General features: G+C 40.9%; 18 protein-coding genes across 18 annotated transcripts; all 18 read right to left on the bottom strand.

Annotated features, from left to right (window-relative positions):
• Positions 1 to 38: 38 nt before the first annotated feature.
• On the bottom strand, positions 39 to 4,092 carry LOC113589738 (extracellular calcium-sensing receptor-like). The gene is made up of 6 exons (XM_027029527.2): positions 3,902 to 4,092; positions 3,394 to 3,694; positions 2,407 to 3,180; positions 1,976 to 2,200; positions 1,752 to 1,875; positions 39 to 952 (listed from the first exon to the last, which is right to left on the bottom strand). The coding sequence occupies exons 1-6, from the start codon at positions 4,090 to 4,092 to the stop codon at positions 39 to 41; spliced, it is 2,529 nt and encodes an 842-aa protein (XP_026885328.2).
• Positions 4,093 to 8,236: 4,144 nt separating this feature from the next.
• Positions 8,237 to 12,388, bottom strand: LOC118241213 (extracellular calcium-sensing receptor-like). The gene is made up of 6 exons (XM_035525418.1): positions 12,198 to 12,388; positions 11,691 to 11,991; positions 10,699 to 11,472; positions 10,230 to 10,454; positions 9,968 to 10,091; positions 8,237 to 9,197 (listed from the first exon to the last, which is right to left on the bottom strand). Exons 1-6 carry the CDS (start codon positions 12,386 to 12,388, stop codon positions 8,284 to 8,286), a joined length of 2,529 nt encoding a protein of 842 aa, XP_035381311.1. The 3' UTR covers positions 8,237 to 8,283.
• Positions 12,389 to 16,532: 4,144 nt separating this feature from the next.
• LOC118241212 (extracellular calcium-sensing receptor-like) lies at positions 16,533 to 20,685 on the bottom strand. The gene is made up of 6 exons (XM_035525416.1): positions 20,495 to 20,685; positions 19,988 to 20,288; positions 18,996 to 19,769; positions 18,527 to 18,751; positions 18,265 to 18,388; positions 16,533 to 17,493 (listed from the first exon to the last, which is right to left on the bottom strand). Exons 1-6 carry the CDS (start codon positions 20,683 to 20,685, stop codon positions 16,580 to 16,582), a joined length of 2,529 nt encoding a protein of 842 aa, XP_035381309.1. The 3' UTR covers positions 16,533 to 16,579.
• Positions 20,686 to 24,814: 4,129 nt separating this feature from the next.
• LOC113589736 (extracellular calcium-sensing receptor-like) lies at positions 24,815 to 28,982 on the bottom strand. The gene is made up of 6 exons (XM_035525415.1): positions 28,792 to 28,982; positions 28,282 to 28,582; positions 27,293 to 28,066; positions 26,824 to 27,048; positions 26,562 to 26,685; positions 24,815 to 25,790 (listed from the first exon to the last, which is right to left on the bottom strand). The coding sequence occupies exons 1-6, from the start codon at positions 28,980 to 28,982 to the stop codon at positions 24,877 to 24,879; spliced, it is 2,529 nt and encodes an 842-aa protein (XP_035381308.1). The 3' UTR covers positions 24,815 to 24,876.
• Positions 28,983 to 34,835: 5,853 nt separating this feature from the next.
• LOC113589740 (extracellular calcium-sensing receptor-like) lies at positions 34,836 to 44,214 on the bottom strand. Its single transcript, XM_027029529.2, has 6 exons — positions 44,090 to 44,214; positions 43,587 to 43,887; positions 42,588 to 43,370; positions 42,154 to 42,378; positions 36,408 to 36,531; positions 34,836 to 35,828 (listed from the first exon to the last, which is right to left on the bottom strand). The coding sequence occupies exons 1-6, from the start codon at positions 44,209 to 44,211 to the stop codon at positions 34,915 to 34,917; spliced, it is 2,469 nt and encodes an 822-aa protein (XP_026885330.2). The 5' UTR covers positions 44,212 to 44,214; the 3' UTR covers positions 34,836 to 34,914.
• A 3,866-nt stretch (positions 44,215 to 48,080) lies between these two features.
• Positions 48,081 to 52,256, bottom strand: LOC118241236 (extracellular calcium-sensing receptor-like). Its single transcript, XM_035525505.1, has 6 exons — positions 52,138 to 52,256; positions 51,641 to 51,941; positions 50,557 to 51,342; positions 50,150 to 50,374; positions 49,629 to 49,752; positions 48,081 to 49,054 (listed from the first exon to the last, which is right to left on the bottom strand). Exons 1-6 carry the CDS (start codon positions 52,242 to 52,244, stop codon positions 48,141 to 48,143), a joined length of 2,457 nt encoding a protein of 818 aa, XP_035381398.1. The 5' UTR covers positions 52,245 to 52,256; the 3' UTR covers positions 48,081 to 48,140.
• Positions 52,257 to 55,021: 2,765 nt separating this feature from the next.
• On the bottom strand, positions 55,022 to 59,828 carry LOC113589735 (extracellular calcium-sensing receptor-like). Its single transcript, XM_035525414.1, has 6 exons — positions 59,461 to 59,828; positions 58,945 to 59,245; positions 57,653 to 58,438; positions 57,024 to 57,248; positions 56,757 to 56,880; positions 55,022 to 55,935 (listed from the first exon to the last, which is right to left on the bottom strand). Exons 1-6 carry the CDS (start codon positions 59,826 to 59,828, stop codon positions 55,022 to 55,024), a joined length of 2,718 nt encoding a protein of 905 aa, XP_035381307.1.
• Positions 59,829 to 61,640: 1,812 nt separating this feature from the next.
• Positions 61,641 to 65,884, bottom strand: LOC113589741 (extracellular calcium-sensing receptor-like). Its single transcript, XM_027029531.2, has 6 exons — positions 65,841 to 65,884; positions 65,383 to 65,683; positions 64,161 to 64,946; positions 63,702 to 63,926; positions 63,342 to 63,465; positions 61,641 to 62,554 (listed from the first exon to the last, which is right to left on the bottom strand). Exons 1-6 carry the CDS (start codon positions 65,867 to 65,869, stop codon positions 61,641 to 61,643), a joined length of 2,379 nt encoding a protein of 792 aa, XP_026885332.2. The 5' UTR covers positions 65,870 to 65,884.
• A 3,800-nt stretch (positions 65,885 to 69,684) lies between these two features.
• Positions 69,685 to 78,225, bottom strand: LOC113589734 (extracellular calcium-sensing receptor-like). The gene is made up of 7 exons (XM_027029524.2): positions 77,997 to 78,225; positions 74,477 to 74,579; positions 73,972 to 74,266; positions 72,984 to 73,769; positions 72,534 to 72,758; positions 72,174 to 72,297; positions 69,685 to 70,598 (listed from the first exon to the last, which is right to left on the bottom strand). The coding sequence occupies exons 1-7, from the start codon at positions 78,223 to 78,225 to the stop codon at positions 69,685 to 69,687; spliced, it is 2,676 nt and encodes an 891-aa protein (XP_026885325.2).
• A 3,302-nt stretch (positions 78,226 to 81,527) lies between these two features.
• Positions 81,528 to 85,506, bottom strand: LOC113589733 (extracellular calcium-sensing receptor-like). The gene is made up of 6 exons (XM_027029523.2): positions 85,271 to 85,506; positions 84,795 to 85,089; positions 83,864 to 84,649; positions 83,406 to 83,630; positions 83,036 to 83,159; positions 81,528 to 82,441 (listed from the first exon to the last, which is right to left on the bottom strand). The coding sequence occupies exons 1-6, from the start codon at positions 85,504 to 85,506 to the stop codon at positions 81,528 to 81,530; spliced, it is 2,580 nt and encodes an 859-aa protein (XP_026885324.2).
• A 3,059-nt stretch (positions 85,507 to 88,565) lies between these two features.
• Positions 88,566 to 93,003, bottom strand: LOC113589742 (extracellular calcium-sensing receptor-like). Its single transcript, XM_027029532.2, has 7 exons — positions 92,983 to 93,003; positions 92,768 to 92,889; positions 92,290 to 92,590; positions 91,356 to 92,141; positions 90,763 to 90,987; positions 90,347 to 90,470; positions 88,566 to 89,720 (listed from the first exon to the last, which is right to left on the bottom strand). Exons 1-7 carry the CDS (start codon positions 93,001 to 93,003, stop codon positions 88,807 to 88,809), a joined length of 2,493 nt encoding a protein of 830 aa, XP_026885333.2. The 3' UTR covers positions 88,566 to 88,806.
• Positions 93,004 to 95,932: 2,929 nt separating this feature from the next.
• Positions 95,933 to 99,886, bottom strand: LOC113589732 (extracellular calcium-sensing receptor-like). The gene is made up of 6 exons (XM_027029522.2): positions 99,696 to 99,886; positions 99,193 to 99,487; positions 98,222 to 98,998; positions 97,794 to 98,018; positions 97,502 to 97,625; positions 95,933 to 96,846 (listed from the first exon to the last, which is right to left on the bottom strand). Exons 1-6 carry the CDS (start codon positions 99,884 to 99,886, stop codon positions 95,933 to 95,935), a joined length of 2,526 nt encoding a protein of 841 aa, XP_026885323.2.
• A 1,670-nt stretch (positions 99,887 to 101,556) lies between these two features.
• LOC118241211 (extracellular calcium-sensing receptor-like) lies at positions 101,557 to 105,510 on the bottom strand. The gene is made up of 6 exons (XM_035525412.1): positions 105,320 to 105,510; positions 104,817 to 105,111; positions 103,846 to 104,622; positions 103,418 to 103,642; positions 103,126 to 103,249; positions 101,557 to 102,470 (listed from the first exon to the last, which is right to left on the bottom strand). Exons 1-6 carry the CDS (start codon positions 105,508 to 105,510, stop codon positions 101,557 to 101,559), a joined length of 2,526 nt encoding a protein of 841 aa, XP_035381305.1.
• A 1,670-nt stretch (positions 105,511 to 107,180) lies between these two features.
• LOC118241210 (extracellular calcium-sensing receptor-like) lies at positions 107,181 to 111,134 on the bottom strand. The gene is made up of 6 exons (XM_035525411.1): positions 110,944 to 111,134; positions 110,441 to 110,735; positions 109,470 to 110,246; positions 109,042 to 109,266; positions 108,750 to 108,873; positions 107,181 to 108,094 (listed from the first exon to the last, which is right to left on the bottom strand). The coding sequence occupies exons 1-6, from the start codon at positions 111,132 to 111,134 to the stop codon at positions 107,181 to 107,183; spliced, it is 2,526 nt and encodes an 841-aa protein (XP_035381304.1).
• Positions 111,135 to 112,804: 1,670 nt separating this feature from the next.
• On the bottom strand, positions 112,805 to 116,758 carry LOC118241209 (extracellular calcium-sensing receptor-like). The gene is made up of 6 exons (XM_035525410.1): positions 116,568 to 116,758; positions 116,065 to 116,359; positions 115,094 to 115,870; positions 114,666 to 114,890; positions 114,374 to 114,497; positions 112,805 to 113,718 (listed from the first exon to the last, which is right to left on the bottom strand). The coding sequence occupies exons 1-6, from the start codon at positions 116,756 to 116,758 to the stop codon at positions 112,805 to 112,807; spliced, it is 2,526 nt and encodes an 841-aa protein (XP_035381303.1).
• A 1,670-nt stretch (positions 116,759 to 118,428) lies between these two features.
• LOC113589731 (extracellular calcium-sensing receptor-like) lies at positions 118,429 to 122,011 on the bottom strand. The gene is made up of 6 exons (XM_035525409.1): positions 121,821 to 122,011; positions 121,296 to 121,596; positions 120,292 to 121,077; positions 119,854 to 120,078; positions 119,598 to 119,721; positions 118,429 to 119,342 (listed from the first exon to the last, which is right to left on the bottom strand). The coding sequence occupies exons 1-6, from the start codon at positions 122,009 to 122,011 to the stop codon at positions 118,429 to 118,431; spliced, it is 2,541 nt and encodes an 846-aa protein (XP_035381302.1).
• Positions 122,012 to 124,091: 2,080 nt separating this feature from the next.
• LOC113589730 (extracellular calcium-sensing receptor-like) lies at positions 124,092 to 128,373 on the bottom strand. Its single transcript, XM_035525408.1, has 6 exons — positions 128,138 to 128,373; positions 127,548 to 127,848; positions 126,560 to 127,333; positions 126,135 to 126,359; positions 125,879 to 126,002; positions 124,092 to 125,005 (listed from the first exon to the last, which is right to left on the bottom strand). Exons 1-6 carry the CDS (start codon positions 128,371 to 128,373, stop codon positions 124,092 to 124,094), a joined length of 2,574 nt encoding a protein of 857 aa, XP_035381301.1.
• Positions 128,374 to 129,296: 923 nt separating this feature from the next.
• LOC113589729 (extracellular calcium-sensing receptor-like) lies at positions 129,297 to 136,235 on the bottom strand. Its single transcript, XM_035525407.1, has 8 exons — positions 136,063 to 136,235; positions 134,615 to 134,772; positions 133,063 to 133,372; positions 132,568 to 132,868; positions 131,578 to 132,363; positions 131,137 to 131,361; positions 130,736 to 130,859; positions 129,297 to 130,210 (listed from the first exon to the last, which is right to left on the bottom strand). The coding sequence occupies exons 1-8, from the start codon at positions 136,233 to 136,235 to the stop codon at positions 129,297 to 129,299; spliced, it is 2,991 nt and encodes a 996-aa protein (XP_035381300.1).
• Between the last annotated feature and the right edge of the window lie 2,507 nt (positions 136,236 to 138,742).

The following is a 138,742-nucleotide window of genomic DNA, read 5'->3' as shown; positions in this document are numbered from 1 at the left end:
GTAAAGATCTTATAAGGTGAAGAACCGTTTGTTACATCTCAAAAAGCTTTAGAGGGAATTTTACACATAAGGTGTTTCTTGGTATTTTGCTTTGGTCTAAACACAATTATAAAACACTTGGGAGCAAAAATGCAAATAATCAAACCAAAGCTTGAGGTCAGAATAGCAAATATCTCCACAGCTACAGTGAATTTTCCAGGAGAGCTGACATAAGCTGGAATAAAGGTGATCCAAACTGCACAGAATATAAGCATGCTGAATGTGATGAATTTCGCTTCATTAAAGTTATCAGGCAACTTCCGTGCTAGAAAAGCCAAAACAAAACACAAGAAGGCCTCAAATCCTATATAACCCAGCACAGCCCAGAAACCTATGGAAGAACCTAAGTCACATTCAAGAATTATCTTTTGCTTGTAGAGTTTTAGGTTTTTGAAAGGAAAAGGAGGGGACATTTTTAACCAAAGCACACAAATAATGACCTGTATGAGAGTGAAAACAAGAACACTCAGTCTCTGCTGTGGAGGCCCAAACCATTTCATGACATTATTGCCTGGAAGTGTAGCGCTGAAGGCCATTAACACCACTACTGTTTTCCCCAGAACACAGGAGATGCAGAGGACGAAGATGATCCCAAATGCTGTGTGACGCAGTATACAGGACCACTCAGAGGGCTGACCAATGAAAGTAAGTGAACAGAGAAAACACAGAGTCAGAGAGAAAAGAAGCAGGAAACTCAGCTCTGAATTGTTGGCTCTAACAATGGGAGATGCCCTGTGTTTGTAGAAGACAGCAATCACACAAATGGTCATGAAGACCCCAGTGAGGGCGAACACTGTCAGAATGATGGCTAGAGTGTCATCCCAGGAGAGGAACTCAACAGGCTTGAGGAGGCAGCTATCTTGTTTGGTATTGGGCCAGAACTCAGGGGGGCAATGCAAACAATCCAAAGAGTCTAAAAGATCAGAAATACAAAGTCAGAATGCGTTCAAAGAGGGAAGTCTAAAACAAAGTATCTTGTTATTTCATATATAGAGCACATTACAGAATGAAAAAAAATTAGTATTGACAATTCTGTGCTTGCCTTATTCATGAGGGGACCAGAATTAGATTTCTGATGTCTGTGTCAAATACTAAATTGAATTAAAAAACATTTTTGAAACCAAAAAGCCATATCAGAACTCAATAACTCTAAAAAAATCTATTAATGCCTTACATTAAAGAGCACATTAGTAGCACAGTGGAATCCTGAAACCAGACTATGAGTGGCTCTAGTAAAAGCACTGTATCTCTGACTGTAAATTCACCTAGACTTGGATGGGTTTCTCATATAAGTCTTGGTTTCTTCATTGTACAAGTACAGAAGGTTTTTCTTTGCTACTGTAACCTATGTTTTTCTAGGTCTCTAGTTAGATTTTTTTTTTATTAGATTCAGATTTGTGCAATATTACTTTTTGACAGACTATTATATGGAAAAACTATACAGCTACAAAAAAAATTAAAAGAAATGAAAGTTTTCATGTATCATGATTTTTTTTAATTTACAATTTGTCTAAGTAACTTAGGTGGATGCTATACTATGCTGGGATGGTCTGCTGCATTACAGGATATACTGAAAATCTTTACTAGCATTAAATAAAAGTAGAATGGAGTTCTAGGATGTTTTCTGTCATGTAAAGAGTGCAAACAAATATCTAGTAAAAGTAATAAAGGTGGAAAAGCTTAATGCTGCATTATGCTCTATGATACACAACCTGTCTTGTTACTGATCTCTCCCTCTGCACATGGTATACAATCATAGCAGCAGACAGGCTTTCCCTTCTGCACAGCCTTCCTGGTGCCTGGAGGACAGCTCTCACTGCACACAGACACTGGCACCTGGGAAAGATATTTGAAAACAACACAAATAATGACCATGTACTGCAGTTTAGTGTATTCCCTATTATAACATTTGAGTACGGGGTGTGTTATACTGTACCTCTGTCTGTCCTCCCACCCAGCTGATAGCACTGCTCATGTTGAACTCCTCTCCTCTTGGTTTGGATGAGTCATAGTAGCCCACTGAAACGAAATCTAAAGCACCATCTTCCTTAAACTGCCAGTTTATGAGCTCATAGAGAGCTGCAGGATCCCCTTTAGAATCAAAGTTGACTTGATAACCATTCTTTGTGGTGAAGTTCACTCTCTTAAGTTGTTCATATATCTGCGGAGGCAAATACAAATTCATAGATTATTGAATACCTCTCTACAGACTCAGATTCATAAGCAAACATTTTTCAGTGCCTTTCAAGTATTTCAAGAATATTTATAATAATATTGGTTCTGTACTATTTGTAACAAATACTGTTGGTCATTTCAATAATTACTCAAGCTAGAGACTTTAATTTATAAACTAAGATGTTTTTATACCTGCCATGGTGTGAATCGAATGGTCTTGTTACATTGCATGTTATTACAAATAACAGCGTGGATAGCATGCGCTATGGCATATGTTGCTTCGTAGACCAAATTAGTGACGCGCAACTGAGACGTGTCTGTGTATGGGTTCTGTAGCGTACGGATGTCCTCACTGCCGTCACATTCTCGCACATCTGTCCTCCCTTTTAGACTACAGCTGAACGCGCTCTCCCAAAATTCCGTTAATAGGGGCGATTTCAAGGCTTGTTCTGGAGAGAGATCTAGAAGAAATTCATGAAGACCCGGAATAACTGATCTGGGGATTCCAAAGCCTATTGCACCAGCACACATGTTAAATCGCAGAAAATCTGGATGTGTGATCCACGCCTCGCTGCCTATCCACTGAAGTGGAGGTAATGGTTGTCGTGCCAGTTCCTCTAAGAGAATCTTCATGTCGCCATATGCAAGAAACGCTACTATTAATCGGGCTGTTGATCTGCGGATGACATTTGCCACTCTCTCCAGTTTACTACGCGATTGTGTCCTGGAGTAGGCCTCGGAGTACTCCACACAGATCCCCTCCTCCTGCGCAGCCTTTAAGAACGCTGCCATTCCGTAGTTTCCGTAGTCCGTGTCGCTGCGCACTGCCCCAATCCATGTCCAGCCGAAATACTTCACCATTCTCGCCAGCGCGGCCGCTTGGTGTTGGTCACTAGGTATAGTTCTATAGAAGGCAGGAAACTGACGTTTATCGCTCAAACAAGCGCAGGTTGCAGAATGACTCACCTGTAATTCAGTGAGTGTTGGAAAAGAACAAAAAACGTTAGCTGCGTATCCTGATTTAGTTGCTGCTCATGTAAAAACATTTCTCTACAGGTCTTAAATTAAATTATTGGTCTCTGGCATAATTTCTAAATAATTGTTAAGCAACTATTTATTTCTTTAAAAACAGCAATATTTTTTTGAAACGATGTGATGTAGCCTACTAATTATGATTACCTCTGGAATTCCAAAAAGACCGAGTGTGCTGGCCATTGCAATTGACGGGGTGGAAGAAGATTCTCCTACGAAAGCAGATACAGCGGCAGCTGCAGGTTTTAAACAGGCTTCGGTGTTGTCGAAAACGGGGTTCAATCCATTTGCAAACTGAAACGCAACTTTGACTGACATCGATACTGCAGAGCACGAGTCGTATATATTGTAGCCTAACGTGATGCCCGGCAGGAGATCTGTGCTGTTGTTGATCTCGTGGATGATGAATTCCAAGGCCCGGGCGAAGCGCAGCTGCCTGAATTCTATGCTGTTTGGAAAGAGTAAAACAGACAAAATCCTGAAAGGGTCAGGCAAAATAACATTTTATTTTGAGTTTATAATAAATAGTACATGGCTTGAAAAACTGGTAGCCTAACAATTTCATTTCTTATTTCTCTTTGTGATTGTAAATAAATGATATGCTCTCTGTGCTGTCTCATGCTGTCTATGATCCACTCCACCCTCACAGACAGACCTCCCAGCGCACGATGGCTGTGGTGGCATCGTGGTGTAGGTGTTCTGCTCTGATGTCATGTATGGGTGAATAGAGAAAATCCCTCCAATTACAAAATCTCCATTCATTGACAAAATAGGCATCTGTGGCTCAGTGCACAGCCTGCAGCCGACTGTGCTTGCTTTACATCCTGCAGGGCTGAACACAGTCATCCACAGCACTGATATTAATGGTACCATATTTAAATTATTCTGCATAGTGTTCTTGGTGCCTCCCAGCACTCTAAAGGTCAGGGTGACTGCTTTACACTCATTTAAATAACCACCTTGCATTCATAAGCTGCCAGTAAATGTGGGTGTGAACTGAAGAGAGAAGGTGTGGTTATGCATTCAGTGTTATTTATAATGATACCCATACATTTTTAATTTACTTAAAAAGTGTAATTTTTTTTATTGAAAACACAGTAAGGCAAACAATCAAGATAAACCTGCAACATGTTTACATTTGTTTGTTTGTTTGTTTTTAATTTACCTTCCCTTTTGAAGCTCTCAGATTCTTCAAGTTAGTTTCACAAGGCAAGGCCACCCTCTTCACCCTCTCCATTTTCTTTATATACCAGCAACATCCATATGGCATGAGGAACAATAGATGATGTAATCAATCAACCAGTCAATCAGTTAATAAAACAGTCAACCAATCAATCAATAATTCAATCAATCAATAGAGAAAGACAGGGGTTTAAGACCATGTTAAAATTATAGAGACTTAAACGCTTTGATGGTAAATATTCACGTCCCTCTTCCACTTGTTCCTTCACCTTTGGAACAGCTAAACCAGGATACTGTTTTTTCTAAATTGGACATGCAGGGTGCTTACTGCAAATGGCCCTACAAATACTTGGTTATACCTTACTGATTGGGACAAGTCCCTTCAGTATTCCAGTTCTTTCTTAATGACATATTGAGAAATATGTGGAATATATGAAATGGGTAGCGATCTGTATTGATGACATTTTAGTCTATTCTCCTGGCTTAGAGGAACACATCAAGCATGTCTGGGCTGTCCAGCTCCGGCTGAGGCAACAAAAGCTATTTGCAAAATTGGAGAAGCACAATTTCCAGAAGGCAAAGGTACAATTTTTGGTTTATGTCATTGGCCCACAAGGGGTCACCACTGATAACCTCGAAACACTGAAATATACTCTGTTCTGCACTACAGAAGCACAAATAGCCTTTAAGGAATTAAAGCAAAAGTTCACCACCACACCCATTTTGAAACATACTGACTGCTCCCCAGAGATTGATGCATCCAAGACAGGAATTGCTGCCATTCTCTCCCAGGACCATGGAACACCTGCCAGGCTTTACCCCTGTGCCTTTTATTTCTGCATTCCCCTGCTGAACAAAAATGATGAAGCCTATAATTCCTCCATGTGTTGTTGTGACCCCTGTACAACTGGACATAGCTATCCAAATCATCCAAGCCCAAGTTTCTGATCTGCCTCCCAATGACTGCCTTGAGGATAAGTTATATGAGACACTATCACTAAGGCCTGCTCTTCTCCTATAGATACACACCTCACTTAGTTCTGGACACCCTGGCATCAAATGTACACTAGCCCAGGTAAGGAACATGTACTGTTGGCCTAGTTTATCCCAAGAAGTAGCAGAATTCCTCAACAACTGTGATGTTTGTGCCAAAAGTTAAAACTCTGTGCCAGTTATCAGCTGGATTGCTTTAGCTGCTCCTCATTCACAAGTTCCCATGGTCTCATCTAGCTATGGATTTGATGGATATATCCCTCTCCCAAGGTAATACATGCATATTAGTGGTTATTGACCACTTCTCAAAAGGTTGCAGCCTAGTACCACTCCACTTGCAACCCACTGCCATGGAAACTGCTGAGACAATGTATTTTTCATGATGTATTATAATTTTATGGCATTTCAGAGGTCATTCACAGAGGCACTCAGTTCAACTAAAGAAACTGGCATTCCTTCTGCACATGCTTAATATTTCTGTTAGTCTGATCTCAGGTTATCACCCCCAAGCCAATGGACAGATGGAACATCTGAACCAGGAGTTAGGCTGATTTCTTTGGGCATACTGCATCCATTTCAAACATGACTGCAGCCATTTCCTACACTAGGCAGAAGATGCACAAAATGTGTTGACAAACTCTTCTACTGGTTTGACTCCCATTCAGTGCATTCTCGGTTACCAGACTCACCTTATCCCATGGCTGGGAGAAACCTCCGAAGTCCGCACTGGGGACAAAACGCAGTGCAGATGCAGTGAGCAGACCTGGGAAGAAGCACAAGTGCATCTCCCAAAAGCCATCCAGAGACAGAAGATTCAGGTAAATTGCCATTGTGGAGTCTGCCTCAGTTTGTGTGGTTGTATAGTACAGACCTCCATTTGAAAACTTCATGCCAAAAGCTGTACCCCAGATACAAAGGACCATTAAAGATCCTTGATAGAATCAGTTTGGTTTTGTACCATTTGCAACTCGTTACCCTATATCACCCACCTTCCATGTGTCCTTACTAAAACCTGTATTCTCTTCCAGTCTGTCTACTTGCTCTCAGGTGAGTAGCTGCCTTTGGACATGAAGGGGGTCACCGGCCTACCTGGATAACACCCTAATAGAGGTTAACACCCTACTGGACATTAACACCCTACTGGACTCCCAGTGATAAGGTTGCACGATGCAGTTCCTGGTAGATTGGATGGGTTATGGTCCCAAGGAGAGGAGTTTGGTCAACACTGGGGACGTGTTGTACCCCTTGCTCACCTGGGATTTCTACAATGCCCACCCTGACAATCCCACTCCTTCCACGATTGTTGACGTTCCTCTGCCCATTCTGGGGGGAGGGGGTTGTACTGTGATCAATCCCCCCTCCGACCACCGTAGGTCCTCCTTGCCGGAGTATTAACACAGTAAACATTGTTACTGAAATTGCCTTTATCACTAATTTCACTTGGTCTCCCTATTGAAACCCTCCAGTCCCTACATTCAGTGTGAAGTATTGCCAACTACTATAGTCAGTACCTGCACATGGACTGTCTCATCTTCCTTAGCCTCATGTGTTAGACATGACTCGCAGCAGTTACCTAATACCTGCACTATTTAAGGACTGAGTCTATGCTGTCTGAATGTAAAATTCCTCATCCGTGACTTGAATTCTGCACTAATATTAGTGTTGACCTGTTATTCTGTTTCAGGGCTTTTGCATATTCTTTTGATTTTAGATTTTTGGACTGCCTCTGACATACCTGGCTATCATGTATTATTATTCTGTGACTTATATTCCTGCCTCTGACCTTAGACTGTCACCCTTTGTGACTTCTGCTTTTGTGTTCTCATAAAATCTGTCTGCAGAAGCAGCAGTCTCTCTTCCCTTCCTGTTAAATATGTGGCACTGGTATCTCTCCATCAAAGAGCACTATAAGCTTGGCACATCTACAGGAAGAAACTGTTTTTGTGGAGGACAATGGCACACACTGAAAAACCCATTGTTTACTCATGTTACTCATTTAATAAACAATAAAATAATCATAAATGATCAGATAAAATCAGATCCGGGAATGTTACATAAAACAACTCATTAAATTAGAATGTACGCATGCACTTTACACATTCAAATATCAAATAATAGGTATCAACAAAAAACACATTTTATTTTCAGAAAGAGAGAGAGATGCAAATCATGTTAATTGAGATAGGAATGTATAATATAAAGAGAGAAACTATTTTCAGTTTTGCAAAGATGTAAAAATACTTAAGGACAAGATATTGTCACTAATGTGCTTTGTGTGAAAGTTGATTATGTTGCCAAGAATTTATTTTCTGATATATAAACATAAAAGGCAGTACAGTCTAAAGATTTATTTACAGGTAGAAAATGTAATTTCAGGTTGTTGTGGACAACAGCAGAAACTGACAAACCCAGTGCTTACTCCTATGTGCTACTCATTTAATAAACAATACAAGAATAAAAAATGATCAGATAATCATAACATCAGGTCCAGGATTTTTACTGAAAACATCTAATTAAATTATACAAATTCTAATATTGCACACTAAGTACCAACAAAAAACACACACTTTTAATTTTCTTAAAAAGAGAGATGCACATCATAATCTGAATAGACATAGAAATGTAAAATAATATAACAAGAGCAAATATTATAAGTTTTAGAAAGTAAAATACTTAAATACAACATATTGATACTAACTTCTTGTGAAAGCTCAATATGTTGCCAAGAATTTACTTGACAACATATAAACATAAATATGTTTATGTTTAAAGGGTTATTGTTGAGTCTAATAAATAAACCTAAATATAACCTGTAAAGTTTATATAAGGTGATGAACCTTTTTATGCTGTTTCTTTTACATCTCAAAGAGCTTTAGTTGGAATTTTACACATAAGATATTTCTTGGTATTCTGCTCTGGTCTAAACACAATTATAAAACACTTGGGAGCAAAAATGCAAATAATCAAACCAAAGCTTGAGGCCAGAATAGCAAATATCTCCACAGCTACAGTGAATTTTCCAGGAGAGCTGACATAAGCTGGAATAAAGGTGATCCAAACTGCACAGAATATGAGCATGCTGAATGTGATGAATTTTGCTTCATTAAAGTTATCAGGCAACTTCCGAGCTAGAAAAGCCAAAACAAAACACAAGATGGCCTCAAATCCTATATAACCCAGCACAGCCCAGAAACCTATGGAAGAACCTAAGTCACATTCAAGAATTATCTTTTGCTTGTAGAGCTTTAGATTTTTGAAAGGAAAAGGAGGGGACATTTTTAACCAAAGCACACAAATAATGACCTGTATGAGAGTGAAAACAAGAACACTCAGTCTCTGCTGTGGAGGCCCAAACCATTTCATGACATTATTGCCTGGAAGTGTAGCCCTGAAGGCCATTAACACCACTACTGTTTTCCCCAGAACACAGGAGATGCAGAGGACAAAGGTGATTCCGAACGCTGTGTGACGCAGCATACAGGACCACTCAGAGGGCCGACCAACAAAAGTAAGTGAACAGAGAAAACACAGAGTCAGAGAGAAGAGAAGCAGAAAACTCAGCTCTGAATTGTTGGCTCTAACGATGGGAGATGCCCTGTGTTTGAAGAAGACTGCAATCACACAAATGGTCATGAAGACCCCAATGATGGAGAACACTGTCAGAATAATGGCTAGAGTGTCATCCCAGGACAGGAACTCAACAGGCTTGGGGAGGCAGCTGTCTTGTTTGGTACTGGGCCAGAACTCAGGGGGACAATGCAGACAATCCAAAGAGTCTAAAAGACCAGAAATGCAAATTCAGAATGCATTCAAAGAGAAAAGTCTAAAACAAGGTCGCTTGTTATTTCATATATAGAGCACATTACAGAAGGAAACAATGTCTACCACAAGTTTTGTAGTCACGCTCTGATTTCACTATGCAGTGCTGACTACAGAAAATTTTTCAATTTTTTGTGTCTTGCCTTCTCTTAATGTTTGCTGTTCATACAATCCCCTTGACAATTGTCCTTGACAATTCTGTGCTTGCCTTATTCATGAGGGGACCAGAATTAGTTTTCTGATGTCTGTGCCAAATACTAAATTGAATTAAAACCATTTTGAGACCAAAAAAAGCCATATCAGATCCCAATAACCAGAAAAATCTATTAATGTCTTACATTAAAGAGAACATTAGTACCTCATGGGAATCATGAAACCATGATCATGATTTAGATTTGTGCAATATTACTTATTGACACAGACTATTATATGAAAAAAAAAAAATACAGCTAAAACAAAATTTACCTCAAATGAAATGAAAGTTTTCATGTAGCATGATTTTTTTTTAATTTACAATTTTTCTAGGTAACTTAGGTGGATGCTCTACTGTGCTGGGAAGGTCTGCTGCATTACAGGAGACACTGAAATTCTTTAGTTACTAGCATTAAATAAAAGCAGAATGGAGTCCAAGGATGTGTTCAGCCATGTAAAGAGTGCAAAGAAATATCTAGTACAAGTAATAAAGGTGGAAAAGCTTAATGCTGCATTATGCTCTATGATACACAACCTGTCTTGTTACTGATCTCTCCCTCTGCACATGGTACACAGTCATAGCAGCAGACAGGCCTTCCCTTCTGCACAGCCTTCCTGGTGCCTGGAGGACAGCTCTCACTGCACACAGACACTGGCACCTGGGAAAGGCATTAGAGAACATCACAAATACAGACATTAGAGAACAACACAAATACAAATATTTTAGTATGCAAGAACCTTTATTCTTTAATGACCATGTACTATAACATTTCAGTACAGGGTGTGTTATACTGTACCTCTGTCTGTCCTCCCAACCAACTGATAGCACTGCTCATTCTGAACTCCTGTCCTCTTGGCTTCGATGAGTCATAGTAGCCCACTGGCACAAAATCTAAAGCACCATTTTCCTTAAACTGCCAGTTTATGAGCTCATAAACAGCCACCGGATCTCCATTTGAATCAAAGGTGAGCTGATAACCATTTTTTGTGGTGAAGTTCACTCTCTTGAGCTGGTCATATATCTGCAGAGGTAAATAGAACTTCATAAATAATTAAATTCCTCTTTACAGGCTCACATACACCTAGAGCCCATTTTGGAATACACAATCAAACATATTTCAGTACATTTGAAGAATTTCAAGAATATTTATAATAATATTAGTTCCATACAATTGGTAACAAATATTGTTGGTGATTTCGATAATTAGTGAAGCTAGAAACTTTAACTTCTAAAGTAATATGTTTTTAAATGAAATAATTTTATACCTGCCATGGTGTGAATTTAATGGTCTTGTCACATAGCACGTTATTACAAATTGCAGCGTGGATAGCATGAGCTATTGCATATGTAGCTTTGTAGACCAAATTAGTGATGCGCAACTGAGACGTGTCTGTGTATGGGTTCTGTAGCGTACGGATGTCCTCACTGCCGTCACAATTCTGTACGCCCATCCGCCCTTTTAGAGTACAACTGAAGGCGCTCTCCCAAAATTCCGTTAATAGGGGCGATTTCAAGGCTCGTTCTGGAGAGAGATCTAGAAGAAACTCACGTAGACCCGGAATAACTGATCTGGGGTTCCCAAAACCTATTGCGCCAGCACACATGTTAAACCGCAGAAATTCTGGATGTGTGATCCACGCCTCGCTGCCTATCCACTGAAGCGGAGGTAATGGTTGTCGTGCCAATTCCTCCAAAAGAAACCTCATGTCGCTTGATGCAAGAAACGCTACTATTACTCGGGCCGTTGATCTGCGGATGACATTTGCCACTCTCTCCAGTTTTCTGCGTGGTTGTGTCCTGTAATAGGCCTCGGAGTATTCCACACAGATCCCCTCCTCCTGCGCAGCCTTTAAGAACGCTGCCATTCCGTAGTTTCCGTAGTCCGTGTCGCTGCGCACTGCCCCAATCCATGTCCAGCCGAAATACTTCACCATTCTCGCCAGCGCGGCCGCTTGGTGTTGGTCACTAGGTATAGTTCTATAGAAGGCAGGAAACTGACGTTTATCGCTCAAACAAGCGCAGGTTGCAGAATGACTCACCTGTAATTCAGAAAGTGTTGGAAAACAGCAAGAAACAATACTTGAGTATCCTGATTTTGTTATAACGCTGCACATATAAAACATTTCTCTACAGGATAAATTAGATGATTGGTCCGTGGCATAATTTCTAAACCAATATTACGCAACTATTTATTTATTTTAAAATTGCAAGATTTTTTTTTTAAAACGATGTGATGTAGCCTACTAATTATGTTTACCTCTGGAATTCCAAAAAGCCCGAGTGTGCTGGCCATGGCAATTGACGGGGTGGAAGAAGATTCTCCTACAAAAGCAGATACAGCGGCAGCTGCAGGTTTTAAACAGGCTTCGGTGTTGTTGAAAACGGGGTCCAATCCATTTGCAAACTGAAACGCAACTTTGACTGACATCGGTACTGCAGAGCACGAGTCGTATATGTGGTAACCCAACGTGATGCCCGGCAGGAGATCTGTGCTGTTGTTGATCTCGTGGATGATGAATTCCAAAGCCCGGGCGAAGCGCAGCTGCCTGAATTCCATGCTGTTTGGAAACACAGTAAAACAGACAAAACCCTAAAAGGGTCAGGCAAAATAACATCTTATTTTGTGTTTACAATAAATAGTACATGACTTTAAAAACTGGTAGCCTAACAATTTCATTTCTTTCTCTTTGTGATTGTAAATAAATGATATGCTCTCTGTGCTGTCTCATGCTGTCTATGATCCACTCCACCCTCACAGACAGACCTCCCAGCGCAGTGTGGCTGTGGTGGCATCGTGGTGTAGGTGTTCTGCTCTGATGTCATGTAGGAATGAATTGAGAAAATCCCTCCAATTACAAAATCTCCATTCATTGACAAAATAGGCATCTGTGGCTCAGTCCACAGCCTGCAGCCGACTGTGCTTGCTTGACATCCTGCTGGGCTGAACACAGTCATCCACAGCACTGATATTAATGGCACCATATTTAAATTGTTCTGCATAGTGTTCTTGGTGCCTCCCAGCACTCTGAAGGTCAGGATGGCTGCTTTACACTCATTTCAATAACCACCTTGCATTCATAAGCTGCCAGTAAATGTGGGTGTGAACTGAAGAGAGAAGGTGTGGTTATGCATTTAGTGTTATTTATAATGATACCCATACATTTTTAATTTACTTAAAAAGTGGTTTGTTTTTTTTTGAAAACACAGTAAGGCAAACAATCAAGATAAACCTGCATCATGTTTACATTTGTTTGTTTGTTTGTTTTTAATTTACCTTCCCTTTTGAAGCTCTCAGATTCTTCAAGTTAGTTTCACAAGGCAAGGCCACCCTCTTCACCCTCTCCATTTTCTTTATATACCAGCAACATCCATATGGCATGAGGAACAATAGATGATGTAATCAATCAACCAGTCAATCAGTTAATAAAACAGTCAACCAATCAATCAATAATTCAATCAATCAATAGAGAAAGACAGGGGTTTAAGACCATGTTTAGATTATAGAGACTTAAACGCTTTGACGGTAAATATTCACGTCCCTCTTCCACTTGTTCCTTCACCTTTGGAACAGGTACACCAGGATACTGTTTTTTCTAAATTGGACATGCAGGGTGCTTACTGCAAATGGCCCTACAAATACTTGGTTATACCTTACTGATTGGGACAAGTCCCTTCAGTATTCCAGTTCTTTCTTAATGACATATTGAGAAATATGTGGAATATATGAAATGGGTAGCGATCTGTATTGATGACATTTTAGTCTATTCTCCTGGCTTAGAGGAACACATCAAGCATGTCTGGGCTGTCCAGCTCCGGCTGAGGCAACAAAAGCTATTTGCAAAATTGGAGAAGCACAATTTCCAGAAGGCAAAGGTACAATTTTTGGTTTATGTCATTGGCCCACAAGGGGTCACCACTGATAACCTCGAAACACTGAAATATACTCTGTTCTGCACTACAGAAGCACAAATAGCCTTTAAGGAATTAAAGCAAAAGTTCACCACCACACCCATTTTGAAACATACTGACTGCTCCCCAGAGATTGATGCATCCAAGACAGGAATTGCTGCCATTCTCTCCCAGGACCATGGAACACCTGCCAGGCTTTACCCCTGTGCCTTTTATTTCTGCATTCCCCTGCTGAACAAAAATGATGAAGCCTATAATTCCTCCATGTGTTGTTGTGACCCCTGTACAACTGGACATAGCTATCCAAATCATCCAAGCCCAAGTTTCTGATCTGCCTCCCAATGACTGCCTTGAGGATAAGTTATATGAGACACTATCACTAAGGCCTGCTCTTCTCCTATAGATACACACCTCACTTAGTTCTGGACACCCTGGCATCAAATGTACACTAGCCCAGGTAAGGAACATGTACTGTTGGCCTAGTTTATCCCAAGAAGTAGCAGAATTCCTCAACAACTGTGATGTTTGTGCCAAAAGTTAAAACTCTGTGCCAGTTATCAGCTGGATTGCTTTAGCTGCTCCTCATTCACAAGTTCCCATGGTCTCATCTAGCTATGGATTTGATGGATATATCCCTCTCCCAAGGTAATACATGCATATTAGTGGTTATTGACCACTTCCCAAAAGGTTGCAGCCTAGTACCACTCCACTTGCAACCCACTGCCATGGAAACTGCTGAGACAATGTATTTTTCATGATGTATTATAATTTTATGGCATTTCAGAGGTCATTCACAGAGGCACTCAGTTCAACTAAAGAAACTGGCATTCCTTCTGCACATGCTTAATATTTCTGTTAGTCTGATCTCAGGTTATCACCCCCAAGCCAATGGACAGATGGAACATCTGAACCAGGAGTTAGGCTGATTTCTTTGGGCATACTGCATCCATTTCAAACATGACTGCAGCCATTTCCTACACTAGGCAGAAGATTCACAAAATGTGTTGACAAACTCTTCTACTGGTTTGACTCCCATTCAGTGCATTCTCGGTTACCAGACTCACCTTATCCCATGGCTGGGAGAAACCTCCGAAGTCCGCACTGGGGACAAAACGCAGTGCAGATGCAGTGAGCAGACCTGGGAAGAAGCACAAGTGCATCTCCCAAAAGCCATCCAGAGACAGAAGATTCAGGTAAATTGCCATTGTGGAGTCTGCCTCAGTTTGTGTGGTTGTATAGTACAGACCTCCATTTGAAAACTTCATGCCAAAAGCTGTACCCCAGATACAAAGGACCATTAAAGATCCTTGATAGAATCAGTTTGGTTTTGTACCATTTGCAACTCGTTAACCTATATCACCCACCTTCCATGTGTCCTTACTAAAACCTGTATTCTCTTCCAGTCTGTCTACTTGCTCTCAGGTGAGTAGCTGCCTTTGGACATGAAGGGGGTCACCGGCCTACCTGGATAACACCCTAATAGAGGTTAACACCCTACTGGACATTAACACCCTACTGGACTCCCAGTAATAAGGTTGCACGATGCAGTTCCTGGTAGATTGGATGGGTTATGGTCCCAAGGAGAGGAGTTTGGTCAACACTGGGGACGTGTTGTACCCCTTGCTCACCTGGGATTTCTACAATGCCCACCCTGACAATCCCACTCCTTCCACGATTGTTGACGTTCCTCTGCCCATTCTGGGGGGAGGGGGTTGTACTGTGATCAATCCCCCCTCCGACCACCGTAGGTCCTCCTTGCCGGAGTATTAACACAGTAAACATTGTTACTGAAATTGCCTTTATCACTAATTTCACTTGGTCTCCCTATTGAAACCCTCCAGTCCCTACATTCAGTGTGAAGTATTGCCAACTACTATAGTCAGTACCTGCACATGGACTGTCTCATCTTCCTTAGCCTCATGTGTTAGACATGACTCGCAGCAGTTACCTAATACCTGCACTATTTAAGGACTGAGTCTATGCTGTCTGAATGTAAAATTCCTCATCCGTGACTTGAATTCTGCACTAATATTAGTGTTGACCTGTTATTCTGTTTCAGGGCTTTTGCATATTCTTTTGATTTTAGATTTTTGGACTGCCTCTGACATACCTGGCTATCATGTATTATTATTCTGTGACTTATATTCCTGCCTCTGACCTTAGACTGTCACCCTTTGTGACTTCTGCTTTTGTGTTCTCATAAAATCTGTCTGCAGAAGCAGCAGTCTCTCTTCCCTTCCTGTTAAATATGTGGCACTGGTATCTCTCCATCAAAGAGCACTATAAGCTTGGCACATCTACAGGAAGAAACTGTTTTTGTGGAGGACAATGGCACACACTGAAAAACCCATTGTTTACTCATGTTACTCATTTAATAAACAATAAAATAATCATAAATGATCAGATAAAATCAGATCCGGGAATGTTACATAAAACAACTCATTAAATTAGAATGTACGCATGCACTTTACACATTCAAATATCAAATAATAGGTATCAACAAAAAACACATTTTATTTTCAGAAAGAGAGAGAGATGCAAATCATGTTAATTGAGATAGGAATGTATAATATAAAGAGAGAAACTATTTTCAGTTTTGCAAAGATGTAAAAATACTTAAGGACAAGATATTGTCACTAATGTGCTTTGTGTGAAAGTTGATTATGTTGCCAAGAATTTATTTTCTGATATATAAACATAAAAGGCAGTACAGTCTAAAGATTTATTTACAGGTAGAAAATGTAATTTCAGGTTGTTGTGGACAACAGCAGAAACTGACAAACCCAGTGCTTACTCCTATGTGCTACTCATTTAATAAACAATACAAGAATAAAAAATGATCAGATAATCATAACATCAGGTCCAGGATTTTTACTGAAAACATCTAATTAAATTATACAAATTCTAATATTGCACACTAAGTACCAACAAAAAACACACACTTTTAATTTTCTTAAAAAGAGAGATGCACATCATAATCTGAATAGACATAGAAATGTAAAATAATATAACAAGAGCAAATATTATAAGTTTTAGAAAGTAAAATACTTAAATACAACATATTGATACTAACTTCTTGTGAAAGCTCAATATGTTGCCAAGAATTTACTTGACAACATATAAACATAAATATGTTTATGTTTAAAGGGTTATTGTTGAGTCTAATAAATAAACCTAAATATAACCTGTAAAGTTTATATAAGGTGATGAACCTTTTTATGCTGTTTCTTTTACATCTCAAAGAGCTTTAGTTGGAATTTTACACATAAGATATTTCTTGGTATTCTGCTCTGGTCTAAACACAATTATAAAACACTTGGGAGCAAAAATGCAAATAATCAAACCAAAGCTTGAGGCCAGAATAGCAAATATCTCCACAGCTACAGTGAATTTTCCAGGAGAGCTGACATAAGCTGGAATAAAGGTTATCCAAACTGCACAGAATATGAGCATGCTGAATGTGATGAATTTTGCTTCATTAAAGTTATCAGGCAACTTCCGAGCTAGAAAAGCCAAAACAAAACACAAGAAGGCCTCAAATCCTATATAACCCAGCACAGCCCAGAAACCTATGGAAGAACCTAAGTCACATTCAAGAATTATCTTTTGCTTGTAGAGCTTTAGATTTTTGAAAGGAAAAGGAGGGGACATTTTTAACCAAAGCACACAAATAATGACCTGTATGAGAGTGAAAACAAGAACACTCAGTCTCTGCTGTGGAGGCCCAAACCATTTCATGACATTATTGCCTGGAAGTGTAGCCCTGAAGGCCATTAACACCACTACTGTTTTCCCCAGAACACAGGAGATGCAGAGGACAAAGGTGATTCCGAACGCTGTGTGACGCAGCATACAGGACCACTCAGAGGGCCGACCAACAAAAGTAAGTGAACAGAGAAAACACAGAGTCAGAGAGAAGAGAAGCAGAAAACTCAGCTCTGAATTGTTGGCTCTAATGATGGGAGATGCCCTGTGTTTGAAGAAGACTGCAATCACACAAATGGTCATGAAGACCCCAATGATGGAGAACACTGTCAGAATAATGGCTAGAGTGTCATCCCAGGACAGGAACTCAACAGGCTTGGGGAGGCAGCTGTCTTGTTTGGTACTGGGCCAGAACTCAGGGGGACAATGCAGACAATCCAAAGAGTCTAAAAGACCAGAAATGCAAATTCAGAATGCGTTCAAAGAGAAAAGTCTAAAACAAGGTCGCTTGTTATTTCATATATAGAGCACATTACAGAAGGAAACAATGTCTACCACAAGTTTTGTAGTCACGCTCTGATTTCACTATGCAGTGCTGACTACAGAAAATTTTTCAATTTTTTGTGTCTTGCCTTCTCTTAATGTTTGCTGTTCATACAATCCCCTTGACAATTGTCCTTGACAATTCTGTGCTTGCCTTATTCATGAGGGGACCAGAATTAGTTTTCTGATGTCTGTGCCAAATACTAAATTGAATTAAAAACCATTTTGAGACCAAAAAAAGCCATATCAGATCCCAATAACTAGAAAAATCTATTAATGTCTTACATTAAAGAGAACATTAGTACCTCATGGGAATCATGAAACCATGATCATGATTTAGATTTGTGCAATATTACTTATTGACACAGACTATTATATGAAAAAAAAAAAATACAGCTAAAACAAAATTTACCTCAAATGAAATGAAAGTTTTCATGTAGCATGATTTTTTTTTAATTTACAATTTTTCTAGGTAACTTAGGTGGATGCTCTACTGTGCTGGGAAGGTCTGCTGCATTACAGGAGACACTGAAATTCTTTAGTTACTAGCATTAAATAAAAGCAGAATGGAGTCCAAGGATGTATTCAGCCATGTAAAGAGTGCAAAGAAATATCTAGTACAAGTAATAAAGGTGGAAAAGCTTAATGCTGCATTATGCTCTATGATACACAACCTGTCTTGTTACTGATCTCTCCCTCTGCACATGGTACACAGTCATAACAGCAGACAGGCCTTCCCTTCTGCACAGCCTTCCTGGTGCCTGGAGGACAGCTCTCACTGCACACAGACACTGGCACCTGGGAAAGGCATTAGAGAACATCACAAATACAGACATTAGAGAACAACACAAATACAAATATTTTAGTATGCAAGAACCTTTATTCTTTAATGACCATGTACTATAACATTTCAGTACAGGGTGTGTTATACTGTACCTCTGTCTGTCCTCCCAACCAACTGATAGCACTGCTCATTCTGAACTCCTGTCCTCTTGGCTTCGATGAGTCATAGTAGCCCACTGGCACAAAATCTAAAGCACCATTTTCCTTAAACTGCCAGTTTATGAGCTCATAAACAGCCACCGGATCTCCATTTGAATCAAAGGTGAGCTGATAACCATTTTTTGTGGTGAAGTTCACTCGCTTGAGCTGGTCATATATCTGCAGAGGTAAATAGAACTTCATAAATAATTAAATTCCTCTTTACAGGCTCACATACACCTAGAGCCCATTTTGGAATACACAATCAAACATATTTCAGTACATTTGAAGAATTTCAAGAATATTTATAATAATATTAGTTCCATACAATTGGTAACAAATATTGTTGGTGATTTCGATAATTAGTGAAGCTAGAAACTTTAACTTCTAAAGTAATATGTTTTTAAATGAAATAATTTTATACCTGCCATGGTGTGAATTTAATGGTCTTGTCACATAGCACGTTATTACAAATTGCAGCGTGGATAGCATGAGCTATTGCATATGTAGCTTTGTAGACCAAATTAGTGATGCGCAACTGAGACGTGTCTGTGTATGGGTTCTGTAGCGTACGGATGTCCTCACTGCCGTCACAATTCTGTACGCCCATCCGCCCTTTTAGAGTACAACTGAAGGCGCTCTCCCAAAATTCCGTTAATAGGGGCGATTTCAAGGCTCGTTCTGGAGAGAGATCTAGAAGAAACTCACGTAGACCCGGAATAACTGATCTGGGGTTCCCAAAACCTATTGCGCCAGCACACATGTTAAACCGCAGAAATTCTGGATGTGTGATCCACGCCTCGCTGCCTATCCACTGAAGCGGAGGTAATGGTTGTCGTGCCAATTCCTCCAAAAGAAACCTCATGTCGCTTGATGCAAGAAACGCTACTATTACTCGGGCCGTTGATCTGCGGATGACATTTGCCACTCTCTCCAGTTTTCTGCGTGGTTGTGTCCTGTAATAGGCCTCGGAGTATTCCACACAGATCCCCTCCTCCTGCGCAGCCTTTAAGAACGCTGCCATTCCGTAGTTTCCGTAGTCCGTGTCGCTGCGCACTGCCCCAATCCATGTCCAGCCGAAATACTTCACCATTCTCGCCAGCGCGGCCGCTTGGTGTTGGTCACTAGGTATAGTTCTATAGAAGGCAGGAAACTGACGTTTATCGCTCAAACAAGCGCAGGTTGCAGAATGACTCACCTGTAATTCAGAAAGTGTTGGAAAACAGCAAGAAACAATACTTGAGTATCCTGATTTTGTTATAACGCTGCACATATAAAACATTTCTCTACAGGATAAATTAGATGATTGGTCCGTGGCATAATTTCTAAACCAATATTACGCAACTATTTATTTATTTTAAAATTGCAAGATTTTTTTTTTAAAACGATGTGATGTAGCCTACTAATTATGTTTACCTCTGGAATTCCAAAAAGCCCGAGTGTGCTGGCCATGGCAATTGACGGGGTGGAAGAAGATTCTCCTACAAAAGCAGATACAGCGGCAGCTGCAGGTTTTAAACAGGCTTCGGTGTTGTTGAAAACGGGGTCCAATCCATTTGCAAACTGAAACGCAACTTTGACTGACATCGGTACTGCAGAGCACGAGTCGTATATGTGGTAACCCAACGTGATGCCCGGCAGGAGATCTGTGCTGTTGTTGATCTCGTGGATGATGAATTCCAAAGCCCGGGCGAAGCGCAGCTGCCTGAATTCCATGCTGTTTGGAAACACAGTAAAACAGACAAAACCCTAAAAGGGTCAGGCAAAATAACATCTTATTTTGTGTTTACAATAAATAGTACATGACTTTAAAAACTGGTAGCCTAACAATTTCATTTCTTTCTCTTTGTGATTGTAAATAAATGATATGCTCTCTGTGCTGTCTCATGCTGTCTATGATCCACTCCACCCTCACAGACAGACCTCCCAGCGCAGTGTGGCTGTGGTGGCATCGTGGTGTAGGTGTTCTGCTCTGATGTCATGTAGGAATGAATTGAGAAAATCCCTCCAATTACAAAATCTCCATTCATTGACAAAATAGGCATCTGTGGCTCAGTCCACAGCCTGCAGCCGACTGTGCTTGCTTGACATCCTGCTGGGCTGAACACAGTCATCCACAGCACTGATATTAATGGCACCATATTTAAATTGTTCTGCATAGTGTTCTTGGTGCCTCCCAGCACTCTGAAGGTCAGGATGGCTGCTTTACACTCATTTCAATAACCACCTTGCATTCATAAGCTGCCAGTAAATGTGGGTGTGAACTGAAGAGAGAAGGTGTGGTTATGCATTTAGTGTTATTTATAATGATACCCATACATTTTTAATTTACTTAAAAAGTGGTTTGTTTTTTTTTGAAAACACAGTAAGGCAAACAATCAAGATAAACCTGCATCATGTTTACATTTGTTTGTTTGTTTGTTTTTAATTTACCTTCCCTTTTGAAGCTCTCAGATTCTTCAAGTTAGTTTCACAAGGCAAGGCCACCCTCTTCACCCTCTCCATTTTCTTTATATACCAGCAACATCCATATGGCATGAGGAACAATAGATGATGTAATCAATCAACCAGTCAATCAGTTAATAAAACAGTCAACCAATCAATCAATAATTCAATCAATCAATAGAGAAAGACAGGGGTTTAAGACCATGTTTAGATTATAGAGACTTAAACGCTTTGACGGTAAATATTCACGTCCCTCTTCCACTTGTTCCTTCAACTTTGGAACAGGTACACCAGGATACTGTTTTTTCTAAATTGGACATGCAGGGTGCTTACTGCAAATGGCCCTACAAATACTTGGTTATACCTTACTGATTGGGACAAGTCCCTTCAGTATTCCAGTTCTTTCTTAATGACATATTGAGAAATATGTGGAATATATGAAATGGGTAGCGATCTGTATTGATGACATTTTAGTCTATTCTCCTGGCTTAGAGGAACACATCAAGCATGTCTGGGCTGTCCAGCTCCGGCTGAGGCAACAAAAGCTATTTGCAAAATTGGAGAAGCACAATTTCCAGAAGGCAAAGGTACAATTTTTGGTTTATGTCATTGGCCCACAAGGGGTCACCACTGATAACCTCGAAACACTGAAATATACTCTGTTCTGCACTACAGAAGCACAAATAGCCTTTAAGGAATTAAAGCAAAAGTTCACCACCACACCCATTTTGAAACATACTGACTGCTCCCCAGAGATTGATGCATCCAAGACAGGAATTGCTGCCATTCTCTCCCAGGACCATGGAACACCTGCCAGGCTTTACCCCTGTGCCTTTTATTTCTGCATTCCCCTGCTGAACAAAAATGATGAAGCCTATAATTCCTCCATGTGTTGTTGTGACCCCTGTACAACTGGACATAGCTATCCAAATCATCCAAGCCCAAGTTTCTGATCTGCCTCCCAATGACTGCCTTGAGGATAAGTTATATGAGACACTATCACTAAGGCCTGCTCTTCTCCTATAGATACACACCTCACTTAGTTCTGGACACCCTGGCATCAAATGTACACTAGCCCAGGTAAGGAACATGTACTGTTGGCCTAGTTTATCCCAAGAAGTAGCAGAATTCTTCAACAACTGTGATGTTTGTGCCAAAAGTTAAAACTCTGTGCCAGTTATCAGCTGGATTGCTTTAGCTGCTCCTCATTCACAAGTTCCCATGGTCTCATCTAGCTATGGATTTGATGGATATATCCCTCTCCCAAGGTAATACATGCATATTAGTGGTTATTGACCACTTCTCAAAAGGTTGCAGCCTAGTACCACTCCACTTGCAACCCACTGCCATGGAAACTGCTGAGACAATGTATTTTTCATGATGTATTATAATTTTATGGCATTTCAGAGGTCATTCACAGAGGCACTCAGTTCAACTAAAGAAACTGGCATTCCTTCTGCACATGCTTAATATTTCTGTTAGTCTGATCTCAGGTTATCACCCCCAAGCCAATGGACAGATGGAACATCTGAACCAGGAGTTAGGCTGATTTCTTTGGGCATACTGCATCCATTTCAAACATGACTGCAGCCATTTCCTACACTAGGCAGAAGATGCACAAAATGTGTTGACAAACTCTTCTACTGGTTTGACTCCCATTCAGTGCATTCTCGGTTACCAGACTCACCTTATCCCATGGCTGGGAGAAACCTCCGAAGTCCGCACTGGGGACAAAACGCAGTGCAGATGCAGTGAGCAGACCTGGGAAGAAGCACAAGTGCATCTCCCAAAAGCCATCCAGAGACAGAAGATTCAGGTAAATTGCCATTGTGGAGTCTGCCTCAGTTTGTGTGGTTGTATAGTACAGACCTCCATTTGAAAACTTCATGCCAAAAGCTGTACCCCAGATACAAAGGACCATTAAAGATCCTTGATAGAATCAGTTTGGTTTTGTACCATTTGCAACTCGTTACCCTATATCACCCACCTTCCATGTGTCCTTACTAAAACCTGTATTCTCTTCCAGTCTGTCTACTTGCTCTCAGGTGAGTAGCTGCCTTTGGACATGAAGGGGGTCACCGGCCTACCTGGATAACACCCTAATAGAGGTTAACACCCTACTGGACATTAACACCCTACTGGACTCCCAGTGATAAGGTTGCACGATGCAGTTCCTGGTAGATTGGATGGGTTATGGTCCCAAGGAGAGGAGTTTGGTCAACACTGGGGACGTGTTGTACCCCTTGCTCACCTGGGATTTCTACAATGCCCACCCTGACAATCCCACTCCTTCCACGATTGTTGACGTTCCTCTGCCCATTCTGGGGGGAGGGGGTTGTACTGTGATCAATCCCCCCTCCGACCACCGTAGGTCCTCCTTGCCGGAGTATTAACACAGTAAACATTGTTACTGAAATTGCCTTTATCACTAATTTCACTTGGTCTCCCTATTGAAACCCTCCAGTCCCTACATTCAGTGTGAAGTATTGCCAACTACTATAGTCAGTACCTGCACATGGACTGTCTCATCTTCCTTAGCCTCATGTGTTAGACATGACTCGCAGCAGTTACCTAATACCTGCACTATTTAAGGACTGAGTCTATGCTGTCTGAATGTAAAATTCCTCATCCGTGACTTGAATTCTGCACTAATATTAGTGTTGACCTGTTATTCTGTTTCAGGGCTTTTGCATATTCTTTTGATTTTAGATTTTTGGACTGCCTCTGACATACCTGGCTATCATGTATTATTATTCTGTGACTTATATTCCTGCCTCTGACCTTAGACTGTCACCCTTTGTGACTTCTGCTTTTGTGTTCTCATAAAATCTGTCTGCAGAAGCAGCAGTCTCTCTTCCCTTCCTGTTAAATATGTGGCACTGGTATCTCTCCATCAAAGAGCACTATAAGCTTGGCACATCTACAGGAAGAAACTGTTTTTGTGGAGGACAATGGCACACACTGAAAAACCCATTGTTTACTCATGTTACTCATTTAATAAACAATAAAATAATCATAAATGATCAGATAAAATCAGATCCGGGAATGTTACATAAAACAACTCATTAAATTAGAATGTACGCATGCACTTTACACATTCAAATATCAAATAATAGGTATCAACAAAAAACACATTTTATTTTCAGAAAGAGAGAGAGATGCAAATCATGTTAATTGAGATAGGAATGTATAATATAAAGAGAGAAACTATTTTCAGTTTTGCAAAGATGTAAAAATACTTAAGGACAAGATATTGTCACTAATGTGCTTTGTGTGAAAGTTGATTATGTTGCCAAGAATTTATTTTCTGATATATAAACATAAAAGGCAGTACAGTCTAAAGATTTATTTACAGGTAGAAAATGTAATTTCAGGTTGTTGTGGACAACAGCAGAAACTGACAAACCCAGTGCTTACTCCTATGTGCTACTCATTTAATAAACAATACAAGAATAAAAAATGATCAGATAATCATAACATCAGGTCCAGGATTTTTACTGAAAACATCTAATTAAATTATACAAATTCTAATATTGCACACTAAGTACCAACAAAAAACACACACTTTTAATTTTCTTAAAAAGAGAGATGCACATCATAATCTGAATAGACATAGAAATGTAAAATAATATAACAAGAGCAAATATTATAAGTTTTAGAAAGTAAAATACTTAAATACAACATATTGATACTAACTTCTTGTGAAAGCTCAATATGTTGCCAAGAATTTACTTGACAACATATAAACATAAATATGTTTATGTTTAAAGGATTATTGTTGAGTCTAATAAATAAACCTAAATATAACCTGTAAAATGTATATAAGGTGATGAACCTTTTTATACTCTCTCTTTTACATCTCAAAGAGCTTTAGTTGGAATTTTACACATAAGATATTTCTTGGTATTCTGCTCTGGTCTAAACACAATTATAAAACACTTGGGAGCAAAAATGCAAATAATCAAACCAAAGCTTGAGGCCAGAATAGCAAATATCTCCACAGCTACAGTGAATTTTCCAGGAGAGCTGACATAAGCTGGAATAAAGGTTATCCAAACTGCACAGAATATGAGCATGCTGAATGTGATGAATTTTGCTTCATTAAAGTTATCAGGCAACTTCCGAGCTAGAAAAGCCAAAACAAAACACAAGATGGCCTCAAATCCTATATAACCCAGCACAGCCCAGAAACCTATGGAAGAACCTAAGTCACATTCAAGAATTATCTTTTGCTTGTAGAGCTTTAGATTTTTGAAAGGAAAAGGAGGGGACATTTTTAACCAAAGCACACAAATAATGACCTGTATGAGAGTGAAAACAAGAACACTCAGTCTCTGCTGTGGAGGCCCAAACCATTTCATGACATTATTGCCTGGAAGTGTAGCCCTGAAGGCCATTAACACCACTACTGTTTTCCCCAGAACACAGGAGATGCAGAGGACAAAGGTGATTCCGAACGCTGTGTGACGCAGCATACAGGACCACTCAGAGGGCCGACCAATGAAAGTAAGTGAACAGAGGAAACACAGAGTCAGAGAGAAGAGCAGCAGAAAACTCAGCTCTGAATTGTTGGCTCTAACGATGGGAGATGCCCTGTGTTTGAAGAAGACTGCAATCACACAAATGGTCATGAAGACCCCAATGATGGAGAACACTGTCAGAATGATGGCTAGAGTGTCATCCCAGGACAGGAACTCAACAGGCTTGGGGAGGCAGCTGTCTTGTTTGGTACTGGGCCAGAACTCAGGGGGACAATGCAGACAATCCAAAGAGTCTAAAAGACCAGAAATGCAAATTCAGAATGCTTTCAAAGAGAAAAGTCTAAAACAAGGTCGCTTGTTATTTCATATATAGAGCACATTACAGAAGGAAACAATGTCTACCACAAGTTTTGTAGTCACACTCTGATTTCACTATGCAGTGCTGACTACAGAAAATTTTTCAATTTTTTGTGTCTTGCCTTCTCTTAATGTTTGCTGTTCATACAATCCCCTTGACAATTGTTCTTGACAATTCTGTGCTTGCCTTATTCATGAGGGGACCAGAATTAGTTTTCTGATGTCTGTGCCAAATACTAAATTGTATTAAAAACCATTTTGAGACCAAAAAAAGCCATATCAGATCCCAATAACTAGAAAAATCTATTAATGTCTTACATTAAAGAGAACATTAGTACCTCATGGGAATCATGAAACCATGATCATGATTCAGATTTGTGCAATATTACTTATTGACACAGACTATTATATGAAAAAAAAAACAATACAGCTAAAACAAAATTTACCTCAAATGAAATGAAAGTTTTCATGTAGCATGATTTTTTTTAATTTGCAACTTTTCTAGGTAACTTAGGTGGATGCTATACTGTGCTGGGAAGGTCTGCTGCATTACAGGAGATACTGAAATTCTTTAGTTACTAGCATTAAATAAAAGCAGAATGGAGTCCAAGGATGTATTCAGCCATGTAAAGAGTGCAAAGAAATATCTAGTACAAGTAATAAAGGTGGAAAAGCTTAATGCTGCATTATGCTCTATGATACACAACCTGTCTTGTTACTGATCTCTCCCTCTGCACATGGTACACAGTCATAGCAGCAGACAGGCCTTCCCTTCTGCACAGCCTTCCTGGTGCCTGGAGGACAGCTCTCACTGCACACAGACACTGGCACCTGGGAAAGGCATTAGAGAACATCACAAATACAGACATTAGAGAACAACACAAATACAAATATTTTAGTATGCAAGAACCTTTATTCTTTAATGACCATGTACTATAACATTTCAGTACAGGGTGTGTTATACTGTACCTCTGTCTGTCCTCCCAACCAACTGATAGCACTGCTCATTCTGAACTCCTGTCCTCTTGGCTTCGATGAGTCATAGTAGCCCACTGGCACAAAATCTAAAGCACCATTTTCCTTAAACTGCCAGTTTATGAGCTCATAAACAGCCACCGGATCTCCATTTGAATCAAAGGTGAGCTGATAACCATTTTTTGTGGTGAAGTTCACTCTCTTGAGCTGGTCATATATCTGCAGAGGTAAATAGAACTTCATAAATAATTAAATTCCTCTTTACAGGCTCACATACACCTAGAGCCCATTTTGGAATACACAATCAAACATATTTCAGTACATTTGAAGAATTTCAAGAATATTTATAATAATATTAGTTCCATACAATTGGTAACAAATATTGTTGGTGATTTCGATAATTAGTGAAGCTAGAAACTTTAACTTCTAAAGTAATATGTTTTTAAATGAAATAATTTTATACCTGCCATGGTGTGAATTTAATGGTCTTGTCACATAGCACGTTATTACAAATTGCAGCGTGGATAGCATGAGCTATTGCATATGTAGCTTTGTAGACCAAATTAGTGATGCGCAACTGAGACGTGTCTGTGTATGGGTTCTGTAGCGTACGGATGTCCTCACTGCCGTCACAATTCTGTACGCCCATCCGCCCTTTTAGAGTACAACTGAAGGCGCTCTCCCAAAATTCCGTTAATAGGGGCGATTTCAAGGCTCGTTCTGGAGAGAGATCTAGAAGAAACTCACGTAGACCCGGAATAACTGATCTGGGGTTCCCAAAACCTATTGCGCCAGCACACATGTTAAACCGCAGAAATTCTGGATGTGTGATCCACGCCTCGCTGCCTATCCACTGAAGCGGAGGTAATGGTTGTCGTGCCAATTCCTCCAAAAGAAACCTCATGTCGCTTGATGCAAGAAACGCTACTATTACTCGGGCCGTTGATCTGCGGATGACATTTGCCACTCTCTCCAGTTTTCTGTGCGGTTGTGTCCTGTAATAGGCCTCGGAGTATTCCACACAGATCCCCTCCTCCTGCGCAACCTTTAGGAACGCTGCCATTCCGTAGTTTCCGTAGTCCGTGTCGCTACGCACTGCCCCAATCCATGTCCAGCCGAAATACTTCATCATTCTCGCCAGCGCAGCCGCTTGGTGTTGGTCACTAGGTATAGTTCTATAGAAGGCAGGAAACTGACGTTTATCGCTCAAACAAGCGCAGGTTGCAGAATGGCTCACCTGTAATTCAGAGTGTTGGAAAATAGCAAAAAACGATACTTGAGTATCCTGATTTTGTTATAACGCTGCACATATAAAACATTTCTCTACAAGTTAAATTTAATTATTGGTCCGCGGCATAATTTCTAAACCAATATTACGCAACTATTTATTTATTTTGAAATTGCAAGATTTTTTTTAAAAACGATGTGATGTAGCCTACTAATTATGTTTACCTCTGGAATTCCAAAAAGCCCGAGTGTGCTGGCCATGGCAATTGATGGGGTGGAATTAGATTCTCCTATGAATGCAGATACAGCGGCAGCTGCAGGTTTTAAACAGGCTTCGGTGTCGCTGAAAATGGGGTCCAGTCCATTTGCAAACTGAAATGCAACTTTGACTGACATCGGTACTGCAGAGCATGAGTCATATATGTGGTAGCCCAACGTGATGCCCGGCAGGAGATCTGTGCTGTTGTTGATCTCGTGGATGATGAATTCCAATGCCCGGGCGAAGCGCAGCTGCCTGAATTCCATGCTGTTTGGAAACACAGTAAAACAGACAAAATCTTGAAAGGGTCTTGCAAAATAACATCTTATTTTGTGTTTACAATAAATAGTACATGACTGTAAAAACTGGTAGCCTAACAATTTCATTTCTCATTTCTATTTGTGATTGTAAATAAATGATATGCTCTCTGTGCTGTCTCATGCTGTCTATGATCCACTCCACCCTCACACACAGACCTCCCAGCACAATGTGGCTGTGGTGGCATCGTGGTGTAGGTGTTCTGCTCTGATGTCATATAGGAATGAATAGAGAAAATCCCTCCAATTACAAAATCTCCATTCATTGACAAAATAGGCATCTGTGGCTCAGTCCACAGCCTGCAGCCGACTGTGCTTGCTTGACATCCTGCAGGGCTGAACACAGTCATCCACAGCACTGATATAAATCGCACCAGATTTAAATTGTTCTGCATAGTGTTCTTGGTGCCTCCCAGCACTCTGAAGGTCTGGATGGCTTCTTTACACTGGTTTAAATATCCACGTTGCAATGATGTCCTGTCAGTAAATGTGGGTGTGAACTGAACAGAGAATGTGTAATTCCTAATGATACCCATTATTTTTTTTATTTTGCTTTAAAAAATTATTTGGTTGTTTAAATCACAGTAATGCATACGATCAAGAAAAACCTATAACACTTTTAAATTCAATTATTTCGTTTCTTCCTCATCATCTCGTTATTTACCTTCCCTTGTGAAGCTGTCAGAAGCTTCAATTTAGTTTCACAAGGCAAGGCCGCCCTCTTCACGCTCTTCATTTACTTTATATACCAGCAACATCTGTATGGCATGAGGAGCGATAGATGACGTAATCAATCAATCAATCAATCATTAAATCAATCAATATAAATCATACCATCAATTTAAATCAATCAATATTAAAAATACAATCCCCTGATAATATTTTAATTATTTCTAAGTGCCCTGCCCTTTTAGGTCAGTCAATTTCACTGCAAACTCAAACAAACAAAAAAAAAGGTACAAACTGTGACTGTGGCGGCAGAGAGGAAGCGAGAGGCGAAGTTCCATTTTCACGTTCTTTATTACTCATACTCTTTCTACGTGGCGTCACCGAGTCTAGTGGATGGGTCGGAGCAGAGTAGCTTCTCTGCAGTAAGCTCGTGTCGTTCAGCTACCAATGTGCAGCCCCTTCCTTCTGAACCTGTGGGTGTACAAATACAGGTGCAGGTTAATGAGGTGCAGGTGTCTTCTGTCAGGTAATTGTGATCGAGGAAAGCGGGTGACATGGTCCTGGTCCTGCCGGGGCGTGTCTCCCCCTTTTGGGCACCGGTCTACCGTGACAGAACCCCCCCCAAAGGCCCCGACCGGCCCCCGGCCCGTGGCCAGCCCCGTGAAGAAGATCGACCACCTGGATTGCCTGGCGTTTAGTCTCTTGGTCCAGAGGTATTCCAAGTTCTTGTGGTCGGTGTATACCGTGAACGGGTGTCTTCCTCCCTCAAGCCAGTGTCTCCACTCCTCGAAGGCTAGCTTCATCGCCAGGAGCTCACGGTCCCCAACCCCGTAGTTCCTTTCTGCTGAGCTCAGCTTTCGAGAGAAGTAAGCGATGGGCCGCAGGTCGCCTCTTCCTCCCCTGTGTTGCGAAAGCACTGCGCCCACTCCTATGTTGGAGGCCTCCACATCTAGCACGAAAGGTCTCTCAGGGTCTGGTTGTTGCAAGACGGGAGCTGTCGCAAAGGCGTTCTTGAGCTCCTCAAAGGCCTTGTCGACCTCCTGAGTCCATCTGATCTTTCTCACAGGTCCCCCGGAGCTGATCTGTGAGAGGCTTTGCCAGTGAACTGAAGGATCTAATGAACCTCCTGTAAAAGTTGACGAAGCCCAGAAAGCATTGCAGTGCCTTGCGTGTAAGCGGCCTTGGTCACGCCTTCACTGCCTCCACCTTGCCCAGTTGCATACCCACACACCCTTGTTGAATGGCGTACCCTATGAAGTCAACCTCATTGCGATGGAACTCGCACTTCTCCACCTTACAATATAGGTGGTTCTTTAATAGGTTCTGTAGCATGGCCTGCACATGTTAGTTCTGGGAGGGGGAGTAGATCAGAATGTCGTTGATGTATGCAACGACGGATCTTCCTAAAAACTCCCTTAGAACCTCGTTAATGTAGTCCTGGAAAACCGACGGGACCGTTGCCAGACTGGCTGGCAGAACTAAATACTCATAGCGGCCCATGGAGGTGCTGAAGGCTGTTTTCCATTCATCTCCCTCCTTGATCTGGATTAGGTTGTATGTGTTTCATAAATCTAGTTTTGTGAAATACCAGGTCCCTCTCAGTTGTTTTAGTGTGGCTGGCACCAGGGGGAGGGGATACGGGTACTGCACCAGCAGCTTGTTGAGTCCTCGGTAGTCCACACAAGGTCTCAGGCCCCGTCTCTCTTCTTCATGAAGAAGACTCCTGCTGATGCTGGAGAGGTCGAGGGTTGGGCATACCCTTGTTGCAGCGCCTCTTTGATGTATTGTTCCATGGCCTGCTCCTCATCCTGAGAGAGGGGGTAGATGCTGCACAGAGGTGGCACCGCTCCCTCCTTGAGTGTTATGGGGCAGTCCCAGTCTCGATGCGGCAGAAGCCACATGGCTTTGCTGGGATGAAAACCTGCTCCACGTCCTGGTACTCCAAAGGAATAGGCACCAGTTTGTCAGCATCCAGGCTTTCTATTGAGGTAGCATGGAGGGGTGTAGCCTTGCTGGAGAAGCACCTCCGATGGCAGGATGGTGACCACTGCAGGATCTGGTTCTTTGCCCACAGCATCTGTGGATTGTGTGCATGCAGCCACGGCAAGCCTAGGGTGAGGGAGTGGGAAAGACTGGGCAGCAGGAAGAAACTGATGCGTTCTGTATGCCCTACCCGGGTGACAAGGAGAACCTGGGGAGTCACATGGGAGATGTATCCTGGGCCCACCGGACCCCCGTCTAGAGCCTGTACGTTCAGCGAGGAGGGCAGAGGAATGGCCTTGATGCCCAGCTTCCATGCAAAGCCCCAGTCCATGACATTCCCTGCAGCTCCTGAATCTACTAGGGCATAAGCTGATAGTACACAGCCTTTGTACGAGACCCTAACCGGTATTTTAAACAGGGGACGAGAGGGGGCACTACTCATCCTGTCGGCGCCTTCTCTTCCCCGCTGCACTCCGGCCACGTCCAACTGCATGGGCTCCTCAGGCGTGTTGGTTGGCCGGGCGGGCCCAGCCCCGTTCCGTTGTGTAGCCTCCCGTTGCACACACCGCCTTTCTTGCAGGAGGAGGTCGAACGTTATGGCAAGGTGAACAACTTCATTTAGGGTATTCCCCTCCTGTTTACAGGCTAGCTCCGCCTGTAGATCAGGCCACAGCCCTTTCACGAACACGTGGATCTGTGCGGGTTCGTTCCAGTGTGTTCCCACCACTAAGGTCCGGAATTCCATGGCATAGTCGGCCACGGATCTCAATCCCTGCCTCGAGCGCAACAGTGATTGCCCGCAAAGCCTTCCCTGACAGGGATGGCGAAATACCGCGCGCAGTTCTGTGATAAATCCCACATAGTTGTGCATAAGCGGGGAGTTATATGTGACTAGAGCTGCGCCCCATACACGCACTTTTCCCGTGAGCCTCGAGATGACAAACGAGACTTTCTTTTGGTCGGACAGCCGGGGCTGGTATCCAAGGAACAGCTCACTTTGCACAATAAAACCTTCGCAGGCTTCAGGGTCCCCTTTGTATGCCTCGGGGGAGGCAAACAACCCTTTAACCGTTTCGTGCACTGGCGGGTTGACAGGGGAGCTCGCTCTTTGCTCAGTACTCACAGACATTTGGGTGACGTGCTGGCCGAGCGTCTGCACCATGGAGCGGATCTCCCCAATCTCCTGTCTCTGCTGATCCAACACCGCCATCTGGACAGCCAACAGATGAACCCATTCAGGGCTGCTCGCTTCGCTTCCAGGTGGTTGCACATTTGGTGACAGGGGCAGCAGAGAGGAAGCGAGAGGCGAAGTTCCATTTTCACTTTCTTTATTATTCATACTCTTTCTACGTTACGTCACTGAGTCTAGTGGATGGGTCGGAGCGGAGTAGCTTCTCTGCAGTAAGCTTGTGTCGTTCAGCTACTAATGTGTAGCCTCTACCTTCCGAACCTGTGAGTGTACAAATACAGGTGCAGCTTAATGAGGTGTAGGTGTCTCCTGTCAGAAGACAGATGATTGTGATCGAGGAAAACATGTGACATGGTCCTGGTCCTGCAGGGGTGTGTCTCCCCCTTTTGGGTACCGGTCTACCATGACACAAATATACAATTAAATATTACAATTTGAAACACAGGAAATATAAATGAGCTTATATTTTATTAACCCTACTTCACTTAATATAATGCAAAACATTCCTCAGTTTTAAAGGTAAAACACACCCGCAAGAGTGGTTGACCCCAATGATTAAATCTAAAAAGGACTGTCCTGGTATTCCAGGTGTCCAAGAATAACCCTGAATAGCCTTGACACAGCATCACACATGACCTGTCACTCGCCCCTGGCCACTCACCAATGCAGCACTGCATCATCAAAGTATTTACTCCAATCAGGCTATTACCAGTCCATTTTGCATACTTGTCAATCCTTTCAGTCATCAAACACCACAACTTGGATCAATTCATGCTGTGTCTGTACTGTGTTTGTGCTGTTCACCCACAATATCCAAACGTTCCACCCTGCCTCCTTACATAATCTCATTTACCCTCAGTGCAATCATTACAAGCATGTTTATTTGATAGTAAGTGCTGAGAGGATAACATGTTGCCTAGTGGTATTAGTAATACATCAATTAGGCTTGTAAAACATTTTTTTCTCCACTTTTGTACATTTATGTCACACTTTTATGTTTTATGTTTTACATTTATGTTTTAAACTTTTAAATTGCTTTATCCCACCAACTTCCCAATCATCCCAGTCTAAGACATTGAGGTTGATACTTTTGGAGTTTTCAAGCCAGATTAATCAAACTTAAAATAAAGTCTCAGCTGTTAACCAAAATATTAAATCTTATTTCATTGCTCCTTCTTCTTAGACAGTGATAGTTCTGATACAACAATCAAACTGTCTAAATGGTCAACTGCTGCGCTAAAGTGCAAAACTACACTTTATATGGATGACACTTATCTATTCCTTAAATTTCACTCCATTTTCTTTCAGAAAATTTATTTTAATATTCCAATTATTTTCAAGATAACTAGCCATTAAATGAGGCAAACAGACCCAGTTGAACCAGATGAAGCAGAGAAATAATCAAATTGTGCTAGGTGTTCACTCTTTACAACCAGGGTTGGGAACAAACTAAATTTAATTCTATTGAAATATATGATTGAGATATATATATATATATATATATATATATATATATATATATATATATATATATATATATATATATATATATATTTACTATGTAATATACATTAAATATTAAACTTCATTATATTGTTGTGACCATGTGACCAAACACCTCCAGTATTGTCATGGCTCACAACAGTTACCTCTTACCTGCTCTATTTAAGAACTGAGTCTATGCTTTCCCAATGTCTATCCCTCATCCCTCACCTGTTATTCTGTTTCAGGGCTTCTGCATATGGTTTTGACTTTCGATTTTTGGACTGCCTCTGACATACCTGTGTTTACCAGGTGTTATTATTTTGCCACAAATATTCCTGCCTCTGACTTTGGATTGACACCTTTTGTGATTTGTGCTCTTGTGCTCTCAGGTGCAACCAGTCTCTCGTCCCTTCATGGTAAATATGTGGCACTGGCATTTCTCCCTCAAAGATCACTATAAGATTGGCAGATCATTTCAGGTTTTGGGGGAGGACAATGACAGAGACTGAAAGACCCATTGTTTACCAATCATTTAATCATTTAATAAACAATAAAATAATCATAAATTATCTGATAAATTCAGGTCCAGGATTGTTACAGAAAAGATCTACTTAAATTCTACACATTCTTATATTAGTCAAGACTAGGCAACACACACATTTTCTTTTCTTAAAGAGAGATACATATCATAATCTGAATAAATACAGAAATGTATAATATAAAAAGATCTAATATTTAAAGTTTTAGAAAATAATTAAATACAACATATTATCACTAATGTGCTTCTTGTGAAAGTTCATTATGTTGCCAAAAATGTAGTTTACAACATATAATCATAATAAAAAAAAAAAAAATCAGTTTAAAGGCTTATTGCTGAGGCTAAAAAATAAACCTAAACATAACCTGTAAAGTTTATATATGGTGATGAACCTTTTTATTGTTTTTCTGTCAGAGTCTCAAAGGGCCTTAGAGGGCATTTTACCCATAAGGTGTTTCTTAGTATTCTGCTCGGGCCTAAACACTATTATGAAACATTTGGGAGCAAAAATACAAATAATCAAACCGAAGCTTGAGGCCAGAATAGCAAATATCTCAACAGCCACAGTGAATTTTCCAGGAGAGCTGACATAAGCTGGAATAAAGGTGATCCAAACTACACAGAATATGAGCATGCTGAATGTGATGAATTTAGCTTCATTAAAGTTATCAGGCAGCTTCCGTGCTAAAAAAGCCAAAATGAAACATAAAAGAGCCAGAAATCCTATATAACTCAGCACAGCCCAGAAACCTATGGCTGAACCTATGCTACATTCCAAGATGATTTTTTCCTTGTAGTGCTTTAAATTTTTAAAGGGGAAAGGAGGTGATATTTTTAACCAAATGACACAAATTAGGATCTGTACAAGAGTAAAGGAAAGAACACTGAGTCTCTGCTGTGGAGGCCCAAACCATTTCATGACATTACTTCCTGGAAGTGTAGCCCTGAAGGCCATTAACACCACTATTGTTTTCCCCAGAACACAGGAGATGCAGAGGACAAAGGTGATCCCAAACGCTGTGTGACGCAGCATACAGGACCACTCAGAGGGCCGACCAATAAAAGTAAGTGAACAGAGGAAACACAGAGTCAGAGAGAAGAGCAGCAGGAAGCTCAGCTCTGAGTTGTTGGCCCGGACTATAGGAGATGCCCTGTTTCTGTAGAAGATGGAAGCTACACATACAGCCACAAAGGTTCCAGCAACAGAGAACACTGTCAGGATAATGCCCAAAGTGTCATCCCAGGACAGGAATTCAACAGGCTTGGGGAGGCAGCTGTCTTGTTTGCCATTGGGCCAGAATTCAGGAAGGCAGTGCACACAGTCCAGAGAATCTAAGGGATTAAAATGGAAAGTAAGAATCCTAAAACAGAAATAACACTATGATTAAACCTGACATTGTAAATAGCATAACTGTAGCACAGGGGAGTCATAAATCTACATTATAGTTCCCTCCAGTAAACTTCTTTAAACTTCATTATCCATTCGGGGAAGCTATTTTTTGCTTTGCTGTACCTTCTCTATCTTAAAATGAATTTTTCCTTTTGACTTGCTCCTTACAACCAGCTTTCTATAAATTTGTTACTATGCCTGTTACAAAAAAAAAAAAAAAAATCAAAACTGAAATGAATGTCCTTAAGAGGAGCAATCAACTGTGTTAAGATTCTCTTTTCAGGTCATTTGTTGACATCAGCAACAAAGGATGTTACACACTTTTGTATACCATGTTAAGGTGGTCTGTTGAATTATAGGGTTTGGACAGCTCCTGTAGATAATAAAGATTAAATAAATCCAGAATTGGTCTGTCTCCTGCCATGTAATCACAATTAACAAATATATTATGTAGAATGCAAAAGGGCAAATGATAAGGGTTGTAAAATCTTAATTCATCATACTGTACAGTGATAGGCAACCTGTCATATTACTGATCTCTCCTTCAGCACATGATATACAGTCAAAGCAGCAGACAGGCCTTCCCTTCTGTACTGCCTTCCTGGTGCCTGGAGAACAGCTCTCACTGCATACAGATACTATCACCTAAGAAAGAGATTATATGAACAAATGCAAATCTATTATAAGATCATCTAGTTCGGGTATATATCACAGATTATTGGAAGAACATTCTTATGGGCCACTATACAAGATGCTATATCCTGTATATTAGCCCTTTCCTGATAGCACCTAGGAAAGAAATTAGAGAAAGACACAAATGCATTCCTTCATGGTATGTATCAAACTCCAGTAGGTGAAGTCACTGTTTGATAGAGGTAGTTAGAGAGCTGTAATGTTGGTTAGTTCTATAATAATGTATCCATTTGGGGTGTCAGTCAGAATACTGGAGAGTTATGATGCCATTCAACACTCTTATGGAACTTCTAACACAGCATATTTGAACACAGCAAATTTGATGCGGGGACACTTATGGCCCCAGCTCTTCTAATTCCACCATCCCACATTCAGTCCACTCCAGTTTAATACAATGCCGGTTTGGATAGTCGTCTGGCATTCTGGTCTTGATTTCCATCTGCGGCACTCAAAACAGGTTCGCTGGTGCCTTTTCACAGCACAAACACTCATTGTAATCTTGGAAGAACATCTGTTTTGCTGGGTGATTGGAATCCATTACAATAGGGTGCACAATGCCAAAATCAGAATCAAAATTCTCAGCCTGCTTAAACCAGCCTCATACTTGCCTGAGCTCACTAACTTTGTCATACTCTGGGGATAGGCTAGTAATCACATACTGGATGGCACTGGTTTACCAGCCTTGAGAAGCTTGTAGTTATCCACAAAACTCTCCATCTGGACCTTTCTCATCACCAGTAGCGCTGCCTCCCAGTATGAGTCAGCTGTAGGACTACCTTGTTGAAGCACCACCCCATGACACTCCTGTGTGGCTGCCTCTATTTAATCTTTCCAACTATGCATGATGGTTCACCTTAGCAGTATCTTCATGCTCTGAAGCTTTCCAAGGGACATGTGAGGGCCAATCCGAAGGTGGGTGTAGAAAGAAATCTGGTCCCTGAGTCCATCTATTAGGAACTGTTAGATCCTTCAGGCACTTGCCTTGAGTGAGATAATTGGCCAGATTCCTTGCTGAGTCTATGTAACGCTATGCCCTCTGGTCAGTCAGTTCTTGAATCTCTGCTACCCTAGTTCACACAAATACCTTAACGTGACCTTAATGTACCTTAATGTGATTCTTGTATGGGTAAGGTAAGTCCACTATTCAAAAGCTTCATCAGCTGCAGAGCAGTCAGGGTAGCACAAAGCTCCAGTTTCAGTGTTGCTTCTGTGGGGCTACACATGACCTGGCCAATAGAAAGGCAAGGTGTATGTTCTTTCACCTATCTTCTGACTGGAGGTATGCCATGTGTGGATGCATGTAGCACCTAGTCAAGGCCCACAGGGCAGGTACTGAAGCACATCTTCTCCAAATTTTCAGGCTTGCAGATGACCTTTGAATCTTGAGGTTATCCCAGTCTCTGTGTCTTTCCCACAAGTGCTGGACAATCATTTTTCCTGTGTGGTGTATGGAGGGATGACACCGAGGGGGTCATTACAGCGTGCCAATACTCAGTTTATATTTCACAAGGTTGGCACATTGTAAATGAGAAGCCTAAGCTTGAAGCCTTATCTATCAGTTACACAGTGCCAGCTGAGGCTGAGGGTGGATGTACATGGATGTCTTGTCTTATGAGAGTCATATTTGTAGCTCAGATGATTTGGTGTCTGGGGCATCAGGAGCATTAGATGCCCACTGGCGAATGTCAAAACCTTCCAGTGCTAGATGTGTATGCAGTTCATCGTGCAAATGTCGCGCTTCCTGGTTTGAAGGCAAACTCTGGAGGTATTTATCCAGACAGAAACTTCTCTCCACAGAAAGTCATCTTTCTCCATTGTGACCAGGGATGAGGCATGTCTCTCAAAAGCAAAGGATACATAATAGGGGCTGTAAGTCAAGTTGAAGGACAGAACCTGCAACTCATAAGCATCTGGGGCATCATCTCTCCTCATGTTCCACCAGAAAAATCTAGGGGGGGGATGGGGGGTGTTGTCCTATGGTAGAAATGGAAACTGGTGGAATACCCCTTTAATATGTCATCTTATTGCAACAGAAAACTCCCTGAAGCAAAGAAGAACTCTCAATTCTGAGGGACTCAGGACTGGGCCAAGCAGCAAGGTTTCATTGATGTTGAGGCCCTGGTACTGAAAAGAGCAGCTGAATACAATGCAGTCCTTTCCATTGTGGGTCACCATATGGTGTGTGATGTACCAAGTTTCCCTGGTTGTCATTAAGTTTGCAGTGGGTTTTCAATGGCACCAGTAGATTTCTTTGTTTCAGCATTGTACACAACAGCCTTATCTGTTCTACACTTCTGAGGCTTGCCATCACAGCCTCCTTCTTGGCACAAAGCAGCGGTGTAACATAGCGAAGCACTTTATTTACTTCCATCCTGGTGGTTTCTGCTTCTAAATGCTTAATAGCTTCTTGCTCCTCAACTGCTTCTCAGTAAAGTATGGTAGGACATCTATTCGCCATAATCGCTTGATGTCTCTCTTCAGTTCTACCTCCATTGAGGAAAAGGACAGTAAAAGACACTATTGAGGTTGCAGCTGAGTTTCTATAAATGTAGCTGGTCCTTGCAATGCCCATTCCAACTTAGACTTAATGGTGGCTGGCACTCCAGGGGGGCCAATCTGGACAAATCTGAACAAATCTGGAAGGAGACGGCTGCACCTGTGATCATTTGCACACCCTGCCAAACTGTTGTCAGAGGTACGGATTCCATAGTACCTTCTATTCTCAGCTTGCAGGCAGCCACAGGTAGAAGTATAGTGTGCTCTGACCCGTCATCCAGGATGGCATAAGTGTAAAATGATGTGGCCTCATAGTGTAACAGAACCCTAATTATCTTGAGGGGAACGCATCTCCCATCGACAGGCCAGACCATATACAGAGATCAGTTATCAGCTAATCAAACAGAAATCTTCACTAGCTCCCTAGCAGTTGATGAAAGATAAGGAGATGTTTCCCCCGACAAATACTACATGTCTTTTCAGTTTACACTCTGCTGCTTGGTGCTCAGAGCCACAGCACCAACAACATCAGTTTCTTTGGAGTTTGGAAACTCCAGTCCGTGATCTATTCCTTACTGAAGGACTTAAAGGTTGTGCACTGACTGAGAAAGTGATCTTCTTTCTTGCAATAGGGACAAAAGGCTTTTGGTAGGGGCCTCCTGTTACCTCCTTTAGTTGCCTTTTGTGGAGGTGACTCACCAGCTGTCTCTTTTCCTGTGTGTAGTGTAGTGGCTGAATGAGCTGTGGGTCTGTGCACTGTGCCTGTTTCTGGCTCAGACTTTGCCCTTTGGAACCTGTCTGTCCCCCACTATTCTGGCACCAGGCTTCATAGTGTATGCAGTCTGAGAAGTCCAGAAGATTGCACGTTGTACTTGGCAGACCCCAGACATGCCCCCTGAACTCTGACCTCATCTCTTGTGGCAAGTTAATCAGAAGTCTCCACATGGGATTAACACATCAGTTCTGCTTCATCCTCCTGCCTTAGGATCTTTAGCAATCTCACAAGGGCTCTAATCTGTAACGAAATCACCTCTGAGTCTCTGCATCATATGTTTGGGGAATCCATTACTTGGGCAATCTTCGGGGCTAGTTTGCGTGGTTGGCTGAACCTCTCAGTCGGGGCTGCCATAATGTCTGTATAAAGGCATGGGGAGTTGAGGTACGAGGCTGTTAATAATCAAGCTTCTTCTAATTTCAGGTGATCCATTAAGATTTGATATCTGAATAGGTCAGTGGCTGCAGGAGGTTGTTCTCAGTTGTTATGCACTACGATCTTTAGTGAAAAGATCAGTTATATTCTGACGTGGACCTCAATAGGTGCTATCCATTGTGACGGACTGTCCATGAGGGAGCAATGGACCCTCAAAGGGTGACCTCTACCAGACATAGGGTGTCCGCTGACAGGTGGTCTGCAGTCGGTGAGCTAGCTGAGCTGGCTGGGAGACAACTGCAGGGGACCTGTAGGGGGTTGAAGTATGAAAATTCATTACTTGAAGCTTACTCAGCATCTTCCCTAAGAAATCCAGCATCATCTAGTCTCTGGGAGGCACCAATATTTATGTGGGTAGGAATTAGCCTCAAGACTGATCATACAACCTGACTTCAGAGCGTGATTGTCTCTAAGATGGTTGGAGGTTGATACTGGTGAGGGTCAGACATCTCTGTGGAGGTGCAGGTAATTCAGCTGTCCTCTTCGAACCTGTATATATGCTGTGTTGTTTAAGGAAGAGTCAACTGGATGACTGCTCTTTGGCCAGGGCACAAAAGGACATAATCACTGAGGTACATAGGAAAATGGATTTGCCATCTCGGTCTTCCAGGTTTGGAATAGTCACCACTACACAAGGAGTTTAGCTGCATCCAAAAACAAAAAAACAAAATCCTACTCAAAGGACAAAAATGTTCGATAGATGTGGGTAGAGAGCTGTAATGTTGGCTGGTTCTATAATACTGTCTCCCTTTGGAGTGTCGGTCAGATCAACGGAGAGTTAGGATGCCAGTCAACACTTTAACAGCACTTCCAATACTGAAAGTTCAGTCTCAGGCTTGTCCTGTACAGACTGAACATTTGAGTGTGTATATTTGTATATTTATGTATGTAGGTGTGAGTGTGTGTGTGGTCTAGAATAGAAATGGAACATGCATTCTATCAGCCATTGCTCTCATTAACAGTACTAGGCAATTGTATGCAATAATAAACATTTGCTGTTTTCAGCAGTAGCTCAGTGATTAAGGTACTTGACTTGTAATTGGAATATTGCTGGTTCAAACCCTGCCACTGCTGAATTGCCCCTGAGCAAGGCCCTTAACCCTTAATTGCTCAAGCTGTAATTGGTCATAATTGTAAGTTGTGTTGGATAGAAGTGTCAGCTAAATGCTGTAAATAAATGTACTGTTATTAGATTATTTAATTAATACTTAGGTAGCACATCACCATCCCCCCACAAAATGAATGTGTCTTTTTCACCTATGCTCAAACATATGAAATGCTAGAACAACCGCTTCTAACTCGGCACAGAAATAACACTGTTTATTACAACTGGGGATTAAATATATACTAATACTACTGGTAATATTACCATTTAGCCATGTTAAACTCACAAATTCAACAGGCTAATTCTATTGCATGCTTACATTTAACATTTATAACAACTAAAATACTGACGACAGTGAAACATCTACTGATGACTATACTAAACAGTTACTGGTCAGCTCACATTAGGATCAAACACAGACTTCACACAATGTGAACAAAGACAAACAATCCCATGCAAATGTGTTCGATTGTCCGACTAGGAACCTCTGTCACCAATCTCTGATGTTACATGTGCGGCTGATCCTTGATGATGCATGCCTTTAGGGATGGGCTTTCCAACAGACACCATACTGCAGTTTAGTTCCCCTACTCAAAAATGTCTTATTAATTCATCCCATATCCAGCAAAACATTATACATTAAATCAGTTGTGTGGAAGAAAGAAACCACTGAACAGTCAATTGTTCCTGGCCTGGCCTTTAAGAACCTTTAGAAATTATAAAAAGGCCTTTATAGAAAAGTAAACGGTGTGTTATACATTACCTCTGTCTGTCCACCCACCCAGCTGATAGCACTGCTCATTCTGAACTCCTGTCCTCTCGGTTTGGATGAGTCATAGTAGCCCACTGATACAAAGTCTAAAGCACCATCTTTCTTAAACTGCCAGTTTATGAGCTCATAGAGAGCTGCAGGATCTCCACTGGAATCAAAGTTGACCTGATAGCCATTATTTGTAGTGAAATTAACTCTCTTGAGCTGCTCGAGTATCTGTATGATAGACACAACTTCATGAAAGTTCATTGCAATGCATGAATTCCTCTGTAAATACCATGCAGATCACCTACATATAACAATTAGTTTTGGAATACACGAGATTTCTTTACATGTAACTATTTATACAATTATTATACATATTATTTTAAGTAAAAAGAAAATTGTTGATTTTGAATTATAAATTGATTTTTTTTTCCCCATACCTGCCATTGAGCGAACTTCATGTTTTTGTCGCATTTCGTCTCATTACAAATAACACCATGTATTGCATGCGCTATGGCATGTGTAGCTTTATACACCATGTTAGTGATGCGCAGCTGAGACGTGTCTGTGTATGGGTTCTTTAGCGCGCGGATGTCCTCACTGCCGTCACATTCTCGCAGGAACTCTGAACCTTTCCGCCCTTTTAGGCTACAACTGAATGAGCTCTCCCAAAATTCCGTTAATATGGGTGATTTCGCGGCTTGAGCTGGAGAGAGGTCTAAAAGAAACCCCCGAAGACCTGGGATAACTGATCGAGGGACACCAAAACCTAACGCGCCAGCACACATGTTAAACCGAAGAAACTCTGGATGTGTGATCCACGCCTCGCTGCCTATCCACTGAAGCGGAGGAGCTGCTTTTCGTGTCAGTTCCTCCAAAAGAAACCTCATTTCGGCTATGTTAACAAAAGCTACTATTACCCGGGACGTTGATCTGCGGATGACATCAGCCACTCTCTCCAGTTTACTGCGCGGTTGTGTCCTGTAGTAGGCCTCGGAGTACTCCACACAGATCCCCTCCTCCTGCGCAGCCTTTAGGAACGATGCCATTCCATAGTTTCCGTAGTCTGAGTCGCTGCGCACTGCTCCAATCCATGTCCAGCCAAAATACTTCACCATTCTCGCCAATGCGGCCGCTTGGTGGTGGTCACTAGGTACCGTCCTAAAGAAGGCAGGAAACTGACTCTTATCGCTCAGACACGCGCAGGTTGCATAGTGACTCACCTGTAATTCAGTCAGAGGATGAAAGTAAAAATAACATTTAGTTGTTTAGTATTTTGATTATTTTTTAGATTTTTATTAGTTTTAAGTTATTATATTACACATATGCAAAGTCTTACATTAGACATGTTCGGACTAAATCATTATTTATTTATTTCCGATGAACGAAATTAACATTTTTGAACTATGACACCCTCTGGAGTAGCGTGTAATATTCACCTGTGGAATTCCAAAAAGACCGAGCATTCTGGCCATGCTAATTGACGGCGTGGAAGCAGAATCTCCTACGATCGCAGGTACAGTAGCAACTGCAGATTCTGAACTGCAATTCGTGTAATTGAAAACGGGTCCCACGCCGTTGGCAAATTGAAATGCAACTTTGATTGCCATCTGCACAGCTGAGCACGAGTCGTATATCTGGTAGCCTAACGTGATACCCGGTAGGAGGTCGGTTCTGTTGTTGATCTCGCGGATTGTAAATTCCATGGCTCGGGCAAAGCGCAACTCCCTGAAGTCCATGCTGTTGGGAGAGAGTAACAAAATTGAAATTAGGAAACCTCAAACAAAAGCATAGTATCTGGTGTTTTTTTATTTTAATTTTCACGGGAAGTATCACACAACAACAGAAAAGTCCTAAAAATATTTGACCATAATTGTCATTTCTGTGTAAGTCTAACATAATATTTTGCTCTGTGCTGTCCACTACACCCTCACAGACAGACCTCCCAGTGCACTGTAGCTTTGGTGGCAGCCTGGTATAGGTGTCCTGTTCTGCATTGGTGTAGTAATGAATGGTGAAAATCCCTCCAATGATAAAATCTCCATTCATAGACAAAATAGGCATCTGAGGCTCAGCCCACAGCCTGTAGCTAACTGTGTTTCCTTCACATCCTGCAAAGCTGAACACAGTCATCCACAGCACTGATATAAATGACACCAGACTTGAAGTGATCTGCATGATGGGCTTGGTGCCTCCCAACACTCTTAAGGTCTGGATGGCTGCTTTACACTGGTTTAAATAGCCACCTTGCTGTGATGACCTGTCAGTAAATGTGGGTGTGAAGAGGTGTGGTTACGTATTCAGTGTTAATCATAACAGTCATCACTATTTGTTGTGTCTGTGTTCTACTGTATGTAGTCATCAAAGAAAACACAGAACTGAGTGGCAGGAACCAAAAACATCAACCCCATTGCATATGCACCATCAAAGCAGAAACCAATTTCATACCCAAATATGTTGATATAAATTGATATCATTTACATTCACATGCTGATTTAAAGTAACATATTGGAAATAAAATATATTGTATATGATGTTATTTTTAAGGCACAGATGCTATGCTCTTATTTAATGAATAATCATACTGATTTGACCAAATGAAATGTTTGGTTTTTTGTTTATGTACATGCTATTACCACATTAGCTTATGCACAAGAGGGGGTACAATAGTTCAAGAGTTGTACAAGAGTTGATTCTGAATGTGCTATTTGAAGGTATAGTCAGAAGAATAAAAAATGTAACTTAGCTTATTAATCAGAGATGCGCCCAAAATTTTGTTACATCTGATGAGTGGCTAAGAAAATGTATGTGAGTTAAGAAGTAGCAAATAGCCCAACAGACCATGGAAGACCCTTTATGTAGTGATGCACAGAAGAAAGCACGCAAAAAAACACTTCTTAGGACACTTACAAACATAGCTATGATAGGCACTCATCATGCTGCTCATGTGTTTTGATTGGTGATGTTTGACTGGTGTACTTCTAGGTTTCAGCATTGACCCCTATATTCTAGTTCATTGGTATGTTGGACTCTAACCAACTGTACTGTACTAGGATATATTCTATGAGTAAGTGACGAAACACTTTGGTAAGTCGTTCTGGATAAGAGTGTCTGCTAAATGCCATAAATGTAAATGTGATGTAACTGCAGACAGCATCAGCAGGACACTTTCTATAGTAAAGAGGTGATTCCAGTTACTTCAATGTAGCCAAATGCCTCAAAATGTAATGGTAAGGGTTGTATGTTCATCTTCTGTTGTTCCTAAATCCCAAATTAGCTAGTTTTTAAAGTTAAACATTTAATTAGAAAATAAAGATGCAGCCTTCAAAATTACTTGAAAAGAATAGCTGCTCTTGTTGTTTATTGCAAGTCAACATTAACAAGCATTATTGAGGCATCCTCTGGGGAATGTCTGATAATCACACAAAGAACCCAATTTTTTATAAAGGTTTCAGGAGTGACTATGTATATTCCCCATCTTCTTTTACCTACTAGTGTTTGAAATCATCACAATTATATCCAAACCATACATTAGTCAGTATTTGCAAATTGATATTCAATAACCACACCAGATGGAATTTGCTACCAGTACAGTCCAAGAGAAGACTTGTATTTTTTAAAAGATTACAACTTATATTAGGTTTTTTTTCTGTACCATCCTGTGCCTGGTGGAGAGATGATATGTCTTACATAGAAGTCTGCTGAAGTCTACCCAGAATCCTTTGCAGAAGCTTGCAGAGGCCTCTGCTCTGTACACAGATTATTTTATAAGAATACAGAATCTCTATGATCCTTTATGCTATCAATATTTCTAATTCAATGTTTAAACCCCTTTTTCCTATAAACACTATTTTTATTACCTAATTTCCTCCAGCACAAATGCCTAAAACAGCCATAATGGAGTATAAGGATCTTGGGGCTTCAACGTGATGCTTGGTTAGATCATCTCCTACTCCTTTCTGGCCTTTTTGGGATAGAACCTTCTGAATATATTTAACAAAATCTAGCTCATCATTTTCTGCATGCTTATATATTTTTTTTTCTGTGTGCCTCTGATACAAATCTGCATAGAATGGTGTTAAGCACCAGCCTTGCCTCCACTTTTGGACCACAGTTCTGCAAGTCTGCTCCCAATATTAAATTATTTAGCTGAAGTCCAAATTCAGTGCACTAAATGTTATCAAATAATCTCAATGTGACCAATCACTTTTTTCCCCCTTTTATAAAGCCATAACATGTCTGCATGTAGAAACTGCACTTCTACCATCTAGTAGTATTAGTAAGCAAGGAAAGGCAAGTTTATTTGTGCAACACTTTCATACCAAAAGGCACTTCAAAAGTGTTTTACAGAGTATAATACAATAACAACAACAACGCTTTTTACATCATGAGATTTAATACCCCAGGAAAGGCTTTAAACACACACACACACACACACACACACAAAAAGGTTAAAGAAAAAAGTGAAATAGAACATGTTATAATAAAATTAAAAATACAAAATGGTTTAAGAAAAAAAATAGTGGAATTATTTAATGATTTTAAAAGTAAAATACCTGAAGAGGCTAAAGGGCAAAATAAAAATACTGTAACGCGTGAGGGGTGGAGAGCGAACACACTTGCGAAGTGCCGACGCATTGGATGTTCTGCGCAACTGAACTAACTAGGGAAGCCATAATACAAGCGACGGATGAGATAGAATAACAAAAGTGTGATTAACAGACACAACACCGACTAGAACAAAGAATAAATAGACAAACATACGAAGAACAGGCTAACAGGGTTAGGGCGAGACCAAGTTAGACAAAACGTTGACTAAAGTACACAAAGTATACAGCAGAGAACTAAACAAGGAAAGCAACAAAGACAGCAAGGCTAAATAAACACTGGGCGCGGGGAGAAAGTACATGGTAACGAAGGGCGAGAGCAAACGGGAAAATACTAAACATGTGCGAGCGAAGATCGAAGACTATCTTCGATCTTCTAACCAAACACACAAGAACGAGGACAAACTAGATCTAACGAAACAGATATGACCAAGGGAAACCGAGAGCTAACGAAACACATATGAGCGAAGAGCTAGGAAAAACGGGATCTTACCAAAAACACATTTTACCGAGAAAAAGAATAACGGACAAACAAGAGACACAGGAACCGGATGTACACGAGAATGCAATTAGGGACAAACTCGGAACAGCCGGACACAAAGGGGAGGAGACACGGAACCATGGAGACCGATGAAAACCCGGAAGTGACTCGGTTGCTATAGAAACGGGGAAGGCTCAGGTCTGCGGTCGTGACAAATACAGTAACAGAATACATTTCTGCCAGATATAGTGCATGAGCTCAACTATAAACATGTGAGAGCAGAAATGTTTTTAACCTGCATTTCAAAACTGCTTTATTTGTGGGACAACTAAATTCGACTGGGAGATCCAGTTCCAGATCTGTGTAGTGTATAAGTTAAACACAGTAGTGTTCTGGGCCGTATCCATTCAATGATTTACAGGCTAGTACAAGTACTTCAAAATTAATTATTTAACTAACAGGACACCGATGTAGATATTGTAGAACTGGAGTTATTGGCTGTTAAAATATAAGTGCTAATCATCTTCATATGATATATTAAGTTAATAAGCACTAACATTCTGTGAACAGCAATGGCAGACTCAGAAACCAAGATCTCTTATTTAATGCTGTATTTACTTTGTTTATATGTGAATAATAATAATATCAGAAAGAACCAGATTTAGAAATTATGCATAAAACATCTAATGAATACATAGATCTTTACACTTTTTCAAATATTGAAGATTAAATAATCATTAAAAAAGGCAATAAATATCTGAGAAGAAATGTGAATGTACAATGATAATATTCAAACAGTGAACTATTTCACTTTGATTAAAAACTTTGAATGCAGTTAGTTTACACAAACAATGATGCATAATGTCAGGTATAAGTGTGTTTAAGGACATTTATATGTGAGGGTCTTAAAGAGCTTTAGAGGGAACTTTGCCTATAAGGTGTTTCTTAGTATTCTGCTCTGGCCTAAAAATGATTATAAAACATTTGGGAGCAAAAATACAAATAATCAAGCCAAAGCTTGAGGCCAGAATAGCAAAAATCTCCACAGCTACAGTGAATTTTCCAGGAGAGCTGACATAAGCTGGAATAAAGGTGATCCAAACTGCACAGAATATGAGCATGCTGAATGTGATGAATTTGGCTTCATTAAAGTTATCAGGCAACTTCCGAGCCAGAAAAGCCAAAACAAAACACAAGATGGCCAAGAGTCCTATATAACCCAGTACAGCCCAGAAACCTACAGCCGAACCTAAGCTACATTCCAAGATGATCCGTTCTTTGTAGTGCTTTAAATTTTTGAAAGGGAAAGGAGGTGCTAATTTTAACCAAAGCACACAAATAAGGACCTGTATGAGAGTGAAAGCAAGAACACTGAGTCTCTGCTGTGGAGGCCCAAACCATTTCATGATATTACTGCCTGGAAGTGTAGCCCTGAAGGCCATTAACACCACTATTGTTTTCCCCAGAACACAGGAGATGCAGAGGACGAAGGTGATCCCAAACGCTGTGTGGCGCAGCATACAGGACCACTCAGAGGGCCGACCAATGAAAGTAAGTGAACAGAGGAAACACAGAGTCAGAGAGAAGAGCAGCAGGAAGCTCAGCTCTGAGTTGTTGGCTCGGACAATGGGAGATGCCCTGTGTTTGTAGAAGATGGAAGCTACACAAACAGCCACAAAGGTTCCAGCAACAGAAAACACTGTCAGGGCAATGCCCAAAGTGTCATCCCAGGACAGGAACTCAACAGGCTTGGGGAGGCAGCTGTCTTGTCTGGTGTTGGGCCAGAACTCTGGAGGGCACTGCACACAGTCCAGAAATTCTAAGAGATTTAAAATGAAAGTTAGAACCCTAAAACAGAAAGAACACTATGATTGGCCTGACACTGTAGAGAGCATAACTGTAGCACAAGGAAGTCATAAATATACATTATACTTCCCTCTAGTAAACTACTTTTAGAAGCTAACTTTTGCTTTGTTGTACCTTCTATATCTTAAAATGATTTTTTCCTGATTAATGTTACTTTTGTCTCATTACAACAATATGTTTATAAGGGTAATTTGTTACAATGTCAATTATATTTTAAAAACTATGTAAATTAACCTCAGCAAAACTGAACCGAATGTCCTTAGGAGAAGCAATCAACTGTGTTAAGATTCTTTTTTCAGGCAATTTGTTGACATCACCAACAAAGAATATTACACTCTTTCATATACTATATTAGGGAGGTCTGCTGTATTAAAGGACATAGGATAGCTCCTGCTGATAGTAAATATTAAACACAGAATTGTACCATGCAATCACCATTAACAAATATATTTCTTTTGTGGAATGCAAAAGGCAAACAATAAGGGTAGTAAAATCTTAATTCACCACACTGCACAGTGATAGGCAACCTGTCATATTACTGATCTCTCCTTCAGCACATGGTATACAGTCAAAGCAGCAGACAGGCCTTCCCTTCTGCACAGCCTTCCTGGTTCCTGTAGAACAGCTCTCACTGCACACAGACACTATCATCTGGGAAAGGGATTAGATGAACAAATGCAAATAATCTTTCATGAGATAATTCAGTAGGGGCAGCCTCTATAAATCACAGATTATTGTTTTGGAAGACACTGGACAAACATTACAAGATACTATACAAGCTACAATATCCTGTATATTAGCCTTTAGTCCTGATAGCACCTAGGAAAAATTATAAAAAGACACAAATGCAAATGAAGTCAATATAATGCAGTTAATGGTTGGTTCCCCAGTTATGATTAAATGTATCACATATCCAACAAAACATGATACATTAAATTGGCTTTATGGGTGAAAGGAAAACACTAATTAGTTAAGTGTTGTGCTCCTGGCCTGGCATTTAAGAATCTCTGCTTCACAGTGAAAATGTGTAAGGTGTGTTATATTGTACCTCTGTCTGTCCACCCATCCAGCAGATAACACTGCTCATTCTGAACTCTTGTCCTCTCGGTTTGGATGAGTCATAGTAGCCCACTGGAACAAAATCTAATGTAGCATCTTTCTTAAACTGCCAGTTTACAAGCTCATAGACAGCTGCAGGATCTCCATTGGAGTCGAAGTTTACCTGATAACCATTCTTAGTGGTGAAGTTCACTCTCGTGAGCTGGTCATGTATCTGTATGATAGACACAACTTCATAAAAAGTTCCTCTCTAAACACCATGCAGTTCATCTATAGCTACCAATTGGTCTTGGAACACACGAGATTTATTTACTATAACTATTTATACAACTAATATACATATTTCATGTAACAAACAAATTGCTGATTTTGAAATATAAATTGATTTTTTCATACCTGCCACTGAGCGAACTTCATGTTTTTGTCGCACTTCGTCTCATTACAAATAACACCATGTATAGCATGCGCTATGGCATATGTAGCTTTATACACCATGTTAGTGATGCGCAGCTGAGACGTGTCTGTGTATGGGTTCTGTAGCGCGCGGATGTCCTCACTGCCGTCACATTCCCGCAGGAACTCTGAGGAGCCTGTCCGCCCTTTTAGGCTACAGCTGAACGAGCTCTCCCAAAATTCTGTTAACAGGGGCGATTTCAAAGCTTGTGTTGAAGAGAGGTCTAGAAGAAACTCACGAAGACCTGGGATAACTGACCTGGGGACTACAAAACCTATCGCACCAGCGCACATATTATACCGCAGAAACTCTGACTGTGTGATCCACGCCTCGCTGCCAATCCACTGAAGTCGAGGCGATGGTGGTTTTGCCAACTCCTCCAAAAGAAACCTCATATCACCTATGCTAGCAAACGCTACTATTACCCGGGCCGTGGACCTGCGGATGACATCAGCCACTCTCTCGAGTTTACTGTGAGGTTGTGTCCTGTAATAGGCCTCGGAGTACTCCACACAGATCCCCTCCTCCTGCGCTGCTTTTAGGAACGCTGCCATTCCATTATTTCCGTAGTCTGAGTCGCTGCGCACTGCTCCAATCCATGTCCAACCGAAATACTTTACCATTCTCGCCAGTGCGGCCGCTTGGTGGTGGTCACTAGGTACAGTCCTAAAGAAGGCAGGAAACTGATTCTTATCGCTCAGACATGCGCAGGTTGCGTAGTGACTCACCTGTTATTTAGTCAGAGGAGGAAAGGAATATGAAATGGTTTTTTTAATTCACTTTCGCTAGATTTTTATTACATACATTTAGTTCTAAGTTCTAACACATTTACACATTAGACTAATGTTCTGGTACATCCGAATAAGTAATTAATCAGAAACTATTTATTTCCGAAAAAAGGAAAAAAAAAAAAAAAAAAAAAAAAAAAAAAAAAAAAAAATAATATATATATATATATATATATAATATATATATATATATATATATATATATATATATATATATAAACACGTGTATAATATTCACCTGTGGAATTCCAAAAAGACCGAGCATTCTGGCCATGCTAATTGATGGCGTGGAAGTAGAATCTCCTACAATCGCAGGTACAGCGGCTGCTGCGGATTTTGAACAGGAATTCGTGTAATTGAAAATGGGTCCCACGCCATTGGCAAATTGAAATGCAACTTTGATTGCCATCTGCACAGCTGAGCACGAGTCGTGTATCTGGTAGCCTAACGTGATGCCCGGCAGGAGGTCGGTTCTGTTGTTGATCTCGTGGATTGTAAATTCCATGGCCCGGGCAAAGCGCAACTCCCTGAAGTCCATGCTTTTGGAAGAGAGTAACAGTGGAAATTACAAAACGTCATGCAAAATCATACTATCTGGTGTGCTTTAACTTAGAATTTCGGCAGTATGCACAATACAACTACAGAAAAGTTCTAGACATTATTATTGCCATTTATCTGTAATTCTAACATAATGGCATGTTCTCTGTGCTTTCCACTCTATCCTCACAGACAGACCTCCCAGTGCACTGTGGCTGTGGTGGCTGCGTGGTGTAGGTGTGCTCTCCTGAGCTCGTGTAGTAATGAATGGTGAAAATCCCTCCAATTATAAAATCTCCATTCATAGAAAGACCAGGCATCTGAGGCTCAGTCCACAGCCTGCAGCTGACTGGGTTTGCTTTACATCCTGCAGGTCTGAACACAGTCATCCACAGCACTGATACAAATGACACCAGACTTGAAGTGATCTGCATGGTGGGCTTGGTGCCTCCCAGCACTCTTAAGGTCTGGATGGCTGCTTTACACTGGTTTAAATAGCCACCTTGCTGTGATGACCTGTCAGTAAATGTGGGTGTGAAGAGGTGTGGTTACGTATTCAGTGTTAATCATAACAGTCATCACTATTTGTTGTGTCTGTGTTCTACTGTATGTAGTCATCAAAGAAAACACAGAACTGAGTGGCAGGAACCAAAAACATCAACCCCATTGCATATGCACCATCAAAGCAGAAACAAATTTCATACCCAAATATGTTGATATAAATTGATATCATTTACATTCACATGCTGATTTAAAGTACTATATTGGAAATCCAATATTATATTGTATATGGGTTTTTTTTAATTAATGGAGAGATATGCTATACTCTTATTCTATGATTAATTATACTGATTTGACCAAATGAATTTATTATATTTTTTTGTGGATGTCATTACCACATTATTTTATGCACAAGAGGGGGTACAATAGTTCATGAGTTGATTGTGAATGTGCTATTTAAAACTGCAGTCAGCAGAATCAATTAATCATTAATCAGAGATGTTTCCAAAATTTTGTTGCATCTGATAAGTTGCTAAGAAAACATATGTGAGCTTAGCAATAGCAAATACACCAACAGCCCAAGGAAGACCTGTATGGAGTGATCCAGACCTGCCAGTCCCACCGGCATTCGTCGCCGTGTCTCCAGACCTGTTTCCTGTCATGTCTGCTTCATGTTTCTGGCCGTTCCCACCCCAGTCTGTATCTCCTAGGGCAATGACCCATGCTTCCCTCCCATCCCGCCCCAGTCTTTGTTTGGTGTTCTACATGGGCTTCCTATGTCTCCTGTTGCTTTTTTGTTTGCCTCCTGTCCGCCTGTGTCTCTGTTGTTACCTGCACCTTTATTTATGCCTTCCCGTCTGCCTGATTTTATTTTTGTCCCTGTTGTGGTGTTTGTCCCTGTGCCTGATCCTGTGTCTCCCTTTGTTTCTGTCCCTGTTCCTGTCCGTGTGTGTCTGTTCTGATGCCTGTGTCTGTTTTTGTTTATGTTCTGTTGTCCCTGACCTGGTCTTTGTTGTGATTTTGTTTTCCTCACCTTTCTGTGCCTCATGTCCCTCATCGATTGTCGTCTTTTGTTATGTCTCCTCGGCCTCCCTCCTGGCCCTTTTATCATCCTTAGCCTGTTGTGGCTCCAGGTTCTCCTCCTGGTTCTTGTGCTGTTGTGTCTGTTTCTGGTCGCCTTTCTGTACCATTGGTTCCGGTTTCTGCTCCTGCATCTGTACCTTTGTCTGCTCCTGTTGTGGTACCATTTTTTGTGTCCATTTCTTTGTCTACTTGTTCCACTTATATCCCAGTTCCGTCTTCTGCTGCTGTCTTTGTCCTGTTCCTTTGTCTGCCCGTGTCCTTCCTGGCCCTGTTTTTGCCCCCGGGTCTGCTTCGGCTCCTCCTGCTCCTCTCCCTGCTCCTCATCTAGCCTGGTCTCTTCCTGTCTGTATCTAGTCCTGTACCTGGTCCTGTGCTGTTTGTTGTTTGCATTCTCTATTGCTGTGCACTTTGGGTGGGGTGGGGTGGGGGGGGTAGGGGGTGTTTGTCCTGGTTAGCCCCTCCCTGGCATCTCTGTTTCTATGGTTATCCTGTCTTATCTTTTTTTTTTTCCTTGGTTTTTGTTCCATGTGCTCTTTTGTTGTTATTCTGTTAGTTACTCCCTCCTTTGCCCCTCATCCCTTACCCCCTCAACCCCATGCTTCGTGTTGGCTCATTGACCTTGGACCGTTATTATGACCCTGATTGTGGATTTACACATAATAAATCTCGCTCTTCTCGGTGTTTGTGTCTTCCTCATATTCATTCCGTCTTACAGTGAGCTAAACGTTGTAGTGTTCTGGTGCTTATCTATTTAATGATTTACAGGCTAGTAGTAGTTCTTCAAAGTTAATTCTTTAAGTAACAGGAAGCCAGTGTAGATATTGTAGAACTGGAGTAATTCACTTTTACTATATATTTGTCAATCGCATCCATATGCTGTATCGAGTTAATAAGCAAAAACATTTATTTTGAAAACAGCAATAACAAACTCTGAAATCAAAAGACTTTTAGCCTAAGCCATAATCTGCAATAATAATATTAATACTACTGCTACTACTACTACTACTGATAATAATAATAATAATAATAATAATAATAATAATAATAATAATAATAATAATAATAATAATAAAACATTAATAATATAATATCACAAATACTTGGTTACAAATATTATATTTAAAAAAATTAAATGTATATATAAATATTCACTTTCCACTTATTTAAATATTAACATTAACTACGCATAAAGAGACACTTGGCAGGAAATTTCAGGGAATAAATGTGAATATATAATGGTATTCAAACAGCAAACTATATCACTTTAGAAAGATAATCTAAAATGATTTCATGAAGTTCATTTATCAAAAATAAGGATGCATGTTGAAGTTCATCAACTTTGCTGATACCATATGTCTTCACATTCAAGCATAAAATGCAGGTAGCCATGAAGGTCCATTGGTGAGCCCAAAGTTACAAGTTAAGAACAGTGGTAACTGGGGACATTTTATATAAGGTGTTAAACATTAAGAGTAAAATTGCTATTTGTGTGAGGGTCTTAAAGAGCTTTAGAGGGAACTTTACCCATAAGGTGTTTCTTGGTATTCTGCTCTGGCCTAAAAATGATTATGAAACACTTGGGAGCAAAAATACAAATAATCAAACCAAAGCTTGAGGCCAGAATAGCAAATATCTCCACAGCTACAGTGTATTTTCCAGGAGAGCTGACATAAGCTGGAATAAAGGTGATCCAAACTGCACAGAATATGAGCATACTGAATGTAATGAATTTGGCTTCATTAAAGTTATCAGGCAACTTCCGTGCTAGAAAAGCCAAAACAAAACACAAGAAGGCCAGGAATCCTATATAACCCAGTACAGCCCAGAAACCCACAGCTGATCCTAAATCACATTCTAGAATTATTCTTTCCTTGTAGTACTTTAGATTTTTGAAGGGAAAAGGAGGGGAGATTGTTAACCAAAGCACACAAATAACAACCTGTATGAGAGTGAAAGCAAGAACACTGAATCTCTGCTGTGGCGGCCCAAACCATTTCATGACATTACTGCCTGGAAGTGTAGCCCTGAAGGCCATTAACACCACTATTGTTTTCCCCAGAACACAAGAGATGCAGAGAACGAAGGTGATCCCAAACGCTGTGTGACGCAGCATACAGGACCACTCAGAGGGCTGACCAATGAAAGTAAGTGAACAGAGGAAACACAGAGTCAGAGAGAAGAGCAGCAGGAAGCTCAGCTCTGAGTTGTTGGCTCGGACGATAGGAGACGTCCTGTATCTGTAGAATACAGCAGCTATACACACAGACACAAAGGCTCCAACAACAGAGAACACTGTCAAGATAATCCCTAAACTTTCATCCCAGGACAGGAACTCAACGGGTTTGGGGAGGCAGCTGTCTTGTTTGGTGTTTGGCCAGAAGTCAGGAGGGCAGCGGACACAATCCAAAGAGTCTAAGAAACCAGAAAAGCAAAGTCATAACTCTCTAACAGACGGAACTATATAAGGTCTCACATCATCCATTAGAGTAACAAAAGGCAAACAGGAAATGCGGGATTCACCAGTAAATGCATTCAAAAATACTAGATACTTGAAAAGAAAGTCAAAATCCTATAACAGACAAATTCGTATAATAAGGCCACATATCGCTAGCAACAGCTCATATTTACAGTAGCTAAGGATACATTTTCTGTGTGGAGAACAAAACAATTTTAAGTCACTCCAAAATAAGAAAGTAGGAGTAAAAATGCTAAAAATAAACAGAAACCTATAAAAGGCCTTATATTATACAACATATTTTAGTAGCAAAAAAGAATCATGAAATCAGACTGCCTCCAGCTAAAGCATTGTATCCTTGACTATAAATTCACTTAATTTGGGTATCCTCTTTTTGAGTCCTCTCTAAGTTTTTAGTTTTAGTTCTACTACTCAAGAAAGATTTTCTTTACCACAGTTGGCCTTGGCCTTCTAGTTAGTGTACTAGGTCTGAAGTTCTGAAAGACAACTAGATTGGAATCTGTATTACAAAAATTACTTTACAGACAAGATAAAATTAATTGTGCTTTTAACTGAAGTCTTCAGGTTGACAAAGCAACTGTTATCAACATTTTTGTCTTTTCTTGGTAACACATGTATATTATAACATGCTGGGATACTTTTTAAATAAAGGCAGAATGGGACCCTGTGCAAAGTTGTTTATTCTGTAAACTGGGAATCAAGGCAAAGATGTGGCTAGTAAAATCTTCATTCCACATTATGCTCTGTAATACAAAACCTGTCATATTACTGATCTCTCCCTCTGCACATGGTATACAGTCATAGCAGCAGACAGGCCTTCCCTTCTGCACAGCCTTCCTGGTGCCTGGAGAACAGCTCTCACTGCATACAGACATTGGCACCTTGGAAAAATATTACAGAACAACACAAACACGCAAAGTATTTTAGTATGCATCAACCATTTTAACCATCTTTAAAGACACTATACTGCAGTTTAGAGATTTCCCTAGTGTAACATTTGAGTACAGGGTGTGTTATACTGTACCTCTGTCTGCCCTCCTAACCAGCTGACAGCACTGCTCATTCTGAACTCCTGTCCTCTCGGTTTGGATGAGTCATAGTAGCCCACTGTCATAAAGTCTAAAGTGCCATCTTTCTTAAACTGCCAGTTTATGAGTTCATAGACAGCTACAGGGTCTCCGTTGGAATCGAAGTTGACCTGATAACCATTCTTTGTGGTGAAGTTCACTCTCTTGAGCTGGTCGAGAATCTGGAGCAGTAGATATAGCTTAATCAAAGGTCATGGCACTGGGTGAATTCCTCTCTACACACAATACATTTATACAACTAAGGTTGTGAAATTAATCTGTAAAGCATACTAAACCAAACAGCTAGCAATTTTAATAAATTAATGTTTAAAGTTTGTTGTTGAAACAAAACTTATTTTATCAAACAATCTGTGTTCTACCAATCTGCAATGTCTATGATTTAAGTAAGTAAACCCAAGTATTTTGAGTAATTTTTTTTTTTTTTTTTTTACATTCCAGAATATTTTTTCACATACCTAATATTAGTACATAAATATTTACACGGAACATAGATATGCTTATCTCGTTATCAGAGAGGATTCTGTTTTTTAAATTCACCCTTATTTTTAACAAAACAGTTCGGTACCTGCGAAGGTGCATATTTAATGGTCTTGTCGCATTGCGTGTCATTACAGATAACGTTGTGTATTGAATGCGCTATGGCATATGTAGCTTTATAGACCATGTTAGTGATGCGCAGCTGAGACGTGTCTGTGTATGGGTTCTGAAGCACGCGGATGTCCTCACTGCCGTCACATTCCCGCACGAGCTCTGAAGAGTCTGTCCGCCCTTTTAGGCTACAACTGAACGAGCTCTCCCAAAATTCTGTTAATATGGACGATTCCGAGGCTTGTTTTGGAGAGAGGTCTAAAAGAAACTCACGAAGACCCGGAATAACTGATCGGGGAATCCCAAAACCTATTGCGCTAGCGCAAATGTTGAACCGCAGAAACTCTGGATGTGTGATCCATGACTCGCTGCCAATCCATTGCAGACGAGGTAGTGGTCGTCTTGCTAATTCCTCCAAGATAAACCTCATATCACCTATGTTAACAAACGCTATTATTACTCGTGCCGTTGATCTGCGGATGATGTCAGCTAATCCCTCCAGTTTCCTGCGCGGTTGTGTTCTGTAGTAGGCCTCGGAGTACTCCACACAGATCCCCTCCTCCTGCGCAGCCTTTAGGAACGCTGCCATTCCGTAGTTTCCGTAGTCCGTGTCGCTGCGCACTGCCCCAATCCATGTCCAGCCGAAATACTTCACCATTCTCGCCAATGCAGCCGCTTGATGTTCGTCACTAGGTACGGTTCTAAAGAAGTTGGGAAACTGACGTTTATCGCTCAGGCACGCGCAGGTTGCGTAGTGACTCACCTGTCATTTAGTGGAAGTAAAAAAAACGTCAAACAGTTCTCTTTAACGTACGTGTTTTGGTAGAGGATGTGGATATTGAAATATTTTATTTATTTAGCATTATCATATATCTTGCATTAGACTACCTGTCGACTGTACATTTGGATTCATGTGCTTATCTCTCAAAAATGACAGCAAATTTATAGTATTGATCTGACGCTTTTATCCAAAGCAACTTACAATTATGATTGAGTACAACTTGAGGGTTAAGGGCCTTGCTCAGCCGCCCGACAGTGACAGGGCTTGAACTAGCAACCACCGGATTATAAGTCAAGTATATTAACCATTGAGCTACTACTGCCCACAAATCAAACTACTCAATGATGATTTCTATTAAGTACAGATGCCAAAACCCAGGCTTGAACCAGCAACCTTTAAATCTTTAGTGTAACGCTTTCCCAACTGAGCTTTTTCAACTAGGTCAGGATGTCAAATTTAGACAATGTTGTGTTACCTCCGGTATTCACCTGTGGAATTTCAAAAAGACCGAGAGTTCTGGCCATGCTGATTGACGGGGTGGAGTTAGAATCTCCCACGATAGCAGGTACAGCGGCAGTTGCCGATTTTGAACAGGAATCGGTATAATTAAAAATGGGCTCCAAGCCATTCGCAAACTGAAATGCAGCTTTAATCGCCATCTGTACGTCAGAGCATGAGTCGTATATCTGGTAGCCTAACATGATGCCCGGAAGGAGATCTGTTCTGTTGTTGATCTCATGGATAGTGAACTCCAAAGCACGGGCAAAGCGAAGCTGCCTGAAATCCATGCTGTTTAGAGACAGTAAGACAGAACAAAAATAGAAACTTAAGACAGGGTTAGAACTTCTTTTAGTTAACATTTTCAGGTTTCACTAGCACACTAACTAGAACAAGACAAAAGAGTTTTAAAAAGGATTAAACATCATTTGATTATAATTTCTCTGTAACTGTAATACAGTGCTCTGAATTCTCTGAATTATACTGTCCCTTCCACCCAGACAGACCTCCCAGAGCACTGTGGCTGTGGTGGCTGTATGGTGTAGGTGTTCTGTTCTGATTTTGTGTAGTAATGAATGGTGAAAATCCCGCCAACTATAAAATCTCCATTCATAGAAAGCCCAGGGATCTGAGGCTCAGTCCACAGCCTGCAGCTGAGTGGGTTTCCTTCACATCCTGCGGAGATGAACGCAGTCATCCACAGCACTGATATAAATGACACCAGACTTGAAGTGATCTGCATGGTGGACTTGGTGCCTCCCAGCACTCTGAAGGTCTGGATGGCTGCGTTACAGTTGTTTAAATAGCCACCTTGCAGTGATGACCTGTCAGTAAATGTGGGTGTGAAATGGGCAGAGGAGGTGTGGTTATGCATTCAGTGCTAAGCTTTCAAAGCTTAGTATGTCACTGTCCAGCTACTTTCAGATGCTCTGTAGTTGGACTACGGCAGAGTGTACTGAGCATACTGTTTTAATAGCATGTAATTTTATAGCGTCTTTGATTATTTTTAGACAAGCAAATCCTAAAATGCAACAGAATTATATCATTGCAACACTCACAAAAAGCTACCAGCTAAAACATCAAATATTTCATCAGTAGTATTAAGTGAACAAACAAACAAACAAACAAACAAACAAAAAAACAGGTCAACCATACAGCACCTTATGGCTTTTGCAGTTTTCTGAATATGTTTACTGTGGTCTCTTATAACACTGAGTATCATCCAGTATAAACTTATTAAGCACTTTGTTATGAAAACCTACACCTATAGTCATTGTCTACTTTAATAGGGACTCCTGCTGTATATTGTTATATATTGATAACAATATGAAACATTAAATCAAAATACACAATCTGGCCAAAACCATGAGGACACCCCTCATCATTACTTAGTTCAGGTGTTTAAGCCAACTAAATGATAACAGGTGTATAAAATTAAGCACATAGCCATGCAAATTATAGAAAAACATTGCTTTTAGAATGGGGTAACTAAAGACCTCAGTGACCTTAGCTGTAACACCATCATAGGATGCCACCTTTACCAAAAAGTCAGTTCATGAAATGTCTGCCCTGGTCAAAAGTGTGTGCTCTTATTCTGAAATGGAAGCATCTAGGAGCAACAATATTTCACACAGAAAGCAGCTGACCACACAAACCCACACAACAAGACCACCGAGGGTGGAAGTACATAAAAAATTGCATGTCCTCTATTACATACTCTGCAGCCAATGAAATGTTGGCTCAAACTTCAGTACCTGGAGATCTGATGAATCAACAGGATTGGTGTATTCCAGGACAATGTTACTTACAAGAATGCAGAGGACCAAGAGGAGATTGAAGGAGGGATAATGGTCTGGGGATGTTTTTCAGGGTTTGGGCTGGGCCCCTTAGTTCCAGTTAATACTACATCATACCAAAATATTTAAGACAATTATATGCTTCCAGCTTTTTGGCAACAGTTAGGGGAAGGCCCTTTCCTGTTCCAGCATGACTGTGCCCCTATAAAGACATGGTTTGCCAAATCTGGTGTTGGAGAAATTCTGTGACCTCCACAGAGCCCTGACCCCATCCCCAGTGAACACATTTGAGATGAACTGAAACATTAATTGCAAGCCAGGCCTTTATGTCCAACATCAATGCCTGACCTGACAAATGCGCTTATAACTAAATAAGTATAATAAATCCACAGACATACACCAAGATGTTGTGAAATACCTACTTAGAAGAGTGGAGGCTGTTATGTTGGCATGGTTTTGGAATGGGCAAATTACCAAAGCTGACATTGGTATAATAGTTAGGTGTCCATATACTTTTTGCCACATAGTGTATAAGTAATGAAAGAATAACATTTCTGTCTTAACAACAGTGGCAGTTGGACAGCAGAATAGCTTTCATTTATATCTGGCATTGCGTGTCTTATTAACCAATTTAAAAATCAGGTAAAATCAGGTCTATAAATATTACAGAGAACATTTAATGGGTTCGTATTAACAAATTTTACACTCACTGACAATAACAGCAAATATTTATTTATCATAGAGTTCATTATCAGTACAGCTATATATGTGAAAAGTTTTAAGTTCTTGTAAAGAATGATAAAGAATGGTAGGTAAATATAATCATGACTGGTCACATTTTATTTAATATGCTGGACATCCATATTAACTTTGCTGTTTGTGTGAAGGTCTCAAAGACCTTTAGATTGAACTTTGCCCATAATGTGTTTCTTGGTATTCTGCTCTGGCCTAAAAATGATTATGAAACACTTGGGAGCAAAAATACAAATAATCAAACCAAAGCTTGAGGCCAGAATAGCAAATACCTCCACAGCTACAGTGAATTTTCCAGGAGAGCTGACATAAGATGGAATAAAGGTGATCCAAACTGCACAGAATATGAGCATGCTGAATGTGATAAATTTGGCTTCATTAAAGTTATCAGGCAGCTTCCGTGCTAGAAAAGCTAAAAGAAAACAAAGAAAAGCCAAACATCCTATATAACCCAGCACAGCCCAGAAACCTATAGCTGAACCTAAACCACATTCCAAGATGATGCGTTCTTTGTAGTGCTTTAGATTTTTGAAGGGGTAAGGTGGTGATAATTTTAACCAAATGACACAAATAAGGACCTGTATGAGAGTGAAAACAAGAACACTGAGTCTCTGCTGTGGAGGCCCAAGCCATTTCATGACATTACTGCCTGGAAGTGTAGCCCTGAAAGCCATTAACACCACTATTGTTTTTCCCAGAACACAGGAGATGCAGAGGACGAAGGTAATCCCAAATGCTGTGTGACGCAGCATACAGGACCACTCAGAAGGTTGACCAATGAAAGTAAGTGAACAGAGGAAACACAGAGTAAGAGAGAAGAGCAGCAGGAAGCTCAGCTCTGAGTTGTTGGCTCGGATGATGGGAGACGCCCTGTGTTTATAGAAGACTACAGTAACACATACAGCCATGAAGGCCCCAGCAATGGAGGATACTATCAGGATAATGCCCAAAGTGTCATCCCAGGACAGGAACTCAACGGACTTGGGGTGGCAGCTGTCTTGTTTGTTGTTTGGCCAGAAATCCAGAGGGCAGCGCAGACAATCCACAGAATCTAAGAAACCAAAAAAAAACAAACTAAGAACCTTATAAAGAGACAGAACTCAATAATAAAGCCTTACAATCAGGAAACTTGAGAATCACCACTAAATATACTGTATCTCTGTTTACTCTTCAAAATGAAATGGTTATTAAAAAAATTAAAAACATATTAACATCACTAATGCACTGACAGTGGATGCTATGCTCATTAGGGCGATCTGATGCATTGCAAGACTGGGATCTGCTACATATTACATGATAAATAAAGACAGAATGAGGCCCAGGCAGATGTACTGCTGAGGAATGAGCTGTTATTGCTGTTTATTCTATAGAATGAGAAATAAGGCAAAAGACATTCTATGTAATGTATATGATACACAACCCACTGTCCTTCCACTTTTTAATAATGCGTTGGACAGTTCTAAACCCGATTTTAGTAGTTTCAGCAATCTCCTTAGATGTTTTCTCTGCTTGATGCATGCCAATAATTTGACCCTTCTAATACAGATTAACATCTTTTCTACAACCACAGGATATGTCTTTTGACATGGTTGTTTAACAAATGAAAAGCTACTCACTGCATCAGTTAGGGTTAAATAACTCATTGCCAGCTGAAGCATAATCACCCATGCAGTAATTATCCAATAGGAGGCTCTTACCTATTTGCTTAGTTAAATATAGGTGGTGACCTTCTTTTTTTTTTTGGCAAGGCAGTGTATCTTTATCTGATAGTTTGAAAACCAACACAAATTATAAGGGTGGAATATCTTCTTGCTGCTTTATACTCTGTGATACAAAACCTGTCTTGTTACTGATCTCTCCCTCTGCACATGGTATACAGTCAAAGCAGCAGACAGGCCTTCCCTTCTGCACAGCCTTCCTGGTGCCTGGGGGGCAGCTCTCACTGCACACAGACACTGGTACCTGGGAAAGTAAATAAAGGAACATTTAAGAGAAATATGGCCCTGGAGGTCATTAAGCAGCACTGTTTTATTGTTTCCTATTCTGACACATCTGATTCAATTCAACAGCAGGACTAAATTAACTCAATCAGATATACAAACAAGAAAAACACTGAGTAGTCCAGTATTATCCTCCAGATGTGGAGTTTGAGAGCCTTTGCTTTGTACTGGCTAAGTACAGGGTGTGTTATAGTGTACCTCTGTCTGTCCTCCCATCCAACTGATAGCACTGTTCATTCTGAACTCCTGTCCTCTGGCTTTGGATGAGTCATAGTAGCCAACTGGCACCATATTTAAATGACCATCATTTTTAAACTGCCAGTTTATGAGCTCATAGACAGCTATGGGATCTCCATTTGAATCAAATTTGACATGATAACCATTGTTTGTAGTGAAGCTCACTTTCTTGAGCTGGTTTACAATCTGCATTAATAGACACAATTTGTGAAAGGTCATGGCACTTTTTGCTCTATAGATAATAGACACCAGGAGTACTAGTGATGTTGCAGTACATGAGTTGAAATAATAGCTATATTATAGGTCATGAATATTTATATTAATTTTATTACACAAATATATGCAACTAATATACGTAATTATTACAACTAATAAGCAAGTGGGCTAATTTACAGATTTGAACCAAGTTAAAATTAATACCTGCCAGGGTGCGAATTTAATGGTTTTGTTGCATTGTCTGTCAGAACAAATAACACCATGCATAGCATGTGCTATGGCATATGTAGCTTTATACACCATGTTAGTAACGCGCAGCTGAGACGTGTCTGTGTATGGGTTCTGTAGCGCGCGGATGTCCTCACTACCGTCACATTCCCGCAAGAGCGCTGAGGAGCCTGTCCGCCCTTTTAGGCTACAACTGAACGAGCTCTCCCAAAATTCGGTTAATATGGATGATTCCGAGGCTTGTTCTGGAGAGAGGTCTAGAAGAAACTCACGAAGACCTGGAAAAACTGACCGTGGGACTCCAAAACCTAACGCACCAGCGCATATATTAAATCGTAGAAATTCTGGATCTATGATCCATGTGTCGCTGCCAATCCACTGAAGCAGAGGGGATGGCTGCTGGACCAGTTCTTCCAAGATAAACCTCATGTCTCCTGCATGAACAAACGCTACTATCACGCGAGCCGTGGATCTGCGGATGACATTTGCCACTCTCTCCAGTTTACTGCGCGGTTGTGTCCTGTAGTAGACCTCGGAGTACTCCACACAGATCCCCTCCTCCTGAGCAGCCTTTAGAAACTTTGCCATTCCGTAGTTTCCGTAGTCCGTGTCGCTGCGCACTGCCCCAATCCATGTCCAGCCGAAATACTTCACCATTCTCGCCAGTGCGGCCGCTTGGTGTTCGTCACTAGGTACCGTCCGAAAGAAGGCAGGAAACTGACTCTTATCGCTCAGGCACGTGCAGGTTGCGTAGTGACTCACCTGTCATTTAGTGGAGGAAGGAAAAAAGCGTTAAACAATAGTTTGCTTTAAGATGTATATTTTGGTAATATATGTTGCCAGTGAGGGAATAAAGATTCATTAATTGAGTAGCCTGATTCAGATCTATTTAGGTAACTGTTCTTATTGTACTAAACGTCTCTAAAGTACTGGTCTACATATCTTACACTATATGTCGACTATATTATAGGCTATAGGTCTGTGAAGCCTTGTATAAGTCGGTATTCCCTAACATTAACGCAAAACCGTATATAAGACATTTGAAAATTTTAAAACACGTGATTTTGCATTTTCACCTCCCATTAGCCTACGTATTTTACATTAAACAACAGGTTTGTGGCATAATTTATAAATAATTATTCTGCAACTATTTGTCTCTTAAAACATTAGACAGATTGATATAGCGTACAATATTAACCTGTGGAATTCCAAAAAGACCGAGAGTTCTCGCCATACTAATTGACGAGGTGGAAGAAGAATCTCCTACTATTGCAGGAACAGTAGCAGCTGCATATTTTGAACAGGAACTGGTGCTATTGAAAACGGGGTCCACGCCATTAACAAACTGAAATGCAACTTTGATTGCCATCTGCACTGCAGAGCACGAGTCGTATATCTGGTAACCTAACGTGATGCCCGGCAGGAGATCTGTACTGTTGTTGATCTCATGGATGGTAAATTCCATGGCACGGGCGAAGCGCAGTTCTCTGAAATCCATGCTGTTTGGACACAGTAAGACAGCAAAAATTTGGAAATTTTATACAAAAACCATAGTTTCTTATGACCTCAAAAAGTTGAATATAATTTTATCTTAATAATCATATTTCTATAATTAAATGTGCTGCTGTCACTATTGCCTACACCTCTCACACAGACCTCCCAGAGCAGCGTGGCTGTGCTGGCATCGAGGTGTAGGTGTTCTGTTCTGATCTCATGTAGTAATGAATGTTAAAAATCCCTCCAATTATAAAATCTCCATTCAAAGACAGTCCAGGCAACTGAGGCTCAGCCCACAGCCTGCAGCTGACTGGGTTTGCTTTACATCCTGCAGGGCTGAACACAGTCATCCACAGCACTGATACAAATGGCAACAGACTTATAACAAGCAACATGGTGATGTCAGGTCTTCCAGCACTTTGACTGTCAGTATGTCTTTGTCTTGATGCTTTAAATAGCCATCTGCTATGATGCCCTGGTAGTGAATATGGTCATGAATAGGGCACTGGAGGTGTGGTTATGCATTCAGTGTGATGATGGCCATGACTTTTCATTATGTGACTTTCTGGTGAATAGTAAGGTGTCGCTACTGTAAATTCAACACACACCATCCATAACAGATAGCTGCATTACCCTCAAGAAAAATGACATATAACAAAGGAACAATATTCATAGTCAATTACTTTCTTTTATAATGATTATAAAGTATGTCTACTTTGAAATACTAATGTGCAGCATTGAGTTTTTATAGCTCATTGGTTCTTGGTTCTTTACTATAGAACATTGGGTTTATAATGAACTAATGATTATTAAGCTGGAGTGCAGATTTCCAGCTATAATATTTTTAACATTTTAATTCCATTGGGGGACAATTAATAATTAGACAATATGTCAGAGGTTTCTTGTTCAAATGTTTGACATTTGAGCTGATTCAAGTTGTACTATTTGAATCTGAATCTTTGGAGAATCAAAGAACACTAAAGTAAACTTCCAGACAGAGAAATGACCAAATGGTTCTTACTGCTGGTACATTTTGCTAGTGCAGACCACGCCCTCTATAAATGCTAAAATACAGGTAATTGAGAGACTGTAAATGTGCAAGGGGAGTTGGTGGGTGCTCAAATAAACTTTTGACTAGAATTCTGGATGGTCTACATAGGTGGGAGAATCCCTTCCACCCACCCTACTGAAGATGGAAAGAGAAAGGGCAGGAAATACAGAACCCAGGGAGCAGTCAGGGACGACAAGGGAAGTGAGATTCACCAAAATGAGGAAATTTGGTAGTATAGTGAGAAATAAGGGCAGAGTTTCAGGTGTGGTCTTCCTCCCACTTTCAGGTATTCCATAACTCCATTAATTAACTTAACATTAACCAAGAAGCAGTACACAAATACCCTGCACCAGAGTGACAGAGAGAGGAAAGTCTGGAGAAAGAAAAAAAAATCACTTCAGCAATACTGGTTTGGAAAGGTTTTAAAGATCAAAAACTGTTTATAGGTAAAAAAAAAAAAAAAAAAAAAAAAATGAATGAAGCCAAAATAATTTACCATCAAATGCTTAATTTGACAATTGAATTTAAGATGATGTTAATTTGTGCAGTTCCTTAAGGACATTAGAAATGTGGGCTATGTATAAAAATGGATTTGATTTGAATAAGACTATTCAAATAAAGGTGCAAATATACTTGAACTGAAACCAAGAGTCTGCATTTTAACTTCATAGTTATTTAAATATAATTGTTAAGTGTGCTGAAGTATGCTGGTTTAAAGCCAAAAAACTTCTCCAGCTCCATCTCATCCTTTCAGTCAGTTTCCAGCTGTAGATTCCAGCTTCCCTATCCATCATTTGTGTGCTTCCTGATCCACAACACAATGTTCTTGTGTTCAACACCAAGACCACAGGGTCAGCACTATCCTTGTGGGCAGCCAGACAAACACATGCTGGGAGGGGGTGCCCCCACAAACCATGCATGGCTGGCCAACACCGATTAGGGCTTTTAGCCCTCGTCAGCCTCAATAACCACAAGTTACAGTCAAAACTGGAAGCCACAAGTTATAGTTGAGATGAAACACCACAGACAAGACTAACATTTCCCTTCCTCTCTCTTAAGAGGGCACTGAAACTTGAACAGGCACTGGCTCCCTCTGGACCTCTGGTCTCACCAGTCTTCTGCCCCCTTCAGCCTTCCAACGGCCTGACCAAGGCTGTTAGTCAACCCTGCCCCACTCATTCCTTCCTGGCTGTTGGGTTATACCCACAGTATTTGGCCACATCTTCCTGGTCCATACGATTTGTTCCCTGTCACATACACATATTTATTTATTTATTTATTTCACACCTGTCCTTTCAAATTAATTTCATGAAAGAGGTCAGTGGAAATATGGGATGTTATGACATTACCTGAAAAAGGTTTGGTAAAATATAGCTAGGTATGTATATGTCACAGTACGGCCCCTCCTCTCAGACGTCTCCGTGTGTACGTGTGTGTGTTCGTATGTCCACACCCTCTCCATTTTTCACATCTGCTCCTCGTTTTGTGTCGTTATTGTGCGTGTATATAATTATCTTGTTTAATTGTGAAAGTGTTTGACCTCACGTTAGCTTAAGTGCTACAGTGTCCTTGTTGTGTGCTACAAGGCTCATATTTGCATCCTGCCAAGCCTCCTCGCGTTACAGGAACACCGACCGCCGAAGGATGTTAGGGAAGAGGAGCAAAACGAAGAAGGGGAAGAAAAAGGATGGTGGCGCCGTCATCTGCGGACACTCCTCACCTAAGACAGCCCAAGACCTCGTGTGCCTAAGCTTCAAGGAGGCGTCACCAGTGCCCGCCCCAGAGACAGACAGAACAGCTGGTGCGCTTCCTGAGGCGTCTGCCACAAAGCCAGGAAAGCCAGCGCCACCCAAATCTATGAAGGGCGATCCTCCACAGGCGAGTCGAACTTTGACCAAGGCGATGACTGGGGGACAGGCTGGGGTTCCTGCCAGCTTCCCTGCACTTACAACTCTTTCTAGAATTTTGTTCATGTATATGTCCTTGTCACTGCCAATCCTTGTCACGCTTAATGTGCCCGTAACTTTGTCCCCCTTTGTGTCTGTACCTGTCAGCGTGTCCGTCCCCGTGTCTGTCTTGGTTCCTGTCTTCCTCCCCTCTGTCCTGCTCGTGATGGGCCATGTCAGATCGCGCGGTCCTCCGGCCTTGCTGTTTGGCGTTGGTTTCGTTAGACTGGCGCACAGTCACACTGCTCTGTGACGGTACGGCCCCTCCTCGCAGACGTCTGTGTTCGTTCGTATGACCACCTGTTCCTCATTTTGTGTCGTTATTGTGCGTGTATATAAGTCTCCTGTGTAATGGTGGATGTTGTCGGTGTATGACCTCACGTTAGCCTAAGCGCTACGTTGTCTTGTGTCTCTCAATAAACATCGCGTTACAGTATACAGGAGGTATTGCTTACAAACTACCAACTTTATTAAAACTAACTTTTTTTTTTTGTAGAACCAAAACATTAAACCTAACACTTTAAAATAAATGTTTGTATATGTAATTAAGCAATAACAATAATTTATCTGATTCTGCTATATAAACCTGTTGCTTGATGTTGCATTTATTAAGCAATGTGACATTAAAGATCTGATCTATAAATAAAACAAAAACATGCATATGCAAATCCATTTCACAGCCGTTCAAATATTAAACACTCATATCAAACAAAAGCAGCACCTATTTATTGGTCACAAAGACAGAGCCACAAATCAATATTTGAATATGTGGGAACAAAGATTTAGCAAATAATTTAAAGTTGGGAAAGATTAGCTAAAAATCCATCAAAAGTTCATCCAGCTTGCCCCATCCCCCCCCCCCCTTTTTTTTTTTAGTCTATGCAAACATAACAGTTTATTCAAAAAATGTTTCAGTGAGGATGTTGCAGGAAGGCATAAAAATAAATGGCCATATTTTATTTAGGATTCTGGACATTCCCATTTGCTATTAGTTTGAGGGTTGGCTTTAAAGGCCCTTAGAGGGAACTTTACCCATAAGATGTTTTTTGGTATTTTGATCTGGTCTAAGGAGAATAATGAAACATTTGGGAGCAAAGATGCAAATAATCAAACCAAAGCTTGAGGCCAGAATAGCAAATATCTCAACAGCTACAGTAAATTTTCCGGGAGAGGTGACATAAGCAGGAATAAATGTGATCCAAACTACACTGAATATGAGCATGCTGAATGTGATGAATTTGGCTTCATTAAAGTTGTCAGGTAACTTTCGGGCCAGAAAAGCCAAAACAAAACACAGAAAAGCCAAACATCCTATATAACCGAGTACAGCCCAAAACCCTATAGCTGAACCTAAGCTACATTCCAAGATTATCTTTTCCTTGTAGTGCTTTAGATTTTTGTAGGGGAATGGAGGAGATATTTTTAGCCAAAACACACAAATAAGGACCTGTATAAGTGTGAAGGCAAGAACACTGAGTCTCTGCTGTGGAGGCCCAAACCATTTCATGACATTGCTGCCTGGAAGTGTAGCCCTGAAGGCCATTAACACCACTATTGTTTTCCCCAGAACACAGGAGATGCAGAGGACAAAGGTTATACCAAATGCTGTGTGGCGCAGCATACAGGACCACTCAGAGGGCCGACCAATAAAAGTAAGTGAACAGAGGAAACACAGAGTCAGAGAGAAGAGCAGCAGGAAGCTCAGCTCTGAGTTGTTGGCTCGGACGATGGGAGATGCCCTGTGTTTATAGAAGACAATAGTAACACACACAGCCATGAAGGCCCCAGTGATGGAGAACACTGTCAGAATGATGGCTAGATTGTCATCCCAGGACAGGAACTCAACAGGCTTGGGTAGGCAGCTGTCTTGGTTTATGTTGGGCCAGAACTCAGGAGGGCAGCGCACACAGTCCAGAGAATCTAAGAAATTTGAGAAGAAGTCTGCATTCCATGCAAGCCTGAGACCTATAATAGATCCTCACAATATACACTTAGTTTCCAGTTATTATTGTCTAGCTGTACCTATAGAATATCAGTCCCTTTTTGGTAAATTCAAATGACTGATAGTAGTTTTTACTTCACTGAACAAATCTGCCATGTAATAATAGCATTCAGGTAAATACACATCGGGTAAATACACTTTTTAGCATGAACTGTTATATAATGAGCATTGGCAAATACACTGCCTGGCCAAAAAAAAGGTCATACACTAATATTTCATTGGACTGCCTTTAGCTTTGATTATGGCATGCATTTGCTGTGGCATCATTTCCACAAGCTTCTGCAATGTCACAACATTTATTTCTGTCCAGAGTTGCATTAACCCCCCCCCCCCCAAGATCTTGTATTGATGATGGGAGATTTGGACCACTGCGCAAAGTCTTCTCCAGCACATCCCAAAGATTCTCAATGGGGTTCAGGTCTGCACTCTGTGCCAATCCATGTGTGAAAATGATGTCTCATGCTCCCTGAACTCTTTCACAATTTGAGCTCGATGAATCCTGGCATTGTCCTCTTGGAATATGCCTGTGCCATCAGGGAAGAAAAAAATCCATCGATGGAATAATCTGGTCATTCAGTATTTTCAGGTAGTCTGAACTGACCTCATTCTTTGGGCACATAACGTTGCTGAACCTCAGATCATAGCACTGCCCCCACAGGCTTGTATGGTAGGCACTAGGCATGATGGGTGCATCACTTCAGCTGCCTCTCTTCCTACGCTGATGCGCCCATCACTCTGGAACAGGGTAAATCTGGACTCATCAGACCACATGACCTTCTTCCATTGCTCCAGAGGCCAATCTTTATTCTCCCTAGCAAACTGAAGCTGTTTTTACTGGTTAGCCTCACTGATAAGTGGTTTTCTTAACGCTACACAGCTGTTTAGTCCCAATCCCTTGAGTTCCCTTTGCATTGTGCACGTGGAAATGCTCTTACTTTCACTATTAAACATATCCCCAAGTTCTACTGTTGTTTTTCTACGATTTGATTTCACCCGTTTAAGTGATCGCCGATCACAATCATTCAAGATTTGTTTCCTACCACATTCCTTCCCCGAAGATGATGTTTCCCCACTGTCCTTCCACTTTTTAATAATGCGTTGGACAGTTCTAAACCTGATTTTAGTAGTTTCAGCAATCTCCTTAGATGTTTTCTCTGCTTGATGCATGCCAATAATTTGACCCTCCTAAAACAGATTAACATCTTTTCTACAACCACAGGATATGTCTTTCGACATGGTTGTTTAACAAATGAGAAGCTACTCACTGCATCAGTTAGGGTTAAATAACTCATTGCCAGCTGAAGCATAATCATCCATGCAGTCATTATCCATTAGGAGGCTCTTACCTATTTGCTTAGTTAAATACAGGTGGTTACATACAGGTTTTGTTTTTTTTTGGCAAGGCAGTGTATCTTTATCTGATAGTTTGAAAACCAACACAAATTATAAGGGTGGAATATCTTCTTGCTGCTTTATACTCTGTGATACAAAACCTGTCTTGTTACTGATCTCTCCCTCTGCACATGGTATACAGTCATAGCAGCAGACAGGCCTTCCCTTCTGCACAGCCTTCCTGGTGCCTGGAGGACAGCTCTCACTGCACACAGACACTGGAACCTGCGAAACACATTAGAGAATAACAATCTTTTATAACCTCACACAGCACACTTGGTGATCTCCATAAAACACATATTAGTGTTTGTCCTACTATAACGTGCCTGACTAAAATTCATCTCATAATCAAGACTTCATACATTAAATCGGGAAGAAGGAAAAACCCTGAAGAGCTCAGGTCTTCTCATCTAAACCTGGAGTTTAACAGCTGAATAAGTACAGTGTGTGTTATACTGTACCTCTGTCTGTCCTCCCACCCAGTGAACAGCACTGATGATGCTGAACTCCTGTCCTCTTGGTTTGGATGAGTCATAGTAGCCCACTGGCACAAAGTCTAATGTACCATCTTTCTTAAACTGCCAGTTTGTGAGCTCATAGACAGCTACAGGATCTCCCCTGGAATCAAAGTTGACCTGATAACCATTCTTTGTGGAGAAGTTCACTCTCTTGAGCTGGTCGAGTATCTGGTGTAGTAGATACAACTTAATGAAAGGTAATGACGCTGGGTAAGTTCCTATTTACATAAACACAGTACGCCTACAGCCCACAATTAGGGAGAAAATATATAATTAAATACACAGCTCTATCATTTATGAATATACATCAATATTTCATTTCATATATGCCTCTAATACATAAAACAGCATTTCTAAGGCAAACTGAGGTTTTTAAATGAAGCAGTTATGTACCTGCCACGGTTCGAAATCAGTGGTCTTGTCGCACTGCGTGTCATTACAAACAATACCATGTATAGCATGCGCTATGGCATATGTAGCTTTATACACCAGGTTAGAGAAGCGCAGCTGAGACGTGTCTGTGTATGGGTTCTGTAGCGCGCGGATGTCCTCACTGCCGTCACATTCTCGCACAAGCCCTGAGGAGCCTGTCCGCCCTTTTAGGCTACAGCTGAACGCGCTCTCCCAAAATTCCTTTAGAAGGGGCGATTTCAAGGCTTGCGCTGGAGAGAGGTCTAGAAGAAACTCACGAAAACCCGGGATAACTGATCTGGGGATCCCAAAACCTATCGTACCAGCACACATATTATACCGCAGAAACTCTGTCTGTGTGATCCACGCCTCACTGCCAATCCACTGAATCCGAGGCGATGGCGGTTTTGCTAATTCCTCTAAAAGAAACCTCATATCACCTATGCTAGCAAACGCTACTATTACCCGGGCCGTGGACCTGCGGATGACATTTGCCACTCTCTCTAGTTTACTGCGTGGTTGTGTCCTGTAATAGGCCTCGGAGTACTCCACACAGATCCCCTCCTCCTGCGCAGCCTTTAGGAAAGAAGCCATTCCATTATTCCCATAGTCAGAGTCGCTGCGTACTGTCCCAATCCATGTCCAGCCAAAGAGTTTGACCATTCTCGCCAGTGCGGCCGCTTGATGGTGGTCACTCGGTACGGTCCTAAAAAAGGCAGGAAACTGACTCTTATCGCCCAGACACACGCAGCTTGCGGAATGACTCACCTGGATGAAAGGAGAAAGCACCGTTATTTTAGTAGCCTGATTCTTACCATAATATGAGGTGTGGTTCTTAAATTATCATACACATAAAGTCTTGCGTTAGATTGTAGGGCCTAGGGATATATACGTAACTTTCCCAAAACTCTCTCAAATACGATAGCAACATTTTAAAAACGATGGTTTAAAAACGATTTGTGGTATTCACCTGTGGAATTCCGAAAAGACCGAGCATTCTGGCCATGCTAATTGATGGGGTGGATGAAGAATCTCCTACGATCGCAGGTACAGCAGCAGCTGCAGATTTTGAACAGGATTCATTGAAAACGGGGTCCACGCCATTCGCAAACTGAAATGCACATTTGATTGCCATCTGCACGTCAGAGCACGAGTCGTGTATCTGGTAGCCTAATGTGATGCCCGGCAGAAGAACCGTTTCATTGTTGATCTCGCGGATGGCGAATTCCAAAGCACGGGCGAAGCGCAGCTGCCTGAAGTCCATGCTGTTTAGGGTAAGACAGACTTAAATTACCAAAACATTAAACAGAATAGCATCTGTTTTCTTTTTATGTAGTACTTTCAAGTTACTAATATAACATTAAGAACATAACTATTAACCAAACTACATAATTGTTTTTAATGATCATTTATCTTTGTAGTTGTAACAAAGTGTCCTGCTCTCTGTACTGTCCACTCCATCCTCACAGACAGACCTCCCAGAGCATTGCAGCTGTTCTGGCAGCCTGGTGTAGTTAGTCTGCTCTGATCTCACGTAGTAATGAATAGTGAAAATCCCTCCGATTATGAAATCTCCATTCATAGAAAGCCCAGGTAACTGAGGCTCAGCCCACAGCCTGCAGCTGACTGCGTTTGCATTACGTCCTGCATGGCTGAACACAGTCATCCACAGCACTGATACAAATGACACCAGACCAGAAGTGATCTGCATGTTGGGCTTAGTTCCTCCCAGCACTCTGGAGGTCAGGATGGCTGCTTTACAGTGGTTTAAATAGCCACCTTGCTGTGATGGCCTATCAGAAAATGTGGGTGTGAATTGGTCACAGGAGGCATGATTATGTATTCAGTGTTAATCATAACATTAGACATAATTTTCTATGTGTGTGTATCTAGCAAAGAGCAGGGTGAAATTACTGCAAATACAAGACTGGACTAAATAAAGTAACAAAGGCCTCAAATATGTACTCAGAATGCAGAACATGAACAATGAATTCCAGCACTGTCAAAGCTCTCACACATGATTAATTTAAAAAGTAAAAAGCAGTAGAATGCCTTGTTTTTTTTTTTGTTTTTTTTGTTATTCTTTTTAAATTGCACAATTGTATACTATCATTATAAAATAATGTGCCCACCCCACTGGACTAGGAGAAACTCCCAGAATACTCTGCATCTCTGCGTAGACTTTATTAGTTCAAATTTGTGTTTAAAATGTTGTTTGTAGTTGAGTTGTGTCTATGTCTTGGTTTTGTTAAATTGTATTCCTTTTTAATTTGACTAGCCTTTTACTGTCTTAGTATTGTGTATGCCTTTTTGAGTTACCTCCTCCATTTCACCCATTTAGTTTGGTTCTGTTGTTTGCTTGTGTGTGAGTTTTTTAAAAAAACTTTGATTTGCAATAGAGTGCACTGTTCTTGAGCAGAAGCTGGTACTGACTATATGCCCTGTCCCAGATGGGTCAGTGTGGCAGGGCTCAGCAGCAGAGCCCAGTGAGAGAGAAGACAACACATATCTGCTACACTACAATGCTAATAGTGCACCCTTAGGGGTGGTAGGGGTTCAGGGTGGAGATGACTTGCCAAGTAGCCACCATTTACATTTATAGCATTTAGCTGACACTTTTATCCAAAGTGACTTGCAGTGTAGCTTGAGCAGTTGAGGGTTAAGGGCCTTGCTCAGGGGCCCAACAGTGGCAACTTAGCAATGGTGGGGCTTGAACAGCAACCTTCCGATTACAAGTCAAGTACCTTAACCACTGAGCTACCACTGCCACCAGTGGCCTTGGCAAGGAAAAAGTATAAAAGCTGGTGCTTCTGACTATCAGTAGCTCAATGCTGTTACTAAGCCGGACTCGTATCCATAAGCAGTTGTTAGTTGGTGATCTGCTGAGATTCCTGGGTTTTGCTTTATACTACCAAGGAGGCTGAGCATGCATTTTCTGATCCCTGGACAGGTGCTGAATTCATCATAGATACTGGCTCAAATGATAAGGGCAACGTTCCCTCACTGTTACAGGACAGAACTGAGAGGGTCTACCAGGCTGTTCCATGGATCAAACTCAAGGAAGAGCAGCCAAAACATGAACAGGAGCAAGCGAGTATGAAGTTAAGAACTTGGAAAGAAAAGTCAGAAGAAGCACACAACACCCACAGCAGAGGGTAACACTGACTTGGCCCATGCAGTTCAGAGAGCCCAAGTGTTAGGTAGCCAGGGCAGTGTCACCTCCCTGCGTTGGACTAAGTCTCCCAGCATCCACCTGCCAGCAGTCCATCCATCACTCCACCATGATCTACCACAGCTCACTTGCTCTATCTATTTCCCATAATAATTGAGTTCTCACCGGTTCCTTATTCTACCAGCAGATATAGTCTGTTTGTTTTCACTTCCTCATTGCAAAGTTTTGCCATGTCTCGTCTATGCAGACTAAATGGTTTCTTGCATTGCTGTTTACTGCCTGGCTTTGGCCTTGGCCTTTTGCCTTTGCCCATTGCCTTACTGGTTTGTTCACTTTCTCAGACTGCTTCTTGTTTTTTTTTGTTTTTATAATCTCCAGGCTCACGGGAAAAGCCCATACCTGGGGAGCCTCTCTCGTAACTAATGCCTCCCTGCTAATGAATGATTATGCTAGTTTCATTCAGGACCTTAAGGTGGTGTTTTACCATCCACGTCAAGGGAGAGTATGCAGGCAATCCTTGCTATGCCTAAAACAAGAACTCTGAACTAGGGTGGATTACGCCATGGAGTTCCGGACATTAGCTGTGGGAACTCGCTGGAACGAGCCTGCCCCATTTATCTTTCAAGCCTACATCAATGAGGTCTTACGGGAGTTCTTGGGTAGATCTGTCATCGCTTATATTGAGGATATCATGAGCTATCCCTCCTCCTGGAACCAACATGTTTGTGATGTATGGGGCTGACCTCTGCACCCTCCTGCAGAACCACCTCTACTGCAAAATAGAGGTGAGCAGTGTACGCATGCAACCATGTAAGGTGGAAGCAGTAATGGGCTGGCCTAGACCACAGATTTGCAGGGAACTACAACGTTTCCTGGGATTTGTGAATTTCTATCGTCAATTCCTTAAGTCCTTTAGTACTTTGGCTAGACCTCTCACCAACCTACTCCATGGACAGTCTAAGAGGATCAGATGGAACTCAGACATGGAGAGGTCCTTTGTGGAGCTAAAAGCCACCTTGTCTAATGCTCTGGTATTGCAGCAACTAGACCCAAATAAGCTATTTGTGGTGGAGGTAGACGTGTCGAATGTAGGGGTGGGTGCGGTGCTGTCCCAACACAATGGAATGGCAGGTAAAGCCCATTGCCTACTTTTCAAAGAAACTAAACCCCACAGAGAGGAATTATGGTGTGGGGGATCGTGAACTCCTTAATGAAACTAACGTTCGAGGAGTGGAGGCACTGATTAGAGGGAGAATGGCACCCCTTTTTGGTCATCACAGACCATAAGAATTTGGCATACCTCCAATCCGCTAAAATGCTCAATTCCAGACAAGCCCGGTGGTCATGCTTCTTTACGAGATTCAATTTCCGTGTCACCTATAGACCAGGAGAGAAAAATGTGAGAGCAGATGCACTCTCCTGGCAACACCATGCAGAAGCCCAGTCCACCAGCTTGGAGCCAGTTCTTTCACCCACCTGTTTCCTGGCCACACTGAAATGGGACCTAGATCAAAAAATAGAGGCAGCGACTCGACACCCACACTGCCCACCGAACCATCTCTTTGTACCCATCCATCACCGTCGAGCCCTGATCACGTGAGCACACATCTATTTGGGGACAGGCCACCCAGGATCAACTTGTATGGCCCAGCTACTGAGTACTCACTATTGGTGGCCTGCCATGAACGAAGAGATCATCAGGTATATGGCATCTTGCATGGAATGTGCCCGCAGCAAAATTCCTCGCACACCACCGGCAGGTAAGCTGCTTCCACTACTCACACCTCTATGACCCTGGTCTCACTTGGCAATTGATTTCGTCACTGATCTACCTGTTTTTGAGGGCAACACGATGATCTTAGTCATTGTGGACCGGTTTTCTAAAATGATGCGATTCCTTCCACTTAAGGGTCTCCCTACTGCATGGGAGATGACAGAGCTGCTTTTCCGCCAGGTCTTCCAACAATTTGGGCTGCCCGAGGACATAGTCTCAGATAGGGGGCTGCAATTTACGTCCAGGGTGTGGAAGGAATTGCTGGGAAAACTGAACATTACGGTCAGTCTGATATCTGGGTACCACCCTCAAGCCAACGGTCAGGTAGAGGGGGCTAACCATGAACTGGGCAAATTTCTGTGGTTATACTGTCAAAAGCATCCTGATACCTGAAGTGCTTACCTCCCCTGGGCGGAGTATGCCCAGAATTCACTGCAACATGCAGTGACTGGGTTAACCCAATTTGAATGTGTCCTAGGATTCCAACCCCCGCTCTATCCGTGGAATCCACCCACGTCAGACCAGCCGGTGGTGGAGATGTGGTGTCGGCACAGTGAGCAGGTGTGGGAGGAGGCCCATCAGAAATTGTGCAAAGCCATGGGCAACTACAAAAGGAAGGTGGATAGGAGGCGTGGAGAGCCCCTGCTACAAATCGGGACAGAAAGTGTGGGTGTCAACAAAAGATGGCCATGCGGGACCCAACGGGAAATTAGCCATGAGATACAAGGGTCCGTCCACCATCACTGGGAATATTAACAAGGTCACCTACCACATTGGCCTGCCTGGAAACAGCCGGGTTTCTCTGGACTTCCATGTGTCGGCACTGAAGCCAGTGGTGGTTAGTCCCCTCTCAGAGGAGGATAATCCCTTGAGTGCTACGCCTCCTCCCCTAGAGATAGAGGGCCCTGCTCGATTCCAGACGGAGAGGCACAGAGTTGCAGTACATTGTGGATTGGGAAGAGTACGGGCCAGAGGAGCAATGCTGGATACCAGCCTCCCAAGTGTTGGACCCCGAACTCACCGCCTCCTACCGCATCTTACATCCTCAAAGGCCTGCTCCGTGTTGGCTGGGTAGGCCGCGTGCCAGGAGGCTAGCGGGGCTTTTTTAATTCTTGATCCTAAAAGCAATATTATTCTGCTAAGAGCGGAACTCTGTGATAAAATGACTAAGTGAAAACCTCTAAATAAACTGTTGCTTAACCCTATACATTAAGACATTCTCTTAATTCCAACTTGAAAACAGTTGGAAAGCTAAATTTAATGATTTGTCCAATAAGGTGACTTGTCACATCACTTTCTTCTTGAAAGATTTCTGATATTTAAATATCTCAATGATACATATACAGTGGTGTGAAAAAATGCTTGCCCCCTTCCTGATTTTTTTTTTTTTGCATGTTTGTCACACTAAAATGTTTCAGATCATCAAACAAATTTAAATAAGATAACACAAGTAAACACAAGTTTTTATTATTAAGGGGGAAAAAAAGCCAAACCTACATGGCCCTGTGTGAAAAATATTAATATTAAATTAACTGTGGTTTATCACATCTTTGGAAAGCTGAGTTAAATTTCTCTAGCCACACTCAGGCCTGATTACTGCCACACCTGTTCTCAATCAAGAAATCACTTAAATAGGACCTGCCTGACAAATTTAAGTAGACTAAAAGATCCTCAAAAGCTAGACGGCATGCGGTGATCCAAAGAAATTCAGGAACAAAGGAGATAGAAAGTAATTGTGATCGCAGTCTGGAAAAGGTTGTAAAGCCATTTCTAATGCTTTGGCACTCCAGTGAACCACAGTGAGAGCCATTATCCACAAATGGCAAAAACATGGAACAGTAATGAACCTTCCCAGGAGTGGCCAGCTGACCAAAATTACCCCAAGAGCGCAGCAACGACTCATCCAAGAGGTCACTGCAGAACTGCAGGCCTCACTTGCCTCAGGTAAGATCAGTGTTCATGACTCCACCATAAGAAAGAGACTGGGCAAAAATGGCCTGCATGGCAGAGTTCCAAAACAAAAACCAATGCTGAGCAACAAGAACATAAAGGCTTGTCTCACTTTTGCCATAGATCATCTTGATGATCCTGAAGACTTGAGAATTTTGGAAGGTTTATGTCCCATTACATCTGGCGTAAAAGTAACACAGCATTTCAGAAAAGGAACAATCATACCAACAGTAAAATATGGTGGTAGTGTGATGGTCTGGGGCTGTTTTGCTGCTTCAGGATCTGGAAGACTTGCTGTGGTAAATGGAACCATGAATTCTGTCGTCTACCAAAAAATCCTGCAGGAGAATGTCCGGCCATCTGTTCGTGACCTCAAGCTTAAGTGCACTTGGGTTCTGCAGCAGGACAATGATCCAAAACACACCAGCAAGTCCACCCCTGAATGGCTTAAGAAAAACAAAATGAAGACTTTGGAGTGACCTAGTCAAAGTCCTGACCTGAATCTGATTGAGATGCCATGGCATAACATTAAAAAGGCGGTTCATGCTTGAAAACCCTCCAATGTGGCCGAATTAAAACAATTCTGTAAAGATGAATGGGCCAAAATTCCTCCACAGTGCTGTAAAAGACTCATTACCAGTTATTGCAAATGCTTGATTGCAGTCGTTACTGCTAAGGGTGGCACTTAGGTTTAGGGGACAATCACTTTTTCACACAGGGCCATGTAGGTTTGGATTTTTTTTTTCTCATAATAATAATAATAATAATAATAATAATAACCTTCATTTAAAAATTGCATTTTGTTTACTTGTTATCTTGTCTAATATTTACATTTGGTTGAGCTGAAGCATTTAAGTGTGACAAACATGCAAAGAAATAAGGTATCAGGAAGGGGGCAAACACTTTTTCACACCACTAATAATATAAACTGTAAGTACAACACTTAACTGTAATTCACAGGGTTTTACTGTAAATCTACAGGTAACAGTGTTCATATGGGCAAATGAAAAAGGAGCAATGTTTATTTAGGGAGCATGGCAAATTAAATGCCCCAACTGTCAGTATGCATATAACCTAGTTTATAGGGAATAAAATAATAAAAATGTCAGTTAAAATCATAGTACAGAAAATAACTAACTAAACTGCAGAAGCACACTTGTACATTACAAGCCTTCAAACATTAAATGCTCAGATACAACACAATTTGCACATATTTACTGTTCACACATGCCAAGTAATCAGTAGGTTGCTGGTTCAAGCCCCACCACTACCAGATTGGCCCTGTTGGGGCCCCTGGCCAAGACCCTTAACCCTCAGTTGCATAATTGTAAGCAGCTTTGGATAAAAGCATCAGCTAATTTCCGTGAATGTATACGATTAAAACAGTTAAACTATATATTATTTGACCTTTAGAAAGATTATCTAAATATTCATAAATGCATTATATTCTGTGATGGGATACAAGGGAAATTTCATCAGGCTTGTTGATCGTTTTCACACAAACAAACATGAAAAGTTTCATTAAGGTTTATATCTGATTTACTATGGCCATATTGATCTTAGCACAGGGATCACTGTTTTCACAATGTTGCTGAAGCTTTAGGTAACTTTTTCTATCTGAGGGAATGCCTTAGAGAGATTTAGAGGGAACTTTACCCATAAGGTGTTTCTTGGTATTCTGCGCAGGCCTAAACAAAATTACGAAACACTTAGGAGCAAAAATACAAATAACCAAACCAAAGCTTGAGGCTAGAATAGCAAATATCTCCACAGCTACAGTGAATTTTCCAGGAGAGCTGACATAAGATGGAATAAAGGTGATCCAAACTGCACAGAATATGAGCATGCTGAATGTGATGAATTTGGCTTCATTAAAATTATCAGGCAACTTCCTTGCTAGAAAAGCCAAAACAAAACACAAGAATGCCAGGAATCCTATATAACCCAGCACAGCCCAGAAACCTATGGTTGAGCCTAAATTACATTCTAGAATGATCTTGTCTTTGTAGTGTTTTACATTTCTGAAAGGGAAAGGAGGAGATACTTTCAACCAAATTACACAAATGACAGCTTGCATGAGAGTGAAGGCAAGGACACTGAGTCTCTGCTGTGGAGGCCCAAACCATTTCATGACATTACTGCCTGGAATTGTAGCCCTGAAGGCCATTAACACAACTATTGTTTTCCCCAGAACACAGGAGATGCAGAGGACGAAGGTGATCCCAAACGCTGTGTGGCGCAGCATACAGGACCACTCAGAGGGCCGACCAATGAAAGTAAGTGAACAGAGGAAACACAGAGTCAGAGAGAAGAGCAGCAGGAAGCTCAGCTCTGAGTTGTTGGCTCGGACAATGGGAGATGCCCTGTGTCTGTAGAAGATAGTAGCAACACACAAAGACATGAAGGCCCCAGTGATTGAGAACCCTGTCAGAATGATGGCTAGAGTGTCATCCCAGGACAGGAACTCAACAAGTTTGGGGAGGCAGCTGTCTTGTTTGGTGCTGGGCCAGAACTCAGTAGGGCAGCGGACACAGTCCACAGAATCTAAGAAATTAGATAAACATCAGACCCTTATAACGCAGAATTCTTTAACAAGACATCACTTCATAGAACACATACAACTCATCATAAGTGACTCATCCAGCGTATCTGATTGCAATTTCATTATTGGATCCATCCAGACTATGTTGGATTTCCTTTTGACTTGGCTCCTCTAAAAACCTCTGTCATTTTAGAGTTTTATTGGCATTGTTCCTGTCATCTTGATCAGTAGTCATCTGCAAGTGAATTTCTGCAAATGTGCTTTCTATGGTGTTGTTTTTTTTTGTTTTGTTTTTTAACAATAAAATACCACTGAGCTGAAGTAAATTGGCATGAAAGTTTTGTGGTTCAGGATTTAGTGTTTTCACATTTTTTAAGATCTTGGTAACTTAGATTTAGATGCTGTATTCATAAAGTATTACAGGAGCTAGTATGCTGTTTCTATATACAAAATAAATGCAGAATGTTGCCATGTCAGGATGTTTGAACTGTCATGTAATGAGCATTGGCAAATATCTTTGTCTGATAGTTTGAAAACCAACACAAATTATAAGGGTGGAATATCTTCTTGCTGAATTATACTCTGTGATACAAAACCTGTCTTGTTACTGATCTCTCCCTCTGCACATGGTATACAGTCATAGCAGCAGACAGGCCTTCCCTTCTGCACAGCCTTCCTGGTGCCTGGAGGACAGCTCTCACTGCACACAGACACTGGAACCTGGGCAACACATTAGAGAATAACACAAATGCAAATATTTTATAACAGTCTTTTATAACACCACACAGCACACTTGGTGGTCTTTATAAAGTACATATTAGTGTACAACATGCCTGACTAAAATTCATCTCATAATCAAGACGTCATACATTAAATTGGGGGGAAGGAAAAACACTGAAGAGCTCAAGTCTTGTCCTCTAGACCTGGAGTTTAACAGCTGAATAAATACAGTGTGTTATACTGCACCTCTGTCTGTCCTCCCACCCAGTGGATAGCACTGATCATGCTGAACTCCTGTCCAGTTGGTTTGGATGAGTCATAGTAGCCCACTGGCACAGAGTCTAAGGTGCCATCTTTCTTAAACTGCAAGTTTATAAGCTCATAGACAGCCACAGGATCTCCATTAGAATCAAAGTTGACCTGATAACCATTCTTTGTGGAGAAGTTCACACTCTTGAGCTGGTTGAGTATCTGAAGTAGTAAATAGAACTGAATAAAAGATCATGGCACTATTTAAATTCCTTTCTACACACAAAAAGTTCAGTTTATCCTGAGCCCACAATTAGTGCTTGAATATATTATCATAAATGAAAATGCTTTTTCATAACGTTTATGATAATAGTTTAAAATGTGCAACTAAATACATAATTATTTCAGTAATAATAATTATTATTTTATTTGTTTTAAATGTATCAGTATTATACCTGCCAAGGTGAGAATGTATTGGTCTTGTTGCATTGGGTGTCATTGCAAATAACACCATGGATAGCATGCGCTATGGCATATGTAGCTTCATACACCATAATTGTGTTGCTCAGTTGAGATGTGTCTGTGTATGGGTTCTGTAGCGCGTGGATATCTTCACTACCATCACATTCCTGGAAGTTTGATGAAGAGCCTGTCCACCCTTTTAGGCTACAGCTGAATGAACTCTGCCAAAATTCTGTTAACAAGGGTGATTTGGAAGCTTGTGCTGGAGAAAGGTCTAGAAGAAATTCACGCAAACCTGGAATAACTGACCGGGGGACCCCAAAACCTAAAGCACCAGCGCAAATGTTAAACTGCAGAAAGTCTGGATGTGTGATCCAAGCTTCACTGCCTATCCACTGAAGTGGAGGGAGTGGATTTCGTGCTAATTCCTCCAAAATAAACCTCATCTCAACTATGTTAATAAACGCTACTATTACTCGGGCCATAGATCTGCGGATGACGTTTGCTACTCTCTCCAGTTTACTGCGTGGTTGTGTCCTGTAGTACACTTCAGAGTACTCTACACAGATACCCTCCTTTTGTGCAGCCTTTAGAAATGATGCCATTCCGTAGTTTCCATAGTCCGTGTCACTCCGTACTGCCCCAATCCAAGTCCACCCATAATACTTCACCATTCTCGCCAGTGCAGCCGCTTGGTGGTGGTCACTAGGTACAGTCCTAAAGAAGGCAGGAAACTGCCGTTTATCGCTCAGACATGCGCAGGTTGCAGAATGACTCACCTGTGATTCAATGAAAGGAAAAACAAACAACTGTTACTTGAGTAATATAATGGAGTTCATTACGTCAATAAGTTGTACAACATTAAAGCATTAACCTACACATCCTACATTAGAGCCCCAAAATCATGTATCCTACAATATTAACCTGCGGAATTCCAAAAAGACCGAGTGTTCTCGCCATGTTAATTGACGAGGTGGAAGAAGAATCTCCTACTATAGCAGGTACAGTAGCAGCTGCAGATTTTGAACAGGAATTATTGTCACTGAAAACAGAGTCCAAGCCATTTGCAAACTGAAATGCAACTTTAATTGATGATGCAGAGCATGAGTCATATATCTGGTAGCCTAACGTGATGTCCGGCAACAGATCAGTACTGTTGTTGATCTCACGGATAGTAAATTCCAAGGTACGGGCGAAGCGGAGCTCCCTGAAGTCCATGCTGTATGGAAACATAATACCGATTAAAAACTAGAGAATTTTAGATAAAATCTCAGAACATTTAAGACAGCATTCTATTGCCACTAACACATTACTAGTAAAAGTGGTAAGTTATCATTTATCTTTAATTGTAACATAATTCCTTGCTCTCTGTATTGTCCACTCCTCTCTCACTGACAGACCTTCCAGAGCACTTTGGCTGTGGTGGCAGCCTGGTATAGTTGTTCTGTTCTGTACTCATGTAGTAGTGAATGGAGAAAATCCCCCCAATCACAAAATCTCCATTCATTGAAAAAACAGGCAATTGAGGCTCAGTCCACAGACTGCAGCTGACAGGTTTTGCTTTAAATCCTGCAGGGCTGAACATAATCAGCCACAGAACTGATACAAATGACGCCAGACTTGAAGTGATCTGCATGTTGGGCTTGGTGCCTCCCAGCACACTGAATGTCTGTGTGGTTGCTTTACACTGGTTTAAATAGCCACATTGCAGTGATGCCTTGCAGGTAAATGTGGGTGTGAACTGTACATATGAGATGTGGTTTTTTAGTCAGTTTTATGCATAATGATGAATAGATTTGTGTGTTAATCTAGTATAAGTGGGTATCACTTATAGCAAATGCAATAAAAGGAACAAGATGCAACCACATGTTCAAAACAAAAAGGTGTTCAATAAAAATAAAAGTAAAATCGAACAACAGCTAGAAAGACAGGAAATGCGAGGAAATATATGCATGCAGGGATCAGGAAACATATTGCAAACAGATAAAATATAGCAAACATATATACATGTTTATGATGACATTAATTGTACAGTTTACTAGTTTTGTTAATATTTTGGTGAAAATAGGTACCAAAACTTGGAATTTTAAACTAGCAAATAATTTACCAACCAGAAAGTGTCACACGGGGAGGTGTCATGCATGCGGGAGGCAAGTGCAAGCCAAGGCTCATATGTTTTATTTCTAAAATTGCACAGATTCTAACAATTAATGCTAGCAGGTTTAAAAACAAACAAACAAAAAAACAACCAAGACATGCCAGATCCCTCACGAGAGACCTTTGTCATTAGCTATTTAATATGTCATGTACCAGTGAGTATAGAAACATAGCCATTGAGGGAAACTTTGTCTGTATTCCAATACTACAGACCACAGTCAATCCCACCCTTCAAACCCTCCTCTAACATGGTTGATGGTGACCAGGTATGTATGGTTTGCAGAAGCTTGCATGAAAAAGATGAATAGCAATACACATATATGCTGTTTTCTTACCATCTTGCTCTGTTGAGAGGTTATGCATTTAGAGAATACCTTTTCTGTTTCAGCACTAATTGATTCAGTAGTAACCACTAACTTTATGCACTAAGCCCTGGCTCAAGCTCTCTGGATCAACTGCAAACACCTTCTGCCTCAGATCAATGTGTGGGCTCTAGATGATAGACCAGTTGGCAAAGAAACAGCCTAGTATCACACAACACCCATCATATAACGCACTAGTGCACCACACACAGAAACCCCCTCCATCTTCCAGGTTTTCATTAATGACATCCTTCATTACCTGGGTAGATTTGCCATTGCCTACCTGGGTAGATTTGCCTGTTACGTCCTGTGTCCGTTTATATTAAACGGTTGTGTGTGTGTGTGTATGTGTGTGTGTGTGTGCGCGCGCGCCTGTTGAGAGTTGTGTTATTTGTTTTATTCAGATCCAGGTCCATTTCTGGTTTTTCTCCCTTGCCCACAACTTCATAGCTATTAGGCTAAAAGGTTATGCTTAGGAAGATTCTGTAATACTGTAAATACTGTAATATTATAATAAAATATTATGCTTTCTCATTTACACTTACAATTTATAGCAGGATTATGAATTTTTCCGGCAGTGAATGGAAACTTCCAGTGATTTGCGATGAAAACATCGTAGCTAGTCCATGATAGAAGCCACCCTCAGCTTCCAGCTCATAACTGCACCTAAACAACTCCAAATAAACTTCAACTAAAATAAGCCTCTTCCTCTCCATGATATACAAAATCAGTTAGCATCAGTTTTGCCAAACTGTCACATGCATGTGACTTTATCTGATTAGAATGCACAAGCGATGTTTTGCTGTGTACATGGCTCTAACTGCCAAAATGGCTGCCTAAATATGTTAATGAGGTGTCTACGTTTTCATCTAAGTGTCCTCTATTTGTTGACACAGCTGCCAATCATGCCAGTTGTTTCTGGAAACATTTGTGAAGTAATTTGATAGCCCCCCTCCCCTTCCCCCTTTCACTTTCATATTTAGTAGGTATGAACCTGCGTCATTCAAAGAAAATGCCTCATTATGGCCCAACAGCAATGACCGAATCTAAAAGAGGAGGGTTGTTGGAGGTTTATTCAGGAACACTGCATTTTGTGGCAACTAAAGGTTTGCATATTTTGTGTTAGGTTATGAAGGAAAGGAATGTGTTTTTGTACAAAGATTTGAGCAAGCAAATAAATAACTTTTCTAACATTCTATATACTATTTAAACATGTCACGCAGTTGCTTTGATGGAATTTTCTGTGACAAAATTTGAAGTTATCTTATACCAGAGGCATGTTTTAAAAGGCTATTTAAAAGGACAGGCATGATTGTTGTGGAAATTTACCAAAGAAACACAATGTATTCCCTGCGATATTTCTGATGAACAGTTGTCTGTAAATGGCTGAAAATGGCTACAAGAACCAAGCCTCCCCACCTTGTGATTTCTCAGGGCGAAAAAGATGTTGAGTTAATTAACTGGGAACACAAAGCCCTTTGTACTAGTTATCCTGGCTTCACCAAAACCAATCAGTTCCTAGCCAAACAGTACTGAATGCCTACAGGGTACATCACCTACAGGGAAGTTGTTACTGCTGCCCAATCCAAAATGACCATGGTGCTATATAGCCATAGACGTTCTTACCAGTATGCTGCTGTCTGAGAGAAAACCACTATACTCACCATGGTCAATCATTTTTCCAAGATCTTCCAATTCATCCCCTATCTTGAAAACATTTGGAAAACTAAATGTAATGATGTTGACCTGTAAGTTGACCAGTCACCTCAAATATGTGTTACTTTCTCCGTGGAAGATTTCTGACCTTCAAAAATGGGACATATAATTATGTTAACTGAAACTGCAAACATGTATGTAATTCGGAGGGATTTTGTAACAATGTTCATATAGGCAAATTAGAAGCAACATTTATTCAGTGAGCATGGCAAATTCAGTAACCCCCAAAGCCCCAACTTTCAACATTGCATATAATGTAATTCATAAGGAATAAAATAACTAAACAATAGATAAAATTGGGTACAGAAATATTACAGAAAACACCTAATTGAACTGGAAAATACACAGGCACTTTACAAGTATTCAAACATTAAATGCTCAGATACAACATAACTTGCATATAAAATAAAGTTGTAACAATCAATCAAATATCTGAATAATATGCAAATAGACACTTGAAACAATTAAACCACAAATTATTTGATATTTAGAAAGATTATCTAGAAATTCTGAAATGCGCTTTATTGACAATAATGTGAAAATTCATCAGACTTGTTGATACTGCACTTTTACACAAATAAACAAAGATTTTATTAAAGGTTTGAGGGTGAGGTTGATTTACTATGGCCATGTTGGTATTATCATAAGAGGTTACAGTTTACTTTTACATTTAATTAACATTTTCTATCTGAGTAAGGGTCTTAGAGAGCTTTTGAGGGTACTTTACCCATAAGGTGTTTCTTGGTATTCTGCTCTGGCCTAAACACAATTATGAAACACTTGGAAGCAAAAATACAAATAATCAAACCAAAACTTGATGCCAGAATTGCAAATATTTCCACAGCTACAGTGAATTTTCCAGGAGAGCTGACATAAGCTGGAATAAAGGTGATCCAAACTGCACAGAATATGAGCATGCTGAATGTGATGAATTTGGCTTCATTAAAGTTATCAGGCAACTTCCGTGCTAGAAAAGCCAAAGTAAAGCACAAAAGAGCCAGGAAGCCTATATATCCCAGTACAGCCCAAAAACCAATGTTTGATCCAACATGACATTCTAGAATGATTTTATCCTTGTAGTGTTTTAGATTTTTGAAGGGGAATGGTGGAGATATTTTTAACCAAATTACACAAATGACAACTTGTATGAGTGTGAAGGCAAGAACACTGAGTCTCTGCTGTGGAGGCCCAAACCATTTCATGACATTACTGCCTGGAAATGTAGCCCTGAAAGCCATTAACACAACTATTGTTTTACCCAGCACACAGGAAATGCAGAGGACGAAGGTGATCCCAAACACTGTGTGGCGCAACATACAAGACCACTCAGAGGGCCGACCAATGAAAGTAAGTGAACAGAGGAAACACAAAGTCAGAGAGATGAGCAGCAGGAAGCTCAGCTCTGAGTTGTTGGCTCGGACGATGGGAGACGTCCTGTGTCTGTAGAAGACAACAGCTATGCACACAGACACAAAGGCTCCAACAACAGACAACACTGTCAGGATAATCCCTAAAGTTTCGTCCCAGGACAGGAACTCAACAGGTTTGGGGAGGCAGCTGTCTTGTTTTTCACTGGGCCAGAACTCAGGAGGGCAGTGCACACAATCCAGAGAATCTGAGAGATTAAAAAAGCAACATACATTTATAACACAGAATTTTCTAACAAGGTGACACTTCACAGTAGAATTGCACAAGGGAATCATTCAACCAGATTATGACTGCCTCCAAAAAATGTATCTGACTATAATTTTACTATTGGAGCCACCCAGATTTTGTTGGGTTTACTTTTGTCGTGGCTACTCTCAAGGCATCTCTAACATTTTAAAGAAGCCTCTCGAACAGTTTTATTGTCAATGTTTCTGTCCACTTGATCATTAGGCATCTGGACCTGCATTTGTGCAAAAGTGCTTTCTGTATTTTTAAGCATTACAGAAATAACACTGAGTTGAGCTGAACTGTCCAGCTTTTTAGGTCTAGCAAAAAATTTTATTTACATTTTTTTTTTCAAATTTAAAAATCTTTGTTTGGTGACTTAGGCTTAGATGCTAAATTCGTATGCTGTATTACAGGAGCTAGTATGCCATTTCTATATATAAAATAATTGCAGAATGTTGTCATGTCAAGATGTGTGAACTGTCATGCAATGAGCATTGGCAAATATCTTTATCTGATAGTTTGAAAACGAAACAAATTATAAGGGTGGAATATCTTCATTCTGCATTATGCTCTGTGATACAAAACCTGTCTTGTTACTGATTTCTCCCTCTGCACATGGTATACAGTCAAAGCAGCAGACAGGCCTTCCCTTCTGCACAGCCTTCCTGGTGCCTGGAGGACAGCTCTCACTGCACACAGACACTGGAACCTGGAACAGACAACAGAAATTAAAAAACAGTCAAAGGCAAATCTAATATGTGTGACGTATCTGTCCTGGAAGGCAATGGCCACTGTATGGGTTAGTGTTTTTCCTATTCTAATATTTTCCTATTTTCTGATTCTATCTCTGATTAAATTCAACAGATAAGTCATGAGCCTTCATAACATAAATCAGGTGAGTGGGAAAAAGTAAAATACTAAACAGTCAATTGATGTTGGTGACCTGGGGTTTGAGAACCCCTGGTTTATATTGCATAAGAATATGGTGTGTTATACTGTACCTCTGTCTGTCCTCCCATCCAGCTGATAGCACTGCTCATTCTGAACTCCTGTCCTCTCGGTATGGATGAGTCATAGTAGCCAACTGGCACAAAATCTAAAGTGCCATCTTTCTTAAACTGCCAGTTTATAAGTTCATAGGCAGCTACAGGATCTCCATTGGAATCAAAGTGGACCTGATAACCATTCTTTGTGGTGAAGTTCACTCTCTTGAGCTGGTTGCATATCTGCAATAGTTTATATAACTTTAAAGAAGGTCTGGGGGTGTACTGTGTATTCTTCAATTAAGTTACCCTTAGCCCACAATTAATGCTGTGATGAATAATTAAAACAATGCATTGTCATTAAAGCATGAAAAAGCATTACCATGTTTTTATTAATTAATTATGTCAATATATTTCAATAAGCAAGATTTAATTTTAAATTTAGTTCGTTTTAAATTAAGCAGTGTTATACCTGCCAAGCTGCGAATGTATTGGTCTTGTCGCATTGTGTGTCAGAACAAATAACATCATGGATAGCATGTATATCTCCAATACATTTAAATTATCATAGTGTGATTTTTAGATTAAGCTGTTTAAAATTATTTAAATACCTGCCATGGTGCGATTTCTTTAGTTTTGTCGCATTGTGTGTCATCACAGATAACTCCGTGAACAGCATGCGCTATGGCATACGTAGCTTGGTACACCAAATTGGTGTTGCTCAGATGAGATGTGTCTGTGTATGGGTTCTGTAGCACGCGGATATCTTCACTACCGTCACATTCCCGCAGGAACTCTGAGGAGCCTGTCCACCCTTTTAGGCTACAGCTGAACGAGCTCTCCCAAAATTCCGTTAACACGGATGATTTGGAAGCTTGTTCTGGAGAAAGGTCTAGAAGAAACTCACGAAGACCTGAAATAACTGATCGGGGGACGCTAAAACCTAAAGCGCCGGCACAAATGTTAAAATGCAGAAAGTCTGGATGTGTGATCCAAGCCTCACTGCCTATCCACTGAAGCGGAGGGGGTGGTTTTCGTGCTAATTCCTCCAGAATAAACCTCATGTCACCTATATTAACAAACGCTATTATTACTCGGGCCGTGGATCTGCGGATGACGTTTGCCACTCTCTCCAGTTTACTGCGCGATTGTGTCCTGTAGTAGGCCTCGGAGTACTCCACACAGATCCCTTCCTCCTGCGCAGCCTTTAGGAACGCTGCCATTCCGTAGTTTCCGTAGTCCGTGTCACTGCGCACTGCTCCAATCCATGTCCAGCCAAAATACTTAACCATTCTCGCCAATGCGGCCGCTTGGTGCTGGTCGCTAGGTACCGTCCGAAAGAAGGCAGGAAACTGACTCTTATCGCTCAGACACGCGCAGGTTGCTGAATGACTCACCTGTAATTCAGTTAGAGGAGGAAAAAGAAAGTATTATTACTCGAGGAGCATAACTATGTTTTTAAAAGTAATTAAGTTAAACACCCCACAGCATTTCCCTACAGGACTTACATTAGAGACCCAAAGTGATGTAGCCTACAGTATTCACCTGTGGAATTCCGAAAAGACCGAGCGTTCTAGTCATGCCAATTGACGGGGTTGAAGAAGAATCTCCTACGACAGCAGGTACAGCGGCAGATGCAGATTTTGTACAAGAACTAGTCTTGTTGAAAACGGGTTCCAAGCCATTTGCAAACTGAAATGCAACTTTAATTGACATTGGCACCGTAGAGCATGAGTCGTATATCTGGTAGCCTAACGCGATGCCCGGCAGGAGATCGGTTCTATTGTTGATCTCACGGATGGTAAATTCCAAGGCACGGGAGAAGCGCAGCTCCCTGAAGTCCATGCTGTTTAGAAACACGAGACAGGCAAAAACTAGAAACCTTTAGGCAAAATCACAGTTTATGATGCTTTGCAATATGTAGAACATGACTAGAAAAAAAATGGTAAGTTAACATGTGAAGTTATCATTTATCTTTAATTCTATCATATTGCCCTGCACTATGTATTTTCCACAGACAAACCTTCCAGAGCACTGTGGCTGTGTTGGCAGCCTTGTATAGCTGTTCTGTTCTGTTTTTGTGTAGTAATGAATGGAGAAAATCCCTCCAATCACAAAATCTCCATTCATTGAAAAAACAGGCAACTGAGGCTCAGCCCACAGCCTGCAGCTGACTTGGTTTGCTTTACATCCTGCAGGGCTGAACACAGTCATCCACAGCACTGATACAAATGACACCAGACTTGAAGTGATCTGCATGGTGGGCTTGGTGCCTCCCTGTACTCTGAAGGTTTGGATGGCTGCTTTACACTGGTTTAAATAGCCACTTTGCAGTGATGACCTATCAATAGATATGGGTGTGAACTATGCATATGAGGTGTGATTTTGTATTCAGTTTTATGCATAGTGATGACCAGTTTTTTGTGTCTCTTTTGTATAAGTGGGTTTCATTATGGCACAGTCTCTTAGTCCAACTGGACAGTTTTACCATTTTTATTGATTAATTTTATTTTGGTAATGTACTATTAAACATATTTGTAATGAAACAATTATTGTGAAGTTATAGTGCAGACTGCCAGTGCACTATGTTAGAATTATAACTCTTTGCAAATATTATTCCCTCATTTTACTGAACTAAACCTAAGTTGTAAAAGAGGGTTTCCAGTGTTTGCTATCCAGCTGTGTATTACTGTAGCTTAATATACGCCAAGAAAGTTAGTAAAGCAATGTGAGGTGATTGTAGATGTGGTACTTGAGTCTGGAATTTGTAGGTTCAAATCAATATGTTAATTGTTCCGAGCTCACTGGTGAGTTCATGAGCAGCAAGCAACCTGATATTCAGTGAAAGACCTGTTCAGACTGAGAGACAAGTATGGAGAAAAAAAGTTTTTCTCCTGACCAAAAGATGTCACACAATTGATGAAGCATGATAACATGGGCATGTATGCAGCAACTCTGAGCTTGTTGTCTTTGATATTTGACCTGCAGACAGTTACATCAGAGACTGAATGATTTCTTCTTCTGTTTTCCTCTTTCTTTCTTCTATACTCATCTAGAATAAACTGGCATGCTGCAGAAATTTACAGTGGTCTAGATGGTAGACACCAAGACTGTGGGTGGTTTTTTACCCTCTTCCTAAGGACAATCCATTGTCCTTAATGGGTTAAGGTATAACAAATGCATTCTCTTCGTTTCTATCATACCATCACTTGCTTTGCATTGTGAACTTGGGCTACAGTAAAACAAGCTGTATCACTGGAAACATCTTTTTATCCAACAAACAAAAAGCAACAAAGAAAACTGATTAAGCAAGGAAGATCATGGCGAAGGAACACGACTAAAGGTATAACAGGAAGACTCAGGGGAGGAAAGAGTTACTCATTTAATTCTGAGATTATATATATGTATATATACTAATTACTAATCAGGGTGGCACTGACGGAAAGTATCGATTTATCATTGAAGCCATCAGGATGGCACTGAGAGTGTCCATTTTCCATCAAATCCTCTGAATGGCACTGAGAGAGTGTTTCCATTCTCTTCAAAGTTGCTGGTTTGACAGTGCACATGTGATGGAGATCAATGAGAAAATAACCAGGCTTCTCTGTCCACGGGATTTGATCTTGGGAATTGGCTCGTTTAGGGAGTCATTAGCCTTCGCAGACAGGCCTTTCCGAAGCAGGTATTTTTTACCAGCCGCACAATGGAACTCCAGGTGAGTTTGCTTGATATAAGCTGTGATGCGTGAATTCTGACGAACACAAATGAATGATAAGCAATTAGCAAACCAACAAACAAAGAAAGTGAGAGGCTATTGACTTAGTTTGAAAAGAAAAGTTTTAGGCCTTGATCTCCCCTCACAGAAGTTCTGGGGGGGAGACCCCCTTCTGTGGGTCTTTCTCTGATTCACACCTTGTGCTGAGAAGACGGTCAAACCTTCCAGGTATATGTTAGGTGACAGAACATGCCTTGTTCATGCATATTCAATAACGTTTGTTTTCACACTGGGGGAAAATAATTCCTCTAGGACATTCCAGTAAGAGCCACCACAAATCAATTAAACAAAGAATATCATACATTTACTAATTTCTACCTTCTGGTCTTAGAATGAAGTTTGGAAAACAAACAGGATGGGTGGAGAAATTTGATTATCGACTTAATTCCCTTCCTATTTTCTAGAAGTTACAAATTACCGACTTTAATATATTTTGTCTAAGTGGTTCATATAAGTTTTTATAGTAAACACAATTAGGAGTGGTTAACAATTTGTTTACAATATACATGAGGTAAGTAACATACAAATGAAGTGATCAGGACAAATAATGCACATTAATAAGGAACATGTAAGGCGTAGAATAATGAACCAAAAGACTCATCAGGTAATAGGTGCAAACATCTTAATTTGGAGAATATATTAAAATAGCCATACATTACTGGCTGAATACCATTTAACATTATAGTAGGCAAGTGGTTACTTGTTGAATCTGTGGGAAAGAGAAGCATATATATCTGTGAACATATCTCTGTAGGGTTAGAAAAGTTGGTTGTCCTGGTAAAGGTTGGAGTTGATGGGATTTATGGTTCCACAGTTCCTTGAAGAATGAAAAGGCTGTTAAGAGCTTCTCACCTTGCAAACTGTGCTTTTTGACACCTAAGTAAAGGGGGAAGGGTCAGAAAGCCAGGCCAGCGTGGTCTGCTAGGCCATTTTGTGGCTTTGTAATTCAGCATCAAGGTACCAGAAGGGTCCTAATTCCTGTCCATGGCCCGGGGGTGAGAGAAAGCCCACCCTGACCAGGTCAAGGTTTCATTAGGGGAAAAAAGTCATGAAAATAAATGAAAATCTGAATACACCACTGAGATTAATGGGTTGATATTTAGAAAGATTATCTAAAACTTCTTGAATGCACTTGATCATTAATGGAAAGCATGTTAAGTTCATGAAGCCTGCTAACATAAACATAAATCAGATGACTAAAGGTTTATGGGTAAGGAAGTACTATGTACATGTAAATATAATGATACTTGACCTTTAAGTTATATTTGCTATCGGTGTTAGGGTGCCAGAGAGCTTTTGAAGGCAGTTTAGTAAAGGTTTTTGAGTTGAAGCTGAATTTCTTTTTCTGGCCATGTTGGTCTTGTCATAAGTGGCCACAGTTTACTTTTACCTTTTACCTTTTAAGTGAGGGTCTTAGAGAGCTTTAGATTGTACTTTACCCATTAGGTGTTTCTTGGTATTCTTTGTTGGTTTAAAAATAATTATAAAACATTTTGGAGCAAAAATACAAATAATCAAACCAAAGCTTGAAGCCAGAATAGCAAATATCTCCACAGCTACAGTGAATTTTCCAGGAGAGCTGACATAAGCTGGAATAAAGGTGATCCAAACTGCACAGAATATGAGCATGCTGAATGTGATGAATTTGGCTTCATTAAAGTTATCAGGCAACATCCGTGCCAGAAAAGCCAAAATAAAACACAAAACAGCCAGGAGTCCTATATAACCTAGTACAACCCAGAAACCTATGCCTGATCCCAAATTACATTCAAGAATGATCTTGTCCTTGTAGTGCTTTACATTTTTGAAAGGCAAAGGAGGATATACTTTTAACCAAATCACACAAATGACAGCTTGTATGAGAGTGAAGGCAAGAACACTTAGTCTCTGCTGTGGAGGCCCAAACCATTTCATGACATTACTCCCTGGAAGTGTAGCCCTGAAGGCCATTAACACCACTATTGTTTTCCCCAGAACACAGGAGATGCAGAGGACGAAGGTGATCCCAAACGCTGTGTGACGCAGCATACAGGACCACTCAGAGGGCCGACCAATGAAAGTAAGTGAACAGAGGAAACATAGAGTCAAAGAGAAGAGCAGCAGGAAGCTCAGCTCTGAGTTGTTGGCTCGTACAATGGGAGATGCCCTGTGTTTGTAGAAGACAACAGTAACACACACAGCCATGAAGGCCCCAGTGATGGAAAACACCATCAGGATGATGGCAAGAGTGTCATTCCAGGAGAGGAACTCAACAAGCTTGGGGAGGCAGCTGTCTTGTTTGGCATTAGGCCAGAACTCAGGAGGGCAGTGCACACAGTCCAGAGAATCTAAGAAAAGCATTGTCAGATCCACATATCAGAAACAATCCTCTGGTAAGGCATCACATTGCAGAACACAGTAGAGTCCCACAAGGCAATCATCCAATCTGCCTCTAAAAAGTGTATCACTGACTATAATTTTATTGTTGGAGCGACTCAGGCCATGTTGTGTTTTTTGTCTAGGATCCTCTCAAAACCACCATGTCATTTTAAAAGGTTGTATCGCTACTGTTAACCTCATCTTAGTGACTATAGTTTCACTATTAGAGCCACCCAGACTATGTTGGGTTTTCTTTTGTCTTGGATCCTGTCAGTTTTGTGGCAACTTACTCATTGGGTGTGTAAAACTGATTTTCCATGAATCTTCGTTCTGTGATATTTTTTTTTTCCAAACAGTTTTACAAAAATGCATTTAAATATAAGCAAATATTTCAATAACATTTACTCTTGATGAATTTGAACTTGGAATACCCTGCTGTATTACTAATGTCATTATAACACTGCTGCTTCTATAAATTAATTCAATACAGAATGTAGCTGTGTCAAAGGACATATTCTGCTGTCCACTGAGCATTGACAGATCTTTATTCTGTAAACTGAGAATCAAGGCAGGAGACAAAACTAGAAAAACCTTCATTCCACATTATGCTCTGTAATACACAACCTGTCTTGTTACTGATCTCGCCCTCTGCACATGGTATACAGTCATAGCAACAGACAGGCCTTCCCTTCTGCACAGCTTTCCTGGTTCCTGGAGGACAGCTCTCACTGCACAAAGACACTGGCACCTGAGAAAGACATTAGAGAATGACACAAATGCAAATCCTTTGCGGGTATTTAGACCCAGGCTTGAGTGCCATAGAATGGTATTTTGTGCTTTTCCTTCACTAACATGAATCAGAAATTAAATGAATCAAAAATGCTTTGTACTAAGTACATTGTGTGTTATATTGTACCTCTGTCTGTCCTCCCACCCAGTTGATAGCACTGCTTATTCTGAACTCCTGTCCTTTTGGTTTGGATGAGTCATAGTAGCCCACTGGCACCAAGTCTAAAGTGCCATCTTTCATAAACTGCCAGTTTATGAGCTCATAGACAGCCACTGGATCTCCATTGGAATCAAAGTTGACCTGATAACCATTCTTTGTGGTGAAGTTCACTCTCTTGAGCTGATCAAGTATCTGGAGTAATAGATACAACTTAATGAAAAGTCGTGACACTGGATAAGCTCCTCTTTACATACAACCCATCTTTACATACAACACTAAACATACAGCTCTGTTATTCATGAATATACATCAATATTTCATTTCATATATGCATCTAATACATAAAACAGCGATTCTAAGGCAAACTGAGGTTTTTAAATGAAGCAGTTATGTACCTGCCACGGTGCAAATTCAGAGGTCTTGTCGCACTGCGTGTCATTACAAACAATACCATGTATAGCATGCGCTATGGCATATGTAGCTTTGTACACCAGGTTAGAGAAGCGCAGCTGAGACGTGTCTGTGTATGGGTTCTGGAGCGTGCGGATGTCCTCACTGCCATCACATTCCCGAGCGCCTGCGGCTCTCCCTTTTAGGCTACAGCTGAACGAGCTCTCCCAAAATTCCTTTAGAATGGGTGATTTCAAGGCTTGTGCTGGAGACAGGTCTAGAAGAAAGTCACGAAAACCTGGGATAACTGATTTGGGGATCCCAAAACCTATCGCACCAGCGCACATATTATACCGCAGAAACTCTGACTGTGTGATCCACGACGAGGTGCCAATCCACTGAAGCCGAGGCGATGGTGGTTTTGCCAATTCCTCCAAAAGAAACCTCATATCACCTATGCTAGCAAACGCTACTATTACCCGGGCCGTGGACCTGCGGATGACGTTTGCCACACTCTCTAGTTTACTGTGCGGTTGTGTTCTGTAGTAGGCCTCGGAGTACTCCACACAGATCCCCTCCTCATGCGCAGCCTTTAGAAAAGAAGCCATTCCATCATTCCCGTAGTCCGACTCACTGCGCACTGTCCCAATCCATGTCCAGCCAAAGAGTTTGACCATTCTCGCCAAGGCGGCCGCTTGGTGTTGGTCACTCGGTATGGTCCTAAAAAAGGCAGGAAACTGACTCTTATCGCCCAGACACGCGCAGCTTGATGAATGACTAACCTGCAGGAATAGAGAGGAGGCACTGTTATTTGTTACTTAGTAGCCTGATTCTTACTACCGAAGAATCTTGATACCTTACACATAAGGTTATGCCTTACATTAAACTATAGAGGCGTGGCACCATTTATAAGTAACTTTCCCAGAAGTATTAATGTCGCAGCTATGGTAAGAAAGCTGCAGTCTGTTGGATTCACCTGTGGTATTCCAAAAAGACCAAGCATTCTGGCCATGCTAATTGACGGAGTAGACGAAGAATCTCCCACGACAGCAGGTACAGTGGCAGATACAGATTTTGAACAGGATTCATTGAAAACGGGGTCCACGCCATTCGCAAACTGAACTGCACATTTGATTGCCATCTGCACGTCAGAGCACGAGTCGTGTATCTGGTACCCTAATGTGATGCCCGGCAGGAGAACCGTTTCGTTGTTGATCTCGCGGATGGCGAATTCCAAAGCACGGGCGAAGCGCAGCTGCCTGAAGTCCATGCTGTTTAGGGTAAGACAGACTTAAATTACAAACCATCACACAAAATAGCACCTGCTGTCTTTTATATAGCGGTTTCAAGTTACTAATACTAGAAGAAGCACATGACTACAAAAAAAACAACATAATTGTGTGTAATGATCATTTCTCTTTGTAATTGTAACAAAATGCCCTGCTCTCTGTTCTGTCCACTGCGTCCTCATAGACAGACCTCCCAGAACACTGTGGCTGTGGTGGTATAGTGGTGAAGGTGTTCTCTCCTGATTTGGTATAGTAATGAATGGTGAAAATCCCTCCGATCATAAAATCTCCATTCATAGAAAGGCCAGGCATCTGAGGCTCAGTCCACAACCTGCAGTTGTCTGGTTTTGCTTTACATCCTGCAGGGCTGAACACAGTCATCCACAGCACTGATACAAATGACACCAGACTTGAAGTGATCTGCATGGTGGGCTTGGTGCCTCCCAGCACTCTTAAGGTCTGGATGGCTGCTTTACACTGGTTTAAACAGCCACCTTGCAGTGATGATCTGGAAATGTGGGTGTGAACTATGCATATGAGGTGTGGTTTTGTATTCAGTTTTATGCAAAATGATTGGGGGGGTTGTGTGTGTCTCTAGTATCATCACTGGAAAGTGTCACTTAGTCCAGCTGGACAGTTTTATCACTATATGTATTTATTTTCATACTGTACTATAGAATATTGTATATATTGTATATACCAGTGAACTATGTTAGAATTATAACTCCTTTACATACATTATCCTCTCATTTTAGGGAACCAAACATAATTGGAAAAGAGGGTTTCCAAAGTTTCCTGACCATCTGTGTATTACTGCCACTTGCTTTACACAAAATAAAGTTACTAAAGCAATTTCAGTTGATTGTAGATGTGGTACTTGAGTCTAGAGTGTGTAGGTTCAAATAAATCTGTTCATTGTTCCAAACTCACTGGTGAGTTAAGAAGCAACAAACAACCTGATATTCAATGGAAGATATTTATCATACTGAGAGACAAGTATGGAGAAAAAAGTTTTTCTCCTGACCAAAACATGTCACATAATTGATGAAGCATGATAACATGGGCATGTATGCAGCAACACTGAGCCTGTTGTCTTTATTGATGATTGAACTGCAGGAAATTACCTCAGAGACTGAATTAATTATTATCTTTCCCTCTTTACTTTTCTTTACTCATCTAGAATAAACTGCAGAAATTACAGTATCCTATATGGTGGACACCAAAACTCTGGGTGGCTTTTTTTACCCTCTTACTAAGGACAATCCATTGGCCTTAATGGAATAATATATAACAACAGCATTCTAATCTATTCCAACTAACCTTCACTTAATTTGAATTGTGAACTTGGGATACACTAGGACAATCAAAAGATAGTAACTATGATTACTATTATGATTAGGCATAAACATTAGATCATTAGATGCTTAGTTTACTAGGTTTGTTAGACAAACACATAAAAATGTATCATTTTTGGTGTCCTTTTACCTGGTATATGCTGCTTGTTGTTTCAGGTTTCAGTAAAATAATGTAATATTTTGGTGCTAACCAGCAGAAAAGCAGGCTAAGACTGGAAGCTAAAATAGTGAATACTTTACACACACACTCACTGAGGTAACTGTAGCCCAGTACATCAGAAAGCCAAGTCTGAACTCATATTGCAGTCTATAAAGATCCTGAATTCCTGATATTGTGTGTTCCTGTAAGGGAACTGGGGAAATATATTTTATAAATAAAATATATTTTATTATATATTTAAACATTAACATATTTTATACATTTTATAAAAAGACAAAATAATATATTAATGAGGGTGAACTGAGGAGATTGATGGGTTTCTGATTTTGAAAGATTATCTAAAACTTATTTAATGCATTTGATTGGTTATAGAAAGCATGTTAAGTTAATCAAGCTTGCTGACAGAAACATAAATCAGAGACTAAAGCTTTATGGCTGACATTGACTTACAGTGTACATGTAGGTCTAATTATAACTGGCTGCAGTTTATATAATGATCCTGCACCTTTAAGTTTTTTGCTATCTGAGTTAGGGTCTCAGAGAGCCTTTGAGGGTACTTTGCCCATGAGGTGTTTCTTGGTATTCTTCAATGGTCTAAAAACAATTATGAAACATTTTGGAGCAAAAATACAAATAATCAAACCAAAGCTTGAAGCCAGAATAGCAAATATCTCCACAGCTACAGTAAGTTTTCCAGGAGAGCTGACATAAGCTGGAATAAAGGTGATCCAAACCGCACAGAATATGAGCATGCTGAATGTGATGAATTTGGCTTCATTAAAGTTATCAGGTAACTTGCGAGCTAGAAAAGCCAAAATAAAACACAAAACAGCCAGGAGTCCTATATAACCCAGTACAGCCCAGAAACCTATGGATGAACCCAAATGACATTCAAGAATGATCTTGTCCTTGTAGTGCTTCAAATTTCTGAAAGGGTAAGGAGGAGATACTTTTAACCAAATCACACAAATGACAGCTTGTATGAGAGTGAAGGCAAGGACACTTAGTCTCTGCTGTGGAGGCCCAAACCATTTCATGACATTACTCCCTGGAAGTGTAGCCCTGAAGGCCATTAACACCACTATTGTTTTCCCCAGAACACAGGAGATGCAGAGGACGAAGGTGATCCCAAACGCTGTGTGACGCAGCATACAGGACCACTCAGAGGGCCGACCAATGAAAGTAAGTGAACAGAGGAAACATAGAGTCAAAGAGAAGAGCAGCAGGAAGCTCAGCTCTGAGTTGTTGGCTCGTACAATGGGAGATGCCCTGTGTTTGTAGAAGACAACAGTAACACACACAGCCATGAAGGCCCCAGTGATGGAAAACACCATCAGGATGATGGCAAGAGTGTCATTCCAGGAGAGGAACTCAACAAGCTTGGGGAGGCAGCTGTCTTGTTTGGCATTAGGCCAGAACTCAGGAGGGCAGTGCACACAGTCCAGAGAATCTAAGAAAAGCATTGTCAGATCCACATATCAGAAACAATCCTCTGGTAAGGCATCACATTGCAGAATACAGTAGAGTCCCACAAGGCAATCATCCAATCTGCCTCTAAAAAGTGTATCACTGACTATAATTTTATTGTTGGAGCGACTCAGGCCATGTTGTGTTTTTTGTCTAGGATCCTCTCAAAACCACCATGTCATTTTAAAAGGTTGTATCGCTACTGTTAACCTCATCTTAGTGACTATAGTTTCACTATTAGAGCCACCCAGACTATGTTGGGTTTTCTTTTGTCTTGGATCCTGTCAGTTTTGTGGCAACTTACTCATTGGGTGTGTAAAACTGATTTTCCATGAATCTTCGTTCTGTGATATTTTTTTTTTCCAAACAATTTTACAAAAATGCATTTAAATATAAGCAAATATTTCAATAACATTTACTCTTGATGAATTTGAACTTGGAATACCCTGCTGTATTACTAATGTCATTATAACACTGCTGCTTCTATAAATTAATTCAATACAGAATGTAGCTGTGTCAAAGGACATATTCTGCTGTCCACTGAGCATTGACAGATCTTTATTCTGTAAACTGAGAATCAAGGCAGGAGACAAAACTAGAAAAACCTTCATTCCACATTATGCTCTGTAATACACAACCTGTCTTGTTACTGATCTCGCCCTCTGCACATGGTATACAGTCATAGCAACAGACAGGCCTTCCCTTCTGCACAGCTTTCCTGGTTCCTGGAGGACAGCTCTCACTGCACAAAGACACTGGCACCTGAGAAAGACATTAGAGAATGACACAAATGCAAATCCTTTGCGGGTATTTAGACCCAGGCTTGAGTGCCATAGAATGGTATTTTGTGCTTTTCCTTCACTAACATGAATCAGAAATTAAATGAATCAAAAATGCTTTGTACTAAGTACATTGTGTGTTATATTGTACCTCTGTCTGTCCTCCCACCCAGTTGATAGCACTGCTTATTCTGAACTCCTGTCCTTTTGGTTTGGATGAGTCATAGTAGCCCACTGGCACCAAGTCTAAAGTGCCATCTTTCATAAACTGCCAGTTTATGAGCTCATAGACAGCCACTGGATCTCCATTGGAATCAAAGTTGACCTGATAACCATTCTTTGTGGTGAAGTTCACTCTCTTGAGCTGATCAAGTATCTGGAGTAATAGATACAACTTAATGAAAAGTCGTGACACTGGATAAGCTCCTCTTTACATACAACCCATCTTTACATACAACACTAAACATACAGCTCTGTTATTCATGAATATACATCAATATTTCATTTCATATATGCATCTAATACATAAAACAGCGATTCTAAGGCAAACTGAGGTTTTTAAATGAAGCAGTTATGTACCTGCCACGGTGCAAATTCAGAGGTCTTGTCGCACTGCGTGTCATTACAAACAATACCATGTATAGCATGCGCTATGGCATATGTAGCTTTGTACACCAGGTTAGAGAAGCGCAGCTGAGACGTGTCTGTGTATGGGTTCTGGAGCGTGCGGATGTCCTCACTGCCATCACATTCCCGAGCGCCTGCGGCTCTCCCTTTTAGGCTACAGCTGAACGAGCTCTCCCAAAATTCCTTTAGAATGGGTGATTTCAAGGCTTGTGCTGGAGACAGGTCTAGAAGAAAGTCACGAAAACCTGGGATAACTGATTTGGGGATCCCAAAACCTATCGCACCAGCGCACATATTATACCGCAGAAACTCTGACTGTGTGATCCACGACGAGGTGCCAATCCACTGAAGCCGAGGCGATGGTGGTTTTGCCAATTCCTCCAAAAGAAACCTCATATCACCTATGCTAGCAAACGCTACTATTACCCGGGCCGTGGACCTGCGGATGACGTTTGCCACACTCTCTAGTTTACTGTGCGGTTGTGTTCTGTAGTAGGCCTCGGAGTACTCCACACAGATCCCCTCCTCATGCGCAGCCTTTAGAAAAGAAGCCATTCCATCATTCCCGTAGTCCGACTCACTGCGCACTGTCCCAATCCATGTCCAGCCAAAGAGTTTGACCATTCTCGCCAAGGCGGCCGCTTGGTGTTGGTCACTCGGTATGGTCCTAAAAAAGGCAGGAAACTGACTCTTATCGCCCAGACACGCGCAGCTTGATGAATGACTAACCTGCAGGAATAGAGAGGAGGCACTGTTATTTGTTACTTAGTAGCCTGATTCTTACTACCGAAGAATCTTGATACCTTACACATAAGGTTATGCCTTACATTAAACTATAGAGGCGTGGCACCATTTATAAGTAACTTTCCCAGAAGTATTAATGTCGCAGCTATGGTAAGAAAGCTGCAGTCTGTTGGATTCACCTGTGGTATTCCAAAAAGACCAAGCATTCTGGCCATGCTAATTGACGGAGTAGACGAAGAATCTCCCACGACAGCAGGTACAGTGGCAGATACAGATTTTGAACAGGATTCATTGAAAACGGGGTCCACGCCATTCGCAAACTGAACTGCACATTTGATTGCCATCTGCACGTCAGAGCACGAGTCGTGTATCTGGTACCCTAATGTGATGCCCGGCAGGAGAACCGTTTCGTTGTTGATCTCGCGGATGGCGAATTCCAAAGCACGGGCGAAGCGCAGCTGCCTGAAGTCCATGCTGTTTAGGGTAAGACAGACTTAAATTACAAACCATCACACAAAATAGCACCTGCTGTCTTTTATATAGCGGTTTCAAGTTACTAATACTAGAAGAAGCACATGACTACAAAAAAAACAACATAATTGTGTGTAATGATCATTTCTCTTTGTAATTGTAACAAAATGCCCTGCTCTCTGTTCTGTCCACTGCGTCCTCATAGACAGACCTCCCAGAACACTGTGGCTGTGGTGGTATAGTGGTGAAGGTGTTCTCTCCTGATTTGGTATAGTAATGAATGGTGAAAATCCCTCCGATCATAAAATCTCCATTCATAGAAAGGCCAGGCATCTGAGGCTCAGTCCACAACCTGCAGTTGTCTGGTTTTGCTTTACATCCTGCAGGGCTGAACACAGTCATCCACAGCACTGATACAAATGACACCAGACTTGAAGTGATCTGCATGGTGGGCTTGGTGCCTCCCAGCACTCTTAAGGTCTGGATGGCTGCTTTACACTGGTTTAAACAGCCACCTTGCAGTGATGATCTGGAAATGTGGGTGTGAACTATGCATATGAGGTGTGGTTTTGTATTCAGTTTTATGCAAAATGATTGGGGGGGTTGTGTGTGTCTCTAGTATCATCACTGGAAAGTGTCACTTAGTCCAGCTGGACAGTTTTATCACTATATGTATTTATTTTCATACTGTACTATAGAATATTGTATATATTGTATATACCAGTGAACTATGTTAGAATTATATCTCCTTTACATACATTATCCTCTCATTTTAGGGAACCAAACATAATTGGAAAAGAGGGTTTCCAAAGTTTCCTGACCATCTGTGTATTACTGCCACTTGCTTTACACAAAATAAAGTTACTAAAGCAATTTCAGTTGATTGTAGATGTGGTACTTGAGTCTAGAGTGTGTAGGTTCAAATAAATCTGTTCATTGTTCCAAACTCACTGGTGAGTTAAGAAGCAACAAACAACCTGATATTCAATGGAAGATATTTATCATACTGAGAGACAAGTATGGAGAAAAAAGTTTTTCTCCTGACCAAAACATGTCACATAATTGATGAAGCATGATAACATGGGCATGTATGCAGCAACACTGAGCCTGTTGTCTTTATTGATGATTGAACTGCAGGAAATTACCTCAGAGACTGAATTAATTATTATCTTTCCCTCTTTACTTTTCTTTACTCATCTAGAATAAACTGCAGAAATTACAGTATCCTATATGGTGGACACCAAAACTCTGGGTGGCTTTTTTTACCCTCTTACTAAGGACAATCCATTGGCCTTAATGGAATAATATATAACAACAGCATTCTAATCTATTCCAACTAACCTTCACTTAATTTGAATTGTGAACTTGGGATACACTAGGACAATCAAAAGATAGTAACTATGATTACTATTATGATTAGGCATAAACATTAGATCATTAGATGCTTAGTTTACTAGGTTTGTTAGACAAACACATAAAAATGTATCATTTTTGGTGTCCTTTTACCTGGTATATGCTGCTTGTTGTTTCAGGTTTCAGTAAAATAATGTAATATTTTGGTGCTAACCAGCAGAAAAGCAGGCTAAGACTGGAAGCTAAAATAGTGAATACTTTACACACACACTCACTGAGGTAACTGTAGCCCAGTACATCAGAAAGCCAAGTCTGAACTCATATTGCAGTCTATAAAGATCCTGAATTCCTGATATTGTGTGTTCCTGTAAGGGAACTGGGGAAATATATTTTATAAATAAAATATATTTTATTATATATTTAAACATTAACATATTTTATACATTTTATAAAAAGACAAAATAATATATTAATGAGGGTGAACTGATGAGATTGATGGGTTTCTGATTTTGAAAGATTATCTAAAACTTATTTAATGCATTTGATTGGTTATAGAAAGCATGTTAAGTTAATCAAGCTTGCTGACAGAAACATAAATCAGAGACTAAAGCTTTATGGCTGACATTGACTTACAGTGTACATGTAGGTCTAATTATAACTGGCTGCAGTTTATATAATGATCCTGCACCTTTAAGTTTTTTGCTATCTGAGTTAGGGTCTCAGAGAGCCTTTGAGGGTACTTTGCCCATGAGGTGTTTCTTGGTATTCTTCAATGGTCTAAAAACAATTATGAAACATTTTGGAGCAAAAATACAAATAATCAAACCAAAGCTTGAAGCCAGAATAGCAAATATCTCCACAGCTACAGTAAGTTTTCCAGGAGAGCTGACATAAGCTGGAATAAAGGTGATCCAAACCGCACAGAATATGAGCATGCTGAATGTGATGAATTTGGCTTCATTAAAGTTATCAGGTAACTTGCGAGCTAGAAAAGCCAAAATAAAACACAAAACAGCCAGGAGTCCTATATAACCCAGTACAGCCCAGAAACCTATGGATGAACCCAAATGACATTCAAGAATGATCTTGTCCTTGTAGTGCTTCAAATTTCTGAAAGGGTAAGGAGGAGATACTTTTAACCAAATCACACAAATGACAGCTTGTATGAGAGTGAAGGCAAGGACACTTAGTCTCTGCTGTGGAGGCCCAAACCATTTCATGACATTACTCCCTGGAAGTGTAGCCCTGAAGGCCATTAACACCACTATTGTTTTCCCCAGAACACAGGAGATGCAGAGGACGAAGGTGATCCCAAACGCTGTGTGACGCAGCATACAGGACCACTCAGAGGGCCGACCAATGAAAGTAAGTGAACAGAGGAAACATAGAGTCAAAGAGAAGAGCAGCAGGAAGCTCAGCTCTGAGTTGTTGGCTCGTACAATGGGAGATGCCCTGTGTTTGTAGAAGACAACAGTAACACACACAGCCATGAAGGCCCCAGTGATGGAAAACACCATCAGGATGATGGCAAGAGTGTCATTCCAGGAGAGGAACTCAACAAGCTTGGGGAGGCAGCTGTCTTGTTTGGCATTAGGCCAGAACTCAGGAGGGCAGTGCACACAGTCCAGAGAATCTAAGAAAAGCATTGTCAGATCCACATATCAGAAACAATCCTCTGGTAAGGCATCACATTGCAGAACACAGTAGAGTCCCACAAGGCAATCATCCAATCTGCCTCTAAAAAGTGTATCACTGACTATAATTTTATTGTTGGAGCGACTCAGGCCATGTTGTGTTTTTTGTCTAGGATCCTCTCAAAACCACCATGTCATTTTAAAAGGTTGTATCGCTACTGTTAACCTCATCTTAGTGACTATAGTTTCACTATTAGAGCCACCCAGACTATGTTGGGTTTTCTTTTGTCTTGGATCCTGTCAGTTTTGTGGCAACTTACTCATTGGGTGTGTAAAACTGATTTTCCATGAATCTTCGTTCTGTGATATTTTTTTTTTCCAAACAGTTTTACAAAAATGCATTTAAATATAAGCAAATATTTCAATAACATTTACTCTTGATGAATTTGAACTTGGAATACCCTGCTGTATTACTAATGTCATTATAACACTGCTGCTTCTATAAATTAATTCAATACAGAATGTAGCTGTGTCAAAGGACATATTCTGCTGTCCACTGAGCATTGACAGATCTTTATTCTGTAAACTGAGAATCAAGGCAGGAGACAAAACTAGAAAAACCTTCATTCCACATTATGCTCTGTAATACACAACCTGTCTTGTTACTGATCTCGCCCTCTGCACATGGTATACAGTCATAGCAACAGACAGGCCTTCCCTTCTGCACAGCTTTCCTGGTTCCTGGAGGACAGCTCTCACTGCACAAAGACACTGGCACCTGAGAAAGACATTAGAGAATGACACAAATGCAAATCCTTTGCGGGTATTTAGACCCAGGCTTGAGTGCCATAGAATGGTATTTTGTGCTTTTCCTTCACTAACATGAATCAGAAATTAAATGAATCAAAAATGCTTTGTACTAAGTACATTGTGTGTTATATTGTACCTCTGTCTGTCCTCCCACCCAGTTGATAGCACTGCTTATTCTGAACTCCTGTCCTTTTGGTTTGGATGAGTCATAGTAGCCCACTGGCACCAAGTCTAAAGTGCCATCTTTCATAAACTGCCAGTTTATGAGCTCATAGACAGCCACTGGATCTCCATTGGAATCAAAGTTGACCTGATAACCATTCTTTGTGGTGAAGTTCACTCTCTTGAGCTGATCAAGTATCTGGAGTAATAGATACAACTTAATGAAAAGTCGTGACACTGGATAAGCTCCTCTTTACATACAACCCATCTTTACATACAACACTAAACATACAGCTCTGTTATTCATGAATATACATCAATATTTCATTTCATATATGCATCTAATACATAAAACAGCGATTCTAAGGCAAACTGAGGTTTTTAAATGAAGCAGTTATGTACCTGCCACGGTGCAAATTCAGAGGTCTTGTCGCACTGCGTGTCATTACAAACAATACCATGTATAGCATGCGCTATGGCATATGTAGCTTTGTACACCAGGTTAGAGAAGCGCAGCTGAGACGTGTCTGTGTATGGGTTCTGGAGCGTGCGGATGTCCTCACTGCCATCACATTCCCGAGCGCCTGCGGCTCTCCCTTTTAGGCTACAGCTGAACGAGCTCTCCCAAAATTCCTTTAGAATGGGTGATTTCAAGGCTTGTGCTGGAGACAGGTCTAGAAGAAAGTCACGAAAACCTGGGATAACTGATTTGGGGATCCCAAAACCTATCGCACCAGCGCACATATTATACCGCAGAAACTCTGACTGTGTGATCCACGACGAGGTGCCAATCCACTGAAGCCGAGGCGATGGTGGTTTTGCCAATTCCTCCAAAAGAAACCTCATATCACCTATGCTAGCAAACGCTACTATTACCCGGGCCGTGGACCTGCGGATGACGTTTGCCACACTCTCTAGTTTACTGTGCGGTTGTGTTCTGTAGTAGGCCTCGGAGTACTCCACACAGATCCCCTCCTCATGCGCAGCCTTTAGAAAAGAAGCCATTCCATCATTCCCGTAGTCCGACTCACTGCGCACTGTCCCAATCCATGTCCAGCCAAAGAGTTTGACCATTCTCGCCAAGGCGGCCGCTTGGTGTTGGTCACTCGGTATGGTCCTAAAAAAGGCAGGAAACTGACTCTTATCGCCCAGACACGCGCAGCTTGATGAATGACTAACCTGCAGGAATAGAGAGGAGGCACTGTTATTTGTTACTTAGTAGCCTGATTCTTACTACCGAAGAATCTTGATACCTTACACATAAGGTTATGCCTTACATTAAACTATAGAGGCGTGGCACCATTTATAAGTAACTTTCCCAGAAGTATTAATGTCGCAGCTATGGTAAGAAAGCTGCAGTCTGTTGGATTCACCTGTGGTATTCCAAAAAGACCAAGCATTCTGGCCATGCTAATTGACGGAGTAGACGAAGAATCTCCCACGACAGCAGGTACAGTGGCAGATACAGATTTTGAACAGGATTCATTGAAAACGGGGTCCACGCCATTCGCAAACTGAACTGCACATTTGATTGCCATCTGCACGTCAGAGCACGAGTCGTGTATCTGGTACCCTAATGTGATGCCCGGCAGGAGAACCGTTTCGTTGTTGATCTCGCGGATGGCGAATTCCAAAGCACGGGCGAAGCGCAGCTGCCTGAAGTCCATGCTGTTTAGGGTAAGACAGACTTAAATTACAAACCATCACACAAAATAGCACCTGCTGTCTTTTATATAGCGGTTTCAAGTTACTAATACTAGAAGAAGCACATGACTACAAAAAAAACAACATAATTGTGTGTAATGATCATTTCTCTTTGTAATTGTAACAAAATGCCCTGCTCTCTGTTCTGTCCACTGCGTCCTCATAGACAGACCTCCCAGAACACTGTGGCTGTGGTGGTATAGTGGTGAAGGTGTTCTCTCCTGATTTGGTATAGTAATGAATGGTGAAAATCCCTCCGATCATAAAATCTCCATTCATAGAAAGGCCAGGCATCTGAGGCTCAGTCCACAACCTGCAGTTGTCTGGTTTTGCTTTACATCCTGCAGGGCTGAACACAGTCATCCACAGCACTGATACAAATGACACCAGACTTGAAGTGATCTGCATGGTGGGCTTGGTGCCTCCCAGCACTCTTAAGGTCTGGATGGCTGCTTTACACTGGTTTAAACAGCCACCTTGCAGTGATGATCTGGAAATGTGGGTGTGAACTATGCATATGAGGTGTGGTTTTGTATTCAGTTTTATGCAAAATGATTGGGGGGGTTGTGTGTGTCTCTAGTATCATCACTGGAAAGTGTCACTTAGTCCAGCTGGACAGTTTTATCACTATATGTATTTATTTTCATACTGTACTATAGAATATTGTATATATTGTATATACCAGTGAACTATGTTAGAATTATAACTCCTTTACATACATTATCCTCTCATTTTAGGGAACCAAACATAATTGGAAAAGAGGGTTTCCAAAGTTTCCTGACCATCTGTGTATTACTGCCACTTGCTTTACACAAAATAAAGTTACTAAAGCAATTTCAGTTGATTGTAGATGTGGTACTTGAGTCTAGAGTGTGTAGGTTCAAATAAATCTGTTCATTGTTCCAAACTCACTGGTGAGTTAAGAAGCAACAAACAACCTGATATTCAATGGAAGATATTTATCATACTGAGAGACAAGTATGGAGAAAAAAGTTTTTCTCCTGACCAAAACATGTCACATAATTGATGAAGCATGATAACATGGGCATGTATGCAGCAACACTGAGCCTGTTGTCTTTATTGATGATTGAACTGCAGGAAATTACCTCAGAGACTGAATTAATTATTATCTTTCCCTCTTTACTTTTCTTTACTCATCTAGAATAAACTGCAGAAATTACAGTATCCTATATGGTGGACACCAAAACTCTGGGTGGCTTTTTTTACCCTCTTACTAAGGACAATCCATTGGCCTTAATGGAATAATATATAACAACAGCATTCTAATCTATTCCAACTAACCTTCACTTAATTTGAATTGTGAACTTGGGATACACTAGGACAATCAAAAGATAGTAACTATGATTACTATTATGATTAGGCATAAACATTAGATCATTAGATGCTTAGTTTACTAGGTTTGTTAGACAAACACATAAAAATGTATCATTTTTGGTGTCCTTTTACCTGGTATATGCTGCTTGTTGTTTCAGGTTTCAGTAAAATAATGTAATATTTTGGTGCTAACCAGCAGAAAAGCAGGCTAAGACTGGAAGCTAAAATAGTGAATACTTTACACACACACTCACTGAGGTAACTGTAGCCCAGTACATCAGAAAGCCAAGTCTGAACTCATATTGCAGTCTATAAAGATCCTGAATTCCTGATATTGTGTGTTCCTGTAAGGGAACTGGGGAAATATATTTTATAAATAAAATATATTTTATTATATATTTAAACATTAACATATTTTATACATTTTATAAAAAGACAAAATAATATATTAATGAGGGTGAACTGAGGAGATTGATGGGTTTCTGATTTTGAAAGATTATCTAAAACTTATTTAATGCATTTGATTGGTTATAGAAAGCATGTTAAGTTAATCAAGCTTGCTGACAGAAACATAAATCAGAGACTAAAGCTTTATGGCTGACATTGACTTACAGTGTACATGTAGGTCTAATTATAACTGGCTGCAGTTTATATAATGATCCTGCACCTTTAAGTTTTTTGCTATCTGAGTTAGGGTCTCAGAGAGCCTTTGAGGGTACTTTGCCCATGAGGTGTTTCTTGGTATTCTTCAATGGTCTAAAAACAATTATGAAACATTTTGGAGCAAAAATACAAATAATCAAACCAAAGCTTGAAGCCAGAATAGCAAATATCTCCACAGCTACAGTAAGTTTTCCAGGAGAGCTGACATAAGCTGGAATAAAGGTGATCCAAACCGCACAGAATATGAGCATGCTGAATGTGATGAATTTGGCTTCATTAAAGTTATCAGGTAACTTGCGAGCTAGAAAAGCCAAAATAAAACACAAAACAGCCAGGAGTCCTATATAACCCAGTACAGCCCAGAAACCTATGGATGAACCCAAATGACATTCAAGAATGATCTTGTCCTTGTAGTGCTTCAAATTTCTGAAAGGGTAAGGAGGAGATACTTTTAACCAAATCACACAAATGACAGCTTGTATGAGAGTGAAGGCAAGGACACTTAGTCTCTGCTGTGGAGGCCCAAACCATTTCATGACATTACTCCCTGGAATTGTAGCCCTGAAGGCCATTAACACCACTATTGTTTTCCCCAGAACACAGGAGATGCAGAGGACGAAGGTGATCCCAAACGCTGTGTGACGCAGCATACAGGACCACTCAGAGGGCCGACCAATGAAAGTAAGTGAACAGAGGAAACATAGAGTCAAAGAGAAGAGCAGCAGGAAGCTCAGCTCTGAGTTGTTGGCTCGTACAATGGGAGATGCCCTGTGTTTGTAGAAGACAACAGTAACACACACAGCCATGAAGGCCCCAGTGATGGAAAACACCATCAGGATGATGGCAAGAGTGTCATTCCAGGAGAGGAACTCAACAAGCTTGGGGAGGCAGCTGTCTTGTTTGGCATTAGGCCAGAACTCAGGAGGGCAGTGCACACAGTCCAGAGAATCTAAGAAAAGCATTGTCAGATCCACATATCAGAAACAATCCTCTGGTAAGGCATCACATTGCAGAACACAGTAGAGTCCCACAAGGCAATCATCCAATCTGCCTCTAAAAAGTGTATCACTGACTATAATTTTATTGTTGGAGCGACTCAGGCCATGTTGTGTTTTTTGTCTAGGATCCTCTCAAAACCACCATGTCATTTTAAAAGGTTGTATCGCTACTGTTAACCTCATCTTAGTGACTATAGTTTCACTATTAGAGCCACCCAGACTATGTTGGGTTTTCTTTTGTCTTGGATCCTGTCAGTTTTGTGGCAACTTACTCATTGGGTGTGTAAAACTGATTTTCCATGAATCTTCGTTCTGTGATATTTTTTTTTTCCAAACAGTTTTACAAAAATGCATTTAAATATAAGCAAATATTTCAATAACATTTACTCTTGATGAATTTGAACTTGGAATACCCTGCTGTATTACTAATGTCATTATAACACTGCTGCTTCTATAAATTAATTCAATACAGAATGTAGCTGTGTCAAAGGACATATTCTGCTGTCCACTGAGCATTGACAGATCTTTATTCTGTAAACTGAGAATCAAGGCAGGAGACAAAACTAGAAAAACCTTCATTCCACATTATGCTCTGTAATACACAACCTGTCTTGTTACTGATCTCGCCCTCTGCACATGGTATACAGTCATAGCAACAGACAGGCCTTCCCTTCTGCACAGCTTTCCTGGTTCCTGGAGGACAGCTCTCACTGCACACAGACACTGGCACCTGAGAAAGACATTAGAGAATGACACAAATACAAATCCTTTGCGGGTATTTAGACCCAGGCTTGAGTGCCATAGAATGGTATTTTGTGCTTTTCCTTCACTAACATGAATCAGAAATTAAATGAATCAAAAATGCTTTGTACTAAGTACATTGTGTGTTATATTGTACCTCTGTCTGTCCTCCCACCCAGTTGATAGCACTGCTTATTCTGAACTCCTGTCCTTTTGGTTTGGATGAGTCATAGTAGCCCACTGGCACCAAGTCTAAAGTGCCATCTTTCATAAACTGCCAGTTTATGAGCTCATAGACAGCCACTGGATCTCCATTGGAATCAAAGTTGACCTGATAACCATTCTTTGTGGTGAAGTTCACTCTCTTGAGCTGATCAAGTATCTGGAGTAATAGATACAACTTAATGAAAAGTCGTGACACTGGATAAGCTCCTCTTTACATACAACCCATCTTTACATACAACACTAAACATACAGCTCTGTTATTCATGAATATACATCAATATTTCATTTCATATATGCATCTAATACATAAAACAGCGATTCTAAGGCAAACTGAGGTTTTTAAATGAAGCAGTTATGTACCTGCCACGGTGCAAATTCAGAGGTCTTGTCGCACTGCGTGTCATTACAAACAATACCATGTATAGCATGCGCTATGGCATATGTAGCTTTGTACACCAGGTTAGAGAAGCGCAGCTGAGACGTGTCTGTGTATGGGTTCTGGAGCGTGCGGATGTCCTCACTGCCATCACATTCCCGAGCGCCTGCGGCTCTCCCTTTTAGGCTACAGCTGAACGAGCTCTCCCAAAATTCCTTTAGAATGGGTGATTTCAAGGCTTGTGCTGGAGAGAGGTCTAGAAGAAAGTCACGAAAACCTGGGATAACTGATTTGGGGATCCCAAAACCTATCGCACCAGCGCACATATTATACCGCAGAAACTCTGACTGTGTGATCCACGACGAGGTGCCAATCCACTGAAGCCGAGGCGATGGTGGTTTTGCCAATTCCTCCAAAAGAAACCTCATATCACCTATGCTAGCAAACGCTACTATTACCCGGGCCGTGGACCTGCGGATGACGTTTGCCACACTCTCTAGTTTACTGTGCGGTTGTGTTCTGTAGTAGGCCTCGGAGTACTCCACACAGATCCCCTCCTCCTGCGCAGCCTTTAGAAAAGAAGCCATTCCATCATTCCCGTAGTCCGACTCACTGCGCACTGTCCCAATCCATGTCCAGCCAAAGAGTTTGACCATTCTCGCCAAGGCGGCCGCTTGGTGTTGGTCACTCGGTATGGTCCTAAAAAAGGCAGGAAACTGACTCTTATCGCCCAGACACGCGCAGCTTGATGAATGACTAACCTGCAGGAATAGAGAGGAGGCACTGTTATTTGTTACTTAGTAGCCTGATTCTTACTACCGAAGAATCTTGATACCTTACACATAAGGTTATGCCTTACATTAAACTATAGAGGCGTGGCACCATTTATAAGTAACTTTCCCAGAAGTATTAATGTCGCAGCTATGGTAAGAAAGCTGCAGTCTGTTGGATTCACCTGTGGTATTCCAAAAAGACCAAGCATTCTGGCCATGCTAATTGACGGAGTAGACGAAGAATCTCCCACGACAGCAGGTACAGTGGCAGATACAGATTTTGAACAGGATTCATTGAAAACGGGGTCCACGCCATTCGCAAACTGAACTGCACATTTGATTGCCATCTGCACGTCAGAGCACGAGTCGTGTATCTGGTACCCTAATGTGATGCCCGGCAGGAGAACCGTTTCGTTGTTGATCTCGCGGATGGCGAATTCCAAAGCACGGGCGAAGCGCAGCTGCCTGAAGTCCATGCTGTTTAGGGTAAGACAGACTTAAATTACAAACCATCACACAAAATAGCACCTGCTGTCTTTTATATAGCGGTTTCAAGTTACTAATACTAGAAGAAGCACATGACTACAAAAAAAACAACATAATTGTGTGTAATGATCATTTCTCTTTGTAATTGTAACAAAATGCCCTGCTCTCTGTTCTGTCCACTGCGTCCTCATAGACAGACCTCCCAGAACACTGTGGCTGTGGTGGTATAGTGGTGAAGGTGTTCTCTCCTGATTTGGTATAGTAATGAATGGTGAAAATCCCTCCGATCATAAAATCTCCATTCATAGAAAGGCCAGGCATCTGAGGCTCAGTCCACAACCTGCAGTTGTCTGGTTTTGCTTTACATCCTGCAGGGCTGAACACAGTCATCCACAGCACTGATACAAATGACACCAGACTTGAAGTGATCTGCATGGTGGGCTTGGTGCCTCCCAGCACTCTTAAGGTCTGGATGGCTGCTTTACACTGGTTTAAACAGCCACCTTGCAGTGATGATCTGGAAATGTGGGTGTGAACTATGCATATGAGGTGTGGTTTTGTATTCAGTTTTATGCAAAATGATTGGGGGGGTTGTGTGTGTCTCTAGTATCATCACTGGAAAGTGTCACTTAGTCCAGCTGGACAGTTTTATCACTATATGTATTTATTTTCATACTGTACTATAGAATATTGTATATATTGTATATACCAGTGAACTATGTTAGAATTATAACTCCTTTACATACATTATCCTCTCATTTTAGGGAACCAAACATAATTGGAAAAGAGGGTTTCCAAAGTTTCCTGACCATCTGTGTATTACTGCCACTTGCTTTACACAAAATAAAGTTACTAAAGCAATTTCAGTTGATTGTAGATGTGGTACTTGAGTCTAGAGTGTGTAGGTTCAAATAAATCTGTTCATTGTTCCAAACTCACTGGTGAGTTAAGAAGCAACAAACAACCTGATATTCAATGGAAGATATTTATCATACTGAGAGACAAGTATGGAGAAAAAAGTTTTTCTCCTGACCAAAACATGTCACATAATTGATGAAGCATGATAACATGGGCATGTATGCAGCAACACTGAGCCTGTTGTCTTTATTGATGATTGAACTGCAGGAAATTACCTCAGAGACTGAATTAATTATTATCTTTCCCTCTTTACTTTTCTTTACTCATCTAGAATAAACTGCAGAAATTACAGTATCCTATATGGTGGACACCAAAACTCTGGGTGGCTTTTTTTACCCTCTTACTAAGGACAATCCATTGGCCTTAATGGAATAATATATAACAACAGCATTCTAATCTATTCCAACTAACCTTCACTTAATTTGAATTGTGAACTTGGGATACACTAGGACAATCAAAAGATAGTAACTATGATTACTATTATGATTAGGCATAAACATTAGATCATTAGATGCTTAGTTTACTAGGTTTGTTAGACAAACACATAAAAATGTATCATTTTTGGTGTCCTTTTACCTGGTATATGCTGCTTGTTGTTTCAGGTTTCAGTAAAATAATGTAATATTTTGGTGCTAACCAGCAGAAAAGCAGGCTAAGACTGGAAGCTAAAATAGTGAATACTTTACACACACACTCACTGAGGTAACTGTAGCCCAGTACATCAGAAAGCCAAGTCTGAACTCATATTGCAGTCTATAAAGATCCTGAATTCCTGATATTGTGTGTTCCTGTAAGGGAACTGGGGAAATATATTTTATAAATAAAATATATTTTATTATATATTTAAACATTAACATATTTTATACATTTTATAAAAAGACAAAATAATATATTAATGAGGGTGAACTGAGGAGATTGATGGGTTTCTGATTTTGAAAGATTATCTAAAACTTATTTAATGCATTTGATTGGTTATAGAAAGCATGTTAAGTTAATCAAGCTTGCTGACAGAAACATAAATCAGAGACTAAAGCTTTATGGCTGACATTGACTTACAGTGTACATGTAGGTCTAATTATAACTGGCTGCAGTTTATATAATGATCCTGCACCTTTAAGTTTTTTGCTATCTGAGTTAGGGTCTCAGAGAGCCTTTGAGGGTACTTTGCCCATGAGGTGTTTCTTGGTATTCTTCAATGGTCTAAAAACAATTATGAAACATTTTGGAGCAAAAATACAAATAATCAAACCAAAGCTTGAAGCCAGAATAGCAAATATCTCCACAGCTACAGTAAGTTTTCCAGGAGAGCTGACATAAGCTGGAATAAAGGTGATCCAAACCGCACAGAATATGAGCATGCTGAATGTGATGAATTTGGCTTCATTAAAGTTATCAGGTAACTTGCGAGCTAGAAAAGCCAAAATAAAACACAAAACAGCCAGGAGTCCTATATAACCCAGTACAGCCCAGAAACCTATGGATGAACCCAAATGACATTCAAGAATGATCTTGTCCTTGTAGTGCTTCAAATTTCTGAAAGGGTAAGGAGGAGATACTTTTAACCAAATCACACAAATGACAGCTTGTATGAGAGTGAAGGCAAGGACACTTAGTCTCTGCTGTGGAGGCCCAAACCATTTCATGACATTACTGCCTGGAATTGTAGCCCTGAAGGCCATTAACACCACTATTGTTTTCCCCAGAACACAGGAGATGCAGAGGACGAAGGTGATGCCAAACGCTGTGTGGCGCAGCATACAGGACCACTCAGAGGGCTGACCAATAAAAGTAAGTGAACAGAGGAAACATAAAGTCAGAGAGAAGAGCAGCAGGAAGCTCAGCTCTGAGTTGTTAGCTCGGACAATGGGAGATGCCCTGTGTTTGTAGAAGACAACAGTAACACACACAGCCATGAAGGCTCCAGTGATGGAGAACACCGTCAGTATAATGCCCAAACTGTCATGCCAGGACAGGAACTCAACAGGTTTGGGGAGGCAGATGTCTTGTTTGGCATTAGGCCAGAACTCAGGAAGGCAGCATGTGCATTCCAGAGAATCTAAGACATTAGAAAAGCAATATCAGATACACATGTAAAAAAAAATACTCTCATAAACCTACACATTGCAGAACACAGTAGAGTCCCATAAAGGAAATACTGCAGTTTGTATATAGAAATTCAATACAGTAAGCTGCTGTGTCTAATGCATATTGCATTGAGCACTGACATATCTTTATTCTGTAATCTGGCAACCAGGGAAAAGGTCAAGGCTCTTAAAACCTTCACTCTACAATTTACTCTGTGATACACAACCTGTATTGTTGCTGATCTCTCCCTCTGCACATGGTATACAGTCAAAGCAACAGACAGGCCTTCCCTTCTGCACAGCCTTCCTGGTGCCTGGAGGACAGCTCTCACTGCACACAGACACTGGAACCTGGGAAAGGCATTAGAGAACAACACAAATACAAATATTTTAGTATACAACCATCAGTCTTTAAGGACCCTGTACTGCAGTTTAGTGTTTTCTATACTATAACATTTGAGTACAGGGTGTGTTATACTGTACCTCTGTCTGTCCTCCCACCCAGCTGATAGTACTGCTTATTATGAGCTCCTGTCCTCTTGGTTTGGATGAGTCATAGTAGCCCACTGGCACAAAGTCTAAACTGCCATTTTTCTTAAACTGCAAGTTTATGAGCTCATAGACAGCTGCAGGGTCTCCATTGGAATCAAAGTTGACCTGATAACCATTCTTTGTGGTGAAGTTCACTCTCTTGAGCTGGTTGAGAATCTAAAGAAGCAAATACCACATCATGAAAAATCATGGCACTGGGAGAATTCCTTTCTAAAAGATAAAAACAACTTACTTGTATTCCAATATTAATACCTTATTACATTAATAAAATGCTTTATCTTTAGTGAAGTATTTGAGGTATGAGGGATAAATAATCTCAATGATCATAGTGTAATTCTTAGATTAAGCTGTTTAAAATGATCTAAATACCTGCCATGGTGCGAATGTATGAGTTTTGTCGCATTGCACATCATTACAGATAACTCCGTGTATAGCATGCGCTATGGCATATGTAGCTTTATACACCATGTTAGTGATGCGCAGCTGAGACGTGTCTGTGTATGGGTTCTGTAGCGCGTGGATGTCTTCACTACCGTCACATTGCCGCAGGAACTCTGAGGAGCCTGTCCGGCCTTTTAGGCTACAGCTGAACGAACTCTCCCAAAATTCCGTTAATATGGGTGATTTCATGGCTTGACTTGGAGAGAGGTTTAGTAGAAACTCACGAAAACCTGGAATTTCTGACCGGGGGACTCCAAAACCTAAAGCGCCAGCGCATATGTTAAACTGCAGAAAGTATGGATGTATGATCCACGCCTCGCTGGCTATCCACTGAAGTGGAGGCAGTGGCTGTCGTACCAGTTCTTCCACGAGAAACTTCATGTCCCCTGAGGCTAGAAACGCTACGATTACTCGGGCCGTGGATCTGCGGATGACGTTTGCCACTCTTTCTAGTTTACTGCGCGGTTGTGTCCTTAAGTAGGCCTCGGAGTACTCCACACAGATCCCCTCCTGTTGTGCAGCCTTTAGGAACGATGCCATTCCATAGTTTCCATAGTCTGTATTGCTGTGTATCGCCCCAATCCATGTCCAGCCGAAATACTTCACCATTTTTGCCAGTACGGCTGCTTGGTGGTGGTCACTAGGTACAGTTCTACAGAAGGAAGGAAACTGACGCTTATCGCTCAAACACGCGCAGGTTGACGCATGACTCACCTGCAATTCGGTCAGTGTTGGAAAAAAGAAAGAACTGTCACTTGAGTGTGCTGATTTAGTGATAGCGTTGAACATCTAAAAAGCATTTCTCTACACGTCTTATATTAGAGTATTGGTCTGTAGAATTATTTTTTTAAAAGATTGTTACCCAACTATTCCTCTCTAAACAAATAACAAAATTTCAAAAAACGATTAGGTAGCCTACTAATGATGTTCACCTGTGGTATTCCAAAAAGACCGAGAGTTCTGGCCATGCCAATTGACGGAGTTGAAGAAGACTCTCCTACGACAGCAGGTACAGCGGCAGATGCAGATTTTAAATATGTGCCAGTGTCATTGAAAACAGGGTCCAAGCCATTTGCAAACTGAAATGCAACTTTGATTGACACTGGCACCGCAGAGCACGAGTCGTATATCTGGTAGCCTAACGTGATGCCCGGCAGGAGATCAGTTCTGTTGTTGATCTCATGGATGGTAAATTCCAAGGCCCTGGCTAAGTGTAGCTCCCTGAATTCCATGCTGTTTGGAAACAATAACACAGACAAAAATCTGAAAAGGGTAGGCAAAATAACAGATCATGATGTGTTTTACTTAGAAAGTTCTTTTGTCACAAACACAATAAGTTAGACATGACTAGAAAAAGTGATAGCTTAACAATTTGACTACAGTTATTATTTCTTTATTTTTAATTCTAACATAATGCCTTGCTCTCTGTATTGTCCACTCCTCCTTCACAGACAGACCTCCCAGCACACTGTGGCTGTGGTGGCATCATGGTGTACGTGTTCTGCTCTGATCTCGTATAGTAATGAATGGAGAAAATCCCTCCAATTACAAAATCTCCATTCTTGGACAAAATAGGTATCTGAGGCGAAGCCCACAGCCTGCAGCTGACTGGGTTTGCGTTACATCCTGCAGGGCTGAACACAGTCATCCACAGCACTGATACAAATGACACCAGACTTGAAGTGATCTGCATGGTGGACTTGGTGCCTCCCAGCACTCTGAAGGTCTGGATGGCTGCTTTACACTGGTTTAAATAGCAGCCTTGCAGTGATGACATGTCAATAAATGTGGGTGTGAATTGTGTGCCTGAGGTGTGGTTTTGCATTAAGTTTTTTGCATAATGATTAGGGGTTTTTTTTGTGTGTGTCTCCAGTATTGTCACTGGAAAGTGTCACTTAGTCCAGCTGGACACTTTTATTATTTTATTTCATTATTTATTTTGGTACTGTACTACAGAATATTTTATATGCCAGTGAAGTATGTTGGAATTATAACACCTTTACATACATTATCCTCTCATTTTAGGGAACTAAACATAATTGAAAAAAAGGGTTTCCAAAGTTTCCTGACCATCTGTGTATTACTGCCACTTACTTTACACAAAATAAAGTTAATAAAGTAATTTGAGTTGAGTGTAGATATGGTACTTGAGTCTAGAGTGTGTAGGTTCAAATAAATCTGTTCATTGTTCCAAACTCACTGGTGAGTTCATCAGCAGCAAACAACCTGATATTCAATGGAAGACATTTATCATACTGAGAGACAAGTATGGAGACAAAAGTTTTTCTCCTGACCAAAACATGTCACATAATTGATGAAGCATGATAACATGGGCATGTATGCAGCAACACTGAGCCTGTGGCCTTTATTGATGATTGAACTGCAGGAAATTACCTTAGAGACTGAATTAATTATTATATTTTCCTCTTTACTTTTCTTTACTCATCTAGAATAAACTGCAGAAATTACAGTATCCTATATGGTGGACACCAAAACTCTGGGTGGCTTTTTTTACTCTTTTACTAAGAACAATCCATTGGCCTTAATGGTATAATGTATAACAAAAGCATTCTAATCTATTCCAAGAAACCTTCACTTAATTTGAAATGTGAACTTGGGCTACAAGCTGTATCACTGGAAACATCTACCTAAAATTAATAAAAAGATAATGATGCTAGTTGTGTCCAGCAACTGTTTATTACTCAGTAAATAATAAAGTAAGCAAAAAATAGTATATGAAAATTATTCAGGCCTGCCAATTGTGTATGCAAATGTGTTCAACAAATTCATTGACTAGGAAATTCAATAGAGGAAATAAAGTAGTGATGTGAACTATATGTGTAGGTACACTATATTACAAAAAGTATGTGGACACATGACCATCACAACTATGTGACCTTGCTAGATATCCCATTCTGATATGATGATGTGACTGCAGACAGCACAAGTGGGAAGTATTGTGAAGCATGCAGAGTCATCTTAACTGCTCAGATCCAGCCAAATGCCTCAAAACATAGTAGAGGACAATGGGATAATCGAAAGACAGTAACTACGGTTTATGTTTAGGCATATAGGCATAAACATTAGATCATTAGATGCATAGTTTACTGGGGTTTTTTTAGACAAACAAACATATGAAAATGTATAATTTTTGATGTTTCTTTGCCTGGTATATGCTGTTCGGTGTTTCAGGTTTCAGTAAAATAATGTAATATTTTGGTGCTAACAAGCACAAAAGCAGGCTAAAACTAGAAGCTAAAACTGTGAATACTTTACACACACACACCAGTTTGTCACTGTAACCCAGTACACCAAAAAGCCAAGTCTGAACTCACACTGCAGTCTACAAAGATCTTAAATTCCGGACACAGTGTGTTCCTGCAAGGGAACTGGGGCATATATTTTAGAAATAAATTTCATTATATATTTAAATATTATATTTTCTGTATTTTATAAAATGGCAAAAATGAATAATCTGAATGGGAGTGCAATGATGAGATTAATGGGTTGATAATTTAGAACAATTATTTAAAACTTCTTTAATGCACTTGATCGGTTATAGAAAGCATGTTAAGTTCATCAAGCTTGCTGACACAAACATAGATCAGAGACTAAAGCTTTATGGCTGACACTGATTTACAGTGTACATCTAGGTCCAAGTATAACTGGCTGCAGTTAATATAATGATACTGCACCTTGAAGTTACATTTTCTATCTGAGTTAGGGTCTCAGAGAGATTTTGAGGGTACTTTACCCATAAGGTGTTTCTTGGTATTCTTTGTTGGTCTAAAAACAATTATGAAACATTTTGGAGCAAAAATACAAATAATCAAACCAAAGCTTGAAGCCAGAATAGCAAATATTTCCACAGCTACAGTGAATTTTCCAGGAGAGCTTAAATAAGATGGAATAAAGGTGATCCAAACCGCACAGAATATGAGCATGCTGAATGTGATGAATTTGGCTTCATTAAAGTTATCAGGTAACTTGCGAGCTAGAAAAGCCAAAATAAAACACAAAACAGCCAGGAGTCCTATATAACCTAGTACAACCCAGAAACCTATGCCTGATCCCAAATTGCATTCAAGAATGATCTTGTCCTTGTAGTGCTTTAAATTTTTGAAAGGGAAAGGAGGAGATACTTTTAACCAAATCACACAAATGACAGCTTGTATGAGAGTGAAGGCAAGAACACTTAGTCTCTGCTGTGGAGGCCCAAACCATTTCATGACATTACTGCCTGGAAGTGTAGCCCTGAAGGCCATTAACACCACTATTGTTTTCCCCAGAACACAGGAGATGCAGAGGACGAAGGTGATCCCAAACACTGTGTGACGCAGCATACAGGACCACTCGGAGGGCTGACCAATGAAAGTAAGTGAACAGAGGAAACACAGAGTCAGAGAGAAGAGCAGCAGGAAGCTCAGCTCTGAGTTGTTGGCTCGGACGATGGGAGATGTCCTGTGTTTGTAGAAGACAGCTCCTACAGACACAGACATGAAGGCTCCAGTGGTGGAGAACACTGTCAGGATAATGCCCAAACTGTCATCCCAGGACAGGAACTCAACAGGCTTGGGAAGGCAGTTGTCTTGTTTGGCATTGGGCCAGAATTCAGGAAGGCAGCGCATACAACCCAAAGAATCTAAGAAATTAGATAAACATAAGACCCTTAGAACACAGAATTCTTTAACAAGACATCACTTCATAGAACACATACAACTCATCACAAGTGACTCATCCAGCGTATCTGATTGCAATTTCATTATTGGATCCATCCAGACTATGTTGGATTTCCTTTTGACTTGGCTCCTCTAAAAACCTCTGTCATTTTAGAGTTTTATTGGCATTGTTCCTGTCATCTTGATCAGTAGGCATCTGCAAGTGAATTTCTGCAAATGTGCTTTCTATGGTGTTTTTTGTTTTGTTTTGTTTTTAAGCAAAAACAAAATACCACTGAGCTGAAGTAAATTGGCATGAAAGTTTTGTAGTTCAGGATTTAGTGTTTTCACATTTTTTAAGATCTTGGTGACTTAGCTTTAGATGCTGTATTCATAAAGTATTACAGGAGCTAGTATGCTGTTTCTATATACAAAATAAATGCAGAATGAAAAGCAACAGAATATCTAAATATCTGAAAAAGTCCTGTCTTAAGGATTCACATTGCAGAAAACAGTAGAGTCCTATAAAGGAATTGTCCGACAAGGTTATGACTGCCTCCAAAATGTGCATATCTGACTATAATTTCACTGTTGGAGCAACACAAATTATATACACAAATGTTTAAATAACATGTTGTTTTCTTGGTGATTTTAAGCTTGAAATATTCTACTGTAATACAAATGTCACTAAAATACTGCTGTTTCTATATATAAATCCAATACAGAAATACAGAATGCTGTTGTCTAAGATTGTTTTCTGCCCTGCAATGAGCAATGACATATCTCTATTCTGTATTCAGGGAAAAGGACCAGGCTCGTAAAACCTTCACTCTACAATTTACTCTGTGATAGACAACCTGTTTTGTTACTGATCTCTCCCTCTGCACATGGTATACAGTCATAGCAGCAGACAGGCCTTCCCTTCTGCACAGCCTTCCTGGTGCCTGGAGGACAGCTCTCACTGCACACAGACACTGGCACCTGGAAAAGACATTGGAAAATGACACAAATACAAATGTTTTAGTTTGCAACAACCAGTCTTTAAGGACCCTGTACTGCAGTTTAGCGTTTTCCCTACTGTAAAATTTGAGAACAGGGTGTGTTATACTGTACCTCTGTCTGTCCTCCCACCCAGCTGATAGCACTGCTCATTCTGAGCTCCTGTCCTCTCAGATTGGATGAGTCATAGTAGCCCACTGGCACAAAGTTTATTGTGCCATCTTTCTTAAACTGCAAGTTTATGAGCTCATAAACAGCTACAGGATCTCCGTTGGAATCAAAGTTGACCTGATAACCATTCTTTGTCGTGAAGTTCACTCTCTTGAGCTGGTTGAGAACCTAGAGTAGTAAACACAACTTAATGAAAAGACAAAAACAGCCTATCTGTAACGCAATATTCATACCTCATGACATCATAAAATGACAAAATAACAATAAAATGCTTTATCGTTAATTAGCATTTATCCCATATATCTCCAATACATTTAAATAATCATAGTGTGATTTTTAGATTAAGATGTTTAAAATTATTTAAATACCTGAAATGATGAGAATTTTTTAGTTTTGTCGCATTGCGTGTCATCACAGATAACTCCGTGAATAGCATGCGCTATGGCATATGTAGCTTTGTACACTAAGTTAGTGGTGCGCAACTGAGACGTGTCCGTGTATGGGTTCTGTAGAGCGCGGATATCCTCACTGCCGTCACATTCCCGCACGCCTGTCCGCCCTTTAAGGCTACAGCTGAATGCGCTTTCCCAAAATTCCGTTAATATGGGTGATTTCAAGGCTTGTGGTGTAGAGAGGTTTAGTAGAAAATCACGAAAGCCTGGAATAACTGACCGGGGGACTCCAAAACCTAAAGCTCCAGCACAAATGTTAAACTGCAGAAAGTCTGGATGTGTGATCCACGCCTCGCTGGCTATCCACTGAATCGGAGGTAGTGGCTGTCGTACCAGTTCTTCCACGAGAAACTTCATGTCGCCTGAGGCTAGAAACGCGACTACTACCCGGGCCGTGGATCTACGGATAACGTTTGCCACTCTCTCTAATTTATTGTGCGCTTGTGTCCTGTAATAGGCCTCGGAGTACTCTACACAGATCCCCTCCTGTTGTGCAGCCTTTAGGAACGATGCCATTCCTATATTTCCGTAGTCTGTGTCGCTGCGTATCGCCCCAATCCATGTCCAGCCGAAATACTTCACCATTCTCGCCAGTGCGGCAGCTTGGTGGTGGTCACTAGGTACAGTCCTAAAGAAGGCGGGAAACTGACTCTTATCGCTCAGACACGCGCAGGTTGATGAATGACTCACCTGCAATTTGGTCAGTGTTGGAAAAAAGAAAGGACCTTTACTTGAGTTTCCTGATTTAGTTATAACATTGAACATCTAAAAAACATTTTTACATGTCTCATATTAGAGTATTTGTCTGTAGAATGATTTTTGAATTATTGTTACTCAACAATTGATCTCTAAACAAATAGCAAGATTTCAAAAAACGATTATGTATCTTACTAATAATGTTCACCTGTGGTATTCCGAAAAGACCGAGAGTTCTGGCCATGCCTATTGACGGGGTGGAAGAAGAATCTCCTACGATAGCAGGTACAGCGGCAGATACCGATTTTAAACAGGCACCAGTGTCGTTGAAAACCGTCTCCAAGCCATTTGCAAACTGAAATGCAACTTTGATTGACATTGGCACCGCAGAGCACGAGTCGTATATCTGGTAGCCTAACGTGATGCCCGGCAGGAGATCGGTTCTGTTGTTGATCTCGTGGATCGTAAATTCCAAGGCACGAGCGACATGCAGCTCCCTGAATTCCATGCTGTTTGGAAACAGTAACAGACAAAAACCTGAAAACGGTAGGTAAAATGAAATATCATGATGTGCTTTACTTAGACAGTTCTATTATCATAAACGCAATAAGTAACACATAACTAGAAAAAGTGGTGCTTAACAATATGACCACAGTTGTTATTTCCTTATCTTTAATTCTAACATAATGCCCTGCTGTCTGTATTGTCCACATAGTTGTTTCAAATGATCATTTATCTTTGTAATTGTAACAAAATGCCCTGCTCTCTGTACTGTCCACTCCATCCTCATAGACAGACCTCCCAGTGCACTGTGGCTGTGGTGGTATAGTGGTGAAGGTGTTCTGCTCTGATTTCGTATAGTAGTGAATAGAGAAAATCCCTCCAATTACAAAATCACCATTCTTGGACAAAATAGGTATCTGTGGTTCAGTCCACAGCCTGCAACTGACTGTGTTTGCTTTACATCTTGCAGAGCTGAACACAGTCATCCACAGCACTGATACAAATGACACCAGACTTGAAGTGATCTGCATGTTGGGCTTGGTACCTCCCAGCACTCTGAAGCTTTGGATTGCTGCTTTACACTGGTTTAAATAGCCACCTTCTAGTGAAGGCCTGTCACTAAATGTGGGCATGAATTGAACACAGAGGGTTTAGATTTACATTCAGTATCAATTGTAATGATGACCATAAGGTTTTCTTATATCTTATATGTTGTGTATATAATAATATTATTAAACCAAATACCATCTTTAAGTACAAGTGGAAAATTATATTTTGTGTTTGATTTTAAACTACTGCATCTAAAACTGGATTTAAAATGACACAATAATTATAAAGTTATATTTAAGAATTCTCTCTGTTACAATTTTAGCTCCTTTTGTATATCATTATCCTCTCACTTTAGAGGACAAAAAATAACTGGCCTGTTGGGTAGCAATTGTTTCCAGTCCAGTTGCATGTCATTCTAGGTTAATTTATGCACAAGGAAACTGACTAAAGCTCTTGATGTGATTCCATGTATTGTAATTGAACCTGGAGTCTGTTTGTTCAAATAAACTTTTACATTGTTCTGAATCACTGGAGAGCTGATCAGCAGTTGAAGTCTAATGTTATTTGAGGCACCGCAGAGTCAAGCCTTTTTATGCAGCCGCATGATGTTAACGTCTTTCATGAAGATGATAAACTAAATTTTTAAACAAATCTGTTGACTCAGGATGTGTTTCATATGTCAATAAAGACTGTAGTAAACTAAAGAGATAAATGGGTTGATATTTAGAAAGATAAACATCTTTAATTCAATTAATCAGTTATTGAAAACATGTTAAGATCATCAACCTTAATAACACAATCATTCATGAAACAGTGACTAAAGGTTTATAGGTGAGGCTGATTAACTATATATATGTAAGTCTAATAACTGGATGCAATTTATATAATGATCTGAGTTGGGGTATCAGAGAGCTTTTAAGGGTACTTTCCCCATAAGGTGTTTCTTGGTATTCTTTGTTGGTCTAAAAACAATTATGAAACATTTTGGAGCAAAAATACAAATAATCAAACCAAAGCTTGAAGTCAAAATAGCAAATATCTCCACAGCTACAGTGTATTTTCCAGGAGAGCTGACATAAGCTGGAATAAAGGTGATCCAAACTGCACAGAATATGAGCATGCTGAATGTGATGAATTTGGCTTCATTAAAGTTATCAGGCAACTTCCGTGCTAGAAAGGCCAAAATAAAACACAGACAAGCCAAACATCCAATATAACCCAGCACAGCCCAAAAACCTATGCTTGATCCCAAATTACATTCAAGAATGATTTTGTCTTTACAGTGCTTTACATTTTTGAAAGGGAAAGGAGGAGATACTTTTAACCAAATCACACAAATTATGGCCTGTTTTAGAGTGAAGGTAAGAACACTAAGTCTCTGCTGTGGAGGCCCAAACCATTTCATGACATTACTGCCTGGAAGTGTAGCCCTGAAGGCCATTAACACCACTATTGTTTTCCCCAGAACACAGGAGATGCAGAGGACAAAGGTGATCCCAAATGCTGTGTGACGCAGCATACAGGACCACTCAGAGGGCCGACCAATGAAAGTAAGTGAACAGAGGAAACACAGAGTCAGCGAGAAGAGCAGCAGGAAGCTCAGCTCTGAGTTGTTGGCTCGGACGATGGGAGACGCCCTGTGTTTGTAGAAGACAGCAGCTATGCACACAGACATGAAGGCCCCGGTGATGGAGAACACTGTCAGAATGATGGCTAGAGTGTCATCCCAGGAGAGGAACTCAATAGGCTTGGGGAGACAGACGTCTTGTTTGGCATTAGGCCAGAATTCAGGAGGGCAGTGAACACAGTCCAGAGAATCTAAGATATTAGAAAATTAACATCAGATCCACATATCAGAAACAATCCTCTAGTAAGGAATCACATTGCAGAACACAGTAGAGTCCCATAAGGCAATCATCCAACCACACTATGACTGCCTCCAAAAAGTGTATCACTGACTATAATTTCATTGTTGGAGCCACTCAGACTATGTTGTGTTTCATTTTGTCTTGGATCCTCTCAACACCACTGTGTGTGTAAACATGATTTCCCATAAATCTCCATAAATCTACTTTCTGTGATTTTTTTTTCAAACAGCATTGCAAAGATTATATTTAAATAACATGTATTATTGGCAAATTTGAGGTTGAAATACTCTGTTGTATTACAGAGATCAGTATAACACTGCTATTTCTATAAATAAATTCAATACAGAATGTTGCTTTGTCTAAAGACATATTCTTCCCTGCAATGAGCATTGAGAGGTATCTTTATTATTTAATCAAGACTAATGACAAGGCTCTTAAAACCTTCATTTCATATTTATGCTTTGAGATACACAACCTGTCTTGTTACTGATCTCTCCCTCTGCACATGGTATACAGTCATAGCAGCAGACAGGCCTTCCCTTCTGCACAGCCTTCCTGGTGCCTGGAGGACAGCTCTCACTGCACACAGACACTGGCACCTGGGACAGACAACAGCAATTAGAGAAACAGTCAAAGGCCAATCCAGTATGTGTGAAGATTTTGTCCTAGAAGGTAATGGCCTCTGTACAGGTTATTGTTTTTCTTACTCCAACACATCTGATTGAATTCAGCATATAATTAAATCACCTTCATTAAATAATCAGGTGAGTAGGCATTAGGAAAAATAATGAATAGTTGAATGTTGTTTTCCTCCAGGCCTTGGGTTTAACAAACTCTGCTTTGTACTGGTTAAGAACAGGTTGTGTTATATTATACCTCTGTATGTCCTCCCACCCAGTGGATATCACTGATCATTCTGAACTCCTGTTGTCTTGGTTTGAATGAGTCATAGTAGCCCACTGGCACAAAATCTAAAGTGCCATCTTTCTTAAACTGCAAGTTTGTGAGCTCATACGCAGCTACAGGATCTCCATTGGAATCGAAGTTGACCTGATAACCATTCTTTGTGGTGAAGTTCACTCTCTTAAGCTGGTCAAGTATCTGAAGCAGTAGATAAAACTTAATGAAAGGTCATGACACTGTGTAAACCCCTCACTACAAACAGATATAGACTACATGCAGCCCAGTACTAATACTTGATTACATTAATAAAATGCTTTGTCATTAGTGAATATTTATAATATACACCTCTAATACATTTAAATGAACATGGTTTGACTTATAAGTTAAGCTCTTTTAAATTAAGCAGATTGATACCTGCCATGATGCCAACTTATTCGGTTTGTCGCATTGCGTGTCATTACAAATTACACCATGAATAGCTTGTGCTATTGCATATGTAGCTTTGTATACTAAATTAGTGTTGCGCAGCTGAGACGTATCCGTATATAGATTCTGTAGAGCGTGGATGTCTTCACTACCGTCACATTCCCGCTGGAACTTTGAGGAGTCTGTCCGCCCTTTTAGGTTACAGCTGAATGAGCTCTCCCAAAATTCCGTTAATATGGGCGATGTTGAGGCTTGAGCTGGAGAAAGGTCTAGAAGAAACTCACGAAGACCTGGGATAACTGACCGAGGGATTCCAAAACCTATTGCACCAGCGCATATGTTAAACCGTAGAATATCTGGATGTGTGATCCATGCCTCGCTCGCTATCCACTGAAGTGGAGGCAGTGGCTGTCGTGCCAGTTCTTCCAAGAGAAATTTCATTTCGCCTGCTGTTAGAAACGCAACTATTACGCGAGCCGTGGATCTGCGGATGATGTTTGCCACTCTCTCCAGTTTACTGCGCGGTTGTGTCCTTAAATAGGCCTCGGAGTACTCTACACAGATCCCCTCCTCTTGCGCAGCCTTCAAGAACGTTGCCATCCCATAGTTTCCGTAGTCCGTGTCGCTGCGCACTGCTCCAATCCATGTCCAGCCGAAATATTTAACAATTCTCGCCAGTGCGGCTGCTTGGTGGTGGTCACTAGGTACAGTCCTAAAGAACGCTGGAAACTGACTCTTTTCGCTCAGACACGCGCAGGTTGCTGAATGACTCACCTGAAATAGAGAGTGTTGTAAAGGAGAAAGAACCGTTACTTGAGTATCCTTAGTATCCTTAGTTGCATATCTATAAAGTATACGTGTATACATCTTACATTAGAGTATTGGTCTAGGGGATAACTGTTACACAACATTTTTTCCCTTTAAACTAATAGCAACATTTTAGAAAATGATGTGATGTAGTCTACTAGTGATGTTCACCTCTGCAATTCCAAATAGACCGAGCATTCTGGCCATGGCAATTGACGGGGTCGAAGAAGATTCTCCTATGATAGCAGGTACAGCAGCAGCTGCATGTTTTAAACAGGCATCAGTGTCGTTGATAACGGGGTCCAAGCCATTTATAAACTGAAATGCAGCTTTGACTGACATCGGCACTGCAGAGCACGAGTCATATATCTGGTAGCCTAACTTGATGCCTGGCAGAAGATCGGTTCTGTTGTTGATCTCGTTGATGGTAAATTCCAAGGCTCGGGCTAAGTGCAGCTGCCTGAATTCCATGCTGTTTGAAAACACATTAAAAAACAGACAAAACCCTGAAAACGTCAGGTAAAATTACAACTTAAGATGTGTATACAATAAGTAACATGTGACTAGAAAAACTGGTAGCATAACAGCTTCATTTCTCATTTCTCTTTGTAATTGTAAATAAATTACATGCTCTCTGTACTGCCGACATCACCCTCACAAACAGACCTCCCAGTGCACTGTGGCTGTGGTGGCATCGTGGTATAAGTGTTCTGCTCTGATTTCATATAGGAATGAATAGAGAAGATCCCTCCAATGATAAAATCTCCATTCATTGAAAAATCAGGCATCTGAGGCTCAGCCCACACCCTGCAGCTGAATGGGCTTGCTTTAGATCCTGCAGGGTTGAACGCAGTCATCCATAGCACTGATACAAATAACACCAGACTTGAAGTGATCTGCATGGTAGTCTTGGTGCCTCCCAGCACTCTGAAGCTCTGAATGGTTGCTTTACACTGGTTTAAATAGCCAACTTGACCTGTGAGTAAATGTGGGTGTGAACTGAGCACAGGAGGTGTGGATTTATATTCAGTGTCAATCATAATGATGACCATGGATTTGTATTATGTCTCTGTAGTGTGTAGTAGAATATTATTATAGAAAACACAGACCTTAAGTGCAATTGGACTCTTTTATTTATTTATGTGTGTTTTTGTACTACTGTATATAACAATGAATTTGAAATGAAACAATGGCTAAGATATTATAGTGCAAACAACTTGAAAATTATGGTGGCAACTGTGTAGTCTGTTGTAGAGTCTTTTTTACACATTATATTCTTATTTTAGGATACAAAATTAATTGGACATTTGGATAATCAGATGTTTCTTGTCCAGTTGTGTGGTGCTGTAGCATAATTTATGCACAGTATGCATAGTAGTGTTAAGATGTTATGCAGCTCATTCATGATGCTGTCTTTCCTGATGACAATAAAGTAATAAACCAGTTGTCACAGTGTGCTTGGCACCGAGGAGGAAGGAAATGCCCACTCCTTCCCCCACACACACCAGATCTGCACCGCAATCACCTGATTATTAATCCATGCACCTGTCCCTAGTTTGTTTTTGTCCTGTATATAAGCCCACAGGTTCTCTCCTCCAGTGCTATGCATTGCTCCCTGCTCAGTGCATGAGAGCCACCTAACGGTTCATCCAGTCCAAGGCTACCCACATTCCTCCTCATGATGACTACAATTGTGCCTTCAACTTTAAGGAGTGAGCCATTCCTCCTTAGTGTAGGGTGTATCCACAGTTCCTAGAGGAGAAGCAGGTCATGGAACAATACATCTAGGAGGCCCAGGCTCAGGGTTACATTTACCCCTCCACCTCACCTGCCTTGGCCAGCATCTTCTTTGTTAAGAAGTATGGCAGGCCATGCATAGATTATAAGGGTCTATATGCCAAGGGTCACTACTTGTGAAGTACCTCTACCTGCTGCCTTATTATAATAAAGGAAGGTGATAAATGGAAGACAGCATTAAGCATGGCCTTAGGACACTTCTAGTACCTGGTTCTTCCATACCTCCTAGCCACAGCACCTACCATTTTTCAAGTGTATATTAAAAAGGTCCTAAGTATTTCCTAGGTTAATCTGTCACCCTCCTATGACTGACATGTGCATGATGTGCGGAAAGGCCTCGGCACTCTCCTGTGCAATAATCTGTATTACAAGATGGAGAGGTGTGAATTCCAGCTCCACAATCAGGGAGGACTCTGTGCACATGCAGCCTTGCAAAGTGGAGGTGGTGACTGGATGGCCAAAACCCCAGTTGTGCCGTAAGCTCCAGCAGTTCCAGGGGGTTCACCACTTTCTTTTGGTGATTCATCTGGGCCTTCAGCAGCCTGGCAAGGCCCCTGACTGAACTTCTCCATGGGCAGGCTACCCGCAAGCAACATCTGAGGCTTTTGAGAACCTCAAGACCTGTGCTGCAGTAGCCAGACACCACAAAGCCATTTGTTGTAGCGATTGACACTTCAGATGTGGAAGTGGGTGCTGTCCTGTCCTTGTTTGCAGCAGTAGGTGCAAGTTTCAAGGTAGTCACCTTTCTTCCAGCAAAATAATGCTGGTGGAGTGGAATTATGGAATATGTGACCACAAACTGTTGATGAAACTGACCTTTGAGGAGTAGAGGTACTGGCTAGAGGTGGTGTGGCACCCCTTTACAGTGATCACCAACCACAAAGAGGCTTAACTCTAAGCATAGGATCACTGGTTTGTGTTCTTCTTCTGGTTTGTTTTTCAGGTCACTTACAGGCTGGTATTGAAGAATGTGAAGACAAACATGCTCTCTTGTCAGTTCAGTGATTAGGCAAATCCAACCTGCCAGGAGCCAGTCCTCCCTCCCTTATTCTTTGTGGGAGCAGACTGCTGGGACTTGGACCTACACATCGCCATGGCTAACCTTCACTGCCCACCTAATTGGGGGACATTGGGACATTGTGCATCATGTGGTGTTGTGTATGGAGTGTGTATGCAGCAAAACACCACACCCCACCAGCTGGTATGCTGCTCCATTTGCCTACACCACACCGCCCCTGGTCTTACCTAGCCAATGATTTTGTCACAGATCTTTCAGTCTCTCAGGCGAACACTCATCTTTGTCGGGATTTAAGGTGCTCAAATATGGTTTGTTTTCTCCACTTCCAGCACAGCCTACTTCCCTGGAGACAGCAGACCTGTTGTTCTGTCATGTCTTCCAATGGTTTAGGCTGCTAGAAGACATTGTGCCATAAAATGGAGTCTGATAAAATGCCTATATTGCCAGGAACACACACCGGAGACTGCGCTCAACCATTACCACCTACAAGAAGACAGCAGAATGGCGATGAGGAGAGACACCCCAGTAACCAGCCCAGAGATAAGGTGTGGGTGGTCATGAAGGACAGCTGTGTGGGGCCCACAGGCAAACTGGCCCCCAAATACGCTGGTCCCTACACCATCATTTGCCAAATTAATGAATTAACCTACAGGGTGGGCTTGTTGGGGAGCAGCCATGCATAGTAAGCCTTTCACATGTCTGCCCTGAAGCCTGTGGTCATAGCCCCTGACTGGTATCCCTGCCACTCCTTGTGGCCACTGCCGAACCACTGCTGCCACCACTGGAACTCCAAGGGAGTCCCTCATATAAGATGAGTGCACTACTGGAACAGAGTAAGGCAGCTAAAGTACCTGGTGGACAGGGAGGGGTATGGCCCAGAGGAACAACGGTTCTGGTCCCGGTGCTGGTGTCCCAAGTCCTGGATCCTGATTAGTAGTCTCTTTTTATCATGGGCACCCATCCAAGCCAGCTCCTCACCAACCAGGCAGACCTCACACCCAGAGACCAGCGGGATCACAAACATACACCACACGTGCCTTGCTCCAAATCACCTGATTATTAATCCAATTCTTCCAAGTACCCTAAAGGGGCTGATGTAACAGGACTTAATTTCCTGCAAGATGTCTCCAATTTCATATTAGAGTTGTCAACCCACACTCTGTGACCTGTGTGGTGCACTTGCATGGGATGCCAGTGGCAGGTAGCAAACATTTGTTGTAAGCAGTTTAACTGTACATGTGCAGCTTCCCTGGTCATGGTGCTGTTGCAGGACCAGTGATCCAGATCAGGGATGTGTGTAGAGATGTTTTCCCATGGAAAGAAACCTGGTTGAAATCCATAAACACATTGAAAAGGTATAATTTGGGTAGATGAGTGTTTGAGTGAATTATGTGCAATATCGCCAAAGGAAACTACCTAGTTCCTTGTTCGTACTTTCCACCTCCCCATTGATCTGGGGATAATAACCTGAGGAGAGATTGGTTATAATATTAAGCCATTTACAGAACTCTCTCCAATATTGTGAAGTGAATTGCATTCCTTTGTCAGACACGATGTCCTCAGGTAGACTGTAAATCTTGAAAACAAAAGTGAATATAGCCTCAGATGTCTCCTTGGCTCTAGGGAGAGTGAGAAATGGAATCAGCATATACATCTTGGAGAACCTAGCAACTACTACCATAGTCATATTGTTACCTTCAAAGCAGGGTAGATCAGTTATAAAGTAAACCATGAGATGGGACCAGGGACGTTTAGGAACAGGCAAGGGAAGGAGCTCATCAGTGATGAGTGTGCATGGGGTATGATTCTGAGTGCATATAGAACAGGACATTAAATAATCCCATATGCTATCTGCCAGGGACTCCCACCAATATTTCTTGGACAGAAGTTTGGTAGTATGCATGATCCCTGGATGTCCAGTACACAGTGAGGTATGTGCTCATTTCATGAGATTACCTCTCAGGATGGCGGGTTCATATTGCTTACCTGGAGGGCATTCTGCTGGGCCAGGGTCCTCGCTCAAAGCCTTTTCTAACTCACATTGAAATGGGGGCTATTAAACAACTGTTAAGTAATATGTTTTCAGTTCTCTCTGGTTTGTCCTCCTTGTCATATAGATGAGACTGTGCATCTGCCTTCTTGGTCTTAGAGCCAGGTGTATAAGAGACAGAGAAGTGAAAGGGTAGATCTACTTGTTTAGTAGGTATTTGCAGCATAGTGTTTTTTCTGGAATCAAGAACATTCTACTGAGCCTGAATCAACAAGAGCTGAAAAAGCTTCAACAAGAGCAAGAAAATGAACTTCACCACGATAGAGGTAAAAACCCAGGGAGATGTGTCTGTTCTTCTTGTGAGTCGACAGGTTAGAGCTATCCACTTGCATGGGTGTTACTTCCTCCTTGGTCCCAATGTTAGGAGATGAACGAGAAATTGAACCACTCTCAGAGGTTACTCAACTGTCCTGGCTTGGGCAGTGGATGCATTGCAGGTTATTGATGGTGACAGCTATTTGTATAAATTCAGACTCATGGATTCATGTTTGCAATCGAGTTTAACTTCCAGTTCTCTCTTGAGATCCCCTACAAAACATGGTTCTCACAGTTGTCTTGCTCCACCCACTGCCTGCAGCTATACTGCAGAACATTCTCGCATACTTTGCTGTACATGTCCCTTGTTGAAGTTTGACTAACAGGATCCTGGGATCCCTTCCAGAAGCTGGGTTGTCGAATACAGCTTTAAACAGTATAGAATGCTCCTTCTGACTGTAGAGAGGGATCTTGACTTTCCATATGGTTGCTCCTCAACCACCTGTCTCATCAGTAAGCAAGGACAAAACAAAATGGATGCACTGAATTTCAGTTGTGAACTGAGAAGTGTGATATGTTAAGTACACAGAGCATTACATAACGACGTTTTTGCAACACTCAGGTGAGCTCCTTGAAAGGAGAAGTTGGTTGACCACCAGTGAGTCTATGGATGGTACACCATAGGTCAGAGATAATACCTTCTTGTTCCATTAATTTGGCTTGTTACTTGGGTGGATCCATTTTTGTTGAAGTATTCTGTAAGGAAAACTAGGACACAGGTATGTTAGAATCCAAATTCAGAAGTCTTTATTTTCAGATTACTTAAGAAGTGATTACTAGCAGATAAACTGGCAGGGTTGGCATGAGAACACAGAGATCACAAGACAGAGAGTTGTCTTTCCAGTCCTGAGTCAGAACCAGTAAGCAGAATCCAGAAAGTACAGAGGGGCTAAGAGTGAGGCTTTGTCTGGGGAGGAAACAGATCAAGAACCAGGAAAACAAGGAAACCCTGGAGAGGGAGAATTTGGGTGTGGCAATCTAAGTGTGCTTGGCAGAATTCATAACCATTGCTACAAGAATCACTGCTGCTATGATGCTACAATAATTACCACTGTTTCAGTGCTGTGAGAGTTACTGCTGCTATTGTTTTACTTTATTTTCCTTTTCAGTCAGTGAAAAGCAAATAATAAGTTTGAAAGTAAACATTAAATAGGCCTACACATTTT

This window comes from Electrophorus electricus, chromosome 4, assembly GCF_013358815.1.
Source record: "Electrophorus electricus isolate fEleEle1 chromosome 4, fEleEle1.pri, whole genome shotgun sequence".
Lineage (NCBI taxonomy): Eukaryota > Metazoa > Chordata > Actinopteri > Gymnotiformes > Gymnotidae > Electrophorus > Electrophorus electricus.
This window is presented reverse-complemented; position numbering and strand designations above follow the sequence as displayed.

Bases quoted from the DNA above. Each gene is read 5' to 3' on its own strand.
- LOC113589738 (XM_027029527.2), bottom strand. From the start codon at position 4,092: ATGACTGTGTTCAGCCCTGCAGGATGTAAAGCAAGCACAGTCGGCTGC. The intron at 2,201-2,406 runs GTATAAAAACAT...TTGCCTCCGCAG, and splicing joins TTCGATTCACACCATGGCAG to ATATATGAACAACTTAAGAG. The intron at 1,876-1,975 runs GTACAGTATAAC...TATCTTTCCCAG, and splicing joins GGGTGGGAGGACAGACAGAG to GTGCCAGTGTCTGTGTGCAG.
- LOC118241213 (XM_035525418.1), bottom strand. From the start codon at position 12,388: ATGACTGTGTTCAGCCCAGCAGGATGTCAAGCAAGCACAGTCGGCTGC. The intron at 11,473-11,690 runs GTAAACATAATT...TCTGAATTACAG, and splicing joins GGCTTTTTGGAATTCCAGAG to GTGAGTCATTCTGCAACCTG. The intron at 10,455-10,698 runs GTATAAAATTAT...TTACCTCTGCAG, and splicing joins TTAAATTCACACCATGGCAG to ATATATGACCAGCTCAAGAG.
- LOC118241212 (XM_035525416.1), bottom strand. From the start codon at position 20,685: ATGACTGTGTTCAGCCCAGCAGGATGTCAAGCAAGCACAGTCGGCTGC. The intron at 20,289-20,494 runs GTCTGTCTGTGA...GTTTCCAAACAG, and splicing joins CAGCCACACTGCGCTGGGAG to CATGGAATTCAGGCAGCTGC. The intron at 18,752-18,995 runs GTATAAAATTAT...TTACCTCTGCAG, and splicing joins TTAAATTCACACCATGGCAG to ATATATGACCAGCTCAAGCG.
- LOC113589736 (XM_035525415.1), bottom strand. From the start codon at position 28,982: ATGACTGTGTTCAGCCCTGCAGGATGTCAAGCAAGCACAGTCGGCTGC. The intron at 28,583-28,791 runs GTCTGTGTGTGA...GTTTCCAAACAG, and splicing joins CAGCCACATTGTGCTGGGAG to CATGGAATTCAGGCAGCTGC. The intron at 25,791-26,561 runs GTTGTGTATCAT...CTGGTCTTTTAG, and splicing joins AGAGATCAGTAACAAGACAG to ACTCTTTGGATTGTCTGCAT.
- LOC113589740 (XM_027029529.2), bottom strand. From the start codon at position 44,211: ATGCCTATTTTGTCTATGAATGGAGATTTTATCATTGGAGGGATTTTC. The intron at 43,888-44,089 runs GTCTGTCTGTGA...CTCTCCCAACAG, and splicing joins AAGCTACAGTGCACTGGGAG to CATGGACTTCAGGGAGTTGC. The intron at 43,371-43,586 runs GTGAATATTACA...ACTGAATTACAG, and splicing joins GTCTTTTTGGAATTCCACAG to GTGAGTCACTATGCAACCTG.
- LOC118241236 (XM_035525505.1), bottom strand. From the start codon at position 52,244: ATGAATGGAGATTTTATAATTGGAGGGATTTTCACCATTCATTACTAC. The intron at 51,343-51,640 runs GTGAATATTATA...ACTAAATAACAG, and splicing joins GTCTTTTTGGAATTCCACAG to GTGAGTCACTACGCAACCTG. The intron at 50,375-50,556 runs GTATGAAAAAAT...TCTATCATACAG, and splicing joins TGAAGTTCGCTCAGTGGCAG to ATACATGACCAGCTCACGAG.
- LOC113589735 (XM_035525414.1), bottom strand. From the start codon at position 59,828: ATGCATAACCACACCTCCTCTGCCCATTTCACACCCACATTTACTGAC. The intron at 58,439-58,944 runs GTGAATACCGGA...ACTAAATGACAG, and splicing joins GTCTTTTTGAAATTCCACAG to GTGAGTCACTACGCAACCTG. The intron at 56,881-57,023 runs GTACAGTATAAC...TATTTTTCCAAG, and splicing joins GGTTAGGAGGGCAGACAGAG to GTGCCAATGTCTGTATGCAG.
- LOC113589741 (XM_027029531.2), bottom strand. From the start codon at position 65,869: ATGCCAGCACAGCCACGCTGCTCTGGGAG. The intron at 64,947-65,382 runs GTTAATATTGTA...ACTAAATGACAG, and splicing joins GTCTTTTTGGAATTCCACAG to GTGAGTCACTACGCAACCTG. The intron at 63,466-63,701 runs GTACACTATAAC...TTACTTTCCCAG, and splicing joins GGATGGGAGGACAGACAGAG to GTACCAGTGTCTGTGTGCAG.
- LOC113589734 (XM_027029524.2), bottom strand. From the start codon at position 78,225: ATGTTCAGTTTTCCCAGCAATTCCTTCCACACCCTGGACGTAAATTGC. The intron at 72,759-72,983 runs GTACATAACTGC...CTACTACACCAG, and splicing joins CTGATTTCGAACCGTGGCAG to ATACTCGACCAGCTCAAGAG. The intron at 72,298-72,533 runs GTACAGTATAAC...TGTGTTTCGCAG, and splicing joins GGGTGGGAGGACAGACAGAG to GTTCCAGTGTCTGTGTGCAG.
- LOC113589733 (XM_027029523.2), bottom strand. From the start codon at position 85,506: ATGCAGATCACTTCAAGTCTGGCGTCATTTGTATCAGTTCTGTGGCTG. The intron at 83,160-83,405 runs GTGCAGTATAAC...TGTGTTGCCCAG, and splicing joins GGGTGGGAGGACAGACAGAG to GTTCCAGTGTCTGTGTGCAG. The intron at 82,442-83,035 runs GTTTTGTATCAC...CTAATTTCTTAG, and splicing joins AGAGATCAGTAACAAGACAG to ATTCTGTGGACTGTGTCCGC.
- LOC113589742 (XM_027029532.2), bottom strand. From the start codon at position 93,003: ATGCAGATCACTTCAAGTCTG. The intron at 92,142-92,289 runs GTGAATACTGTA...ACTGAATTACAG, and splicing joins GTCTTTTCGGAATTCCACAG to GTGAGTCATTCAGCAACCTG. The intron at 90,471-90,762 runs GTACAGTATAAC...TGTCTGTTCCAG, and splicing joins GGATGGGAGGACAGACAGAG to GTTCCAGTGTCTGTGTGCAG.
- LOC113589732 (XM_027029522.2), bottom strand. From the start codon at position 99,886: ATGACTGTGTTCAGCCCTGCAGGATGTAAAGCAAAACCAGACAACTGC. The intron at 98,999-99,192 runs GTGAATCCAACA...CTATTCCTGCAG, and splicing joins GTCTTTTTGGAATACCACAG to GTTAGTCATTCATCAAGCTG. The intron at 98,019-98,221 runs GTACATAACTGC...CTATTACTCCAG, and splicing joins CTGAATTTGCACCGTGGCAG to ATACTTGATCAGCTCAAGAG.
- LOC118241211 (XM_035525412.1), bottom strand. From the start codon at position 105,510: ATGACTGTGTTCAGCCCTGCAGGATGTAAAGCAAAACCAGACAACTGC. The intron at 105,112-105,319 runs GTCTGTCTATGA...TACCCTAAACAG, and splicing joins CAGCCACAGTGTTCTGGGAG to CATGGACTTCAGGCAGCTGC. The intron at 103,250-103,417 runs GTACAATATAAC...TGTCTTTCTCAG, and splicing joins GGGTGGGAGGACAGACAGAG to GTGCCAGTGTCTTTGTGCAG.
- LOC118241210 (XM_035525411.1), bottom strand. From the start codon at position 111,134: ATGACTGTGTTCAGCCCTGCAGGATGTAAAGCAAAACCAGACAACTGC. The intron at 110,736-110,943 runs GTCTGTCTATGA...TACCCTAAACAG, and splicing joins CAGCCACAGTGTTCTGGGAG to CATGGACTTCAGGCAGCTGC. The intron at 110,247-110,440 runs GTGAATCCAACA...CTATTCCTGCAG, and splicing joins GTCTTTTTGGAATACCACAG to GTTAGTCATTCATCAAGCTG.
- LOC118241209 (XM_035525410.1), bottom strand. From the start codon at position 116,758: ATGACTGTGTTCAGCCCTGCAGGATGTAAAGCAAAACCAGACAACTGC. The intron at 114,891-115,093 runs GTACATAACTGC...CTATTACTCCAG, and splicing joins CTGAATTTGCACCGTGGCAG to ATACTTGATCAGCTCAAGAG. The intron at 114,498-114,665 runs GTACAATATAAC...TGTCTTTCTCAG, and splicing joins GGGTGGGAGGACAGACAGAG to GTGCCAGTGTCTGTGTGCAG.
- LOC113589731 (XM_035525409.1), bottom strand. From the start codon at position 122,011: ATGACTGTGTTCAGCCCTGCAGGATGTAACGCAAACCCAGTCAGCTGC. The intron at 121,597-121,820 runs GTCTGTCTGTGA...GTTTCCAAACAG, and splicing joins CAGCCACAGTGTGCTGGGAG to CATGGAATTCAGGGAGCTAC. The intron at 119,343-119,597 runs GTTGTGTATCAC...CTAATGTCTTAG, and splicing joins AGAGATCAGCAACAATACAG to ATTCTCTGGAATGCACATGC.
- LOC113589730 (XM_035525408.1), bottom strand. From the start codon at position 128,373: ATGCAGATCACTTCAAGTCTGGTGTCATTTGTATCAGTGCTGTGGATG. The intron at 127,334-127,547 runs GTGAACATTATT...ACCAAATTGCAG, and splicing joins GTCTTTTCGGAATACCACAG to GTGAGTCATTCATCAACCTG. The intron at 125,006-125,878 runs GTTGTCTATCAC...CTAATTTCTTAG, and splicing joins AGAGATCAGTAACAAAACAG to ATTCTTTGGGTTGTATGCGC.
- LOC113589729 (XM_035525407.1), bottom strand. From the start codon at position 136,235: ATGTTTGTGATCCCGCTGGTCTCTGGGTGTGAGGTCTGCCTGGTTGGT. The intron at 134,773-136,062 runs GTACTTTAGCTG...GCTTGCGGGTAG, and splicing joins TACCCCTCCCTGTCCACCAG to CCTGCCCATGGAGAAGTTCA. The intron at 131,362-131,577 runs GTATCAATCTGC...CTACTGCTTCAG, and splicing joins ATAAGTTGGCATCATGGCAG to ATACTTGACCAGCTTAAGAG.